At 31.6% G+C, this 144179-nt stretch overlaps 3 protein-coding genes across 33 annotated transcripts; 2 read left to right on the top strand and 1 right to left on the bottom strand.

Annotated features, from left to right (window-relative positions):
- The first annotated feature begins 4635 nt into the window (after positions 1 to 4635).
- LOC139523790 (uncharacterized) lies at positions 4636 to 18884 on the top strand. The gene is made up of 9 exons (XM_071318075.1): positions 4636 to 4855; positions 5602 to 5721; positions 6141 to 6260; positions 7163 to 7282; positions 12069 to 12188; positions 12772 to 12891; positions 13341 to 13460; positions 16544 to 16654; positions 17514 to 18884. The coding sequence occupies exons 1-9, from the start codon at positions 4738 to 4740 to the stop codon at positions 18725 to 18727; spliced, it is 2163 nt and encodes a 720-aa protein (XP_071174176.1). The 5' UTR covers positions 4636 to 4737; the 3' UTR covers positions 18728 to 18884.
- A 14409-nt stretch (positions 18885 to 33293) lies between these two features.
- LOC139523784 (uncharacterized) lies at positions 33294 to 43910 on the top strand. Of its 3 annotated transcripts, none has more exons than XM_071318041.1 (6): positions 33294 to 33328; positions 39971 to 40220; positions 40595 to 40675; positions 41187 to 41309; positions 41704 to 41825; positions 42671 to 43609. In XM_071318041.1, exons 2-6 carry the CDS (start codon positions 39984 to 39986, stop codon positions 43458 to 43460), a joined length of 1353 nt encoding a protein of 450 aa, XP_071174142.1. In that variant the 5' UTR covers positions 33294 to 33328; positions 39971 to 39983; the 3' UTR covers positions 43461 to 43609. The 3 variants fall into 3 exon arrangements, with proteins under 3 accessions (XP_071174142.1, XP_071174140.1, XP_071174141.1); XM_071318039.1 differs by having other exon boundaries at positions 33296 to 33456; XM_071318040.1 differs by lacking the exon at positions 33294 to 33328 and adding an exon at positions 37309 to 37395 and having other exon boundaries at positions 42671 to 43910.
- Positions 43911 to 49827: 5917 nt separating this feature from the next.
- On the bottom strand, positions 49828 to 90053 carry LOC139523785 (uncharacterized). Of its 29 annotated transcripts, none has more exons than XM_071318043.1 (25): positions 89757 to 89897; positions 84732 to 84784; positions 83834 to 83878; positions 79475 to 79516; positions 78107 to 78157; positions 76642 to 76692; positions 75918 to 75956; positions 75055 to 75087; positions 74211 to 74252; positions 72406 to 72444; positions 72117 to 72146; positions 71858 to 71887; positions 71518 to 71562; positions 70541 to 70567; positions 68521 to 68598; positions 66906 to 66944; positions 66075 to 66104; positions 65727 to 65759; positions 62290 to 62532; positions 58668 to 58724; positions 55600 to 55632; positions 54828 to 54962; positions 53190 to 53421; positions 51896 to 52132; positions 49894 to 51157 (listed from the first exon to the last, which is right to left on the bottom strand). In XM_071318043.1, the coding sequence occupies exons 2-25, from the start codon at positions 84741 to 84743 to the stop codon at positions 51066 to 51068; spliced, it is 1695 nt and encodes a 564-aa protein (XP_071174144.1). In that variant the 5' UTR covers positions 84744 to 84784; positions 89757 to 89897; the 3' UTR covers positions 49894 to 51065. The 29 variants fall into 29 exon arrangements, with proteins under 29 accessions (XP_071174171.1, XP_071174144.1, XP_071174155.1 ...); XM_071318054.1 differs by lacking the exon at positions 62290 to 62532 and adding an exon at positions 65086 to 65106; XM_071318042.1 differs by lacking the exon at positions 68521 to 68598 and adding an exon at positions 69747 to 69833.
- Positions 90054 to 144179: the final 54126 nt, after the last annotated feature.

Consider the following 144179-nt stretch of genomic DNA (forward strand, 5'->3'; position numbering starts at 1 on the left):
TCACATGTCTTGAGACATGGCGTATCTTAATTGAATTTGAGTCCACTTATCCTTTGTTACAAAAATGACAAGCGATCTTCACATTATGACCTTAACAAACACATCAAACATAAAATATAATTTTGTTACAGATAAGTTAAAAACGAATTGCGAAAAATACCAACGGTATTTTAAACCTATAACCTAATACGTCGAAGACATCCTGATAACGTCATGACAAATCACGAAAAACTAAAACGAAAAAGGCAAAACAAGTTTAACAAAGGCATGAAAGGAGGAACACATTTAGATTCACTAATCCTAATAAAATATATGACCACATGGAAATATTCTATAAAAGACAAGATATTCGTGTTTTCTGCTTTCTTGCCAAATAGTAATAATTTTCTGCTTTGTTTGGATTACTGTTTAATTTATTATGTATATGTTCTATCTTATGTCGGGTTTACAGTTTAAGGGAACAGTTGGAATACTCACAAATCCAGTAAAGAGGGCTGGGTTCCTCTATACTCCCTTTTTTTGTCATGTTTTCGTTTTTTCATATAATATGAAAAGAAAAGATATGGTATGATCGCCAATGAGACAGCTCTCCACAAGATACCATACGGCCTACAACAATTAGCATAGTTCATACCGCTCAGCAAGCTATAAAAGGCCCCGAAATGACAATGTAAAAAAATTCGAACGAGTAAACCAACAGCCAAATTTATGTATAAAAAAAGAACGACAAACAATATGTAACACATAAACAAACGACAACAACTGAATCACAGGCTCCTGACTTTGGAAAGGCACATACATAGAGAATGTGGCGGGGTTAAACATGTTAGCAGGATCCCAACCCTCCCCTAACCTGGGACAGTGGTATAACAGTACAACATAAGAACGAACTATAAAAATCAGTTGAAAAAGGCTTAACTCATCAGATAGATAAAAAAACAAGTGAACGTGGAAGGGTACTTGTACATCCCAACAACAAAAAGACACTAGGTACAGACCTGAGAGTACTCTCAGTTAATTTACAGCTTGTTCAAAGCCTTTAACAACTAATAAAAAAATCATGCATCTAAGACTTAATTATCAATCCGTACACATCCAACATCCAATGTATTTCCAATGTATTTCGTGTAAAGACGTTATAAACAGTCAGCGAAATGCATGACCTTGTGCAATGCCAAGATACAGGTATCGACAGATTGTAGATCCATGAATGTGTATATGTATGTAACATACAAGTAATATTTAGTTAGCTTTTAATTTACTGATAACAAAATCAATATTTATACCAAAAAAACAATATTCAATGATCTTATTACAGTTTGAATTGGTAACCTTTTAGAATAAGTTTATCTAAAGGATCGACAAGTTTACCAGGATCGTTTCTAAATTTTCGGGCACGGTGAACAACATTTCCGTAAAGATAAGGATCTTTATATCTAGGTTTTAAATAAATTTTGGTAACGAAATCCCTGGCTTAATAATTTACCAGTAATGCATAGATTACGTTCGTTAAAACAAAAAAACGTCACAACAGACACGAACATAGCGAACTAGCTGTGAAATATAAACATCGGAAGATCGTGCCAAAGGAACATCCCCATCTCAGAATGGAAAACTACCAATAGGGAACGAAAAATCGTCTGTTTTGTATCACTCATTGTTGTTTATATAATAAAATTATAAAATCAACAATTTTCTGTATAAAGACATGTCTGCACCAAGCCAACAATATGACAGTTGTTTTCCATTGGTTTGATGAATTTTTTTTTCGACATTCCAAATAAGGATTTCCGCTTTGAATTATCCTTGCAGGTCGTAGCTTATGTTATTTTACTTTTTTTTTAATAAACTTTAATGTTCCCGGTGGATTTTCAAGCCATTTTGAACCAACAAATATGCAAAGTAGTGCGCATATCAATACCAACTAACTGAAAAATAATTATACTATTTTATCCGTCAAAATGGATAATACCTCTCTTATTTTAACATAGAAAAATATGTATACACTGTATGTGACTGATCTCGGATTAAGATATACGACAAAAGACACGATTTCAACTAATTTTCTTTTTTTAATCGGCTATGTATTTTATGGCGTGTATATAACTTAACTTTTACGGTTTACTGAAATCTGTTTAAATGAAGCCTACTTCAAAGAACGTTACATTCCCAAAAAACTTATCTTCCTTTCATAGAGTTTTAGTAACAACATAATTTGTAGTGCCTTTAACATTATACAGTCAGTATATTATTATGTCATACCTAAAACTTTATAAAACATTTATATTTTGAAACACACGAAATGTCTTACTTATTTTAACATCATGGGCTACTGACACACAAGTCATGTACTAAACTCACTATAAAGTGATTTTATTTCGTTGTGGTATTTCAGTTTTAGATGCTTACTGTCCTTTCCCCAAAACTACCGATTTTATATACATTTCATGATGAGATTTTTTTTCAAATCTACAAGGCATGTTTATTTGAATTCTGACGTTTTCGTAAATTATACTATCCGATCTGAATCTTTAACTACCCCAGACACTACATGGTAACGTACACATTTTAACAGCGGCTTTCAAATAAACTGCCGTTTGTTTTTTTTGCCTTAAGGTGGCTCGAGACTATTTGAAGTTTTTGTCAGAAGTGCCGTATTTTTTGTTATTTTAATCTTCACAAAGAGTAAATCAAATTGGTCGAAAAAAGGGGGTCTCGGACCATTTAAGCTAAGAATATTACTTTTAAAAAAGTATTTAAAAGGGACCAATTTTCAATGAAACTAGAACACACCCGTGAATTCGCGGGTCCGTGACTGAATTAAAGTATATAACTATGCGCCAGCCTTATTTTAGTATTATTTTTTATCTGATAAAGTCATGGCGATTATAAGATAAACAGTTTTCTCTGCTTTCAAATCTTTCTGTTTGAACCCGTCGAACTGGAACTTATCAATTATTGGTAATATTAATTATATGGATAACAAAAGGTCCGGGAATGGAGTATTTTTTAATCAACAGCATTGTCCTATGTTAGTTATAAATAAAGTTGAATTCTTTGATTCACTGTTTTATGTCATGCCAGATTTTTAGTATTCGTATTGTTATCTTAGAAAGTCTTACTGATTTAAAAAAATGCTACAATAGGTAACAATTTGACAATGATTGAATTTAGTAGTGTCAACCCTGTGATTATGATCCGTGTATATAGCATAATCCTAAATACACCGTTTGGGGGTGCACCTGTTAGATGCGGAACCAACAGATAAGGTAATAGGTAACAGGTGAATATACTATTGGGATCGGTATCGGACTCGACCCGGAACTTCTTAATTATTGGCAATATTAATTTTACGTGGAAAACAAAAGGGCCTGGAGTGGTGTAATTTTTAATCTACACCTTTGTACTATATTAGTTATACTGTAAACCAACTTATTTTCGCAAGCGATTTATTATCGCGACTTTCGCGAGTAGAAAAATAACGCGAATATAAATCGTCGCGAATATGTCAACCTTGGATCTTTCCTTATTAAACTTCATCAAGTAAATCAGAAAATCGCGAAATTAGATAGCCGCGAAGTGGTCAAGAAAGGGTAAAGCGAAATAAAGTATCCGCGAAAATAAGTTGGTTTACAGTATATAACATGTATAAAGCTGAATTCTTTGATTCGTCGTTTTTACGTAATGACGGCTGACAAATTGGACCTCGTAATTTTAGTATTATAGATGATAGGGAAAATAGAGGCGGTGACATATTTTTATCGGAACATAAAAAAAACGTTCTGTGACACTTGACCCAAAACTGTAATATAAAGAGCTGAAATGTAGCTTCAAAAAATGAGCAAATAAAAAACATAGGTCACCGATAAATAAAAAACAATATTTTGCCTTAAACCTTAAATTTTTGGCGGGAAAATGGTGAAATTGGTTGAAATGTCATTTTGAGTCTTTCACAGATACATATAATAACGATAATAATTTGTTAGTGACATAAGTACAATAAGTTAACATTTTTATTCAATCAAAATATTAAAAAAATAAAAGTGAATTTACGACACGATTTTTCGTGTGCATTGTAATTCATGCGTGAAATTATGCGCAGACGAAAAGTCCCGATCCACCTTAACCTTACCACATATTGAACTTGTACCTATCAGACTATTTGGAGCATGTGTTAAGTTACTTGTTGGTGCTTGAATGATTATTGTAAAATTAAAATCGTGTACTTATTTGGCCTGATATTTCTTTAAATATTCATTATTCATAATTAATCTACTTTTAGGATAAGACTCGTCAGATTTTCAACACTTTATTTTTTTAGGTCAAATCAGACCCTCTACGCTCGGCCTTGTTCAGGTTTACTTTATTATATCAACTTTAATTTCTTAATCACTGGTACACTGGTACTTCCCGGTACGGTATATTCCGTAATAGGGTATTTACTCTTTAGTTTACTACTTGAGAGACAACAATGTATTTTTACATTTCGACTTTATATTCGTTGTAGGCATTCGCAATAAATGAAAAATCTTATTATAAAACATTTATTGTTTTCCAAAAAATCTTCTAAGTTTCGATATTTCAATTTGGATCCAAATAAGACCCTGTATGTGCCCCTCCTTAGAAAATGTCAACGTACTTCTTCCAAGTGTTGTTTTGACATCACAGGACTCTAGGTTCTTCCTGGTGCATCTTCTTCACTCATCAAGTAACATACAAAACCACTAGGTAGTCAAAATGTTACCGATGTGTAATAAGCTGCTATTTTTCATGCTCTGGATGACAACATATGGGAATACACTGACAATTAGTTCTACGGTAAATAGTACTGACTTAGATTCTGAAACATCTACAGGTGAGACGGACATAATGATTAACAATAATAATAAGTTTACTTCAAAATTGATAAATGCAAAACTTGAATTGTAAAAGTATAAAACAATTGAATATGCTTAGGTCGATTATGTTTTAACTATATAAGTATATATTAATCATATGCAATTAAGTTCATCGTTCATTTTTCAGCAATAATTATCAACTCATTTAAATCTGTAAAATTGATAAACAGTACGAAAAAAAAGACACACATGAATGAATAAAAGAAATATCCCTTCAAATATCGCTCGTACATTTTCTCTGAACTCTTATTAAAAGTGAATCATTGTTATGCCTCTGTTCTGATTGAAGCATTGATGCGCGACATAGCTACGTCTATGCCATTTGTCTAAGTACTTACATGTAGTCTGCCTATATAGAATAAAAACAGGTGTGTTTCCCTACACCGGCTGTCGTGTTTGAAGTAGTTTACATGCAAAACGAATCATGAACCGTGCATAGTAACCCATTTTTTATTCAGAGATAGTGTGAACTTATAATTTTTTTATACGATGATAGTTGAAAACTTAAAAATTATGTTCACAACTATTATTGAGCGTAGCGGTATACCTCCTTGAATGGATCAATACTACAAAATCCAGACGAAATGAGACGGAAATTGCCACGGGAAATAAAGTGCATACGTCCAAAATATTTGAATAATGACATCATGCAATACATTAAACGTTTACGTTAAATTTATTATTATTGTTTTTGTTTATAAAGGACTTGTTATCAATTCCACATGCAAGACTACACACCAATGTAGTGGAAAGTTGGTTTGTTTCAATGGACAATGCCAGTGTTGCGAAAACCACATCTGGAATGGCACCAACTGCATTTTGGGTAATAAGATATACGTTTATATAGAAGAATATCCTACATGTTTGTGTCTGTTTTGTTATGTTTTTAACTTAAATGCTAATTTCCTCATACAAACAAATTCAATGAATGATGATTTACACTTTTAATGTAAACGGTTGATTTCTTTGCTCAGCCCTAACTAATAACTAACATGAATAGCAAATAAGATCTTTAAAAATATTCAGAATACATTTTATTTCCACATAATTCTTTATCAACTACTTAATATTTGTTTCTGATATTTATAAAATGATAACCGTTTTAATAAATTTGACTTTTAGATTTAGCAAATTGAAAAAAAATAAAAACCTAAATAAAAAAATACATTTTGAGATTAAATCAGGTTGAACATTCTACTGTCATAGCTGAAATATATTTTAATACTTTTGTTATTTTACTAGAAAAAACTTTTAAATCTCTATGTGAGCATAATACAGAGTGTGAGACAACATTGTTTTGTATATATGGCACCTGTCAATGTGCACAGATGCACTACTGGAATGGAAATATATGTTTATCTAGTAAGTTTGTATTATGGTTACACACGCAATCATGATTCCCGGAATAACATATAACGAGAGCTGTATTCATTTTGTAATTAGTTTCTTACTGATATCTGCATTTTGGTATTGTGTGATGCTGTTACATAAAATATGCAAATATATGCATATGCACAACGACCATTGTGTATAAATATAGTCAATGGTATTACACTGTTGTTACAAAAGTTACATGCCAAACAAAGTCAGGAAAATTATATGTTTATCCAACAAAAGGTTTAAATGTTGTATTTTTCCACAGAAAGCAGAAGAAAAACATGTAAAATAACCCCATATCCTTTTCTTTATATCAATTGTTAAATGAATTGTTGCGTTCAAAGCTATTAACTGCTTTAACCTTTGATCAGGCACTTGTCAAAGCAAAAATTTAAAAAGCTTGAAATTTATGAATGATTGAACAACTATGGAGGTATATGACCATATCAAAAGGCCTTAACCAATAGAAAAATCCGTCACAAACGAAATGAGACAATATAGACTTACTTTTACTAGGTATACAAACGATCCGCCATTGTCTTATGGCGCTACAGGTTTTGTTTTTGTATTATTGTCTTTTATTTTTACTTCCTCACTTTGTCTATCAAGTATCTGTATAAGCCATTTTGTTTTCCCTAATCAAATGGCAAAATCAAATGCTCAAAACACATCAAACGATTATATAACCACTGTCATATTTCTGACTTGGTAAAGGCATTTTCTTATGTGTTTGATGTTTTGAATTTGCCATTTAATTAGGGATTTCTGTTTAGAATTCTTTTTATGGTACAACAGTGAAATCAAAATTGAGAATACATGGTTTGCATTATTTACAAAAAATAATTAACTGATATATGGTGCATATATCATGCATTTTAATGTTACAGAAAAGAAATCTAATGGAACGTGTACAAATTCAAAAGAATGTGGAGGCAAACTTGTGTGCGATGGTGGTGTATGTCAATGTCCTATTAATTTATTTTGGAATGGAAGCACATGTATTCTTAGTGAGTATTTATCATTATTGCCAGGCAACCTACCTATACAGATATTTTCTTCTGAATTACTCTTTTTAAAGACATGTATGTACAATCAACCAGTAAATGTAACTCATTTCGAATCACTGAAGCCAAATTCAAGATCTTTCAATATTGAATCAACTTTACAATATGCCGTAATACAATGGTATGTTTCACATACTGGTAGTAAAATAATATTAGTAACATGAAGTGTTAGTGACCTAATACGATATATATGGGGTCAGTAAATTCCATATGGGGTGAGAGCAAGGCCCGAATCCCCATATGAAATTTACTGACACCATATATATCGTATTAGGTCACTAGCACACCGTGTAACGAATTTATCTTACCGACTATCTTCCCATGTGGTATTTTGACTAGCGGCCTATCTAAGTGATTTAAAGTCTTGAACACTTAGTACTAAGATCCTACTTTTATGTGTCTATACAGAAAACAAATGCCCACAATAACCAATGTTTAGTTTTTTTGTTTAATAAATGCATTTCAATTGTTTATTACATGTTTCAATTTCTTCGTCTGTTGAAACCTTTCTTTTTTTATTTGAAAGGAAGGTAACTTCTTTATGCCAACAAGAACAACTTAGTTTAAACAATATTTATTCAAATAAATCAACATTAAACATATTATACAATGAAATAATATTAAGGATTCAGAAACAAGCAATTTGCTTTTACAAATCTGTCTCCCTTTACAGACATAATACATTTATTGAACAATACATAAATATAAATACTGGCATGCTCTGTAATAAATATATGAATATGAAAAAGGTGAAAAAGAAAGAAGAAAAAAAAATTCATGAGAAAAATAAAATAAAAATAATAATAAATAAACGTGAATAATTGTAATTTATACAGTGTGAAATGCTTGGGTTCCTATTGAGTGATGAGGCATTAACATCAAGGGTTAAAACGTTTACTTTTAATAATATATTTTTGCACCAAACTGAATAAAATACTATTTTGCTCATCTGAGAGTACCGTTGATCCAAAAAGCAAAGTTTTTGTGTTTACTTGGACAGGAAGAACTGAAATAGAATCTAATAGTTCATGTCTTAAATTAATGTATATAGGACAAGATAACAGAAAGTGAGTATTTGTTTCTACATCACCACAACGACAATTTGGAGAGTCTACTAAATTACGAACGAAAAGGTGAGAATTCAAAGAACTTGAATCCATTCTTAAGCGAGCATGAAGAATTTGACCGAAACGATGTCCTATATAATAATACGTTGGGACCTTACTATTTTGGGTACTAATTTGTTTTTTGAATAATGATAGAGATTCACATTTTCTTATGTTTAAGTTAAGAGTGTTCCATAGTTTTGTTGTTGCAGGGATGAAATATTCAGAATATAAACGGGTCCGTGTGTTGACTTGGGTAATATTATTTCTTTGTCTTGTATTATGATCATGCCTACTTCCTACTGAATTAGGCAATAAGTCTCTTAAGTACTCTGGAGTTTTATTATTCAAAATTTTGTGATAATGAATTAGTCTATGATTGCGTCGTCTTTCAGATAATTTTTCCCATCGAGTTTCAATATATAAATTGTTTATACTGGTAAGTTTAGTACCCCCCGTGACGATACGCGCTGCGTCAAGCTGAATATTTTCAAGTTTAGCAATCAAATTCTGATTTTGGGAGTCCCAAACGACATCGGCGTATTCGAGAATTGGGCGAACAAATGATATGTAAACTTTTTCAAGTGAAAATCTATCAAGAACATTTTTCATTTTTCTCATTATATTTATTCTTTTGTAAGATTTAGAAACTATATATTCAATATGGTCGTTCCAGGATCCGTTGTTAGAAAAAAAGACACCTAGATGTTTGTGTTTGCTAACTGTTTGTAGCTCTTGGGTATTCATATTTAATGGAGGATGAAAGGGTCTATTTACTTTTTTTGAAATTATCATACTTTTAGTTTTTTGGGCATTAAAATGCACAAGCCAATTTTTTGACCAATTATAAATCTTATCTAGATCGTCATTTAAAATTGTAGCTGTTTCTGTTGGATTGTCAACCATAATATATAATGAAGTGTCATCTGCGAATAGCTTAATTTGAGCTTGAATGTCTTCTACAATATCATTTATAAATATCAAAAAAAGGAGAGGGCCTAGAATGGACCCTTGTGGGACGCCTGCATTAACAGGTAACCATTCGGAACATGAACCGTTAATAACCACCCGCTGGACTCTGTTTGTAAGATAATTTTCAAACCACCTTAGTAAAGTACCTGATATACCCGCTTGTTGAAGTTTAAATAGCAGTCCCTTATGCCAGACTCGATCAAACGCTTTACTTATATCACAGAATACTACCCTTATTTCTTTACCGCTATCTAAAGCCTTCCCAAAATCATTTGAAATGTTAATTAATTGATTAACCGCTGAATCCCCCCGTGTAAAGCCTGATTGATTTTTCGTTAAAATATTATTACGCATAAGGTGATTGTAAACATGTTTATATACACATCGTTCCATACACTTTGAAATTACACTCAACAAGGAAATAGGTCTATAGTTTTTAACGTCATTCGGTTTACTATTTTTATAAACTGGGGTAACATTTGCTCTTTTCCATTGATCTGGAAAAGTAGACGTACTTAACGATAAGTTAAATAGCTTACATAGTGGATACTTCAAAACAAAAGATGCTTCTTTTAACAATTTGGGACTTATTAGGTCTGGGCCAGAAGCTTTTGTGGGATTAACAATTTTCAATATATCTTCAACTTCAGTAACAGTAAGTTCTATATAACCAATGTCATCACTAATAGTTTTAAATTCTTCAGGTAACATAGCACTTGAATCATCAATATTTGACTGGGAAGAAAAAAATCGATTAAATTCATTTGCCTTTTCGATTTCATCAAATATTAAGTTGTTATTAACCATTAATGGAGGTACACTTGCGTCGTTTGCTTTTAATCCAGATATTTGTTTAACCGTTTTCCACCAGTTAGTAGTGGACGGGCTACTGTTCATGATTTTTTTAATTAAATTGTTGTTATATTCTTCCTTTGATTTTCTTATTAAACTGGTAGCTTCATTTCGTATTTTCTTAAATTTTGACCAATCCGATGGGTTATTATATTTTTTAGCCTTTCTGTGGATTCTATTTTTTTTCCTTATCTTTTTTTTTAACATCATTTGTTAGCCATGGAGGTTCATTTTTACGAACAGTTATTATTTTATTTGGAATACATTTTTCAGCAGCTTCTATGATAGTTTTTGTTATTTCGGTGGTAAATTGTTCAACGTTATTTAAGTTAATTACGGAATCCCAATTTTTTTCAGATAAAATGTTACGATATCTGTCATAGTCTCCTCGATCATATAGCCAAATTTTCCGCTTAAAAGTTTTTTGACGACATTTTGGAAAGTTCAAAAGACTAATTATAGGGCAGTGAAAGCGTATTTGGTCTAATAAAGGTGGCCCGACTCCACAGTAAGTTATTATGTGAGCATCGTTTGTTATAAAAAGGTCTAACAATGATGACGACGATTCAGTAAAGTGAGTAGGTTCATCTATCAATTGAGTAAGACTAAATTGGCTTAACAAAGGTGTAATTTTTGAATTAACAGGGGCTAGTTGGTTATCGTTAAAATCGCCTGTGGCCATTATGTAATTAATAGTATTATCATTAGACGCCATATCAAGAGAATATTCAATTTTTTCCCAGATATCTGGTCCACTATTGGGAGGTATATAAAAGGTTCCGAGCAAAGCCTTTTTATCTTTAAATTTAATTTCTAACCATATTGCTTCCAAGCTTTCGCTTTCGAGGTCAATTCGACGTTGAGCATGTATATCATTTTTTACATACACAATTATCCCCCCTCCAACCTTGTGTGGACCTCTGTCGCGACGGAAGGGGTGCTGGTAATTTAGGATTTCAATTGATTCGTCTGTATGATTATTGTTTAACCAGGTTTCACTAAACGCTAAAATGTCGAAATCAGAATATTCAGCTTGAATCAGATCTATTTTCGGGGCTAGACTTTGTACGTTTAAGTGAAGAATTGAGACTGATTTTGAAAAAAGTTCACCGAAATCCGACATGTCAGTTGAGTTAATTGAACTTTGAGAAGAATCGATATCGTCACTGGGACCTGGATTTACCTCTATTCCTGCTAAGATTAGCAAAATTTGAATAACAAATAGTAAAAATAAAATAATAAATAGTCTAAGATTAACATTTACACTTGTTATTTTTTGTACATTTGAGTCTACATGTTTCATCTCTAAAGGTTTAAGGCACACGCCTAGTTGATGCGTCAACGTGAAGATTAAAATTGATAACACCAGTGCCTGCGAGACACTTTTACAAGCGAGAAATAAGTTGATACAGATAAAATCAATATAATTTAGTCTATGTTTGATGTTTTTGCCTGGTGAGTATTGGCCAACTCTCAACTATGTTAAGAACAACTTGCTCGCGTTAATGATGTTTTATGAATTTATTTCAACATTCCATCATTCATTTCTCCGTCTTTTGAATCCTTTCAAAATTTTCCTTAACACCATGTTGTTAAAAAAAAGGGTTGTGACATTTGTTTTTTTTAAACTAATCATATATCTTTTAGGACACCCTATATCAAATATACATAGTCACCAGAAATATCAGCCTTTCTGCATCAACTGCATTAAAATCCTATCATGTGATCAATACTGCTTTATTCATTTTAATATTTATTAATAATTAGTTTTCAACAACACAGGAAATTCTACATTGCAGAAAAGTTCGATGGAGACTTTTGTAGTTCCTCTATCGCATGCGCAGATAATATGGAATGTAGAGATTCGATATGTCAGTGTTCAGAATCGGAGTACTGGGACAACTCCCAATGTACCGGAAGTAAGATAGTCATAACTATTTGTTTGCTTTGCATTGTATACTTGACCTGAATTGTACATGCCAAGCCACAAAATAAATATCATCAAAAAATCATGACCAAATAAGTTCATTAAATTCCATAATTATAACAATAAAGTGTATTCTAAAATAACAAAACTATATAAAAAAAAATTGGAAACGATTTCAAATTATATTCATCGAAATTGTATCTAGTAATATTTGCATCGATGTTCGAACAGTATTTTTAGTTTTTGTGAATACTTAACCACATTTGAATCGTGTCTATGCTGATTATTTTACAATGAAAAATTAATAGTATTAAATATTTTGAGCATAACTTATCTTAGCCATTATTGCAACATTGTTTTTGAATTCTGGGGCCTCAATTTTGTACTAGTTTGACTTTATGATTATTTAAATCTGAGCGTCCATGATTAGTCTTATGTAGACGAAACTCGTGTCTGGCTTATTGTATATTCCTGGGCTTCCTAATATTACCTTATATTTTTTAATTCTCATGAACCTATATCAATGTATACATTTGTATACATTTGTATACTGTCTATGTTAAAAACTGTTTCAGAAAAATCTGTAAACGATGCCTGTGTGAAAGAAGGAGAATGTGGAACAACCTTATACTGTGCTAGGAGTGTATGTCAGTGTGCCTCATCCGATTACTGGGCAGGATCAACGTGTTCAATAAGTATGAATATTATGGATGACATTTTTTTTTCTCGCTTAATTGAAAATCTAACTTTGGAATTCTCAATTCAAAAAAGAAACAAGACTTAAATCACCTCCAGGCAATAACGCTATATTTGCTCTTGTCTGTTATAAATTAAGGGAAATACAAACGGAGATTACAGTGCGTCAACATAAAAATAAATCTTGATTGTGCAAAAACGAAAGTGATCAATGTCAATTAAAAAGTAAATAACGTCATTTAATTTGACGAATTCTAAATACAATGAACATACATGTACATGTATAATAATTTGAATCAATAAATACAAAAACGATATACAGTCAAATATAACTATATAGTAAAAAATACTTTTTGTTATAAAAACCATATTGATAATGTTGGCCACTTGTTTTTCCAAAAATTAAGCGTATGACAATATTTTACATTTAGATATTATGAACTTTCAGAAAAAGATGAGAATGCATTCTGCAATTCATCACTTGAATGTAAAGTAACACTGCAGTGCAAAAGAAATCGTTGTATTTGCTGTGAACAGGACTTCTGGAATGGACAGTTATGTGAGAAAAGTAAGATTAAAACTAGTTGGAAAAATTCTCGTAAATCTTTATCCGAGCCAACATATACTATTTCACGCCTGATAAATAACTAGCGAAATTCTAAAAATGATTAACTGCTTAGTAAAAAATCCATAGAAACGTTACTCGACAATTAACAGTAGAAAGAAGATATATTTTTCGTTAAACTGTTTAAGAAGTAACCTTTATCTTTATTGTCATATCTTGAAGAAGATAAAAAAAAAAAGTAACAATGTAACATGTGTAACTTGTAAATCGAATTATCAATCAGTGTACCAAGCAAACATTTAGTGATGATCAATCATTGTATATATATATCATCTGCATAACAATGGCTTAACAAATAATATCTTTTTTTCATGACATTATGTGGGAATTGTGTTAACAGTTCAGATGTATGTATATGTTACTGTTAATTTGTATAATCAGGGATTTCGTAGAATCACTGATTTTTTAGGGAATATGTAGAATCACTGATTTTTTAGGGAATATGTAGAATCACTGATTTTTTAGGGAATATGTAGAATCACTGAAATCATTAGTAGTTATATATAATCCCTGAAAATGACCAGTGATTTTACATAATCACTGTACATTTTAATAATTATTCTACAAATTCCCTAATATGATTTCAGGGATTATCAATAATTAACGGATCCTTTGTTTGTTAAAAAAAAACATAATAATATAGACAAATTTACATTTTTTCTTGCCAGATGAAATACTTTTGTCTTAAACATAAAGAATGATCTTAAAGATTTAAACACAGAGTTTCGAGATAAAGTTAAAGACTTTAAAATTAATAATATCGACAATCCCTTTATAACAATAACTTTACTTTTTTTTTTTATTAAAAGCCAGCGTCAAATGGATATTCATTTTCATGTTCTATTTGTAAATCCACAGAGCGTGTTATTTGTGGTACATGAAATACAAATAGTGAAGAAGATTATGGAACATCTGTTTTGTGGGTGGGTTTTTTTTCTTGTTTGTTTTTGTTCAAATGAACAAGAAATTCATACTGAGAGAACATACGCATCTTTAGACATGTATCTGAAGGAAAACAGGCGGAAATAATGATTGACAAATAGAATAAAATTTTAGAGGAAGCTAGCATTTGGTGTAACATTCTCATAGCAATTCCACAGGGTAAAAAAGGAAAGGGAAACCCAAAACCCACAATGGCAATTGTTCACAAAAAGTCAGAAAAGAATATTGCCTGGCCACAAAACAAAGTCTGTCGTAAAGTCTGATTCGTTATGTGAAGGAAAATGTATTTCAAAATGTGGATATTGTGATAAAAACAGCATTTCCTTTTACAATATTGTGTTTAAAAAAATTATACATTGTGATAAAAACAGCAAATCATTTTTATTTATTGTGCCTAACATTTGAAAAATTGAGGTTATCATTTTGATTTATTGTGCTAAAACATTTTACAAGTTATATTTATAATGATGTTTTAATATGATTTTATCGAATGAATTATTTGACTTTCATTCATTTTCATTATAAATACAACTATTTCTTCATTTCAGTTATTATGTATAATCACTAGAAAAATCATCAGGGATTATACATAATAACTGAAATGAAGAAATAGTTTTATTTATAATGAAAATGAATAAAAGTCAAATTTCAGCGATTATATTTAATCCCTAAACTAGCCAGTGATTTTACATAATTCCTGAAAATTTCAGGGATTCTACATAATCACTGATTATACAAAACTGTAACATATATACTATCAAAAAAGATAAAGGAAAACTTTCATCAAATAATGATTTGATTGATTGTAATTGAAAACCGCATCTCAATTTTATTTCAACATTTTCTTTACTCCACGACCGATACATAGAAGAATGCATATCACTTTCATACAATTTATTTCTTGGATTGCTAGTTTGACATATTCAATGTGTTCAAAAGGTTTTGTAACATTTCCTAATAATTTTAACTGGTTTTACAAAGATTTTGTAAACAATTAGATTTGAAACCAAATTTTTATCATTTATCTGAAAAATGTACGAAATAAAACATACCTAATTTAGATTTCTAAAGAAGGTTTACGTTATAAATAATGTTATGCCACTGTTGTTGAAAATTTTTTCATCGAGGGTATCACCCTCCCAGTAGTCAGCACTTCGGTGTTTTATACATGAATTTCGATTGTATGGTCAATTTCATAAATTTGGTGTTTGCAAATATTTGTATTATTCGACTAAGCATATTTTTTTTCACCCCAGACATAGATTACCTTAGTCGTGTTTTGCACAACTTTTTGGAATTTTGGGTCATCAATGCTCTTAAATTTTGTACTTATTTGGTTTTCTAACTTTTTTTAGCATCACTGAATAGTCTTAAGTAGACGAAAAACGCATCTGGCGTATCAAATTATAAGCCTGGTACCTTTGATAACTACTTATATGACCGGGTATTTAATGTCACCAACATTCTGTCTGATTTAAATGTGCGAATGGTATGGTGATCATGCATTCATTGCAATTTTGCAACGTAGTTTTCGTATGTCAAGTCATGCATTTAAGGATAATAACTTAAACTATTAATCTGACAGGTACGTTTTAAGAAAAGAATTTAAACATCAATAAAGCTTACAAAATTAAGAAATATTTAGTTTTTTCGGATGTTATGTACAGATACAGGAAAAATTCTAATAATGGAATTCAATGCAATACTATAGAATAATCAAAATTACATATCAAGTGCAAGGTATTTTATTAAGCAGGCATAAATCCTTCAAAATTCAAAACATTAATTAAACGAATAAAAATGACGGAACAAGCACAATTAAAGTAGCATTGCAAGAAAAGTTTAATAGGCACACATTTTGATATTTATTTTATGATACCTTATAAAAGCAGTTTGTGCCAAATATTAATCTTCGTGTCTTAAATAAAAAGTGTTGCTATGTTGTTATCGTTATTGTGTGACTGTTTTAAAGAAACTATTACTATATGGTATATGTGTTATAAAAAGTGTAAATGTGTACATTTGTGTATAACATTATTCTATATTTAATATTTCGATAAAACAAAATATATATTTAATCACAGAAGTTTGCGTCATTGAACAGTGTTTAAATGGAGGCAGATGTCAGATCTCTAATAAAAGAGACCAATGTGTATGTGCTGAAGGCTACCTTGGTGACAGATGTCAATATGCAGGTAACACCAATTACATATCGCTTATCCTTCAAAGTAAAACATTTGATAAAACTTGCACAAAACGTAACTCGACTATCTGCTAAAAAGAGATAATAATGATGAAAACAACAGAGCAATCACAGCACAGAACTTTAAATGGTCCCCGGTCAGAAAACCTTTATCTAATTTGTATAAATGATATTGAATAAAATCAAAGTTGCAGCTATTTCAATTAAATTCTATGCAAAGACTACTCGTTTTACCATTATTTGTGACTGCACTTGCATTTTAATATACGAACATATACGTTGTACTGATTTTCCATTTTCATTTTCTTAGTGACCTTTAAAATGCGAAGTATACCAGGAAAAGCATATACTTTGAATAATATTCAATATGTTAGGATTGATCAAGTTGGCAAATATTGACATTGTATTGAAATTTTGTGTTTTTTTTTGTTGAATATTTAATAAACATTGTATGCGTTCTTCAATTCATAGTTGTATTTTGATCGTAAATTTGCAAAGATTTCCTCACAAACCGATGATAGGGTGTCTTTAGCTTGCAGATACGTGATACTTTTGTTTTTGTATTGCTCCTTGTTGAAGGTATCTCATTAACTTTTAAATGAAGAACAGCAATAAAAGCGCACTTTCTTTGTTGTTGTGCACATATTGATATCTTGTAAAAGAGGGACGAAAGACACCAGAGGGACAGTCAAACTCATAAATCGAAAATAAACTGACAGATACCCAATATCCGTCTGTTTTCATTGATTAAAACGAGTTTCTGTGAATTATTTCGCAAAACTTAAGTTCAGCAATTATAATACTAGCTTATAATTAAAAAATCTGTCTTTTTTTCTTCAAACTGATTACAGATGGAAAAGAAAAGGACTTTGTTGTTGTATTTCACGAAGCATACGGAGGCCCATCACCAAGAATATTACCAACAGTTAACAGAAGGGGAAAAATATCCGTTTTCTACTTTGCTAATAATAAAAATGTTTCTGTACCTATACATTCAATAAATAATCATTATGTCCTTGATTCCAACATATTAATGACTAATGGTTTACACCAGACTGGAGCTGAAATACATTCCAATATCCCGATCACATTGTATGGATTCTTATTTGTGCGACATTTTTCCGAAGGATTCTTTGTTATTCCAACTCGATTTGCATCAACAAACTATGTCGTGCCCTCTTTCACTGTATCGACTGTAAGTAGCACATGTCAAAGTGTGTTTGCCTTATCTCCTGTCTTTTCAAATACAGTCATAAACATAAACTTTAAAATGAAAGATGGATCAGTTTCATACGACAATATACAATATTCTAACAATCAAACATTAACATTGGTACTGAATAAGTATACAACATTTCAAATTTGGCACACATCGGACTTAACTGGGACAATAATTATTGCATCTCAGCCAATTGTTGTCGTCAGTGGAAACAGATGCAACTATATCATTTTTAAAGAAAGCAGCTGTCAGCCGTTTATTGAAATGGTATCACCTACAAATCAACTAGATAATGTTTACGTTATTCCATATTTAAAGTACCGATTGGAAATTACAGTTCGCGTGCTTGCTGTAAATAATACAAGCGTAGATGTAAAAGCTGGTAACAACCGTTCTAGACAATCACTCAAATCTAGAGAATTTCTTGATTACTTGCATACCACTATTTCATATGTTTCATCTGAAAGCGATGTAATTGTACATATTTACCCGCACGAGTTATTAAAGAATCACGGAGACGCCTTTATGATGACAATTCCTGGTATTAACCAGTACCTGTTTGATTATGATTTCATGGTTCCAACAGATTTTGAAAGTTTCATCAGTATTACAGTGCCGACAGAGGCAGTCGATGGATTTGTTCTTGACGGTAATTTCGTTAATTTGAAAAATATTTTCAGTATTTCTGAAGAGGAGCATCGCTTTAGTAGTTTCAGCATTCCAATATCTAGTGGGCCACATCACATCACACACAGAGAAAAGACACGATTTGGATTGTGGATTTACGGAAATTGGACAGGCTACGATGCGTATGGATATTCAGCCGGAATGGCTTTTAAAACATAACAATAGCCGATATTTACTTAAATTTGGATTTCAGCATTTCGTTTTGCATTGATTTTAATCTACAGCAGTAGGAAGTTATAATGTCGTTATAGTTACAAAAAGACAATTCAATTAACAACTGTATTTGAGTTAGCTGTTATCCCGTGTTATATTCAAATAACTACTGTGTTCACAACAGTATATTATAATTATCCGTTTTTCTTTTGTTCTAAAGTGTGAATGCGTTAAAGCATATTCATTTTAATTTGATCTTTAGTACAATTTGGATGTTCTGAAAGGGGAATGATTGTGAGGGGTTGTATATATACGATTTTATACAGTTCCACTTGCGATGTATAAGTGTATAAAATAAACTACACAAGTCATGTAATAAAAAAATTAATTGTCATGTTGTGGCATCATTTATAAAATTTAAGCCTTTCAGAAATCAGTTATACATATAGGCATGATAGTTATAGCGTACTGCAGTCGAAATACTTTCCAGTCTAGTAGCAATAAACTGTATGATTCTATTTAAAAAATCCGATCGAATTTTACCTTTTAGACGAACTGAGTTAAATGATAATGTTGTGATTTTTAAGTTGAATTTTACCTCATTCCCTTAAGATAAATATTTGAATATAAATCTTAACATCCTCTATCAAACCCTTTGTATTTTGACATTTGAAATTTCTACATTTTAGCTTAAAAGCTTGACTTTCAATATCATGACATTTTATCTCGAAAAAACGATTTTAATTTGACTTCACCTTTAAGTTTTTAGGTTTACTAGAAGTAATTGTTGTCATTTGGAGACTGTCCTTGCTCACCATAATCATTACCTGAAAGAGAACAAATTTAAACAGTTTTTGGAACAAGTTTGCAATCTTGATATTAAGAATTATTTCTCACCCTTCAAAAAATGCAATAGTAGTACATCATTATTCGAAAGTCATACATCGATAGAGAGAAAACAAACCTAGATAACAAGCTAAAACTGAGGGAAACACATCAAGTATAGGAGTAAAATAACGAGACAACAGTAACACTACAGTGCAACAAAAGACCAACCAAAATTGCAACACACACAAAAACGAACTACACGATAACAACTGCCATTTTCCATACTTGGTACATGGCATTTTAAGAACACAATTGTAGGTTGAACCTGGTTGTGTGGCTAGCCAAACCTCGCACTTTAATGGTCATGTTAAATATAACATAAAAATGTCAATATTACATGACAGGGCAACAGTACAAATATATTCAAGAACAAAGAAATACACAAAAAAACAATAGAACATTTCGACATGCTTATAGTTATCAAAGGTACCAGCTTATAATTTAATACGTCAGACCGTTCTGACGCGTGTTTACATAAGACTAACCAGTGACGCTCAGGTCGTCATGTGATTATTGTTATTTACAAAAAAACTATTTGTATATTAAACAAGAAAAGAAGCACACTTATTCTTTAATTCCGTTGAAAAAACAAAAAAAAAACTTTTAACGAAATCAGATCGATACAAATCAGAATAAACGTATATCAATAAAGTAAAATAACAACAATAAACACAGACCGGACGTAGAAAGATATTTATTTATTCCTACCAAAAACAGAAAAGACACTCAATACTGAGAGTTATCGCAGTTACTGACAATTAGTTCCTTGCTAATACCAATTAATTAAAACATCATGCAGACTAACATTACAATCAGTGGACAACTAACATTCAATTGAATTAGCGTTATGACTTCATTAACATTAGCATATGATCTTGTGCAACTAAAAATATAATTATTTACTTATTGTAGCCTGATTTTTAAATGGTAAAAATAAATTGTATGGATTCATCGTACGTCATTTAATGACATTTTACCCTTCTCGTATTGCTGCACAAACAACATGAAAATGCAAAAGGGTTATGGTCCAAAAGAAATCGTTAAAACTTGAGAATAACTATATATACAACAATCAGATATATTAAAGTTATTCCTCAAGGCTCTTCAACTTTGTACATGTTTGGTTTTATAAATATTTTGATATAAGCGTCACTGATGAGTCTTATGTTGACGAAACGCGCGTCTGGCGTACTAAATCATAATCCTAGTACCTTTGATAACTATTTTTTCAAGTTTGTTTTTTACTTAAAAAGTTTGCAAATATTTCGAAGTTCCATACTGTAACTTAAGCAAAACACGTATACTAGATTCATCAATTCCAAAATTATGCTCTTAAAATAAACCCTTTCGGCCCATGGTAACCGATGTGAACAATCCACATATCACAATAAAGCAAACATTTACCTTTTCTAATAAATAGTTATAATTCTTTAGTTGAAATCAAACATGAATCTGCTTGTCAATACTCAACATCTTAGAATAATGCAAATCAAAGATACATGTCAAGGTTTAATTTTTATATCTGGCTAAATGTAAAACCATTAAAGGTCAAGGTGCGTTGCATTGGCTCACATTGGCTCACACTGAGAAACCAGCTATATAGCGTAAAACCATGTAAACGGGAAAACTAACGGTCTTATCTATATAATGTAGAAACGAGAAACGAGAAACACTTATGAACCACATCAACAAAAAATTGAAAACAACACGTTAAATAATTTCTTGCGTCCGAAGCGTTTTTCTGGATTTACCTTCAACAGGAACGCTTAAGGCCAAACATTTGAAATTCGAAGATGTATAAGTGCCGAAAGAGCTATATGTCAAAAATACCTAAAATAAACAGCCAAATTCATCTAAAGCCAACTTTAATTTGCCTGAGGGTGTTTCAAACTTAGTTTCTTAATAATTTATAAATTTATAAACGGACAATTTTCGTTGAGTTTGTTCAATCGTGTCAGTACCGAAATACTGACTACTGAGCTAATGACACCCTCGGGAACTGATAGTCCACCAGCAGCGGTATCGACCTAGTGATGTAAAAAATTGAAAACAACACGTTAAATAATTTCTTGCGTCCGAAGCGCTTTTTCTAGCAAACTTCATCTAAAGCAAACTTTGCCTGAGGGAGTTGCAACCTTTGCTTTTTAATACATTTCAACAAACGACAACTACTGAACTTCCATCATTACGCAAGAAATGAAAGATGACGCCTGGGGTAGTTAGTATTTTTGCTCTCATATTATTTGGTGTTTTTCAACGGTTAACACCAAGAGACATTATATTAAATCCAGACAGCTTTTACCAACATCATTTAAGCTGTGGAAATTATATATCAGAAGCTACAAAACAAACTAATTTAAATGATATTGCTTTATTCTCACTTCAACCCCGATGTGACAACAACAATAATGGCGGCCGAATAAAAAATTTCAGAGTTAACTATAAGATCAGCAACTCACAATCTTAATACACTGCTGTATTTTATTGCTTTTAAGTGGTGATGTTTCAATTAATCCAGGACCTACTAAATTCCCGTGTGGATCATGTGGCAAAGCTGTACATAAAAATCAAAAAGGCATCCTATGCGACGGCTGTACACAATGGTTTCATGTTAAATGTATAGAATTACCTCTTGATGAATATACAGAGCTCCCAAAATCAACAGATGACTGGTAGAACATGCACTCTACCAGAATTCACTAATTCATTTTTTGATATGTCAAAAGAGAAGGAATCAAACGCACCCTCGACAAAATATCTCCCCTCAATTTCCGATATAAACGTCAACACTGGAATAAGAACTGATGAAAGCGAGTATAACATCTTCAAAGATCTGGTAAAGTTGAGGAGAGATTCACCAACTAACATCATGTGTGCATATTTAAACATTAACATCTATAGATACAAATTTGATAGTATTAGTGACCTACTAAATAGAAACATTGTTGATATTCTATTTCTGTCGGAAACAAAACTCGACGACTCCTTTCCTGACGCAATGTTCACGGTTTACAACTTTTCGTTTTATAGATCAGACCGAAACAAATATGGGGGAGATGTCCTAGCCTACATGAGATCTGACCTAGCAGGAGATAGAAAAAAAACAAGCTGAATTTCAGGACATTGAATCCATTGCACTTGAGGTGACAACAGAAGACAATAAGTGGTTATTTATTGGTGCCTATAAACAACCTAGCATGCCAGACAGTAAATTTAGTACTGACTTTAACTGAACAACAGACAAAGCCATTAAAAAGTATGATAATGTTTTGATAATGGGTGATTTAAACTTCAATATGTTTGATGACAATAAAAGCTCAACTTTAAATGATTCTTGTGATATTTTCTGTACGAAGAACATTATTAATAAAGCAACATGTTATGATGGAAATTCGAAACCAACTCTTCTTGATGTAATTTTAACTAATCAAGAAAACAAATGTGGTAAAAGATGTAATTTTGGATGTGGCATAAGTGATGTTCACAACCTGATTGGGGTTCAAATAAAATGTGAACGACCTAATATGATACCAAAATACAGAAAATGTAGAAGTTTTTAAATTTTTAATGTAAATAATTTTTTATCTGATTTGAATGAGTTAAATTGGGATGTTGACCCACATAATAACATAAATACTCATATGATGAAATCAAAATTTCAGTCAGTTTAATTGAAGTCTGGAGCTGGCATGTCAGTTAACTGCTAGTAGTCTGTTGTTATTTATGTATTATTGTCATTTTCTTTATTTTCTTTGGTTACATCTTCTGACATCAGACTCGGACTTCTCTTGAACTGAATTTTAATGTGCTTATTGTTATGCGTTTACTTTTCTACATTGGTTAGAGGTATAGGGGGAGGGTTGATATCTCACAAACATGTTTAATTCCGCCGCATTTTTGCGCCTGTCCCAAGTCAGGAGCCTCTGGCCTTTGTTAGTCTTGTTTTATTTTAATTTTAGTTTCTTGTGTACAATTTGGAAATTAGTATGGCGTTCATTATCACTGGACTAGTATATATTTGTTTAGGGGCCAGCTGAAGGACGCCTCCGGGTGCGAAAATTTCTCGCTACATTGAAGACCTGTTGGTGACCCTCTGCTGTTGTTTTTTATTTGGTCGGGTTGTTGTCTCTTTGACACATTCCCCATTTCCATTCTCAATTTTATGAGTATGAAAACTTCAACAAGAATTTTATTGAACAGCAAATAAACATGCACCCTTTAAAGAAAGAACAATACTATCTAAACAGATAGTACCATACATGAACAAACAGTTAAAATCTGCAATTTATAAAAAGAAAATGCTGTACAACAAATTTCAAAAAATGAATAACAGCAAGACATGGGATGCATACACGACACAAAGAAATTTTGTCACTAAACTTAAAAAACAATCCATAAATAGATACTTCATAGAACGCTGCACAGGTGGTCCTAAGTCGAAAGATTTCTGGCCAACAGTAAAGCCGTTCCTTACAAACAAAGGATGCACCAGCCAAAAAGAAACCATACTGCAGGAAAACAACAAAATCATCACGAACCAACAAGAAATATCTGAAATTTTTAATGACTTTTTTGTAAATGTTGCAAAAAACATTGGTGACAACAACATACAGGTGAATGACAAACACCCAAGTATAGAAGCTATAAGTAATAAATACTCAAACGGGTCAACATCAAATAAACTGATTTTTCAGCCTATAAATGAGGAATTTGTTTCTAAAAGAATTGGTAAAATAAATGTTAAAAAGGCTACTGGTATAGATGGTATATCACCAAAAATTTTACACGCTGCTTAACCTGTAGTGATTAAACCTATCACACAGCTTGTATGAATGTGACCTACCGAATAAGACTATTTACCGGATTTGTAATCACATAAGCAACACGACGAGTGCCACATGTGGAGCAGGATCTGCTTACCCTTCCGGAGCACCTGAGATCACCCCTCGTTTTTGGTGGGGTTCGTGTTGTTTATTCTTTAGTTTTCTATGTTGTGTCATGTGTACTATTGTTTTTCTGTTTGTCTTTTTCATTTTTAGCCATGGCGTTGTCAGTTTGTTTTAGATTTATGAGTTTGACTGTCCCTTTGGTATCTTTCGTCCCTCTTTTTGTAAATTTATCATTATCCACTTCCATTTTCTAGACTCATTAAAAATTGCCCAAGTAAAACCTGTTCACAAAAAAAATAGTGTTCTTGAAAAGGGTAATTAAAGACCAGTTAGTGTTTTACCTGCTATATCTAAAAAAAATTGAAACAGCCATAGAAAATCAACATACTAATAATTTGATGATATTTTCGACCATTTTCTTGCGGCTTTTCGAGCCGGTTATGGCTGCCAGTCAACATTACTCAAAATATTGGAAGATTGGAAAAAGACACTGGATAACAATAAATATTTAGCGGCTATTAGCGGCTATATTTATGGACCTTAGTAAAGCCTTTGACTGTCTCCCACATGATTTACTTCTTTTGACATTGGAAAAATATGGCCTTAGTCATGCAAGAAAACAGTGTGTAAAAATAGGCCAGAGTATCAGTCAAATGCAAGATATATAAAGGTGTTCCTCAGGGATCAATACTAGGCCCTGTATTATTTAATGTTTTCATAAATGATATTTTTCTTTTTGTCAAACACTGTGATTTATGCAACTATGATGATGATAACACCCTCTCAAAAGCAGGTACTACTTTGGAATCAGTAATTTAACCCTTAGAGGAAGATAGTAATTCCCTAATCTCATGGTTCTCTTTCAACAAAATGCAGGCAAACCCCCAAAAAATCCAGGCAATTTCCATAGGTAAAAAAAACACACTCAAAATATTATTTTCAACCTAAATGGATTCAACATAAAATGTGACGACGAAGTGAAACTTCTTGGTGTAATAATAGACTTTAAACTGGATTTCAACACTCACATCTCAAATATTTGCAAAAAAGCTGCACGACAACTAAACGTTCTAAACAGAATTGGCGCTCATCTCACCAGACTTTCAAGACTTACAATATACCATTCATTTATCATGTCAAACCTCAGCTACTGTCCTCTTACATGGCACTTCTGCAGAGAACAAAACACAAAGAAAATAGAAAAAATACAAGAAAGAACACTCAGATTTATTTATGACGACTACACAAATTCTTACAATACACTTCGTGAACAGTCAAAGCTACCAGGAATAAAAATCAGAAGATTGAGAACCATGGCATTAAAGACATATAAAATAATTAATAAATCAAGTCCAGAATTCCTACATAATTTAGTAAATAGTAAAGACAATTCATATAACTTCAGGTACAACGGCATAGCAGATATACCACGGCCAAAAACAACAAGGTATGGTAAGAAAAGCTTTAGTTATGAGGCAGCAAAACTCTGGAACTCCTGCTTATCAACTTTTGGCCAGTTCAAAAACTTTATCTCCACCTGGTGTTTTTCAGAAAAATGTTCATGCAGTTCTTGTAAATAATGAACTTACTTGCTGCCCAATAACTTGATATTGAAGCCTGCTGTTTTTTATTTTTATGTTTTATCTTTTTGCAGTGATACTCTGATATAAATACTATGTGCTACTATATATGTGCTGATATTAGATATTTGTTTTAATATATCTTGCTTAGCTTTTATTCTGCATGTGCTATCTATGCATTTATATATGTGATGTCTGTATGTTTGTGTTGTATGTGTATCTGATGTTATTACATGTTTTGTTTATTAATATCAGTCAGTTGAAGAGCTCTGAAGAGCTCATGTTATTATGTATATATGCAACCCGACTTTAAATAAAGATTACTAAACTTTACTTTTCTTTACCGAAAAAATAACACGACGTGTGCCGTATACGGTGCAGGAAATGCTTACCCTTCCGAAGCACCTGATTTTAATCCCGGGTATTATTGGAGTTCGTGTTGTTTCTTAATTATTATTTATAACTGTTGATGTAAATGTCCTTTGGTTTTGTGAGTCTTTGTGTACTCCTTGGTTTTGATTGCTATTGTCTTAGGACAGGTGCAAACAATTGCAGCGGATTTAAACGATTTGATGATACCAAACTTTCACTCTTACCTGAAACAATAGTGTAACATCACAACATAGAAAGACACACTTTAAAATGTTAGTTGTAATGGCTTAACTCAATCAAACGATGTAGTAAAAGAAATGAACATAGACTACGTTCATATGTGTGTCCATTTTGTACATAAGGAAATGACTGCACTAAGTCAGGAATAGGACAGTTGCTTACCATTCGTTAGATGTGTTCCGGCTTTAGAGATAGCCTATTCGTGTAATAAGGGCAGTTATGCTTTAAATTTATTTCGAGTTGGTTTGTTATTTTACTTTTATTATTATACTCATGTTGTTATCATTTTCTCTTCGACTTAAAAAATACTGTTGTTCCTTGATATTTCACGATTTTTTTATCTTTATTTGTTACACATTAACGACTTCAACACAGAAAAAATAATCTCACCATAGATACCAGGTGTAACATTTTGTTAGCCAGACGGGCGTTTTGTCTACAAAAATTCTTCTAAAAACGCTCCAATCAAAACAATTAAAAGGGGCGAGTACAGTACAAGATGGTAATATAAAAATAGTTAACAGTGCATTAAACAGTCATTTGTCAAACCCAAGGTTTCTGTTGTGAATTTTGTTACTCTTTTTCCATGTTTAAGTTGGTGCGATGCAGTTTGTCGTTTACCTTGTTTTGTGTCTATTGCCAACATGTTGATAGTTGTCTTCGACTAATGCGTATGATTATCCCTTCAGGAGAACATGAGACAACCACCAGATTTTGGTGTGGCTCGTGTTGTTAAGTCTCAAGTTTCAAAAAAATGTTGGGTTTTGTAAACTTTTGTTGGCACAACGATTAAAATAACCAACATACCGTCTATGCTTTAACATTACCTGCCATCACAAATGTGAAACATTTCAAATGAGAAAAACTTACAGCCTGCTTTAAGAAAACAAAAATCTAAGATACGGAAAACATATATGACAGACAGCTTTCAACGATTACCGCTTATAAAGATTCGTCTGACCTGAGACAGGCACATTAGGCATGTTGCGGGGACACGATATGTTTGGCACTGAACTTACATTTTATCTTCTGGTAGAGGTTAATCTTTGTTGTGAATTATTTTGGCATTTGTATGTAAAATACATGTATCAAGCTTTGTTCAAATGATGTGGTGATTAAAGTTGCAATATAAGTAATAAGCATTACCTGCCACTTACATGTTATATTTTTGAACTTGTTCATGCTTGGCAAATGTTTAAATTACAGTATTCATGCTGATTATTTTGATTTTCCAACAGTCGAATAATCTAATTTTCACTTTTCATGGCCAATTATGATGATCAACATAATGTGTCCTTTCTTTTTTTAACCATTATGTATAAATGAAAGCAAAGGTCAAGTTATCCTAATCATTAGAATCATTAGAAAGTACTATCGTCATATACTGGTGTTTATGTGGTTTGTTTTTTAACAGAATGTAACAAGACACTGTCATAACCAAATGTTACTGAGTATTGTGAAAGGTTAGGCGGTTTACATATTTTTTTAGTTTCATAGAATATGATTTAGAAAAAATACATCGCCAGCTGATTAAAAAAGTATTTTAGAATGAAAAGTGGTTGTAAAAAATATTTTACGTTTATTCGAAAGGATTCACGCTGCCTCTTCCAACAGTTTAGATGCGACTCTTCCCGACCTAAAATTTAAATCAGCATAATTTGTCTTTTGCTTTTACTTTTATTTATGTATGAATGAAAGCATTCGTCGAAGTATTTCTTATTATGATTTGCATATTCGTTATAAACCATTGTATACTGATTTGTACTTTGTCGGGGTTTTATTTAACAGAATATTACAAGACACTGTCGAGTAGTTCTACGCTAAACAGTTCTAACCTGAGTACTGAGAAAGGTAAGGCGGTTTTCATTTTTCGATAGGATATAATTTAGAAACATATATCACGAAGCTTCTAGAGTTTTGTATTTGAGTTGAAATATATAATGTTGCCACCCAACCACAGTATTATAAATATGTAGGACTCGGAACCGCGATGGTGCTCCGAACCGCTATGGTCACGCTGAAGTGCAATAGTCCATGCTGAAGTGCGATGGTGACATTGTGACGCTAACTTATTGTTAGATACGCTGAAGTGTGTTTGTGTGTACGCTGAAGTGCGATGGTTTAACTGTAACGTCTATAGTACTAACTCACCAGGACACATATTATTTTGTCTAATATACTAGTAACTTGGTTTTGTCATGTCATATCGAAGAAATTGCTCACAACACTTATTTATCTCAGTAGTCTGCTGTTATTTATGTATTATTGACATCAGACTCGGACTTCTCTTGCACTGAATTTTAATGTGCGTTTTGTTATGCGTTTACTTGTCTACATTGGCTAGAGGTATAGTAGGAGGGTTGAGATCTCATAAACATGTTTAACCCCGCCGCATGTTTGCGTCTGTCCAAAGTCAGGAGCCTCTGGTCTTTGTTAGTCTTGTATTATTTTTAATTTTAGTTTAAGTGTACAATTTGGAGTTTAGTATGGCGTTTATTATCACTGAACTAGTATATATATTTGTTTAGTGGCCAGCTGAAGGACGCCTCCGAGTGCGGGAATTTCTCGCTGCATTGTAGACCTGTCAGACACTAACAGTGGTTTTCAATAAGTATACGGCATTTTAAATTTGGCACTCATCAGACATATCCAGGACAAGGGTTACAGCATCAAAGCCAGTTATTGTTGTCAGTGGAAATAAATGTGTCAATAAGGGTTCTCCTCCTTATCATAATCGAAATCGGCTATTCGTTGAAATGGCATTACCTACAAATCAGCCAGACAATGTATATTCGCGTAATTGCTGTTAGTGATACAAGTGTAGTTCTCAAAAAGGGTAGCAATCTTACAAGAACTGTACTGAAATCTAGAGAATTTATGGATTATGTTCATCCAACTATTTCGTATGTTTCCTCCAAAAACGATGTCATGGAACATATTAACCCTCGAAAGTTATCATATGGAATTATAGGTGCCTTAATGATGACAATTCCCGGATTATACTAATACCTGTATGATTATGACTTCATGGTTACATCTTCTGACATCAGACTCGGACTTCTCTTGAACTGAATTTTAATGTGCGTTTTTTTATGCGTTTACTTTTTTACATTGGCTAGAGGTATAGGGGGAGGGTTGAGATCTCATATACATGTTTAACCCCGCCGCATGTTTGCGCCTGTCCCAAGTCAGGAGCCTCTGGTCTTTGTTAGTCTTGTATTATTTTTAATTTTAGTTTAAGTGTACAATTTGGAGTTTAGTATGGCATTTATTATCACTGAACTAGTATATATATTTGTTTAGTGGCCAGCTGAAGGACGCCTCCGAGTGCGGGAATTTCTCGCTGCATTGAAGACCTGTTAGTGACCTTCTGCTGTTGTCTGTTCTATGGTCGGGTTGTTGTTTACACTCATTTGTTATCGTTTTGTCATAATAATAAATCTTTTAGTCACCCTTTCCCCATGGTTTGTTGGCTGACTTAGTTTCACATATTTTTATAACCCCCACCTCTAATTCTCGAAAGTGTTTGGGATTTAAATCGTTCGTTTCATTCTGTTTCCTTTACTGCATATGAAACCTTCATCTACAAAAATTTTATTTTCCTACCTACATGTATGTAGATATAAGATGTGGTATGAGTGCCACTGAGACAACTCTCCATCCAAATCACAATTTGTAAAAGTACATCATTATAGGTCAAAATACGGTATTCAACACGGAGACATTAAATTAAATAGCGTTGTATTTGAAAACGTCATACTGTTCAAACGTAATGCAAAACCATCGCACTTCAGTGAAAGGACCATCGCACTTCGCCGTAGACCATCGCACTTCAGCGTGACCATCGCACTTCAGCGTCCCCATCGCACCTCCGAGTCTTTCATATATAAGAGAGATTTCCTTGAATAGATGAAATAAGGGACATAATGCAAAAGACCCCATCCATCTCTGTTTGGAAAATAAAAATATTAAACACCCTAAGAAAAGTGTGGCAAAATATGATTTTCAGAATTATTTTATCGTTTTAGCTCAATAACCGTATGCACGGAAACGTGTACACACGGATCGATAGCGGTGTTCACATTTTGATATTTCTTCAAAAAATAACGTTTTCTGTAGAAAAAATAAAGAAGTACAAAACACTGCATTTTTACGTCACATCATAAATATTTTGTACTTTGTATGTTTTCAGAGAAGTGACGACTCTATGAAAGCAGTCTTTTGCTTTAGTAGTACATGTAGTATAGATATTTGATAGACTAATGTCTTATAAATGTCTGTCTAAGATATAGTATTTGCTAGATTAATAATATTTTTTATAAACGAATTAAAGGGGCGATGTGGACTTTTCATTCCTTGAAGTTTCCCTGTTTGTGAAAATAAAGTGCTCACAATTTGATAACTATGTTTGGAATCTATTTGTTGAAACGACAAGTTCTTATTGTAAATCATTTGTAGTTGGACGAGCGACATAATTCATCGTAATATGTCAAGAAGCATACGACAACCCATCATCCAAAACATTACCTACAGTTTACAGAAGACTACAAAGTTCTATTTATCATTTTGCAAACAATAACAATGTATCAGTTACTTTGAATTCTACTACTAATCATTGTATAATCGACTCTAATGTAATAATCACGAATGTTCTACAACAAGCAGTGTTCGAGATACATTCCAATTTACCTATTGTACTCTATTGACTCGGATTTCAGTATCGGTATTCCGACGGATTTCTTTTTTATCCCAACGCGGTTTTATCAACAAATTATATCATTCCTTCGTTTGTAACATCGATATCTATAATTTTAAATTTTATTTTCTTTGTCTCTTGTTTATTCAAATACAGTGATAGAAATAAACTTTTAAGATCAAAGATGGATCAGTTTCATACGATATTACAATTGTCAAAAAATCAGACACTAACAGTAGTTTTCAATAAGTATACGGCATTTCAAATTTGGCACTCATCAGACATATCTAGGACAAGGGTTACAGCATCAGGGCCAGTAATTGTTGTCAGTGGAAATAAATGTGTCAATAAGGATTCTTCTCATGTTTATCATAACCGAAATCGGTTGTTCGTTGAAATGGTATTACCTTCAAATCAGCTAGACAATGTATATATCATACCACATTTAAATGATCGATTGGAAAATGATGTTCGCGATATTGCTGTTCATGATACAAGTGTAGTGCTAAAAAAAAAGGTAGCAATCGTACAAGAACTGTACTGAAATCGAAAGCTATATTATGGAATTTTGGGTGCCTAAATGATGACAATTCCCTGAATACACCACTACAAAAAATGATTTTGACAGTTTCATTAGCATAACGGTACCAACAAATGCAGTAAGTGGCTTTATCTTAGACGGGATTTTCGTAAATTTGAAAAACTTTTACAGTATTTCTGATGGGGAACATGACTAAAGCAGCTTCAGTATACCAATATCTAGTGGGTCTTATTATATCACTCACAGACAGAAGGTTTCTTTTCGGATTGTGGATATACGGAAAAGGGTATTCCGGTGACGCGTATGGATATCCAGTCGGGATGGTTTTTAGAAACAAAAATATAAGGGTACAAACTGCCATTCTGACAAAATACTCACTTTTTGTATCAATTTGATTTCAAGCTGTCACAATAGGGATTTTCTATATTCAATTTAAAATTATACCTGCATCTAATCAGTTAGTAACACTAGTAATTTTTGGGCCCTTTATAGCTTGCTGTTCGGTGTGAGCCAAGGCTCCGTGTTGAAGGCCGTACATTGACCTATTATGGTTTACTTTTATAAATTGTTATTTGGATGGAGAGTTGTCTCATTGGCACACCACATCTTCCTATACCTAATTTTTGTTATTCAAAGATCATTTGATCAAATCCTTATCATGTAGAGAACTGAAACCCCTTTAATCACATAATCACTCTTATATACCCTTGTTGAATCACCGCGAACAAACAACAGAAGACAAGAAAAAACATTTAGATTGTCAAAATTATCTAGTTTCATTCAATCGAAAACATTTTGTTGTAATTCAACATGATTAAAAGAGGGGAGAAAGATACCAGAGGGCAATCAAACTTATAGATTGAAAATAAACTGACAAAGTCATGGTTAAAAATAAAATGACAAACAGACAAATAATAAACAGAAAACTAAGGACTCAGCAACAAGAACCCCACCAAAACGAACAGCTTGATACTTCATGATAAAGAACAAGGGTTTTATTTCAATATGTGAACGTTTAAACTAAACATAGTGAATAGTATGAACATAGAGTAGAACGTCGAAAAAGATCAAAATTTGTAGCTATTATTCTATTCTGTCACTGATGAAAATTTGTAGATGATACTAACGTCAGATGTATACAAAATAATAAGCCTGTTATTGTTTAAAACATTTGTTGACAAGGAAAGAAGTTTAAGTAAATGTACTTTTGTTTACTTCGTTTGCGATAAACTACCTCATCTCTTTCATTAAACTTTTGTCTAAAAATATATTTCACTAAAAATAAAGACAACGAAGAAAAAAATACATTATTGCATATATGTTATTTTAACTATAATGAATAAAATAGAGTAACAACTTCCTTGTGTTGGATTACCCGTTTTCTTTACGACAAGTAAAGAGGTATATATTAGCAAATGTATTAGGGAATATTAAAGCAAAATCGTTTTGATTTAGAAGAAAAAAAACTATTTGAAAGTTCGTCTGCTGCAAATGTATATTCATTACAGGAAATCGTTAGTACACAAACAGTGAGTCAAAAGTATATTTTTTTTAAAGAATCACAATAAAAAATACAAAATTTCTTGAAATATCGTGAAAGTTGTGTGTTTAGAAAAAAATAGGGTAACGGTTGATAAAGTTTCTTAACTATTTTTGTCTTATTAAAAATAATGCACGAAACAATAAGGAAATAAAATTTAAAAAAATATACCTGTATCAAATTACCAGATTTAACCAAGTAGTTAAAAAAAATGCATACGTACCGTAATATAACAAGACAAATTAGAATAAGAATAAAAATAATTTAAAGCGTCGTTTCGAGCATAAACATACATATACATATTTATAAAATAATTCATATAGTATGTTTAAAGATATATGAATACATTTCGTTGACAATGTACGTGTGTATTATGATATGCCACTGAATTTTATTATAACTGTTTTCTAAATATAGGGTACAAGTCAGATACTCACAAAGGACCTATTTAAGTAATTCAAAACAGTGAATATTTTAAATATCTAGGTCAACAAAAATCAAAATAAACAATACACTACTTCCTTTATGCAATTTTTGAAAATTGTGGTTAAAGTAGTCGTGTGACTGCATAAGTGACGACGTGTGATGAGATAAGCTTCCGTATTAGAAAGTATGTAAATTGGTTTAAACGTAGATTACGTATTATACACAATAGTTGATCACGTAGACAAATAAGAAACTTAATCACTAGACTATTTGTTTCATTAAATTTCTCAGCTGGTAGATTGGCAGTCCATACTGGTACAATCCTCTAGGTTTTTCCTTTTTTGTTTTAATCATTTATATCCTGCCATAATTGCAGATGTATCATTAAAATACAATTAAGGCTATAGATTAGTCAGACAAATTTGATTTTGATATTAGACGTTATTTTGTTAAAGACTTTTTAACTTTGGTAACTTTCAACGCAGAACATGTTTAGTTTTTTAAATAGGATTATCAAGGTTACCCGAAGAATTTTATTCAAGAAAAATAGATGTACGTCTTATATTATAACACAAAAAGGCAATTAAGTTTTTGACTGAATATCAAAACAGAAACTTGTCTGTACTTCGTGAACTTATTTCCATAGATGTTAAACGGTTCAGCTTAAATAAAAGCATATGAAATAAAGAGATGCTGCATATTTCAATCATCTCTTCGTAAATTTTATGGACGCCATAGCAAGTTGGTTGACCGTTATGGAATAACAGTTTCACAAATGATATCGGATATGTTCCTTACGTCGTAACTACAATCCCCTTCCCTTTCATAAATATGACCTACGGAATTAGACATATCGGATTTGTTATCTCATAAACAAAACGACGGGTGCCACATGTGGAGCAGGATCTGCTTAACCTTCTGGAGCACCTGAAATCACTCCTAGTTTTTGGTAGGGGTTGTATTGTTTATTCTTTAGTTTTCTATAGTGTATCATGTGTACTATTGTTTGTCTGTTTGTCTTTTTCATTTTTAGCCATGGCGTTGTCAGTTTGTTTTCGATTTATGAGTTTGACTGTCCCTATGGTATCTTTCGTCCCTCTCTTTTCAAATGAGACAACTATCCACCAGAGACAAAATGACGTAGATGTTACCAATTATATGTCACCGTACAGCTTTCAACTATCAGAAAATGGCATATATACCTATTGAAAAGACACTGACATGACAAACGGTTCAAACGAAAAACTCCAAACCTTGATTTCTGTACAATATAATAAACGAAAAACCGCAACAACCATCGACATCTGAATAACAGACTCGTGACTTTGGCTGGGTTAAACATGTTTGCGCGCGGCAGTCAGAGTCTGGTATCCGTCTCGTTAGTATTTAAACACATAGCATTAATATAAAGATATCAATATGAATCACGGCTTTATATCAGTGCTGTCCATTGTAAATTACTCATTTACTTGAGCTAAATGAATATCATTACATGAAATAACACTTATTATATTAGATACGCTTTAGACTCAGTAACACATCGTTATAAGGCAGATAGATACATTACCCCACTATATAAGACATGCCGTAAAATTTGGAGAAAAAAAGTTTTCCCATAATCTACAAAATGCACAGACACTCGTGTATATCTTATGTAGTGGTGGATAAAACAAAATTATTTCATTGATGTGTCACTTCATTTACTGTTTATTCAGAGGAATCCAAAGACACAGCAGATTATTTTCATTTGTGAGAACGATCGATTAAATTATACAAATTGTCCTTTAAATTCAAAAAGGAATAATTATATCACTTTATTTCATCAAATATCGGTAGGTAATGCCATAATACATTTTTCTATTAGAAATCGATATAAATTCAAGAGTTTAAAGAGCCCCTTTTCCAAATCTCAAAAATCCTATGTTTTTTATTCATAGTTATTGAAAGAAAAAATGTTCCACCGTTAAACATATGACAAATCTAGAAAGAATCCTTTCCCGACAATTTTCCATTGATTATAACCTAAAGACAAGGACATGGACAATTTGTGTCTGTGAAAAAAATCCTTATCGGTCAACCAACTTGTTATTGTGTCCGTAAAAAATTGGAACTTTTTTTTACCATCTTCCTTGTTGGCAGTCTCTCTTATAATGAAATCATGATAAAAAATGCAATAAAATCCATATGTAGGCGCTATATTTATTATTTTACAGCTATCCATGTCTAAGTGTAAATGGTGTAGTACTATTGTCGCCATGTAAATTGCCATAGTGTGCATTTTCATTATTTTCGAAGTTTATGTAGGCAGGACAAATTAACCTCGTTTCATAATTTGTGCCGTTCTTTGTAGACGAAACGCGCGTCTGTCGTAAATACTAAAGTTTAATCCTGGTATCTGTGATGAGTTTATTTACAACCACTGGGTCGATTTCACTGCTGGTGTGTTTTTTTTTTATTCCCCGAGGATATCACCAGCCCAGTAGTCAGCACTTATGTGTTGACATGAATTATTATTGATATGGTCATAACTATAAATTAACCGTTTACAAAATTTAGATTTTTTTAAATACTAAGGCTTTCTTCCTCAGGAATAGATTACCTTAGCTGCTTTTTGGCAAAGAAAATAGGAATTTTTGGTATTCAATGCTCTTCAACTTCGTAATTTTTTTTGACTTTTCAACCTATTTTTATTCGAACGTCACTTATGAGTCTTTTGTAGACGAAACGCGCGTCTGGCACAAATACTAAATTTATTAATCCTGGTATCTGTGATGAGTTTATTTATTTACTAGTAAGGGTCTAATTATCAAGTGATTGCCTTCTGTCAAAACTGTTTTTCGGTTACAAATACTAGCCTAATTCGGATTGTACACTTTCTCCCAGATTACCTCGACCCTGCAGGAAATGTCATAGCTAGTAATACGTTGAATTTTTTGTTACCACTGTCCTTTGGTTTGTTGTATACCTATTAGTTTACACAATGCGTATAATCTCCTTATTTCTATATTAATTCTCGTTTACGTTATATAAGACAATTCCTTACCGACCCATGTAGGTTAATATAACAACAATTACTGAAAAGGAAACACTATCTCATATCTTAGATCCTTTCATCAAAGATCAAAGGGGAATGGGAGTTGATAAACCGATATGTGAAACTTTGAGGGTTATCTGCTATCAGGTATCTTTAACCAATGAATGCAACGTCCTGAAAGAGTTTACTTAAAGAAAAGTCTTTCAAATCTATCATTTAGAAACTTCAAGCCTCAATATAACTTGGCAAGATCTATTTTTGATTTTCTACCGGGATCAACGTATGTCTTCGTTATAGTATTCCAAAAGTTTAATTTCAGGAAAAACTGATATAAAAATAGAAAAATAACATAGTTTTCTAAAAATACCATTCAGGAAATTTTTCATACGTATAGTATGTTCTCTCATATAAAATGTATCATAGTACTTATAATTTCAATTCACATTTGTACTCATATAAAGATAAAACGTAAGTAATAACATAGAGAATTTTTATAATCTATTAAACTAGTAACATTTTAAAAATGTATTTTTAGAATCATATCTTGGGTGTATTCTCTTTGTGTGTTTCATTGAATTGTAATTTGATCCATTTGATCATATTTCTTTAGAATAATAAAGTCATATTATAGAATGGATGAAGGTTTTCAAATTTATTTATCTAAATTTAATATAATTCGTATTTTCAATTTCAAATCTGTAAAAATCAGAATATACATAAGTATCATTATAAACTACATACATGGTATCACTCGGAAAGTAAATATCACTGATAGACAATAGTGATTAATTTCGGCAATCGTGAATATTTTAATGATAACGCAATCATAAGTGAAAAAGTGAGAGAAAACGGCATTAAAATCATAAGTATTAAGAGTTGATAAGGTAAAATTGTCTCTGAAAATAAAACCTTAAGATATTCCATTTTTTAATTGACTATAAACATGATAAACATACTGATTATTTACACTTTAAATATTTTTGTTACATAGGCAAAATGCATTACACATAACCACACTATATTTATTCAGGAGTGAACTTCCGCGTTTGTAATCAATATAAAAAATAAAAATATTTTAGTTTTCTGAAAATTATATTTGGATACTTGACAATTGTTAACTTTGTTGACAGCTGATAATAAAACCACACAATGCAGACTGATATGCTCTATAAAAAAACACGTCATGATACTATAAATATATCCTGTTGTATATACAGATATACTCAGTATTAACAAAGATACGCGATTTTATTTACCTATCTTCTCTTACTTTGCAATCGAATTCAATGTTGTAAAGCAAAAACAATATTGAGAAAAACAGTACAGCAGCTATTACCTTTCATGTTTGTTATTTTGTTTACAAATTGTCTTTAGTAATTATCATTTCTGTATAATGTCCTTTATTTCTGGTATGTATAAACAAAATATATATGTTAAAAGATCTTAGATATCAAATTATTTCAAAATGGAAGCTCTATTTATTGTTTTCTAGTTTTAACAATTATCTATTTTATTTTAACACATGTTTAAGTAGTCTTCGAGCTTCATTAGGATGCAAAATGTCACAAATTTTAAAATCTGTACAATTTGAAACAATAGTATAATGATCTTCAGCATCATCCCATATAGCAATAATAAACATTTTGATTTGAAGGAAATATGTTTATGTTTGAAATGAAGATAATTAACTTTTCAATATATTTTAACATGTTCAGACCGTTTACATGGAAACAGATACCGGGTAAAATTGGACTTACCTCCATTGTGTGTTATGACGTTACGATCGATTGACACAAGAGTGCAAATATTGTGCTTTCATTTTCAAAAACTTGTTAACTTATGATTTCTTTAATATTGTTTTATCAACTTTACGCATTCCTTAAAGTCATATGAAACGAGATTCAAATATCGAAATTACACCAATGTTGAATATGATTTTACTGAATATGTTAAATCCTGTTTGCATGTGTTTTACATTCATACAGAATCTAAAACGTATTACCGATCAATGATTTTTCCTTTAGCGATTGTTCATAGCAAGCCTATCAACTTAACAGGACCATGGCATTTATATACATTCAACAAAGGGCACGGACAGTACGTTAAAATAATTAAATTAATTAAGCCATCATGATGATGGTTTTTTTTATATTTCCATACGTTCCCATTTGTTAATTAAAATGTTCATAAACAGTTTTTAAATGGTTTGGTGTATTTAATTTATTTTTAAAAATCGGTTATAACTATTAAGTATACCTTCCAATGCACGTGTGTTTACATAATTTCATCACGGTTATCTCGCACTTGCGCTGTCACGGATTGTATCCTCTTTTTATGTATCGACGGATTTATAAAATTTGAACATCGGTAAACTATTGCTACCTTTAATTGTCTATATCTTGGTGTAGATGATTTTTATTCTCGAGTATTTACACCAAATATATGCAAAATATTAAAGTCATATGAAACCTCAAATTCAAAACAAAAGCATATGTTTTTTATAACAAAATAGATAGTTTTCATTATTAAATTTATGTACATATAATTTTTTTCTGAACAAAAATCTTTAATTTATCCACATTTAGAAGAAGTTTACTTTTTTAATTGCTTGCTTCCAGGATGCGATTCGACGACATATTTTCCGTATGCATAGTGACCTTTGCGTGAATCTTTTCGTAATAATCCGGTGATCGCAATAGGCATGAATCTGTCACTGAAATACACTATTATCTGATTGTACATGATAAACTCGAGCTCAATGTCCATGCTTTTTGTTGACTGTTAACTTTAAGGTGACAATCGCTAACCTTCGGAGTCAAAACACGGCATTTAATGAGCAGCCATATTTGTTAAGTCAAAACAGACAGAGAGAAAAAAAAACAATGACTATTATACGACATATTTGCGTAAAAAAATGATAAAATCGTTCACAGAAGACGAAGTTTATGATATATACAGGCATTGGTCCAAGAATTGGATAAACATTATTTTTCACCAGTAACTCGTTTCATATGACTTTAATACTAATATTATTTGTTATTAGGTGATAGTAAACCATGGTGGAAGTTGTTACTAATACAAGAAGATGCAGGGAAATTGTTCGTCAATTGGAACAATACAAAGTCATTTCTGTTGACGCTGAAGGTATCAATCTCGGGAAAGACGGACCATTGACCTTACTACAGATTGGGACCATCGATGGACATGTGTTTTTGTTTGATGTTTGGACCAACAAAAATCTATTTCAAAAAGGCAAACTGAAAGATATTTTAGAGTCCGAAGAAGTTATAAAGGTGAATAGACCATAAATTGAAATACTTTACAATCCTGAATTATAAACAGGAGCAAACAATGTAAGGGCAAATTTATTCAATCAATATGATTAAAAGATGATATGGAATATTGATAAATGCGACAATATATAACCGCAATTTGAAACTCAAAAGACTTATGTCGAGCTTTTATTTTTATATCTGCGAATCTGCAAAAGTTGCGAATATCTGGGATCACATCAGAGACGTTATTTTCCTAAATGCAATAAAACACATGATATGCTATACGATATCATTTAAATGCATACATATCTTCATCTTCATTTACGTATACTTATTGGATAATCGGGAGATGTAAGCGGTCATCCCTAATATGTAAATACTCACAATTACAGGTAATGCATTCATGTCGAGGTGATAGTGCTGCCCTCTACTTCCAGTTTGAAGTTTTGCTTGAAAATATTTTTGATACACAGGTAAGTAATGTGTATATGTTTTTTGTAATATAAATTTCAGGGTTTCCGTTAAAAGACAGCATAGAAACTGCACAAGACGACCACACTCTGGAGATCTTAACTGTCATAGAACAGTGGTTTTTTTAATCATCTATATTTTTTATATATCTTTTCGTAAAAAGCAATAACTTATTGGTTATTTTCAACAATAAAAAATCGTACTTTTGAGTTATCTGTCTACAGGTGTACAATGTCATAAATGAAGTTATATTTAAGTAAGATTCATGTAAAATGTAATATTTAAAATATGAAGCACATTTTTTTTATTTTTCTAATACACCTTTTAATAGGGTGCATTCATAGTACTTCTCTTTCTAGCTTTGCATTTCTGATGAACAAAAGCTGTATTGGCATTAGTGGGGACGGTGTCCTCTTTTTCTTGTCTATTTTTTTTTTTTTTTTTTGGTGTGTGCAATTAAGTTGTATCAAGGTAGTATTCGTTTGAATAAGTTGAAATCCTTCTTTCTTGCAGGTATCTCATTTGGTGATAGAAGAACATAAAGGTCGAAAGCTACCAAGGTGTATAAAATTAGCCGATGTCTGCAAACAGTATTCGGAAAATGCCGAAGTCTCGGAGGATAAAGATGAAATAAAGGTACTTGGTGTTTAAAGTATGAAGACGATTTTGAAAACAGATTTTTACTTTTCAGAAATGTGAAACATGTTCTTCATATCTATTAGGTTACAAGTTACTTAATATGGGAAACAAATACGAATTTGAGTTTGGTTTAGTTTTGTCAATAAACTACAAGTTAATAGACGTAACTATACATCTTTCAAATTTGTCTATTCAACAAGATTAGGTGACCACTTGATTAACTCCAAATACTATCTTTAGATATGGACATAGTAATAGGAAATAATTATTAAAGAATCTACATATCGGTCTCTTTTTTGGTATTTTTTATTTTGTTTCTAATTTTCCTATTTTCTTGCTATTGATCTAAAGATTAAACAAAACATTTTATATTGCTGCATGCTTTTTTTAGGAAGTGTTTGCAAAGGAAGACGGCTGCTTTTGGGCAAATAGACCGTTGACGCAAGAAATGATAGACTATGCATCTGGTGATGTCACTGCTTTGATTCCAGAAGTATATGAGACACAAAAAAAGTAAGGGTTAATACCGTATTATAATTATATTTAAGGGTTACCCGACTCAGGGGATCAAATACTATCAATCAATCAAGATCTGCAAAGATTGGAGGCTAGAGATTAATTTATACGAATTAAGGTGTTCTATGTATTCTTTTCGGTTGTCAACAAGCAAACGACGTGTATGACCGTGTACGCCAAAAAAACGTTTTAATAAATAATTTTTCCAGAAACAATTGAAATCATGCTAAAGTTGCATATTTTTGTGATATTTTACTTACTTTTCTAACCGTCAAAACAGACTTGAAATCAGTAAATGTTTAATCAGAGGTAAAAATAAAAAGAAAATCGAAAGATGTTACATTAAATATACATGTTACCCAAGACTCATCAGATATATAAATGATGGTGTGAATGGGGTGTACAGAATAGAGAATGATGGGCAAAAATATATCATCAAATGGACCAACAAAAATAAAAGATAGAGAAAAATGAGAAGCTAAAATATAAAGAATAAAGAATATTATTATACTTCATGTTAAAATGCAATATTTTGATTGGCTAATACGAGGGTGTTTATTTACTCTATCACATAGCTTCGCCGCGGTTGACAATGTTTTCTCGGGGTAACAATCTGCTCTATCAACTTCTCAGCTATGTGTTATTTATATTATGGCCTCTTGCTAGACCCAAACAAATGACGGATGACCATTAATGAATAAAAAAAAACAGCCACAAACATGTCACAGTTTAAAAAAAGTGTTATTGTAGTCACAAGAACATAACACATTTTATTGTCCTATTTTTAATGACACTCTTATACCAGATTCTCAATAATAGCTCGTCTTTTCTACATTCTATAGGTATTTGGAAGAAAATGATCTAATTGATACATTTCAAGACAGAGTTTACGAAGAAATCACCTGTGCGCATGACAAAAAACAATCGACGAAACGATACAAACGACAACACAAAGTTGTTAAAGGTATCATGAAAGAAATTCCAAATAAGTACCCATCGGATGTAAAATTTGAAGACATAACAGACGAAGATGATATAACAGCCATCCGAAAAACTAAATTCAACACCAAGAATCTTCATCCTATGCTCAAAAGACTGAATACGGAGGCCATTAAAAATCAGCTACAACACCTTGACTTACAGTTAGCAGACGAAGAAAATTCATTTACCCCAAAATCCAGATCGTATGCCTTTTTACGTACATATCAAAATCATACCGATGAAGACATACAGACAGAGGCAAAGCGAATTTTAGATGAGATAAACGAAAACATTTTGGACATAATGCTTCAAAAATATGATTCGAAAACAAGTCCGGATATGCTTGCATTGAACGAAAAGGAGGCTCTCAATACACTGAGACCAAGAGGGGTTCGGGACGAAAAAATACACTCCCTCTTGTTGAAATTTTATTGGCAAATGAAAGAAGAAAATCTTGATTCAACAATTCATGTTTTTCGCGAAAAGGAGTCGGATTACACTATTCCAGAAAGCTTTTATAAATGGTTAAAATTTTGCTGCTCAGGAAATGTGCCAGGAGAAATGAAATCAAAAGCGAGACGACTTATGAGAAATTTGGACAGAACTTTCGGAAAAGGCGTTGTCCCCGGTCGCCAGTGCACTTCGGATTAAGTAGTCTACATTGTTTACCTGAAGCAAACTAATAGAACTGAGCTGTCGTCGAACAATTGTATAAATCCCATAAACTTTATACATGTAGATGATTAATTTTTTTAGGAAAGACCAGTCAAGGGTTTACCACCTTTGTTATAAACATGTTTTTTTTATATGAAATGATATTTTTAGTATAAAGGTAAAGAATTTTTCTATTACTGATTTCTAAAATCATTAATAGTATTGTTATTATTATCAAGATCATCATTTTTATTTATTATTTTTCATTTGTACTGTATTATTATTATAATTATAATTGTTGTTATTATTATTAATATTATAATTAATGTTATTATTATTATAGATATAATTATCGTTATTATCATTCATTCATTATTGTATATTGTATAAGTATGCCATCAAACCCTCAGGTTACAAAAGTGAATTTGAAATAAAGTTTTGAAAATAATAGACTAGTGTGGTTTTTTTTTCATTATAAATTAAAGCATCAAATTTTTTATTTTGATTGAACATCTGACATAACATTGTAGTTCATACTTGAGTACTTTATTTGGCCTTTTTAGCCTTTTTGAATTCGGGCGTCACTAATAAGTCTTTTGTAGACGAAATGCGCGTCTGGCGTAAATACAAAATTTAATCCTGGTGTCTATAATGAGTTAATTTACCATTTTTTAGGAACTTTCCGTTTTGAATTGTCCTTGTCAGTGGCGTAGCTAGGTCTTTTTTACGTGTACGCCCGACCCTTAGCAAGGGGTCCGAGGATCCTAAACGGGTCCACGTCAAAAATTTGGTAGTATTGGGTTAGAGCTAGGGACATCAGTAGCAACATACCTTATAATCTAAATGGTTTATTTGTTACGTTAAATTATGCATTCTGTTATTTCAAATATAATGGTCATCGATTGAATTTAGAGAAAGTATCAAAACCAGTTACTTTAGAATATGTTTAAAAAGAGCCGTGGGATAAAGCACTCAACCAACAAAAGCACCTGTTGCCATATTTATGAGGCCAAAGCGAGACATATATATAGCGATCCTAAATTTCGTAGACTGCGTCAATATTTAGGTTCAGAATGTTGTTTAACCTTTTTTATTGACGCATTCTACGAAATTTAGGATCGCTATATATATGTATGTCTCGCTTTGGCGTCATAAATATGGCAAAGGTTTGATAAAACTGCCAACCACCAAACGAATCTCAGCAGATTGCTCTAAACAAAAGGTAAATGAGTAAATTTCGTCAATTTGATCCACAATTACAAGCCAATGAAGAAAGAATTTTAAAGCTGATGTGCTTCTAACACGCTCTTGTTATTTTCTTTAGTTTTAAATATTTTTTTTATCAAAATTCAAGTGTACGCCCGGGCGTTTTGACGTAAACGTAACTACGCGCCTGCTTGTAGTCCGGTATATTTATGTTATATAACTTTTACTTTTTACGTTATTGGTTGAGAGATGGGAGAAACTTTAATGAGAGACGGTAAACTAATTTCAAAAATAAAATGTTAATTTTAGGAGAAAAAAATATTTTGATAGCGTCAAAATTTCACGCTTTGCTCGAGAAAAAAAATCTAGACTCAGAAACAAGAGCACAAGCCCAAACCCAAATCAAACTATTGCTCCCTTACTATTCAATAATAAATAATAAAAATATGTCATTGATTATCATAGAAAATATTTCTTTTAACGTCACTTTTACAGGCATATTAATATCAATTAATAACTTAACAATTTAAAATCTCAGTCTGAAAAAAGAAGATTTATTACACAAGATTCACGATTTGCCAAATAAAAGGGATAATATTATCACTTTCATTATCTAGAGATAGTTTCAATTTCGATTATTTGAAAACCAAGCTACGTGAGAAATTAAGGGATTCCCAACGTAATTTAATAGAAGTGTCAGTTATATTTACTGAATGTCAATTGCAAATATTGTAGATCGTAAAACAAATTCGGAAATTTATAATCTATTTATAGCCATAATTCAGCACTGATAAGCTGATATGAGGTACACAATAACCAGTATGATTATTTTTTTAATTTTTAGTATGTAATATCATTTGTCTATTTAAAAGTATAGGTTTGACCTAAAAAATCGCCCATTCAAGCAAATTTTGGGTTTCTTTTTAAATCCCATTTTTGTTATAGGTTTTCAAAAAACATATATAATTATTATCAGGGGGTCAGTAGTGAACCGTATAACGAATTTATCGCACGCAGGACTTTTCCTTCTGCGTTTTGTAGGAAAATAAACAATAAATTCAACATCAATAGACGACGTCACCATTAACAGTAGGACGTGACGTCATGAACCCCCTATGAAATTTACTAACCCCCTACGGTCTCATAGAGTGTCACCACGTGACGGCGCTAAACCAATCACAACGTGATATTTTACCCGCGGTGCGATAAAATATAACACCGGTTAATTTGAATTTTGTTTATCATCCAGTGGCAAATGTTTCATTCAGGTTCAAGACGATAGTCAACCAACAATAAATCTTATATATCATAGGTTCGACGGGTAAGGGTTAATTGGCCTGCAGTCTGTCGTCGACCGAACGAGACGATGGTCGGACAATATCTTCATCGCTTCTTCATTTGACTTTTCACCAGGCTCCCAATATTTTCTTGAAGTTTGCTTTTTCGATACTGTTGATATTATTTGTCCCAAAAGTAGTAGACTACACTGTTGATTGTCCGGCGTGATTTATTTTTTTTTGAATTTATTGTCTAAATGAAATGCACTACGACAGAACTGTGTGCTCGTGCCAGTTTAAAATAATCACGAAACGTACTTTTAAAATCGAGTTGTCTTCCTTTATTCAGAAAGCTCACGTACAGAACCTTGGTGTGTGTATTACTTTTTCTTGTCATCTCGCAAGAGTAAGTTTGATAATTAGCCTTATAAATATCTGGACAAAGAGTCAAAGCCATATAAATGTATCCTTTTCGATACTGTTTTGATGCTAAGGTATTCAAGTTATTCGGAAACACAACAGGCTTATCAAATCAGAGGATTAAGTACATTTAGCTTGATTCACATGAACCATATATAAAGGGGAGGGTTGATACACATGTATCTCATAAAACGTGTTGAACTCCTTCACATGTTTGAGCCTGTCCTAAGTCACGAACCTCTGAATACCTGAATATCTTGGCATTGCACAATGTCGCGTTTGTCTCTGACTGTTTGTGACGTCTTACACTAAATCCTTTGGATGTTGGATGTTTTATTTGTATCCATCTGATGACTTAAACCTTTTTCGGCTGGTTTTTATAATTCATTTTTATAATGTACTGTTACACCCCTGTCCCAGGTTAGGGAAGGGTTTGGATCTCGCTAACATGTTTAATCCCGCAAAATGTTTACGCATGTATGTGTCCCATGTCAGAAGCCAGTAATTTAGTGGTTGCCGTTTGTGCAATTGATGTGTTACATATTTGTTTTTCGTTCATTTTTAAACATAGATTAGGCCGTTAGTTTTATCGTTTGAATTGTTTTACATTTGTCAGTACGGGCCCTTCAATAGTTGACCATGCGTTATGCAGTGGCGGATCCAGCCATTTTAAAAAGGGGGGGTTCCCAACCCAGAGTAAAGGGGGGGGGGGGTTTCCAACTATATGCTCCCATTCAAATGCATTGATTGGCCAACAAAAAAGGGGGGTTCCAACCCCCGGAACCCCCCCCCCCCTTGGATCTGCCACTGCTATGGGCTTTGCTAATTATTGAAGGCCGTACGGTGACCTCTAGTTGTTAATTGCTGTGTCATTTTGGTCTCTTGTGGAGAGTCGTCTCATTGGCAATCACACCACATATTCTTTTTTATAAATTATTTAGGTTTGTGTGGGTTCATTTACATGCTTCGGATTTTACAGTGAGCGTTCATTTCTCTGAACTATATGTAGTTCTAAATTATTTATTAAGGGACAGCTGAAGTCCGCCTCCGGGTGCTCGATTTTCTCGCTACGTTGAATACTAATTGGTGACCTTGGTCACTTTTCTGCTCGTTGGTCGGGTTGTTGTCTCTTTGTCACATTCCCCGTTTTCATTCTCAATTCCATTAATTATTCAATTCTTATTTTGCAATTCTTATTTATTTTTATTTTTGTCATCTTTTTTACAGTTTAGCACTTTAATGTTTTTTTGGGTTTTTTTTGTTGGTTTTTTTTGCATACCACACTTTTAAATACAGTGACTGTGTTAGTCTAGTAATTATTTAAACATTAGTGCGTCTGATCCAGTTTTATTTGATTTTTGTATGAAAAATTACAACTCTTTTATTTGTAGGTGTAAGTTGTACGCGTCTAGTTGATATTTTACATGTACATGTATATCATATCTATATTGTTTACTTCGGAATATCTATTTATAGAATATTATGTTTAGACTATTTCATTGGATACAAAATGGATCGGAATTTTCAAATCTATTTAAAGCAATGAATCTACTGAGATAAAAATTTGTCCAACAAATAATTCAATTTTCATTGGCGGCAATATGGCCTTTTATGTTCGGTGTTTTATTTTTTTGTGTTGATGTTATCTTTAAATATTTCTTTATTCTCTTAATATTCTTCAGTCGAAATATCCATATTTAAGCTTTCTAGAAGATAACATTCCACGAATTGATTGAAGATTATCATAATTGCTGTAAACCGTGATTGTTTAAAGTACTACGATTTGGAAAACAATCGGATGGATTGATTAATATATGTTTGTCAGTGGCAAATAGTTCAGACATAAAAATTACAACTAATATTAATCCATGATAGGCTCGCTGTAGGGTGAGAACTTTGGACTTCTGTAAAATAAGTACACGTTAAATAAATGTAAATATTTTACCTTGCAGCAGGTCACATACGACATTTTGATTTTGTTTAGTATAGTAGTCTAGATCCCTACTAACGGCATCGGTTTAAACACCTTAAACCAGAATAGGGCTGCGGAATATGTTCACCATTGTTTTCTGTTTCATTATTTATGATAGTTTTGTCACTAATAACATTTAGTTTAAAATGAACATTGCATATTTGTTTGTATAATAGTTTTTTAAGAAGACGTATCAAGAGCTACCTGGCCGCGAAGGCTTATTATGTATATCTTGATGAAGGTCAGTAATGTATTTTAGAATTCTATTCTCATCGACCTTGTATTTATTTTTTATTGTCAATTTTGTATCGTCTACTGTCTTTTTTATTAAACGCGTTGAATATAAAGCAAAAGCCAGGGCTTGAAGTCATAAAATTTTGCTCAGTGTTTGGAGCACAAAAATCATGATCGACACATGAAATCCTACATTTGATTGGTTGATTTTGGAGTACAAGTACAAAAAAACTTACTCAAAAGTTTTATGACCGCAAGGCCTGGCATGACTACCGATGAGACAACTATGCATACGAGACGAGAGAACGCGGGGATGTGACTATACCATAAGGGCGCTGTACTGTCTCCAAAAATGTACAAAATGTGCATCGAATAATTAGATATGAAAGCTCCTGGTTCTATGACAAATGAACAATAATTCTTATGTGAAAACCAACTTTATGATTTACAATAATTGATTAATAATTGAACCAACCACCCGGGTTTTTTTTTTACTGTATAACATTCAGTGTTAAATTGGTATACTCATTATTACTTTCATGTTTTATATACGTCTATAACTATCATCATGATCAAGTGATAATATAACCCTTAAGTGATTTTCTATTGTACACTCTTTTGTGTACCTTTTGTTAAATTACTGATAGGGATTGAAACTAGGAAACGGGTTTGATCTGATCACACTAGTTTAATCAAGCCACAGTCTTCTTATATATATATGCTTGTTCCAGGTCAAGAACATCGTCAGTTATCACATTTTATTGTGTTTGTGTTTGATTATTTAACTGAAGTGTTCGGAGAATGTTGTGTTTATGACAGGTCTTTAACAGTCTGTCAAATATTCAAAGGAGCTTGATATAGCGTATTGACACAATCATGTACATTGTAGAAAAATGTACGATGATATTTAAATGTAAAACATTGAGTTGTTGTCTCTTTTGTGTATATTGCAGTTCTCTTCAATCGATATATATATTAGAAAAAATGCTTTACTTTGTATTAAAATGCCTTTTATTGTTGGTTAAGACGAGTGTCACCTTCTACTCTAACACCTGGCTCTGATAACTCTTTTAAATATAGAGTTGAAATCAAATTATCGTCTGCTTCATTTATAAATTGTTGATAGCATGCACGAGAGGGTAACGTTACAATTTTTTTTAACCTGAAAGAGGTAACTGCCGTTTAAACCAAAACATTGTTATCTCGGCTTCGTCTCGGTTGATAATATTTTTAGGTAAAAGAAATCTAAAGCAAATTATTTCAGGTGTGTTTTATTTGTATAATTATCGTCTATATCTATGTTTTCTCTATTCAAAGACTCTTTTTTGTTTAGATGATTTATTTATAAAACACAATTCCATGCCTAAATACAAAGTTTTCTTTTGAATATATTACATATAAAACAGTATACATAGATTTCTTTAAAAGAAGAGATCTCTTATATTATTATAATTGCAGATAATTAAACAACATTCAAAATATTATATACATTATCACATAGTCAAACAGAAACCCTCATCCATAACACATATCTATCACAACAATATTTGGAATAAAAGATTAAAAAATACAACTATGAATATGGTTACATGATGCTCAAAACATGTACCACACACACATATTATACTTTATGTATATCTTGTACAGTACGCATTTGATGTCTAACAACTATTGGATATATGACTGTTTAACAAAGTTTTGCAAATACTTCCCTTTGTTGCGTAAACATAGAGAAAATTGTCCCAAGGAAGTATTTATGCTTTATTTTTCTTTTATGGATTTCACTACCACAGAAAATTATAATTAATTGGTATTAAAGCTGACATGGGTAATGCTTAGACAAGAGGCAATACTCGTAACTGTTAAATGTTTAAAGAATGACAAAATCAAATAATGCACACAAAAATATTGCATTGAGTTACGGGACAAATGTATTCTCTGTTAAATTTAGAATCCATTCAGCGATATAATTAAAGTTTTAGGAACAACAATATATTACAACCGATATATCGAAAAACTTTGAAATGTAATTTGAGAAACTGTATTTTAACATAGTCTTTTGACGGTTTAATATTTTTTTATTCAAAACGTGTATATCGTATCCTGGTTTTGATGAAAAAACTGTTTTATTTTTTTTTATTTTTCTGCAAGCGTGAGTTATCACCCATGTATGTAAGGGTTTTTGTTTTTCTTCTTATTGTATGTTAATTGTTTATTTGTTGTGCGTTAGATCCACAGGAATTCCCAAATATAATTCTAAAAAATCTGAATTTTGAGTATTTCGAATTTATGGAAAGGAAATGACCCTTATAAGAATTACTAAATATGGACAATAATTTGTTTTAACACCATGCTTTATAGAGAAAAATGTAACATTTCTTCTGTGAATAAAAATACATGTATTGATATCATACATACATACATGTCAATGTATTATCTACATACATTGTATGGCAGAAATTGGAAGTGTTTATGATATTGACATTTCTATATTTATACCAAATCTGTTATAGTAAACTTGACAGTAGTATGTCGGCCTCCTTTTGTGACACCATTCAATTTTCCTCTTAGATTTCTTGCACGTGCTGCAAAATAATATAAATAAGATTAATTGAAAGAAAAAGAATTAACATTATAAACGCAATACTTACAATATATGGTGAACTATTTATCACGCAAATATTCATTGATAAGGAAAGACACTAAAATGCCACATATTCAGAACAAATCACATGTGGAGCAGGATCTGTTTACCCTCCCGGAACACTGAAGATCATCTCCAGTTTTTGGTTTGATCCATGATGCTAAGTCTTTAGTGTTCTATGCTGTGTTTCGTACCGTTGATATGTCTTTTTATGTCGTTTTTCATATGATGCCAAAGCATGGTCTTTTTCGTTTGTCGCCAAGGCATTGTCGTATTATTTTTGACCTATAAATATCTGTTACGCCTCTGTTTTGTGAATATCGTATGATTTCTTAGCGTTTAAGAGTACTGATATAGAAAACAGTTATGTTGGAATAGTTTTACGCATATTAATGCTAGCGATTCAATAAAAGAAGAAATGAAATTTAACAAGTGTCTAATAAAAACAAACATAAAATTATGCCACTAAGAAACAACATTACGGTACACAGGCACTCGTATATAGGGGGGGGGGGATCTGAGACGAGTGCCTGTGTTACAATACCTCTAGTACATGAACTACTGAAATTGAAAATATTGGTTAAAACAAAACCAATGGTAATTTTTAGTTCAATCCACAGACTTCTTTTTCTACCCCCATTTTAAGGTACAAAAAAAACATAAATTTGATTTTACTTACGATCTGTAAGAAATCTTTGAGCCTCTGTGTCGCTAGGGAAACGATGTACAGCTAGGGTACTTCCGGTTCCAATCCAGCTGCTACGATCAACACTAGCGTTGTTGGTACGTACAACAAAGGGTTCACAATTATAATCACGTAGAATGTCTCTCATTGGTTCAATTATGTCTGTTCGGAAGTAATCTGGATGTTTAACTGCTGGATATTCAGTAAGTAAAAATGTTCTACATGATCCGTCTAAAATTATAAAGATTTAAATGCTTCTTTACTTTTATTTGGTGTAGATATAAAAAATAAGAAGAAGAAATGGTAAGATTGCAAATGAGACGACTAATAACTAGAGACCCATTGACATGGATGCAAGCAACGCAGTTTTTATAGATTACATACATGTATATGTCAGCTTACGAATATTTATGAAGTTGTTCTTCAACTCTTATTGTTTGAATCAAATTATTGATTTCTGAAAAATATATCACAAGATCACCACAGATGGAGTTGAATTATATTCGATAGACAATATACATGTAGTGGAATAGCAAATCCTTTACAATTTAACAAAGCAAACCACCAGAAAATACAGATCCCATTTCCTCCAATTAATAAATGAATACTTCCAATTTGCAAATCACGTCCGTTTTCTTTGGATGTATAAGTACGCAACCACGTTCAATCGAATTGGGAATTTAACATCTGTTGTCTATTATAGTGTAGGGAAGATGCTATGCATTCTGTACGATAAAACACGTCTGTTAAAACTGTATGGTGGGCCCGTTACTAGACTGCTGAAAGACTAAACTTCTGCCATAACCAAAATACAATTTTCCGATGGGCAAATTCAATTTCTAATCTTAATTCTTGTTGCCCTTAATCTTAAAATTTACTTAAAATAAAGCGATGCGGTACATGCATGTATGAAAACCAATTATACTCAACTATTTAATTACCTAAGGACGAATATGTTAACAAGTAAAGGACAATGTACCGACCCTCAACAATGCGAAACACCTTATCGTAAAGCTATAAAAAGGTTCGTTCATAACAAATTGAGAATAAATTAAAAGAAGAAGCCCAACGTTCTGATTTATGAAGATTTCTTGCAAGAAATAATTAACAAAGAAAAAGTAACAGACAGCACTCCATGACAACCACTTGATTTCCGCGGGATCTTGATTTTGGAAGAGAAAATGAAAACAAAATACTCAACCCGAGTTTAATAAAAGGTATGCAACTACAAAATGTATGCTGAAAAAAATATTAAATTTACTCAAAGTGATTGACATGTTAGACCTACCTTCTGGTGGGATGTAATTGATTGGCACAATAACCATGTCACGCCCATATGGAGCTGGGAATGACGCCCCCTTGAAGTCTTTATCGTAGTCAATCCAATATTTAGCTGCCTTTGCATTTGGAAACCACAGAACTATAACAATATAATCGGTGTCATACTCAGTAACTCCGTGGTCTTCAAAAGCAGGTCCTCGTTTCAGTTGCCAATTGCTGTAGTCACCAGTAATTCTTACCTAGACAATATTTATCATTAAAATGGATTCTATTATTTTAAGGTAGCACAATACAAAGATTTTTCATCCCCAATCAGACATCTTTAAACTGATGTAATTCCACTCATCCTTCTTTAAATTTTATAAATGAGGTACCAAAAGAAAGAAGAATGATTAATCTTCCAAATTGTGATAACTTCATAATGACATAATTAGTACATAATTAATTGTTATGTAATTAGTTGCTATATTGTGATGCCCATACTTGAATGAATTTAGCTGCTTTGTTATTTATAGCATCCCAAAATATTTTATAGATTCTTGCACAACACACTTTACCTCCAAAACCGTGTCTAAGATTTTTCCTATTGTATAATAAAATTCATTCTCTCATAAATCTTCAATGAAGTTTGCAACATCAATTCATACTAGATCACTAAATTCAATTGGGTATAAAATTTGTTCTTTTAACGTTTTTGGAAATCTGAGACATGGTTTTGGAGGTCAAGCTGTATTGTACAAGAATCTATAAAACTATTTTGGGATGCTATGAATGACAAAGACGCTAAATTCATTCAAGTGTGGCATCACAATATAGCAACTAATTACATAACAATTGATTATGTAATAATTATGTCATAATGCAACTATCGCAATTTCAAAGATTAATCTTTCTTCTTTCTTTCGGTACCTCATTTATAAAATATAAAGAAGGATGAAATGAATTACATCAGTTTAAAGTTGTCTGATTGGGAGTGAAAAAATCTTTGTATTGTGCTACCTTAAGTCAGGTTTTACAAATTTAAAACTTCTAAACGAAATAGATGATCTTTCGTTGTTATTGGTTAATTGATTGATGCAATTTTCTGCACTATTGTCCTCTTTTGTAGTGGTAATTTTTTATTGTTGTAGAAGCATGAGTGCCCGGAGAGAAATACCGACCTTTTGGTATTAAAACCGTCCTAGTCAATTGAGAATGGAGTCGAGCGTACCTGATACCCGAGGGATTCGCCTCACAACCTGAGTTTCGACTTGCAAATGATGCATTACTAAAAACTATTGAGACCACTCGGCCACCAACGTTGTTATAAAATTAACTTCAAATTTCTATTAAACGTATAGTTTTACATAGTATCTAATTAACTGAAGTGTGTGCGAAATTAATTTGTGTTATTGTGCTGGTTGAATGCACGAAACATTGTGAGACCTTGGTTTTGTTTATAAATCAAGCAGGAATAAAGAGACGTGTTATAAAGCTTTTTTTTTAAACTAGAATATTTCTATGCAATCCCTTCATCCTCCGATACCCGCCCCTTCTTCCACTTTCCTCCCCTGGCTCCTGTTTCCTGCTACTTTAATTCATTTCAATTTTCCCTTACTCCTGTCCACCTTCTCATGGTTCTAAATTAAACAAACATAGTGCGTACCCTTGTTGATATTCCAGTCAACATCCCACTCTGGTTCAACATTGTTTTGTGTTTCTGAAAGCTTGTCTTTATATCTGATAGAGCATCCTTGTGAGTTCTGATGAAAAGGTAAACTCCACTCTCCGGTCTAGAAACCTAATTGTGTAGGAAAAATGTGGTTAAATATCATATATGTCCCATATTACAATAAAGAATAAACGTAGAATAAAGAAAATCATGTAAACATGCCTTTGGTGAAATCTGTTGTGGTTATGCATTCATACTTTTTTTTATACTGTATCTCTGATAGACATTTAACATATATGATAAAAAAAAAATTAAAAATATTTTAATTTGTTTGCAGATTTTGTATTAAGCACGAACATAAGATAAAAATGGGAGCAGAAATACGAAAATTAGTCGATTCCTTTGGCAATAAAATTATTCTTTGAAATTAGTAAAATTGGAGGCTCTGTTAACTATTATCATTTTGCACCATAATTCTTCGCATCTTCATTCAAACATTGTTTTTGTGTGTTATTTTTGTTTTTATTTTTCCTTCTTTAACCAATCTACTGAACAAGGTAAAGAAAATTAAACCATGCTAACAAAATGAGTTATTTAGTGTGGTCGCTTTCATTATGTCCGCTGTTTCCTCTTGACCAATGCGTAGTCACTATTATAAGCCACATTTTGTTTTGTATTTTCTTCTTTTATTGGTTTCAAAGATGCACGTTATTTTATCACATGTTAACAACTGCTTTATGTTTATAAAAACAAAACTTTTACTTACTGGTTCAATGTTTCCTGTCGACTTGTAATCAATCTACAAATAACCAAGTTTAACGTAAATCAATGAATAATCTTGATGACAAAAGGATCGTTTAACTTACATTAAATGTACATACCTGAGAGAGCAGATACATAGATTTTAAAAAATCCAATACAAAAATAAAACACAATGTTGAAAACAACAAAAAGACAAACAACAATGATAAGGGAGCTACCATTTGATTTTTATGGGGGGGGGGGGGGGGGGGACAATTTAGGTAAAAAAAAGTCAGGATAAACTAAAAAAAAAAAAGCAGGACCAAACAGAGTGAAAAATAAAAAGGCAGGACAGAGAATACAGCTAAAAAAAATGCAGGACAAAATTTTTCATCCTAGCCCCACCCCCCTAAAAATCAAATGGTAGCTCCCTAACATAACAATACGAAGGAAACCTAAGGTTTAGCAACACTAACCAATCAAAAACTAAAGGTAAAAATAGAATACAGGCAGCAGTTTCTTCTCCAATGTTGACACCCGTCCTATAACTTTTATTTAAATACACTGATTAGTAATAAAAAGTAATGAGGATTTAGACAAAAGTGGATTAATGTCTCTTGGTTGTCTAACACTAAGAAGTCACCTAATATATGTAAGAATAAAACTCAAAATACTTCGACGAATTTTAAGGTTTTAAATGCATCCAGGTCATACACAGATTAGAAACAACCCAAACATTGCTAAATAAAACAGAAAAACATACTGCAAACTACAGTCAATTTCACAAGAACCTCGAAGTATTATTATTTCGATAACCAATAATTAAAAATGAGCGTTCAAACCCAAGTATGGTTTCAGGGATTCACTGCATCCAACAAAACTGTCAGATTGCATTGTTTGGTAATCGTCATTTCACCAAAAAAAAGGCCATTCTACCTACTTTTCAAGTTAGTAACTGTTACAATTGTTTGCCCTTTCAATGGCATTTAAAACAATGGTCTGAAACAATACAAATGGCAAAAAGGCGGACCTAATAAAAATAAACACTTGACACTTAAACTGCTAAAAGAAGTTCTGCAAAATGGTCTCTCTAGCCTGATATTGTTAGATTCTCTAGCTTCTACTGACGCAAGCAACATATTTTATACTTTATTAGTACAGTACCCTAACTTTAAACAATCTTTGTAAAAAAGCCGTAACGTTATAAATTTACCGTACATGTAAAAGATAAAGTTACTTTTGATCGCGGTATTGAATCAGCAATATGCTCAACAATAATATAATTTTGCTTTTATCATTACCATGGTTAAAGAAGTACTTTGGAAATTCAAGTAGAAAATGTCAATTAGTTCCAAGTAATTGCATTCACTCTAACGTTTTAATGGAGGGGACGCTTTATTATTCATAAAAAAATGCTGTTGTTGAGAAATTGTCTTCATTATTTTTTTCCCACTAAATGCAAGATTGAAAAGACGTGATTTCTACATCAGTAGGTTACGTATTTTGAGCTTGGTGTATACGTAAGTAGACAAGAACGTTCTAGTATTATAGTATATGAATAACACATAGTCAATAGGGTGTTAAAGCAGATTTTTACCTTGAGAAAACATTGTCAACAGAGGCGCAGCAATATATAAAAAAATTTCGTAAGGGTTCCACGGAACCCAGTGTCTCGCCTACTTTTGCTGTTAATCGCAGTTCAACAAAAATGAGGAAAAACATCAATAAAAATTTCCCTCTCGATACTGTCTTTTGATTGAAAGAAGCTTCCAAGTTTGGTAAAAAATCCAGGATAGTTTATGAATCTAATAAATGTTTTATAAACTTTAACTGCAGACTGTATGTAATGTTACCTGGAAGAAAAACTAAGTCCATTTATAAGTAAAATACGGAAAAAGTGATTTTTTTTTTACAAAATTTACTTCTGAATAATATCTTATGATCAGAAACAAGCTTTTGTCTAAGTTTGGTAGAAATCCAGGATAGTTTAAGAACATTATAAAAATTTTAAAAACTTAAACCGCAGAGTGAATGTTTTGTTTCTGGCAAAAAAAAGTAAGTCCATTTATAAGTAAAATACGGAAAAGTGGAAATTTATTTTTACAAAATTTTCTTCTTGATACTATCATATGATCATAAACAAGCCTCTGTCCAAGTTTGGTACAAATCAAGGATAGTTTATGAAAGTTATTAAAATTTTAAAAACTTTAACCACAGAGTTAAAGTAAAATAAATGTTTCCTCGCAGAAAAACTAAGTCCATTTATAAGTAAAATACGGAAAAGTGGAAATTTATTTTTACAAAATTTTCTTCTTGATACTATCTTATGATCATAAACAAGCTTCTGTCCAAGTTTGGTACAAATCAAGGATAGTTTATGAAATTTATTAAAATTTTAAAAACTTTAACCACAGAGTGAATGTAATGTTTCCTCGCAGAAAAACTAAGTCCATTTATAAGTAAAATACGGAAAAAATGGAATTTTATTTTGACAAAATTTACTTCTGGATTCTTCCTTATGATCATAAAGAAGCTTCTGTCCAAGTTTGGTAGAAATTCAGTATAGTTTAAAAAAGTTATTAAAATTTCAAAAACTTTAACCACAGAGTGAATATTTGTGGACGCCGCCGACGACGACGCCGCCGCCGACGACGACGACGGAATGTAGGATCGCTTAGTCTCGCTTTTTTGACTAAAGTCGAAGGCTCGACAAAAATAGACGATATGTTCCTCAAGATAATTATCTTTTCAAATTGTTCAATAATTTGGGTTTGTTATCCTATTGAAATGTAATGTTCTTATTTTTAAACAGACCCAGCATATCTATTTCCCAAATCATGGAACCTTCGATAAAATCTAATGGTCGCTCCTTACCGAAAAAAAAATTTCAAAACATTTTGTTTTCTGTGGACGAGATTCGGACAGAAAAACGGACATTTGACGAGACTGGACGACGAATATTGAGTTATTGTCCCTTCATTCCATTTTAAAATGAAACACAGTCTAGCAACATCAATTGTTTATTATTATAAATGTAGTTTGATTACTAAATTAGGTCCATTATTCACATGGTGATAACTGGTGATAACTTACATGAGGAGGTGGTACTGCATGAGTCGAGATCTCATGTGACAGATTTTGTTCTCTAACCTACAAAAGTTTATGCTTAATAAGAATACCTTGTGATTATCTCCCTTACTTATTTTTTTTTAAATAACATTAATATAGTTTAACATTTTCTTTATTCAAACTAAATTTACATTTAAAAGGCAAACTTTCTATAACTTAAAGTTGTTAAATTTTTATCTCAAATGAAAATATAATATCCCTTTTGAAAGATTCTAAATAACTGACAAAAAGCGTAAAATCTCTCATTTAAAGCATATTTAAATTCATATTGAAATTAAAGCCTATAAGAATTGAAAATATTCATATCAAAAGTACAAAACCCCACCACCATTTCACAATATATCCCCGTCACCATAATAAAATAATAACAAAATAAATATTCCTATTCCGTAAACCACTTGAACCTTATAAGGATAATTCCTTTCTGGAATAAAAGATATAAGTATATGCAAATACATTTCAATTTCTTCTTATAGACACATCGTACAGAATAGACATACTTTGGTATTTCATTTAAAATTGTTCACCTATCGTTTATTTGTATATGGTATATTTTATAGGTAATCTCAAAACATATTAGGTTTACATAGAAGCATTTTATTTGAATAGTATGACATTTGTACGACTAAAGTAAACATAATTTATATTCTTGTGAGTTTTAACGTTTCAGTCACACGTAAAGGGCACTCAATATCTAATGTTATGATTTTTGGTTATATATTTGTACGTTAATTTCCAAGGTCAATAAATATAAAGTTGAACATCGAAAATCATGTATTTGACAAACGAATTAAGTCATTCGAATGAAATATTTCCTGAAGTCTTAATATTAAAAGAATTTACATTAAATTATAAAATTGAGAATGAAAATGGGCAACATGTCAAAGAGACAAAAGCCCGACCAAAGAGCAGACAACAGCCGAAGCTCTCCTATGGGTCTTCGACGCAGCGAAAAAAAATCCCGCACCCGGAAGTGGTCCTCAGCTTGCACCTTAAAAAAAAATGTGTACTATTTCAGTGAAAATAGACTTCACACTAAACTCCAAAGAATATTTAATGGAACTAAAATGAAAAAAAACAAAAAAAAACAAGCTTAACAAAGGCCAGAGACTCCCGACTTGGTACAGGCGCAAAAAAGCGGGAGAGATAAACATGTTTGTGAGGTCTCAACCCTCCCCTATACCCCTGGCCAATGTATTATAAAGAAACACATAGCAGTATACGCAAAAACGCAGTTTTAAAGAAGTGCAAGTTTGATTTCTGTTTACAAAAGAACATAAGACAAATAACAATAATAAATAAATGAACAATAGACTACTAGCAGTGACATGCCAGTTCCAGACCTCAATGACTCTGATTGAAAGATTATATTTCATCATTGACAATCAAGTACGATCCATCCCGTTAGCGGTTTAATATATAAATATATATGATTCAAAACGTTGTGATTGCACTCTTTCCCTTAAAAAAGGAAAAAGAAATCTTTAAAAAAAAATCAATTTTAAAGTGATCAAATAATGAAATGATCAGATGTACGCAACTATACTAGGAAAAAGCCCTTATCGTATAGCACATTATAAAGGGCTCCGACATGACAAGATGTGAAATAATTGAAACGAGAAAACCACCGGCATAACTAATATAGAAAACAAAATCCGAAAACAAACATGATGATGAGACCAAAAACAAGAACTGAATAATTATCAAATAATATTCTATACTAACATTTATTGCTACACGTGTTTTTCTTCGCATTACTGATGATTGTTACTTGTTTAATTTCCAGTGGCAAATATTTGACATATGTTTATTTAACCAATTAAATGGGATGTGTTGTTGGTTGGCAAATGTGGACTTTATTCTGCAAAGAAAATATGTTTGGTAGGAAGAATTCGTAACAAGCTAAATGTTCATGAAAAAGGACGTGGCTACGTACTTAATCATCCATCACATCCTTTCAGAATGGCTATATATCTGCTTAACGTCCGCAGCACCACTTGATGTCTATATATCGTATATTTTAGACATAAATGCAAAAATAGTCTAGTTTAATATAATAGTTCTATAATCATATATATCTATTAAAGTTTGCCTTTAAATATGAATTAATATTCTCACTTCAATATAATATTACTTTCTATGATGATGATTAACTTGGGTGATGGGAACTATGGCTATATTAAAGAAAGTATAATTAAGTATAATCTGCTAGATGACGTCTATGAAAAAAATGAACATTGTCAAAGCTATTAAATATTTGTATATAATATAAGAAATGTTTTGTTAAGAAAATGTATAGAATGAAGTAAGGTTTTATTATAGAAATAACTTATATCATGTTACTGGGTTTGATTTCTTCATAGTTTGTGATTATCAATTCACCGCCATCAACATTATCCTTTGAATTACAACTTATCTTTAAAAATCGTATTTCATACAAAGTGATTTACATTCAGATAAGTTTTTCTTTTAAATAGCATTCATGTGTTTGAATGACATTTCTTTCACTTCCATTAACGTTCCGACCTTGATGTACAATTTTTATAAGACGATATTGGTAAAGTGGTATGCCCAATTGTTTGTTAATTGATTCACTCAGCGGGTCAAAATATAAAAAAAGTTAATGAACCTTTTAAGTTAGTGCAAATTCATTATATAAGAGTTAAAATTGTACACTTTAAGGAGTTTTTAATAACTTTACACATTTCAAATAAAAATTTGTCTGTTTTTTCCCCTGCTATTAATTGCAGTTGAAGATGATTTCATACATTATTTGAAATGTTACACGATTTGTATTATGTTGTATTGAGGGATACCCATGACTTATACGAATTACATATAGTTTGAAATTCAAACGTAATTCACTCCCTTACTTCTTCAAACTGTATGAATAATGATTATGGTAAAGAATGTTCTATTATCAAAGTTCTGATTTAATTCTAAATATACGTTAACATCAGTTTAATTCCAGTTGTGCCGAATGAGCGCAGCGAACGAATTTATAAAAGGCTTCACATTCTGACTAAGACAATAAAAACCTCATGTAGATATGTTGTTACAAGATACTTTATATGTCTGTCGCATCAAAAATCAATTGTCACTAGCAACTCCTTAGCCAACCACATCTAAATCGCACGATGTCAATCGTTATCGAAAATGTATTCTTACATTTTATTCCATAGCAACAATTAAAATAATGCCTACCATTATTTATCGACATACACAGGGAATATTATTTACTGCCGATAATTTTGGTTGGTATTTCAGTTAACTATTGTACATTTGTATATCAAAGCAGCAACATAATGCAGTTAGACAATTAAGTTCAATGCCATATTAGCGCTTCCTTTCCAAAGAACACCATACCCTGGTTTCTAAATGCTAAGTATTGATATAAGATCTAGCCTTTTAAAAGTTTGCATATTAAAACTTTTTTAACTAAAAAAACTACTTTCATTTAAAAACTACTTTATGTTATTATTAATAAGATTATAATTTTCAAAAAGATATTGCTAGCAACTACAATAAAATTGAGAATGGTACATTTACACTAGCACTTTAGCGCGTTAACCAGAAACCTGCTTACCGGATTCCGTGTGTTTAGCTTGTCTTGGTAGTAATTGGAAGCGTAAGGCTTAAAATTGCCTTCATGCATTTCAATTCGGTCTAAATCTCTCCTCTTTTGTGGTTCTCCTCGTCGGTCATGGTCTTCTTGTCGGTATTCAGGCCGACCCCTCTCATCATGATATCTGTCCGTATGTTGACCAGATCTGTATGAATCGGGTGGCTGCTGATTCAACCTTTGATCCACATTTTTCTGCCCCGGATTCTCATGTGAACGTAAGGAAACAACTTCATTATAAAGTCTTGAATTATCCAATTTTAAATCTTCTAATTGTGTTTCTAGCGTTCTTAACTTAGCTGAATGAGTTTCATTACGGTGATCAAATTTATTAAAACGGGAATCATGGTCCGCTAAATTCCTTTCCAAATGCTGCATACGAGAATGATAAGTTTTCCATTGTGGATCCATTTTGTTTAGTCCGAAAAGATTTAAAAATGAGAGTCACAAATGCCACAAGGTGTAATTAATACCAACTTATATCCTTGTCGTCAAGGTAAACGGAAGACACTTTAACTTTTTCGTTATCACCAAAGGTGTTCCGCAAACCAGATTTATTCGAGAGTTAATAGATCAGTATTGTATACCTCGCTTTTCTTGTTTACCCTAATGGGGTTATTTGGAAAATATAATATAGGACATTTTTGTATTAGAGAAGTCTTTCATCAATATTGATTCAAGTATTAAATTGATATTAAAATAAAATCTTCCCGCTATGAAAGGTGAATAGAATATTTACATCTCGTAGATTGTACACTGCACAAAGTACATTGAAATCGATTTTGTCGTTAATGAAACGGTATAAAAAGAATATCTACTATTGATCTAGTCCTTTCTGCTTGATAATTAAGTATGCATAACTTGGTTTTTAGTCAGATTACACACTAAAAGATGTTATTCAAACTCATGGAATATCGAATCGCCTAACCATTTAAAAGTATTACTTTAATTTTCTGTAATTCGAGGTTATATCAACTGTTTAAATATTGTAACAATACTTTTATATTTCGATCAGTGTCACAAGGTAATTGTATGTACCAATTTGTATAGTACAAAATTATATACAAACAACATGATTTTAATACAAAGTATGCAAATAAAGGTATGTTCCTGTCTGTCTTTTTTTAAGGACTGCTTGTTTCTGCATCTTTACATGTACATAGTGTCAGTTGGCACGCATTTAATTGCAACATTATTCTAATCATTTTCGATTTATTACAAAAATATACTATTTTATGTATCATGGTTAAATACTCAATCGTGCTATGCTACTATATATTTCAAGTTCAAAAGAGATTAAACTTTTTCAAAGCGGATGCAATTTTTGAAATACTACTTGACAAAAGTCATACGTAAATAGAACAGATTAAGAAGTAAACTTATTGTATAAGATAAATAATTCGTTAATCGTGTGTTCGAACGAAGCTTTTACTTCATTTACCCTCATCAACAACACCTTAAACCTATGCTATTGAGGATTATTTTTCAAACATTACTTATAACATACAAGTTTACGTTTAGCTGCTAATTACATTACGCAAAACAATGCAGTTTCTTTAAAAAACAAACGTTAAAGATTGTTCATGGGAATCAGATATTTTGTTTGTCCCTTAGACATCCCAACCGGAATTTGAATGCTTATTAATTATCTATGTGTCAATTAAAGTATATGTCTTCCGGAATATATGACATCATTATGATGTTACATAAAATTAGGGATAATTTCACTGTTTTGAAACTTATTTCTGCATATAGTATTTAAGCTGAGTAATACAAAAGAGAAGTTACAAAACGACATGTCAGCGTAGTATAATTTTATTAACTGTCAACTTTATCCAAAAGTCTGTTCACCAACTGCTTCTTTTCGATTGGCTACAAAACCATGCCTACAAATGTTGTCTAAAGGTATTAAAGCTAATTCACTTCTTTCTTCTGAAACTGCAATTATTAGAATCTTCATAAGACTTCGGTTTCCTATTTTGTTTTCTCAATTCAAAATATACGTTATCCAGTAAATGATTTATAAAAGGTTTGGCCCTTACACATAAACTGCTCTTACAGAGTAATGGTCGAGAACGATTATTATTATTACTAAAGTTAAAGTTCCCGGAATTCGTGAGTCAAATAGACCGTTCTTTAACCTGCTCCTTAAAGTATACTAATTATTACGACTAACCTATATTTCAATAATATTGAATAAACATGTTATCTCGTAAATTTTAAATTCATCAATTGTCAACTTCTCAAAACTTATTTAGGATTTATCAGCTTAACAACTTACATTTTCTCTTGCTCAACAATGCTACACACATCAGAAACCTTACAAAAATCCTACATCTACTCATGTTTTTTTCCATAAATAATATGTTACTTTTTTTTTTTAAACATATGTATTCGTATGAACCGGCCTCCCTTCATTGTGTTGCACCCATGATTACTATAAACCAACTTATTTTCAAAAGCAAATTATTTTCACGAGTAAGAATAACACGAAAACTTTATATATGGATATCTCCTTATCTGCCTGCATGAAGTGAATTTGAAAAATCGCGAAATTAAATCGCCGCGAAATGGAATAGAAAGAGCTAATCGCGAAATGAAGTATCAGAGAAAACATGTTGGTTTACAGTTTGTTCGCGTCTCCCTTCATAATGATTGCACACTTGATTATGTGGCCGTCACCATTAATAGTGTTTGCATCCTATAGTATGCATCAAAACTGTGTTTTAATTAGACCAAATAACGAGTATATCAGGTTACCCTGTTTTGGAATGCGTCAACCTGTATTGGTTTATTAATACGAAATGAAAATACCTTTGGAAGTACTAATTATATAAGTTATAACATCAATACAAATTACAAATATTATTTCAATTCAATTATCAATAAATGTTGAATGCTATACTAGTATACGAAAAAATACACACGATGATAATTTAAACTATTCTACGTGGTGGGTTACAGCTAATCTTTGTATTAATGGTTTTGTAGTATGAATACCCTAAACAGTTAACCAAAGAGAAACTTGACATAATTTAGTCTTATTTTTCAAAATATTCAAGACTGTATGTATTCTTTTCGTAAGGTGGTGGACAGATTATCTCTCTATTATTGGCATTTTTTGTTAAAAAAAGGATTTATAAAAATTAATACTAAAATTAGACTACACCAAAAAACGTCAAAACAAAAGGTTGAACACCGTATGTACAATTTCCTGTAAATTATGATATTCCCTATAGACATCTTTTAAAAAAAAGTGAACGTTCTCAAATGAATAGATCATTTCATTCTGATTGCTCATAATTATGATATTGAAGAGGTTTTGATATATTGGTCAATTTTCGAACAAACACAATGTGTTGTGTCAAAATTGATAAAAGCAAGATTGTAAACAAACTCACCTGTCGATCAAACTGTCCTCTGTAAGGTTTCGGCTGAAAACACAAAAGAAATTAATTAATAAAAATCAAAATAGAAAAAAATATTGTATTTTTGTATCTTTCAAAATACTTCAATATTTATTGAATTGATTTGATACGATTCTCCTCTGAAAAGAACGGTAACTCAATATTGTATATCGGTACATTTTGCGTCTATCTATATAAACAATTATAGACTTATTGAAATGGGGAATAATTCTATGACCTCGACAATTGATTAATTTTTAAAATATCTTTTTACACGTATTTTAGCATTTTAACAGCTATAACTTGTGCAACGTATAACGAGAGAATTAAAATATAACTCACCATGTTATCTAGTTTAGGAGTAGTTTCAAACTGAAATGAGACAAAACTTAACAAATGAATGCCGATGAAACAATCTAAATAATTATAATTCGGAGACAAATTTTCTATTGAAAAATGCACTTCATATTAAGGGGACACATCAATGTGAAGGAAGATACTTATTTATATCAAAATACTTAATGACTAAAAGAATCTGTGCAATAATGCATGAAAGCGTTCTATTTACATCTTTAAATTTCTACACTAAGAAGATTTTTTTTATTAACAACATGCCGAATTGGCAGTAGATATCCAGTTTTTGCGTAATATTGTACTTTTGGTCATACAATAAAGAAATAATATTTTAGCCTTAAACATTGTTAAATACTCATTATGATATTAACACCATTTGAGTGTCTTGAAAATTAGTTATTCAGTTATGTTCTGTCTTTCATTCAATGTTAAGACCTCAGTTTAGTAGCTTTTCGGATCATTCAGTTTGATGTTGTGTACAAGTAAATTACATATATATATATACTGAAAAGTCTGAATATAGACTAAAATTGACCGCAAGTAAACAGTATTAACAGTACTAAATTTATCACAGTTACTAAATTTTTAAATGTTAAAACGATTTTTTGTTCAGTCATTTAGGACCGTTTCAGATCCTCATTTGTTTACTTGTAAATGTATGTACTAGTCGTCTTCTTGATTCAAAGACAATGCATTTGTGAGTATAAAAATGTATAAAATGAATTGCTTATACTAATCCGTCTAGATAAGTTAATACACATGTAAACATACAACTTCTCTCTACAATAAATCAGACAAAACATGCAAAACCAGACTTACATCTCCGTAATCTTTCTGCGTAGGTCTGTATCGGTCATACTATGTAAGAAAATGAAAAAAAAAAATTATTTCATTTCTGAGTAGTCTGGTTATATAGTAATTTAAACTGGAAATTATCCCCTTAATACAGTTTTTCTTATAAAAAAATCATAAAATGTTAATGAACTGACTAAAAAATTACTAACGTTTTACATATTTGTTATAATAAATAAAAAGTATGAACTTAAGTTTCGTATTACGCTATATTTTACTTTATAGTTACATGTAGTTACATGACAAAAGACAACTCATCATATTATACAACATGTTGATCCTCTGGGTTTTTTACTAGTCTAAAACTTTGTCATCATCGTTTCTGTTAGTTCGATAAAAATTGAAATATAACAAAAGTATGAGTTAGCTAACTATTCTACTTTTAAGACTAATATTGATTTCCGTTTGATAGCAATAAAAAACCAATCTCAGCGTAGCCCTAATTGATATAAACATAATTCAGAAATATAACATTCAAATTTTTATCATATCAAAACAGTAGCTAGATCATTGTGGTTTGTGGACAAGCACTACTTCCTTGTCGATAGAGATTTTCCAATTGTCTGTATTGTACATAAATTCCCAGTTTTGCATGTGATTTAAAGTCGTTCTATAATTATTGTGACAAGTCTTGCTAGTAGTCGTATAGATCTGAACTCGAAAAATGTTATCGTCATGATTTCAAATACAAGATAATCAGTAAAACGACCATGCACTGAAATATGTTGGTCGATAGCTATCTGCCATCATGTATTGGTAGTGGTACTCTTGAATGTCAATTGGTATGGTTGTAATGACATACGTTGATATGTCATTGATGTTAATTCGGTTATAGCATGTTAATAATACTATTATTTGTTAAAATTATGCATTCCAGGAAAGTTAGATATGTATTGTACACAGCAAACATTGTTTATAGAATCTAGGCATTTCGATTAAGTTTTCAAATTAAAAAGTGGGAGAAGCAAAAATCGGTTCAATAAATAGCAGCATAAAATTTCAAATCATAGACATAGAATAAACAACCAATCAGAAAGACAGATTCATATGAAATGCAACGTTTGACATTTGATTACCGACATAAATGCTGTTTTAGAAATTTTACACCAAACTTAAGCAAGTGACCATCACATGTTGCCCTACCCTTGTTACTAAGCTTCACACAAGCAGTTAAAAAAATTACATTCACGATTTTTAAAAAGCAAAGTTGTTTGCACAAAGTAAACTTACAATGCTAAAGTGTAGGGTTGCTTCTTTGGTAAGGGAAGTTCAAAATTCTATGATCTTGAAATGCTTTTAAATGACGTAGGTTAGTTTCGTACAAAATTAAACCATGTAACGGAAACAAAAAATGTGTCTTTTGTTGAATTTAAGAGCAGCATTTTTATGAATTGAATACCTATAATTAATATTAAAATGTTAATATAAATACGGAGACGGTTCATTATTAAACTTGTTAGTTATTTTCCTGGTATCAAACCAACAGGCTAATAAAGGTAAACTTGTGTCCAATACAAGCTGAGTATAACGTGAATGTGTTAATGTATTATATAATAGAATAGATTTTAGAAAGAACGATAACCTCTTCATCAACTATCACATGATCTGCCATGGCACGATTGTTGACATAATCTTTGGATTTATACATATCATTTCTTTTCTGGAATGCAAATAAATCATGTGTTTATTTTAACTGATCAATTTGTAGGGTTTAATAATGAATCATATCAAATTTTGTTAATACTATATTTACGTTGGAACTTTTCAGTGGATTATGTATGACATAATCGTTGGTTATCAGTGCAGTTTCGTGTTGCTAGCATTTTTTATTACTTGTCTCTTTTATTTCAATCTTGCAGATATGGGATTTAAAGCAACGACTGTTTATGAATGGTCAAGGTCCAACTATGAAAAAACTCCTTAATTGCCTGTACATTTACAGGTCACACATTTCCCTCAAAATACATGAAAGGTAAGAAAGTGTCACCAGTAAAAATTTAACATTTTTGTTCAGTCCTCACAGATTTAATTTTATATAAAGATAAATTCATTTCTTTTGCTGGTTCAATATGTTCACTGACATCATGACGTTCTATATAAAATTGAAATTTTGATTTTAATTTGATTATGATCCAAATTTGCACTGTTTGAGTTTGATACATATTTCAATATAAAGAAGTTCTTTTGCAAACGATTAAACAAATCAGGATTAGAACAACATAAGACATCAAAGAAAATTACATCGTCACCTATAAATAATGATAATATTATAAAAGTTGTAATTAACATTGGCTGCTTATTTCTGACATTAAAAAAATATCAAACAAAAACCCAATTTTCCACTTTGAAAAGGAATGGAAAAGGTATGAACACAATAAATAATTCTAGTATTTCTAAACAATATAATATATGGCACTATGCTGAAAAACATCAGTAAACGAGGAGAGTATTTTGCTGATGAATCCTTTTTTTGTAAATTTCGTCTGTTAAAGATAGAAAAAGATGGTAATCTTACAACCTTTAACTATAAATTATCCCATACGTTAATTAGTAACCATAAATCGTCTAGTCAAATTACCAATCACTCAAAATATTAAAACGTAGCTACTAACAATAATTAAACTAGACTTGCTGGTAAACATTACTAAATCATTTTGTAAAATAATACAGGCAGAAATCATGATAAAATTTAACTGTTCTGTATTTGTCGCCCAGTTTTTACTGTAGTTGTTACCTCAATTCATACTAGCAATTGTTATGACATTATAAGAATGCATTATCCTAGCCATAACGACAAATAAGTAATACCCGACTTATGAAGGGTCCACCGATTAAGTTAAAGCCATATTTTCCATCCTGTATATGTGGTAATTTGAATACAATCTTCTTTTCTGACTGTTAAATGATCACATAAGATACTTTACTTTTTGTATACATTATTTACAAACATACTAATTCTTGTATCCTATCTTTCAATTAGGTCTATTCAACTTTTATACGAAATGAAAACCAGAATCCTAAGTCTTTGAAAAATACACTTGTTTATATATGAATATGGCATACATGAAGTACTGTAATTGTCTGCTTGATGCCTTTCAAGTTTTTTTTATATTTGCATCCTTATGTTTCGGAGATAGCAGTGGTTAATATTTTTTTCATTCGATACATTCATTTGTAAGCAAATTGACTTGATTTAATTCCCGAAACAAATATTCTAACACCGTACGTATACGAAAAATAGTTTGTAACGGATTGATGTTTGGGATTTTTTGCGCCAGTTTCAGCACTTGTTTTTGTAAAATATTAGCCAGTTTTAAAATTACTGTTAATAGAACCATAGTCGAACACACCTTGCCTCGCACAACCTCACTGTTTACAGGCTAACTACTTCGACTACCCAATCACCGAATCCCCAGGACACTTTAAATTATCATATCAATCCTATGATAACATATGATAATGTGCATACTTTGAACTACAATAGTGCCACCTACAACAGTTCCATTTTTTGAAAGAAAAAAATCAGTCATGTGTTACTTGAGACTTTGGTCCTGACAGTACGATATAAACATTTGTTTTACTAAAGATCTACGTGTCCTTACCTTCGGATCATCTCTTCTGTCATGTCTCTGCAACGTAAATAATGTTTTTTATGACTTGTACACAAATTGTCATTTAAAGAAAACAATTAATCTAATTGAAAAGTATCTAACTACTGCACATTATTAAAACTTAACACTAAATTTTCAGTTATAAAGGCAATATATTTTTTAGCTGTACATACATATGGTGTTATAAGTGGCATTCAATCTTTTATAAAATACTTTACTAAAGCAATAAAAAATAGTAAATTTTATAAAAAAAAATATCGAAATATTACAAAAAAATCAAAGTTAAAAAAAACATCAGTTTGGAGTATTTGCTTTATGTAATTAAGTTTTGTATTTGTTATTTATAATTTCATTATGACTATGATGATAAGTAAACTATTTATTTTTAAATATATTAAGTTGGTGCAATTTATAAAAGCCAGAATACATGTAAAATGAGAAGAATACACAATATTGTTTAACAAAATGAAATATCTCTGAAACAAAGTTATTGATTATTATGAGATATTATCTGCATATATGAAATTATACTTATATGTATAGCGTCTACACTGTTACTGTTATACTGTTACACATTTACAAATCTAGATTCGGCTAAAATCTAATTTTCCACTTTACAAAACATATCGACTATATAAAGGTCATAACCTAGAGATATATCTTTCTAGAAGAAAAATGTCATTTTGCGGTAACATGTCTATGTAAGCATATGCAAAAAATTTAAAATGTACGAATTTATATTCGTTTTTTTTTATTGGTTTGTTATAGTAATAGTCAAAAACAAAATAGATATCAACTGTCATTCTGTCATATGTAAGCATGATAGTAGACTTAAAATGAAACAGAAAGATTTTTTAATGAGTATACAAATAAGCAGATGTGGTATGATTGTCAATGAGACAACTCTCTACCATAGCCAAAATGATATAGAAGAGTTTTAGGATGATGATATATGTGTAGTATCATACCCGATATGTAAGGTTACCGTGGTCTAAATAGCTGCGATTATAACCCTGTAATACACAAGTTATTATTGGTTTTAAGTTTTATTATTTATTTTTTTCGTTTTCGTGTTGACTATATGATAACAGAACATTTTAATAAGTTTCTTTTTTCAGACCCTTTGTTTGTCTTCAATTTCAATTATGACTATTGTCATATACCCTACTATTTTAACAAATATAAAATTTCCATTACACGTCTTTTATTCTAATATAAAATGCACATTTTGTTTGTTATATGTTTTCTCAAATACCTTTTTGTTTTTTCATAGACTTTGTTTTTATAAATTACAAAGCGACTACTTACTCTGTCTGTTTGAGATCCATCCTCATAACCCTATGGATTCAAAAAATACAATTTTTATTTTATTAAAAATAGAAGAATGTGTTTTTGACGACTAATATTTCTTCAGATATATTGATATTGAACACTCGTATCCATAGTTTTCAACAGTATTTAGAAGTTAAATGACGATATCTTTTATTTTTCATCTATTTTTTTCGTCAGATTTTGTTTAAGACAAAACAATGAATTAATGTGTGTAAATATAAGTAAATATTCTTACCCTTCCTCTATCCATATCACCATATCCTCTCTGAAATAAATTATGGTTAAAAGTCAGTATTCAGTTTATGAACAAAAATATTAAGAAGAATAAAACACACCATGAAACATGAAAAAAATTAGAACTTATCATATGGCTTCATTCCTGGCTTTGTTCTCATGCAAATAATACAAGAATTCTATAAAAGTAGATTTTTTTTTTTTGCCGATCTTAAAAATTACTTGTTTAAAAAGCATCCTGGACTGCTTTTGTATATCACAATCATTACTTTTTTGTATGTGTAACTTACCCTGTCTGTCATTGGTCCATCCTGGTATGCGTCATGTTGCTAAAACAAATACAAAACAAGTCATTAAATTATTTCTGCATACAATAAACCTGATTTGTATTTCTTACAGAATAGAACAATATGCGGTACTTTCTGAAAATACGGTGCAAGTTTATTTGTTTGTGTTTTACGTCACTGTTATTGTCCTTGGTTGTATCATGGTCCAACGGTTTATTTCATGGGGAAAACTGGAGTACCCAGTTCATTTGCTAAGCTGTATTTTGAAAAACCAAAACTTCTAATTGCTCCTGAACATTTCTAATAATTTCGAGCTTTAATTATGAGTCTATTGTAGACGAAAAAAGTAAAATAACAAAAATACTCAGAGGAAAAGTCCCTAATCAAATGACAAATTCAAATGCTAAAACACATCGAACGAATGGATAACAACTTTCATATTCCTGACTTGGTTAAGGCATTCCTTATGAAGAAAAAGGCGGATTAAACCTAGTTTTTAGCAGACTTGACACGTTAGGAATCACATTATAATAACAACTTAGACTAGAATTCTGCAAGAAAGTTGAAATAAAGTTGACGATAAGTGTTGGTTTGGGAGTAACCTCGCTTGTTTCGAATGTAATAAATACAATTTTTAATATCTAGATAACATCAATGCGACATCATCAACTTATATGTGTTATATGCAATTGTATTTCCGTCTGATTCGTGCAAGTAGTCACATTGAATTATGTGGATGTTGGCAGAACATAATTCAATTTTTATATTTGTTTTGATAAATTGCGTACTAAATAATAATCCTGGTATCTTTGATAACTAAATACGACACTGGGTCGATGCCACTGCTGGTAGACGTTTCGTCCCCGAGGGCATCACCAGTCCAGTAGTCAGCACTTCGGTTTTGACACGAATATCAATTATATGGTCCTTTTTATACATTTCCTGTTTACAAAACTTTTAAGTTTTCGAAAAACTGAGGCTTTTCATGTCCCAGCAATATACATGTACCTTAGCCGTATTTGGCACAACGTTTTGAAATTTTGGATCCTCAATGCTCTTCAACTTTTTACTTGTATGGCTTGATAACTATTTTGATATGAGCGTCACTTATGAGTCTTATGTAGACGAAACGGGCATCTAGCGTACTAAATTATAATCATGGTACCTTGGATAACTAATTAATATTCAAAATTCCAAAATGGTCTCAGAAATCATGATCTTTATTTTGTGATATATATACTAGTTAATTTATTATGAGGGTCGAAAGATACCCGACGGACCGTCAAACTCAAAGATCGAAGATAAACTGACAACGCCATGGTTAAAAACGAAAAAGACAAACACAAGACACAACTTAGAAAACTAAAGACTAAGCAGGACGAACACCAACAAAACCTGGTGTGATCTCATGTGCTGCGGAAAGGTTAGTAGATCCTGCTCCACATGGGGCACCCGTCGTATTGATCATTGTATCACAAACCCGATAAATTGTCTTATTCGGTAGGTCACATTCTTTTTTAAACATAAACTGTATGGCATTTTGTGTTAAAACGATCTTAATCAATCAACCATAATTTTGCAAGTAAAACAAACATGTTAAAGATTCTTGGTTTAGTAGGCATCGTTTTGTTTATTTTTTATCCTTTTGATGACACAAAGATATCAAATTTCTGTGAATAAATAGCTTGATCATATTGCAATACTAAAACGCTTTATTTGACAGTTTTCTTTTTGAAAAGATCAAAGTTTTGTAACAGGAAAACTTACTTTCAGAATTACCTCCCTTAACTACACTAGAATATACTTACTGGTCGCCTTTCTCTACCGTACTCATGCATTTCGTGTGCTTTCTACAATTACAAATCAAGGAAAGGTTAAATATACGATTGGATTTTTATAATGTTTATTTTTGTTTGTAGTTACAGTTAATGGAATACTTGAATATTTACATGTGTCGCCTGTAGGAAGATGATTTTATTTACGTTTTTAAGTGAGAGTTACAGAAGAAATTAGTTGACGTCATTGATGAGTGGTCGTGTCACAGATGTAAGTATGGGTACATGAGAGCGATTTAGTAAATTTTCGTATCGTTTCATTGGTAATTTTTTTTTAGTATGAGTGCATGGGTCATTTTATCAGCATTTCTTTCATCGAAAAATCACCACTATCAATGCATGTAAGTATACGCGTCTATCTTTCTGTAAAAAAATATTAGTATAGCATTTCATTTGCATAACTTAATGAGTAAATACAAACACGAATAATACAACAGACTTATATAAAATTATGTTAAAAAAATGTAAGAACTTATGCAACGAGCATATTTATTTATTTGAGTGTAACCATTCAGTATGTATGAAATTCTTTATAACACTAATACTTCGTTGCCAATATTGATTGGCTTGGTTTTTTTTCGTTTTTTTTATATCAAGGTGTAGAAAACATAAGATCTTTCACTTTTTCCCATCTTTACTAATTTTATCGACTACATAAAATAAACATTTTTCGATAGTAAAATTCTGACCATTTGTAGCTATAAATTTTAATGAAAGTTTTTAACGTTTACTGCTTTAAATATTACAATTTTCTTGCTTTCCTTTTTTTTTTGGCCTCTCAATATCATGCCAAAACAAACATATTCAACAGACTTACCCTTGCTTCATATGTAGGATAGTAGTCAGGTGCCTAAAAGGATGAATAAAAATGTAAACATTGCCTCTTGTTATGAATTTCTATAGTATGTCGACATATATACATAACAGAGGGACAGTCAAACTCATACATGCAGATCGAAAATAAACTGACAACGCCATAGCTAAAAATAATAAGACAAACAGATAAATTATAGTACACAAGACACAACATAGAACACTAAACACTAAGCAACACGAACCCCACCATAAACTGGGGGTCTCAGTGTTGAAATGCGCACCTGACGCAGTGCAAAATTTATTTGTTTTTAAATACCGAACTCCAAGACAAATAAGAAAAGGGAGCAGGCTATACAAACTGACAAAATTAGATACCACCAATCAACGGGAAAAGTGAAACACAACTGCCATATTCCTGATTCAAATGGTACTCTATTCTTTTATTTAATTAATGAAACAGGGGATTTAGCTTGATGTATTAGTTCATTTGTTGTAGAAGCTGCCCCAACCCTTTTTATAGCTTATTAACATATTTAAAGTTGCTGTTAACATAATGTTTGTCTGTCAAGATTTTTTTGTTTGTTAAACAAGATTGTTAAAGCATATTTTCTTTTGAATAGTAATCGTTTTAATCGACGTTGCATTATAATCATAATTTGTGTTTGCCACTTTCAGTTTAAATCAATTTTATTGCACTTTGAAGTATATATTCTCCAAACAAACGAATATTTTAGCATTCATCACAAATTTCCATGGATATATTGGGAACATATTTGCAAACCCATTTCCAATAGCGTTTAAATTTTGTTAAGTTTGCAAACACCCTAATTAGTTATTTGTAAGTTATTTGTATTAGTTACTCACCTGATGTTTGGACATTTCTCTGAGTCGATCTTCATATTGCTGAAATCATTTTCAAAATATAATACCAAAGTGTATCATTTTATTAAAATAAACAATTAGCTTTTGACTTTTTTATGACATAATGCTTATTTCCATTTACCTAAAACTTTCCAGCACTATAAAGAATCTATATCCTGAGTATTCTGTGTAGTGGTTGTTGCGTGGTTTTTAGATAGGAGAGTAATCTAACATTTTCGGTTGTGTCCTAATCCCAATTTTGGAAATTTGACTAAATGAGGATTAACATTGGGAAATGTGTACATGTATGTATAGCAGGAGATGCTAACGCGGTGAACATCAACTACTGATGGCTCTTATTTTCGTTTTGACTTTGAGGTGGGAAAGGGCATTTTTTTTCTGTCGTTCTTTTACTGGTGATTTATAATGCACCCAAGTAACATGTGTTACAAAGAGTTTACAAACATTTGAACTCCATAAAATGTTTTTGATAACCTTTTTCGTGCTCATATATGAATTGTAATAACACATTTAAAAAAATTTCCGATAGTTTTTATTTATTAACATATATACATGTATACAGTTTTGTAAGAGTTTTTGTTGTTGTTGTTGTTGTCGTTATTTTTTATGTTCACGTTTTTTATGTTTGTTTTTGTTTTTTGATTTTTTTGCGTCTTTGCTGCAAAAGTAAGGCTGGGGTTACAGTTTTTCTCAATTCTACACATACCTCAGACGATTCATTTCTACCTCTCTGCCACATCGGATCATCAAATTTTGCCTGAAATATAACGAAATAAGTTTTATTAGTTAATACGAAGTGAATACTTCAATTACATGTGTAAGTCGTGTATTATCGCCTTGCGATGGAGTCTGTTAATTCAGTTTGCTTAATTTGCATTTATTATACAATGCAAGAATGAAAAATGTATACGATATTTAGTTTTGTTTGTAGACAAACATTAAATCGCACCATTCTACTTATCTTTATTGTAAACCCAATTGATACGGTGCTTTTTATCCGAAATTTGCTTTTTTGTCCGGATTTGCTTTTTTTCGATAATTTTCTCTTTGTCCGTTGCTTTCGGTCCGTTCTTCTTTTTGTCCACTAATTTTACTTTCGGTCAGTTTTACCTTTTTGCTTATACTTGATATACCTTTATAATTGCAATTGAGATAAATGAAATGCAATTTTTCACACGCTATTCTGATTTCTAAAAAAGATACAAAAGACCGATACCAGAGGGATATTATAACTCACAATTCGAAGACGAACTAGCGATGCCATTGCAAAAACACGAAAAAACTACCAAATTCAAACAATAGTCCACAAACACACCATAGAAAATTAAATATTTAGCAACACGAACCAAACAAAAACAAGGGTTGGTTTTAAATGTTCTTGGAGGGAAAGCAGATCCTGCTTGATCTGTGGCACCCGTCAAGTTGCTCACCACTTGGTCGATACTCCTGCTGGTGGACGTTTCGTCACCGAGTGTTTCACCAGTCCAGTAGTCAGCACTTCGGTGTTGACATGAATATCAATTGTATGGTGATTTTTAAAAATTTCCTGTTAACAAAACTTTGAATTTTTCGAGAAAAATATAAGGACTTTTTTTATCCCAGGAACAGATTACCTTAGCCGTATTTGGCACAACTTTTTGGAATTGTGAGTCCTCAATGCTTTTCAACTTTGTACTTGTTCTGCTTTATAGTTAACTATGTTTATCTGAGCGTCACTGATGAGTCTTAAGTTGACGAAACGCGCATCTGGCGTACTAAATTATAATTCTGGTACATTTGATGACTATCATGGAGACACATACTCAGTCATATGTCTTATTCGAAGTTTTCAAATAAATAAAAAGTAGACGGAATTGCGATTAAACATAGCCGTCGTAATATGTGAAATAGATAACTTATAACAAGCGACAAACTCGTGATGGCGTCCATATAATTTTCAGAGTTGTTTTTGTAGTTGTCTGTAAACGATTTTCCCTATTTTGTTTATAATATTTTATTAATGTTTTTATTTATTTTGCGAAAATGCGGATGCTGTACATGCTTGGCAGTTAAATAACTGGCTATGAAGGTTCCGGGTGATGATTAAATCAGAAAATCGGTTCGGACGAATAAATATGAAGTTTTCGGTTTTTTTTTTATTCTACAGACGTGTCCTTCTTCGCGTGGCTTACCTTGTTGTAGTCCATATTTCTTATCATACCATGTCGGTCATATTCTGGTGCCTAAAAGAAGGATATTCATTTTCTCAAACATATAATCAACACAGAAATTAACTAAATGACACATGTTTCTGCAATTTATACAGGATTTACAAAAACCATAGAAGTCCTTTATTGAACATAATACTTCCACGGATAAACCATTATTATTTGAGATGTATAATTGCTACTTTTTGTTTCAATTACATGTCAACTTTCTAATTGAATATTTTAATTAATACAAAAACACAAAGTTGTTGTTTTACTTTTTAGGATGATTATAGTATGTATGTGTTGTTGAAAATATTTATATAAATATAGATGTATAAAGAAATGTTTGTTGTATATATTAACCTGAGGCCCTATTGTTTTATTTAAGAGTCTAAATTAATGCAGATTGTATCATCTTATCTCCAATTAGCTTGAAACCATAATTTACATTGAATATCAAACCTTTTCAATTAGTTGTTAAAGTATTAGAATGCTAACATAAATATATCGAAAAAATATATTAGTAGAATACCATTAAAATGTTATTTACCACAAAACCAGAAAGCAACACGCAGGTGATAATTATAAAAAAAAGTAATACGTTCATATATATATGTATATCAACGACCTACTATATCACAATTTTCAGCTATAGAAATATAATTATTTTATTTTATTGTTTCAATTATGCTTTGTGTACAAAAATTACATCATTTGAATACTGCTTTGATTTTCACAGTTCGTTTAGGATGTTTCACTCAACTTTTTGGTAATGTGGATTTCTATATAAAAAGGGGGAGGCAACAATTGGAGAGGAGAATAAGAATCAAGGTTAAAGGTCAAATTATGATAAATTGCAGCGAATCTTGTTTGTCGTCCTAATGTGTACGAATATTGTACAAAACAGACAAAACATATAAAAAAGGAGTAGAAAATTTGAGTGGCAGAATCACTCAGGATAAAATGGTTGAGGCGAAGTGGTTACAGAGATTTACTCTAGATGGAAGACTTTTTAAACGAATATTATTGAGTTTGATTCTGGATTGTTGGTGAGGTTTCTAGTAACAACCCATATTTACTACCACATTGGTTTGCCACTGAAGCAAATGCAGACGGTGGGTATACATAGGCGAAACGATTGGAAACGTTAGTACAAACAGGTAACTCTACTTTCTAGAATATCTAAACATTGAAGTAAGATTCCCAAGAGGTAGAAACACTCAAAGACACTGCACAGAACTAACCTTTCCTTTGTTGTAATCATGTCTATATGTTGATTCTTTTCTGTACTGTTAAAATAAAAGTATGTATTACTATTCGGAACCGACACCATATATATTCGAAACTTACCCTCTTGTTGAAATCTTTTTGGTATGTTGACTTTCTCATATACTGCGCAAAAAACAAAATGTATGTATTAAAGGATAACTATGAAAGACTTTTGTCAAATGTGATATATTTAACGGTATCTTATACAAAATGTAATTTTGAAATTTATAAATGGAACAATTTTAGAAAGGTGGTTATAAATCATGTACCAATGAACCAATATCCTATGAATTTATTTTTTCCTAAAATATCTTCCGATGGAATTTTGTACTCATTCATTATACAAATGATGAAAACGATGAATCATGAATTAGAAAATGTTTCTCATGGTGAAAAGAAAAATTAAAAAAAATACTGAATTCCGAGGCAAATTCAAAACGGAAAGTCCCTAATCATGCTAATCAAATTATAAAACACATCAAACGAATGGACGTCAAATGTCATATTCCTGACTTGGTACAGGCATTTTTAAAAGTAGAAACTGGTGGATTGAACCTGGTTGTATAGCGATAAACCTCTCTTTTGTATGACAGTCGCATGAGTAGCTTTGTAAAAAATGGATTTGCGTAAAATTGTAAAAACTATAAGATAAGTCTACAAATATAACTACATGTTGTTATTCTAACTAACACTAGCCAATATAAAAGCAAGCATGTTTAAGATCTAGAACGAACTTTATCAAATTATTTACTTTAAGTTGGTACCATGGTATCATTTAATAGCAATAATGACATACAAAGTTGTTTTGAACATGTGAAAATAAACAGCAGCGTCAATTAAAATGGCATGGTATATTGAACAAATATATCATGTTAAGGAGGGGTATTTGCGAAAAATACCAGGCGAGAGAATGTTAAATTTCGCGAGCCGTAAGGCAAAGGAAATTCATTCTCAAGACTGGTATTTTTTGAAGATACCCCTCAAGAACATGCCATATCTGTTTAATTACACCGAATGTTAACTTTCAAATCGCATTGATGACCGTGAAGTTACAAGCGTCCAGCCGGATAGAGTATTTTTTGGCAAAATTCGGCAGAGAGGGTAAAAAGGGCATATCTTTTTTATACGCTCGTAAAAATTTTGACGGACGTATTATGGTATACAAATGTCCGGCGTCCGTCCATCCGTCAGTCTGTCCCTCAGTGCGGTGTCTGTCCGGCGTAAACATGTCGCACTGTAACTTGAGAACGGCTTATCCAAATTTCATGAAACTTAATATTGTTGTTTCTTATGATGGTCAAAATGATCTGTATACTTTTTGGTAAAAATAGATTTAAACTTTTTGAGTTACGGGTATGTAACTAAAACAGGGGTGTGTTTTCCCCCATGTCGCGCCGTATCTCAAAAACGATTTATGATAATTGATTAAAACTTTACACACTTCTCAGTTATATTAATCTAAAGATCTATATACTTTTTGGTGATGATTCAAAATTTGATATTTGAGTTATTGAGTATTTTTTTTTTCAAAAAAAAGGGGGGGAGGTTTTTTTACATGTCGCGCGTATCTCAAAAACCATCTATGATTATTACTTAAGGTGGTATGGGAGTCTAAAATAAAAATGATAGAATTTGTTCATACTTTGCGAAAACGTAGTATCTATTGATATATGTTCAAAAATATAATAAAAATGATAGGTCACCGCGCATTTTCTCAAGCTACAGGTTGTGACAAAATGACACATTTTGTATGGATTATGCAGGAAAAAAACACCATTTGGTGATACATGTAAGACACAAAACAAAATGATAGAATTGTAAAATAAATAGGGAAAAAATTGCTTTCAGACAATGCTTTGGGTTTATCAAAAGAAAAGATAGGGTCACCTTACTTTTTTTCCGGCTAAAATACAAAATAGGAAAATTCCATGTAGAATCCTTCAGAAAATGCACTGTTTTAGAGTTACCTCCACATAAAATGACAATTCAAAAACATTTGTAAACAACCAAAAATAATCAACACTTGTAAAAATATTAATACTTATAAGTTATTTTCTTATAAATTGGTTCTTTTAAATGAAAATGCACATTAAATATCTGCATTCCTGTATCAAATGTTGCTAACTTGATAGATAGAAAATATGGACCTTAGGTTCTCTGTTTTTTAAAATCCAAAATGGTGGAAGACACCCATACCATCATACCACCTTAAAACTTTACACACTTCTTTTTTATATTAACCTCAAGATCTGTTTACTTTTTGGTGATGATTTAAAATTTTATTTAGCATGCAGTAATTGAGTTTTTTGTTAAAAAAAGGTGTGTTTTCACATGTCACACTGTATCCCAAAAACAATTTATGATTATTGCTTAAAACGTTACACACTTCTTAGTTATATTAATCTTAAGATCTGTATACGTTTTTGTGATGATTCAAAATTTCATTTTAGAGTTATTGAGTTTTTTGTTAAAAAAAAAAAAAGGGTGTTTTCACATGTTGCGCTGTATCTCAGAAACTATTTATGATTATTGCATAAAACGACTGGCGTATCATGCTCTCATAGCGCAGCTTTTTATTGTATATACCCCGGCGGCATTAAAAAATGAACGATATTCATTTGATAACAGTAAATTGTGAAAAATACACTGGCTATCAACCAATCAAAACCCATGATTCTTACATAAGGTGTAATTATGAAAAATAGTCACTTAATTGAATGTCTGTACAATCAATAAAACACGTATTTGCCAATTTTTAAACTACCGCAGTATATATCATATATCCTACATTTCCTCATTTCTTATTGAACGATCTTTTATAATCAGATCACAAATGCACAGACCAGTTGTTTTTCCTAGGCCCAGTCGCCGCGATATAGCCTTTTTGTGCTAATGCGACGTAAAGCAACCAACAATCAATCAATCCTAGGCCCAGATAAATCCCTTATACATAAACTAATCTGATTTTAGCATTAATACACATCCGTTGGCATGATAGAATTTTGGTAACAAATTTAATACTCCTTTTCTTATAGTTTTACTTTGTCTTTGCGACATTGAATTTCCATGATTAACTTTTTGTACGTCTTCGGATACTTAGTCTAGACTGGATAATAAAACAAAAATAGCATGTTGTTTTGAAACTGAATTGTTTCACTTGAGTTAAACAAGAAATAAAAGTGGGATGTTCAAATAGAAGATAATTAAAGTAGAAGATAATATTTGAAACTCAAAGGTTGTAAATAATACCCATATTGGAAAGCTAAAAGGAAACGTAACTAGTCCAATATCTTCATTTTACTAAGTAAATTGATATCTATGTACATTTGAAGTAGCTCTGTATGCCATAAAATAAGACTTTGAAAACTGTTATTTGTAAATCAAAACAACTACTTTTAGAATTTAATTAGTTTATATTGTTCCTCTTTACTATCTATATATTCAAGTTTCGTAAATAAAAAAAGGGGGGGCATTATATTTTATTTAGAATGGGTTGAAGGAATACTAGCGGCTTCAGAATATAAAGTGATTAAAAAATATCAGCATGACTTCTCATTGAACAATGGCACAAGAAAACAGCAGGTTTCCCAAAAGATAAAAAGTTTTGATCGGATCAAAATAGCACAAAAACGAGACATGTGTAGCAGACAACTTCCAGGACTTTTGTTCATAGAAACGTCTTAGATGCTTGAAGCAAACTGTATCTTATATGGTTTTAATGTTTGCCATTGTTTAAAATTCAATCCATGTCTTGTTTTTATGTTACCGTATATAAGATAAGTTTATATTTTTATTTATTTTTTCGGATGTTTGACAACCATAACTGATATATAACAGATTGTAGCCCACCTATCATATTTCCCATTTCTATTGCTAGAGTTATGCTATATACTTAACTTTGTTCATACTTAAAGTAAATATATACCAAATGAAATAAAAGTAAAGTTGTTTTCAAAAGAATCAAACAAAAGACTTAATCAAATAGAAAAAAAACAATCAAAAATCCTTTAGTAAAGTGACACCTTTTAGACATCGTATCTAGATTTATGTATGAAAGTTTTTGTTTCTACCTATAAAAAGTCCAATTATTTCAATGTTGAAAATGTTGTTACCTTCCGCCTCAAAAAGCTACTAAACCAGTTGAAATTACATGCAACGTTTGTATTCGAAATAAAAATAGATTTTCAAACTTCTATTTAAAAAGAAAAGATATTATCTTAAAAAGTACGTAAATCATGTTCTTATATTACAAATAGTACGTGTAAAGATTACAAACGACATTTTATCTAAAGTTACTATATATTCATAAAAAGCAGATATACCATTCTTGCATGTAAAGATCTAACTTTTAAAAGGAAAAAAGAGCTACAAAGTAGGACATCTAGCAGAAACCCAGTACATGTATATAATTGATATAGGAGTATATATGTACACATATACCATCGTTTTCCATGACGGTTTAATTGGCCAATCATCTCCTAGTATCTGAAACATTACGATGAATGTTCATGGGTTTGTTATATTTATTTGTGTTCAGTGGAAAATAATTCATGCATATTCAGATCAATTTGACAAGTAATCCAATTGGTAGGTTTAGTGAGTGGTCAACAGGGAAGAATGGCAATTTGAGGTACGTTGGGTACGATACAACAGATTCTACGGGTTCTGATCAAAGTATGCAAACTTGTCACTCTTCTCATATTGGTAATTGAATTTAATGTTCCCATTCAGATTGGGTGTGGCTACGTACTTATACATCCTACACAGCCAAATACACTTAGCTGTTAATAATAGGTTCTACTTTCGGGTGGGAGAAATAGAAACATAAAAAAGAATCGTTGGCCATCGCGTTTATTCAAATAAGTTTAAGAATATAACAACAAAAACATGAGAGACGCAAACAATATCAAAGCCAAAATTTAAAAAAAAATAAGACTTACAAAAATAAATAGTATCCCATAAAATACTAACACACGCAGCAAAAGATTGAAATGCCCCCTTGTCTGAACTTGGTTGTTTTGGGGGAGTAATCGGTCATTTCTTTCCCCTTTTCACCGGTTGTAATGCTCATTAAAATAATAAAACATATGTAAGATATGTAAATTTGAAACTAAAGAAACCATCACAATGTCCAAATTGAAATCAAATCTTCATTCTGAATGACATGAAAACAAGTCAGTGCATACCTTCCTACATTATATATACAGAAAGACATGGTTCAAAGATTGGTCGTGATGCTCGTTTAAAATATGTAAATCAATAGAAATCCTTTACAATGTCTTAATTTAAATCAAATCTGATTTTTGTATGAAATGAGAACTAGCCAGTTAATACTTACGTAGGAAGACATGGTTTAGAGATTGTTCTTCGCTTTTTGTAATGCCAGTAAATCTGAAACATGAAAGTTGCAATTTAAATAAAATTAAGAAAGTAAATTGGAAATGTGTCAAAGCGACAACAACCCGACTATAGAGCAGACAACAGTTGTAACAGTTGTTTAAAAAAAAAAACTCCTTTCAATTTCAAGGATTTCAATTGGATCGGAATTGCAAACACAAAAACAAATATGTTCAGACCCAACTCTTCAATTTTTAAATTTCTTTATTAGAGACCGAAAAAATACACTGTGTCCTTAGTTTTTCTATACAAAAATGATAATTACAAAAGAAAAGGAAAAATTAATCATTATCATACAGGTTGTCCACAGCTACAAGTTCTTGATTTTATTGTAATTGATTCAAGGACTTGCAAGCCAAAGTCGAGAATAGGATTGAATGTTAGATTTTAATGACAATATACATGTACATTGTAGTTTGATTTAAGTAATAAAATACAAATTCAATATGACAAACTTAGTTCAGAAATAAAATGCATGTAAATTACAATCTGATATTTGATTCTAAAATATTGAGTTAAATTTCAAACAGGTTGAAATGGTACCTGTTACTCTGACGTGATGTATATTTGATTGTATTATTTAGCTTTTTGAGTGGCCCTTATAAGAAGGCCAACCCTGTAGTTTGAAACGTTACCGTATACAAATCTGATATCAAAGCCAGAGAAAGATATTCATACAATGCTTTGACATTGACACTGTAATTTTCACACTGCATGGGTCACGAATTATACGTTTTTAACAAATTAAATCATACTTGTTAACAATCATAGAGTGTCAGTCGTCAAGACCGTTTGACATAAAAGCAAATTATTACTTATTAATTGTAACAAAGTTAAAATTTAAAATATAAATAAATGTACGTACTTGTAATTTTTTTTAAATATTGATGATTTTGAAAGATTTAATAGAGATAAGTCAGACAAAAATTTAAGTACACTAAAATTATTTCAAAATGTCAAATAAAAGGTTAATACATAGACATCAATTGTTCACAAGTGACAAGGTTGTTATGTGTAAAGATTGTAACACCACAAGATATGATATATCAACTATGATTAATTCAAAATTATAATATTTCTCAAAATTTGAAATTTGTTTCTTCCGAAGCTTGCCGAGTGTATTAAAATATAATTATCGTAAAATAAGATCTGACATTATCTGATACTTCCTTATTCCTATTGAGCATCCATGTAAACTGTACATCTGTTAATTAAAGCTTCGAAATGTTTTGAAACTATACTCCATGCACACGTTTAGACATGTATTGCAAACGTATATTGGAAGACCTGTATATTTCTTCGTAAATTTAATATATTAATTAATTCTATCAATAGATGTATCATCAGTAATGTCATAAGCAAACAGCTATCTATGAACGAGATGGTTTAACCATGTAATCATTTGTAGTATGGTACATTGTACATTATCGCTATTTGTACATTTTTCTTTTGATCTTTTTTTGTGATAATTTTCATATCATGCTTCTCGCTTGAGATGGAAAATTATCGCTAGAAACTAAGGAGACCACGTGGCGTTGCTAACGAAATTGACATGAAATTGACAACTTCGTCATAGGTAAAATAGCGATAAACAGATTATCATTGGTCATCTCAACTCGATTGCTTTTCTCACTTTCGCTGTACCAGCTCAAGCGAGAAAATCAATCTCGTTGAGATGATCAACGATAATCTATAATTATAGGTAGCAATACTGTCGATATACTGCAGAGTCCTTTTGGTTTCACACAGATATAGACTTGTTTCACACAGATATAGACTTGTGGTGTTTAAAGAGCTGGAGAAGTATTATGAATATAAAGTGCTAGAGATTTAAAGTCAACAGTTGGAGATATATATATCAAAATGCACTGATTAAAAAAAAAACGAAACTCTTCAATTGTAAATTACCGGCAGGGCTCCGTAGTATACTGATATCCACCAATTTACATATATATAAGCATAGAAAGATTTACCTCCGAATAGTACTCATGTTTCTTGTATTCCCTTTTAAACACACAACAGTTAAGGGATGTTAAGGGATAGATTGAAAAACGAGCCAAAGGGTTTGATTCTGTGTTGATTTGATTTCAACCAGGTATCTTGGTTTGTATTAAGCAACCGTCATGATCATAGATCATTGCGTATGATCTTGAAAAGATTCAATCTATAGGTCATAATTACAATGTATCATGAGGCTAACAAAATGTATATTAGTAACAGAAAACGAAGGCTTTCGCTATCAGTAACTGTGGGTACTCTCAGATCTGTACTCGGTACTTTAATTGTATATAGGTATGAGGGATGGATAAATACCCTATCACGTCCAGTCTGTGATTTTTCTGCTTTGTATCGATCTGATGAGATAAGACTTTGTCAACTGATTTGTGTAGTTCGTTCTTATTTTGTGCAGTTAGACCACTGTCCATTGTCAGAGGAAGGTTTGTACAGTGGTTGTTGTTGGTTCAAGTCTGTCATATCTGTTGTCAGTAAATTATTTGTTATAATTTAGGCCGTTAGTTTTCTTAAGGTTCATCATAAGGAATTGAAAAATATGGCCGTGTTTACACCTCCAAAATTACTATGAGTACAGAAAAACTGGTACATCCAGGAAAGTTTTAAGGCATGGCAGGAACTAGATATATAAAAGTTATATGAAGTCTACGTTTCAGAAAATTAAAAACTTACCTGGATTTTGATGTTCATTTTTTTCCAGTCTGCAGAAGATAGCAAAATAAACAAACACCGAGTTTCATTTGATACGGTCCACTCAGTTACACTGTTTAAACCTGCTAAATCACCTATTGTTTACAGGTGTCTATTGTCCATCTATTGTCCATTTAAATCAATACTACTCACAACATTGATTATATGAGGGGAGCTTCTCAATCGTTTTTACTACTTAGTTAATTTTTGCACCTTCTGCAGGAACGAAAAAAAATGGATAGCAAAATCTAGAAAAGTTTATAATTTTCTGAAACATAAAATGCATTTAAAATTTATATATCTAGTTCCTGCCATACCTTAAAACTGTTGCAGGTGTATAGGTTAGTCTGTACTCAGAGTAAAATTTGGGGTGTAAATACGGCCATTTTAGCCAAAAGGTTATGATGAACCTTAATTGAACGGTATGTCGGGGGTTGTATAGCGGACTATACGGTATGAGCTTTACTCATTGATTGCCTACTATTGTTAACATCCATTTCATTTGAACTTTGGTGGATAGTTGTCTCCCTACCTTTATATTATTTACTATTTATTATTACTTCATTGAGCAGTACAATGTAACCCAAAGACACAAAAAAGTAAAAGATTCCCATGGGTCAAATTTGTAGAGAATTTTAACCACGGTTTTTGTTCCATTTATTTCAAATTAGAATTTTTTTTTTTTATCATTTCATTTTAACAAAGTTAAAGTTGTTTCTGAACCATTAGGTTATTTTTCGTGCATCCGTCTCCAACAATCGTATTACATGTGTACACGCTATTATATATAATGCCTCTTTTAACACTATAATACTTTAAAATGTAATATAGTTTCAAATTGAAGTATCCGTAGTAAAGCTTCAAACCCTCATAATTACACTTGAAAACGTAAACTATGGTATCTGTATAGTCAAATCTCATTTTTGACTGTGTCTCAATGAACTTATGTTTCCAAATTGTTTATTAAGCTAAAATATATAATAAATAATATATACTTGTTTTTCTGGTAGGGAGATAGATCGAATAATTTTATTAAACTAAACAACTTTTAAATTAAAAAAAATAAATGTTCCGGACATTTTCAAAAAAGTGCTAAGAATAAAATGGCTGCATTTGAAAGGCGCTCCATGGATTCAGGTGCTCGTAGGCTGTGTTGGGGTAGGCATGCACATTACGGGAAAGTAAGGTAGCACAAAGTAAATACCATTTGTTTCTCTTAACTCGTGTATGAAAATTTCTTTTAGAAAGTTTAAATTGTAATACATAGTATATATGTCAATGTATATTTATGTATATTTAACTGAATTCCACATGGATTATAGGTTACTTATAAATAGGTTTAATTAACCGCATATTTCTTGATTTAAATTTTGACTTTGAGCTCTAGATAATCAGTAATTTGATACAACGCAGTCTTCGATTTAATTTAAACACGGATGACTTCTGTTTTTAAAAATTAAATCGAAAAATGTTTGTTGATATTTTGATAGGTTTTCAATAGAAAAATTGACCACATGAAACACGTGTATTGTTATTATGCGAAGTTGACCCATATATATCTTTTTAAAGCAAACTGAGTTTGGTTCTATGGATGTAGACAATGTCGGTTTTGTTTCGTTGCTTTACGTGCAGTGGCAAATATTTCATACATATTAATGACTAGAAGTTATTAACAATCCCACATTTGAGCAGAAAATGATGTTAGCCCAACCAGACAAAATTCCATATTTATCTTATTAAACTCCTAGTTTTATTATTATGGCCTGATTGTACTCTATTATAGATGCACTATAATTTTTTTGGATTTTGATATTAGCATTTTATTTCTGTTTTGGTTTTCGCCATAGACACAATCTGTCTTTTTGTTTATATTGAACATTAATTGTTTAATGCCTTTCAAGTTAACAGAATAGAAATCTAGGTAGCATTTAAAGATATACCATATTTCTTATTTTGAAATAAACGACATATTTGTAAAAGAATTCCGAACCATTCGACCTTACATTCAATTTGGAGTATTAAATGTTTTTCTTATTTATTTTCTATACCTTAAGATATGCGTTAAATATCTCAGTTGCTAACTACGTGACACAGTTCATTCAAATTCATTCGTGTATTCAATAACTTTCTTTTAAATCTATTGTTAAAACAATGGAACGTCTTATGGTTGCAATACACAAAACAAACATTGTAAATAATAAAAAATATCTTTTTTTCTTTTTTTTAAATTTATAATAAGGACATTGTCCAATGTTCAGCTTACCTTTTTCTATTTTATTTCAGATTACGATAAATGATATCTCTATGATTAGAAAACTAATCCTTTCCTGCAATAATTGTAAAGACCAGTTATGCTATCATCACCAAAATTGGTACGTCTTTACTATGTTTGTCACAATGTCACACAATAAAACAATATGTCATTATCACATTGGCTTCAGAATCAAATCAGATGTCTTCCGATACCCCTTTCACTTGTTTCCAATTAATTACTTACTGCCTAAATAATGAAAACAAAAGTACCCCTTTACGCTATGCGCTTAGTGAACCGGAAAATGTCAACTCGAGACAGTTGTTTTGTTTTTAAAACGCAGGGGAGTTAATGATAACAGTTGAAAATCTTTATTTCAGTTGAAAAGAAAATTTATCGGTTTTAAGATAAACCTTTTATTTACTTATTTAAATACTGTACATAATCCCGATTTAATCAAACATAACCAATTCAATGCAACTAGCAGTTTATATGACATGGAACATTTAAAATGAAATACTTAAAAGTTTGTTAAATCTATACACTTTAACAAACTAATTGAGCGAAGCGCTTGTTTGTTATTGATAAGTTACAATGGTAAGTATGCATATTAAAAAATAATAAATTTATAGGAATACACAGTTCATGTGACATGAAATATTAACGATATAAAACTAGCCCAAATCCGAAACATATCCCGCCCCCTCCCCCTCTCCTTTCCACACTTCATACTTCAGGTAAAGAGTACATGTTATTTCATTCAATGATATGCGGTTGATTAAATTACAGTGACAAATATTTCACGCACATACAGGACACTCAATACACTTTGTACATGTACGTTGACCGAGTTGATACAATTTAAGTGGATAAATAAGATACCACTCTAGAAAAAAAGTTTAAAATATTAATATAGGAAAAGAATTGTTTACTTTGCTACAAACCACATATAATCCTTAAAACAGTTGTTCTTTGGCATGGGGTTTCTGAAGATTGGTAAAATTACATATGAACTAAATATATTATGTTTTATTCCATTTTAATACATGATACTTTTATCGTAAGTAAGTAAGTATGAATAAGTTAAAAAAAAAAAAAAAAAAAAAAAAAAAAAAGAGCCTCTCTTTACAATTGAATTTTTGAAAAAAAGCACAAGCGTCATAATTTGTACTTATATGAACTTAAGTTTCTATCGTATCTAGCGTACATAATTTCATCCTGCAATAATATCCTGCAATTTTATCCTACAATCGACCTTTCTAATACACACATACGGATGGCAAATACCATTAACAGATTATCATTTACATGTACCTTGCAGTTGTAACGTTTATTTGACGAGCTTTATAAACAGAGAGAACAGCGAGGCTTCTCGTATGAACTAAATATATTATGTTTTATTCCATTTTGATACAGGATACTTGTATCGTTAGTAAAGTATAAATAAGTTTAAAAAAAACTATCTAGGATTCCAAATTGAACTATTACTTAAACAGAAAGTGTTTAGTTTTAAACATATTTATTTTATAGTGGATTGGGAAACAAGTTCAGCAACTTATATTAATCCCTTTCCACTTTGCAGGTGTGAGTGCTGCCTTGTAGCGGCATTAGCCTGCTCTTTTTCGATATCTACAAGGGTGTCTTTAACGTGCAAGAGATATTGCTCTCTCTTAACACGGGTCAGCCATTTATCGTACCCTTCCGACGGACTACCATCGTTTCCTCAAGACCATACTCGCAAAAAGGTGTCAAGGGAGAGCCGAAAAACCACTACAACACGGCTCTCTTAGAAACTGTTTGATCGCACCAGGAGACTATAAATTGTTTACACTTTACGGATACTGTATATCATGTAATGACCGGTTTTGTTAATTTGATATTTGTTTTGGTAAACGGGAGATAATCCTATTAGTATTATGTTCCATCGAACATTACATCTGAACATCTGACATGCTTTATAAGTTAAGAAGTTGTGTTGGTTTTTTTTCTTTACTGAGGAATAATTCATATATATACCGAAACCGTATTCAATTAATGAATGGCGTCGACAGGGACAGATAGTTCAGGAGTACATGAAGAAATACATTCAATTCCCAGGTAACATTTCTCATTTCTAGCCTAACAAATCTGACATTCAAGGTTACGTTTCTCAGACCCAACTTGATATTACTCAGACCCAACTCTGATTCCTTTCACGAATTTGACTATATTTTTTGGACCTTTTGGATTATACATGTAGCTCTTCATCTTTTATATAAGCTTTGGATTTCAAATATTTCGGCCACGAGCATCACTGAAGAGACATGTTTTGTCGAAATGCGCATCTGGTGCAACAAAATTAGTACCGTTGATTTTATTACTACCACTGGGTCGATGCCTCTCCTGGTGGACTATAAGTCCCCGAGGGTATCACCAGCCCAGTAGCCAGTACTTCGGTACTGGCATGAAAATACGGATTTTTTTGTGTTATTAAAATTTGCTGTTACAAAATATTATAAATTATAAATTAAGGAATGTATCTCCCTCATGCAAAGCTCTGATTCCTTTCACGAATTTGACTATATTTTTTGGACCTTTTGGATTATAGCTCTTCATCTTTTATATAAGCTTTGGATTTCAAATATTTCGGCCACGAGCATCACTGAAGAGACATGTTTTGTATAAATGCGCATCTGGTGCAACAAAATTAGTACCGTTGATTTTATTGATATTACTCAGTTCCTCAAAGTTTACTTCTCTCATTCCAGGTTAGATATTAGATCTATTAGAGAAATGTCAAATTGCAATCGGGAAAATTTAAGAAGGGGAAAAATCAAATAGGAAATAAGAAGTGTCAGGGTTAAATTAAAAATATTTTACAACAGCATGTCCATTCTGGTCTTTTAAGCGTATAATTTATTGTTTTTAAATTAACAGGTAAAGTATTCTGAGCGTGCTGTCACTACAAGCATTATTTTATAATTTTAGTTTCCTTTGTATAATTTGGAGTTTAGTATGACGTCCATTATCACTGAACTATATATATATATATATATATAACTCGTCTAAACATCAACCCAACAATGTTAGATCTGTAAATTTGCTTTCGCAAATTTTTGGTTCTTCCCTCGCCGGGATTCGAACCCATGCTACTGTGATATCGTTACACCAAATCGCCTGCACTGCAGCCGTCCCGCTAGACCACACGACCACCTGGGCTCTTAAAAAAGAGCTTTCGCTGGCCGTGTGTTACCTTTCCACGTCAGTTTTAATCTAGCGGCGTACTGCAGTACATGATATATAAGGCATGAATATGTTATTGTTACAGATCAGCTAAATTATCTATAGTAATTAAAGGATCCTACAAATTAATGTAAGATACAGTCACAGAAAATAATTATATTTATAAGTACGTCTGAGTGAGTGACAACCCTACAACAGATGTATCCATCGGATCGCCATCAATGATGGTGATACATGGCTGTGTACATAATGTATATACAACTCGTCTAAACATCAACCCAACAATGTTAGATCTGTAAATTTGCTTTCGCAAATTTTTGGTTCTTCCCTCGCCGGGATTCGAACCCATGCTACTGGGATATCGTGACACCAAATCGCCTGCACTGCAGCCGTCCCGCTAGACCACACGACCACCTGGGCTCTTAAAAAAGAGCTTTCGCTGGCCGTGTGTTACCTTTCCACGTCAGTTTTAATCTAGCGGCGTACTGCAGTACATGCTATATAAGGCATGAAGATGTTATTGTTACAGATCAGCTAAATTATCTATAGTAATTATATATATACTAGTAAAAAAGTGATGCATTGAAACCGTTTTTATCTTTTAATAATTTTCTTATATATATATATATATATATATCTTTTAATAATTTTCTTATATATATATATATATATATATATCTTTTAATAATTTTCTTATATATATATATATATATATCTTTTAATAATTTTCTTATATATATATATATATATATATATATATATCTTTTAATAATTTTCTTATATATATATATATATATATATATATATATATATATATATATATATATAAGAAAATTATTAAAAGATAAAAACGGTTTCAATGCACCACTTTTTTACTAGTACTTTCACTGCTTCCGCAGATCTTCAGGTAATGTGACTTGTATATAAATAAAACAATTGATTGACGTTAACAATAGTATGACGTTAACAAATACAAGGGAGACTACTAATGTCATTTTAAGACTTTAAAATGTTACGTTAAAATTAGAATATCATTTAGGTAGCAAAACACAGTTAGGAGTTTAGTTTCGCATTTTGGCCCCGGTGGATTTTTCAAATAGGAAAGTTATTGTGTAATAAAATTCATTTTTAGACAGATGAGTGCTAATTTAGCCTTCAAAGATGGTTTATAATTGCATCAAGATTATTTTTTACATGTTTTATGGGCTGTTTTCTGTTTGACAATCCGTATTTTCATAGCTAGACCGGCCATCGGTCCAGAAATTAATGTACTGTTTACAAACACTCTTTTTCTACACGAAGTTTTTGACGCAATTTTACAAAAAAATGAGACGAAAGACATATGATTTTCATTGGATTTGCTGAATGATATATGTACACAGTTTCAGAAAAGGTATTACTTCAAGCGATTGAAATTCTACTTTTAGCCAAATTTTTGGGAAATATGTGACATCTTTCCCCCCCCTTTTTGCAATATTTTATAACAAATAAATGCTGATTGTTGCCATGGATACACCAAAAAGAAATTATATTTTACCATTTTATATACTGGATATAAAATCTATGGAAGATTCTGATTACATACATATGCCCATATATGACACAAACAGTAAGCTTGATATTGCAAGAAAGCAATGAAAAGGGGATGGTAAAATTCATAAGGGCAAACTTAAGTATTTTTTCCTAACTGTTTATTGCTACCTTATCATTTAATCCCGGGTTGAGAATGTTTATGAATAATTCTTCCTTCTTCCTCCGGAGAAAATCATTTTGACGATTGACCATATACAATGGAAATATTTTAAATCGTCCATTAGAACAACGATGGAAATGGTCGTTTGCCCTGATGAGTGTTAAATCTTCATGGTTGGTTTGCTGTCTATGTAAAGTCATTCTAGTCCGCAGTTCATTTTTTGTCTCTCCAACATAGAATTCCTCACAATTTGAACATATGAGAGAATAGATGACGTTTGAACTTTTACAAGACATATTTTGCCTCACAGTAAAATGCTTTCCATTTTTGAAATAAATTGAACTTTCTTCTATTAAATTTGGACAAGTCATACATCGTTTATCGGTACATTTTTTTACAATTGGCACAGTATCATTAAAGTCAAATTTTGAAGATGTTAAATATCGTTTCAGACTTTTCGACTGTCTTTTGCTGTTGATAATCTTCTTTTTCTGTAAGACCTTGTCCATTCTTTCACTTTTGTGTAAATTTGTTTCAATTTGTCGCATGAAACTAAAAATGTCATAATCTCGCGGATTATAAGTTGTGACAAACGGAATAATTTTGTTTAAATTGTTCGATGATTCCTCGGTAGTTTCGGATCGCCGTGATTCTGTAACAATTGGTCCTTTTGTCAGTGCCTTTTGAATTCCGTAATTTATTACTTGTTCCGGGTAGTGTTGCTTCTTTAAATACGCTTTTAATTCTTCCAGTCTTATATTGCGTAATATGTCTGTACTTGTAATAGTGATTATTCTTGACGCTAGATTAAAAGGTATATTTAAGGAGGTAGACCTAGGTTAAGGGAAATAACTCTTAAAATCATTAGAACGTTTGTGTCAACCATTTTCAAAAATATATTCTAAGCTTCTAGGTTACATAGATTATTTTCAATCTGTTTCAGGTGAATGCTTAAAATACATTGATGAACTTGACTTTTACAAACGCTTAACTAATTTAAAGGGTTATTTCCCTGAACCAAGGTCTACCCCCTTAATTTAACATGTTTTGGATGGTTTGAGTAAAAATTTAAATACATATGTGTATCAGTGTCTTTTGAGAAGATATCTGTGACAATTTCATTGTCTTCCGTTATAATAACCAAAATATCCAAAAACGGCATTTCCCTGATATTTCTGTTAATAGTGAAATGAATATATGGATTTAAAGAATTTAAATCAGAATGAAAATCTGAGACAGATATATCCGAATTCCAAATTATAAAACAGTTGATTGACACATTAAATTCATCCATTGACTGGGACAATTTACATGAACGTTTGTCTGTAACGACCACTGTTCACAACGTACCTATATATATATATATATATATACAAGTCTAAATTGAAAACTACGTTCAATATATATATAATGTCTAAAAATAGCAACAATCAACATTCAATCTATTTAAGCGTGGATCAGTTTGTGAAAATAAACTGATACAGTTACTGAATTAAAATTATATAAATGTCTAAGAATTTTAACTTAAACACACTAATTAATACATTAAAAATTTCTATTAGATGTTAAATAAAAATACGCAATATTTCGCTAAACAAATAAGCTTCATCAGGCGTGTGCATCTCTCAAGGTGAAATCGGATGCATGACAAAAAAATATTTTTGTAGCTTAATCTATACAAGAGTTGAGGAAAAGTGTAACATATTGATTGATGTTGCATGATATATGTTTGTAGCTACAACTACATGAAGTTGGAATAAAAGTTTAACACATTTATAGATGTTCGATTAATTGTATGAATTTCTATAAATTAATTTGTATGATTTCAAGATAATTATGGTTTTGATTTGTTTTTAAATCTTTTTTCGTCTCTCTCATTGAGTCCATCAGGTTCAAGAGTTCGTAACTGGTGCATCCAAAATCTCTCTCTTTTTTGTCTTCCTTGTGTATCCCAATTTTGATTTTTCTCAATGATTTGAAATGTGACGTTTTCAAAATCATGTCCTGCTCTTAAAAGGTGTCTTGTAATTGGGCAGTTCCTTTCTTTTGTATAAAATGACCGATGGTTATTTAGTCGGATGTTAAATGGTGTTTCTGTTTCACCAACATATTATATTTTGCAAGTTCCACACGTTAGAACATAAATGCAATTTTGCGTTTTGCAATTTGATGTTATGAATATGTTGTATTTTTTCTTTGTGACTGTGCTGACGAATTGGGTATATATATATATATATTTGTTTAGGGCCAGCTGAAGGACGCCTCGGGGTGCGGGAGTTTCTCGCTGCATTGAAGACCTATTGGTGACCTTCTGCTGTTGTCTGTTCTATGGTCGGTTTGTTGTCTCTTTGACACTTCCCCATTTTCATTCTCAATTTTATTACTTTATAAGGTTTTGTTTATTTTAACATTTTGCTTCCAATTAGAATGAAATTCAAAACAGGGTGGCTGTGGCCATTGATTGACACATTAAATTCATCCATTGACTGGGACAATTTACATGAACGTTTGTCTGTAACGACCACTGTTCACAACGTACCTACGATAGACATTTAAACTGTTGGGTCACCAAAGGTTTCTTAACGCCTTTAATTATAAAATAATTCAAGAAATTAATCAGGAATAACCGTTATGTTTTGATTTATATAATTGATATAAATCAAAACATCGTGTTATTTCTGATTAGTTTTTCGAATTACTTATTAAGGTGTTGAGAACCTTTGGTGACCCCATAGTTTAAGTGTCTTTAAAAAGTACATAGTGAGCTGAGGTCGTTACATACAAAGGTTCACCTAAATTGTCCCAGTCAATGGATGAATTTAATGTGTCAATCAATGGCCACAGCCACACTGTTTTGAATTTCATTCTATATTTTTATTACCTGCTGTACGAGTATCATAATAATGAAGTGTTTTCTCTAGACTGCTTTATAGAAGCGCTTAAATGTACATTTGTTATCCAACTGGTCTAGAGTTCTTGTCATATATTCATGTTACTGTCATTTTACTGTTGTACAGGATAAGATCGAAGGTCTAGAACGGGGAAAGGGTCATTTCTGTATTCTTTAAATTTTTAGGCCATTTTGTTCATTATACTTATTTTTTTTATATTTCTGTGCCCATTATCTTATTTAAAGAAAAGGTTGACTTATTTTTCTCTCTTTTGCTTATATATGATCTTGGCCTTTTTTACACCATGTTTCAATTATTCTATATATTCTGTATACCCCACCTAGAACCTCAGCTATGTGTTATCGATGGCATTTCTTTAATTATCTTTGTTAAAGTAATGCACACTTTTCAATGACTCAAGGCGAAATAAACCTTGACCAATTGACCGATAGATATCCTACCACCCCAACCAGTATGATTTGATCCAGTTATTCGGGTTTTCGTCTCACCAAAGTATATCGACCAACTCCTTTTATCAATATACATGTTCCGGACCACTAGAGTATTTGGACCATTTATATGCGTACATACGCATTAGGTGCGGGTTATTGTATAATATGAACGTTAAACAGGTATTGCGTAGTCTTAATGCACGACCCTCAAAGGTGTCATAAATTAAGAGTTTCTAAAACATGTCTATGCCTTTACCAACTGTGCTTCATGTACGATCGAAACTATTGATAAGATAAAGTGCTTAAAATTTACTCTAGATAGCGCAATCAAACCAACAAATATACCAAGATTAATACAATTTGTAACACAATTTAAGGATTACAGTTAACAAATCGTACCGACTTCGTTTCAGAGAACGAGCTGTGTGTGTTATTGAAGTCTGAATTTATTTGAAAAATGCCTAAATTTTAATATTGTCCGGTTTATTTTTAACCTAACGAGTATAATATATACTATTCTACTACCATTTATTTTTGGCATTGCATAAGTCATGTCTTCTCTGACTGTTCATGACGTTAAAAGACTAAATCTCTGGGATGTGTTTTAGTTGATTTTAGTCTCTGTTGCATGATTTTTTATTATTAATTGTTTTTGGCTTTCAACTAGCTGTCAGTAACTGCGAGTACTCTCAAATCGTATTTTCTTGTTAATTCGACCTGGTGATTATATTGCTTTTTTGTTTTTTTATATTAATATGGATCTTGTCTATATACCAGCTTTGATTATTTGGAATATCTGCTAATTTTCACTTCTTCGTAAAGTAAATCTTCACAATTTTAGCATTTTAGTTAAATTTTAGACGGTTTCCGTTTAAATGAAAGTGGCCGCCTTCGTGTTCATCCTCAACCTTTATATATGTTATGTATTATCATCAAATACAACTTATATTTCAATATTATGAATGAACACGAATGCGGCCACATTTAAGACGGAAACCGTCTAAAATTTAACTAAAATGCTAAAATTGTGAAGATTTCAGTAATTTAGCATGGTTTGTTTATGCTAGTACCCGATATATGTGCATTGTATTGTAAAAAACAGCCCATATTTTATGTAGTAGAAGCATTCTACTTTCCAGTTAATAGCTAACAGATCACATTTTCACGATTTTGTAAAACTGCTATATTTTGGGGCCAAAAAGGGGTCTTACTGAACCTATTTCTTGACGTACCTTTAAAACTGGGAGGATTCTGATGATACATAGGTACATTATTATTAATCATTTAATTTATATTCGTTTTTTGTCTGAAATGATTGAGATTATTTAAATCATCTTAATTCAGTAATCTTAAATGTATGCTCATTTGTATTCTTGTTAATATTATTACGTTATCTCGTAAATGACCTTCATGTGTCAAATAAAGTTGTTGTTGTTATTGTAATTTTCTGATTGGTCGATGTCAAGGTCATTTCCAGATCGTTTCGCTTTGGTGTTACAAACTGCTACACGTGCTTTGATTTACCTCAAATTGCTACAATAAAAATTGAGATTAAAACTTTAACAACTGTTTTCTATAGGACGGCATTATTTAACTTCCAAAGTCGCATATTTTTGTAAAATATTAAGACTGAACCTGTGACGTATATTACACCGTAATTGTTTTTGATTCACAATGACTTTTCGATTTCCGGTACAGAAAAAAATACAACTTTTTTCGATGTTTCTATTTATGGTTTTTCACATTTAAACACTCGTAAAGTGTTCTTGAATCATTTCTATGCTGATCCTTCAGCAACTTGATGTTGGTAAACGATTTTCCCATGAAAATGATGTGAACAGAAATCGCATGATACGATAAAAAGGTAACGACAAACGAGACTCGAGAAACGTTTACGTTTTCAACAAGTTGAAGTTACAAACAAGTTTTTCTATTCCTACTATTACAGTTAATCAAAGTTTAAATAAAAGTTTTTTTTATTATGATATTAGTAATGGAAGACAGTTGAACCGTAATCAAGATATTTTAAATTAATTCAGTTATAATTTGATACGTTAATAAAATTGAGAATGAAAATGGGGAATGTGTCAAATAGACAATAACCTAATCTAAGAGCAGAATGTTACCAATGGATCTTCAATGCAGGGAGAAACTCCCACACCCAAAGGTTTGCTTTCACTGGCCATGGCCCCTTAACATAGTAACAAAATTGTATACTATTTCAGTTATAATGGACATCATACTAAAATCAGAAGTATACACAAGAAATTAAAATTTTAAAAAAATGTACAAAACAATTATGAAAAATAAATATGATATACAGCAACAATCACCGCATTAGTGGGTCCTCACTATAAAATAAAATTGAGAATGGAAATGGGGAATGTGTCAAAGAGACAACAGCCCGACCAAATAAAAAACAACAGCAGAGGGTCACCAACAGGTCTTCAATGTAGCGAGAAATTCCCGCACCCGGAGGCGTCCTTCAGCTGGCCCCTAAACAAATATATACTAGTCCAGTGAACGCCATACTAATTTCCAAATTGTACACAAGAAACTAAAATTAAAATAATACAAGACTAACAAAGGCCAGAGGCTCCTGACTTGGGACAGGCGCAAAAATGCGGCGGGGTTATGTACAGTTACATACAGAATGTGGCGGCTTAAACATCTTAACTGGCACAAAACTCTCCTCTAACATGTGCATAATCTCAGACATTAAATCTTTATATATAAATTGAAAATAAATTTTGAAAGTGGTAGGATTGCATAGTGTTAACATTCCTGTACAATCATTATTTGATACTTTAGAAATAGCTGAGAACAATGCCTGAGATAAATATTTTCACTAATTCTTTACACTATTCATCTGAACTTGGCCAATTTTGCCTTTGGGTTTTTGATTAACTGCCTATAGCACCCTTGGTTCTTTGATTTGATTGAGTTAAGCCTTCCAATTGATATTTTATCGTGTGTTTATATTCTATGTTGTGATGATATGCTATTGTTTCAGAAAAAGGGAGAAGGTTTGGTACCATTAAGACGTTTAATCCCGCTGCAAATGTTTGCACCTGTCCTAAGTCAGGAATCGGATGTACAGTAGTTGTCGTTTGTTTATGTAATCGTTTTTCTATATAGATTACACCGTTGGTTTTCCCGTTTGAATGGTTTTACACTTGTTATTTGGATGGAGAGTTGTCTTATTGGCACTCACACCACATCTTCTTATATATATGACAATATACGTCCGATATTCCCGTGCTTGTATTTCCTATCATGATTTTCTTGATAGAGGGTTGCTGCTCACAAGGAAGCTATTAAACCAAGATTTCGAAATGTTGAAGTTGATTTGATTTAATTTTTTTTTCTAATTCAGCAATGGTTTGAGATTTTGGTAGCAATTGTTGTCACATTTGTCAAGTTAAGTACTAATTCATTAAGTATAGACACTTGTTGATCGTATATCAACATAAGACGTAGACAAATATTAAATAAAGGCAACAGGAGTATACTGCTGTTCAAAACTCATAAATTGACTTGACAAAAACAGTCACTTCCATACACGTATACTCCTTTGAGTATAACGTCCGATAACGGGGGGGGGGGGGGGGGGGTCTCAAAACATCTTTAAACTATTATACATAAAAGTGCATTACAATAAAAGACATTTGTTTCTGTATAAAGTAACAAAATTCAGACACAGTAAAAAGCACCCGAATATTAAAGTTGAAATCCGCCCTTCGTAAATGTTACGAACGCCATCACATGTTGGTTGACCGTTATGCAATAACCGTTTCACAAATGATATCGGATATGTTCCTTACGTCGTAACTACAATCCCATTCCCTTTCATGAATGTGACCTACCGAATTAGACTATTTACTGGATTTGTTATAACATAAGCAATACGACGGGTGCCACATGTGAAGCAGAATATGCTTACTCTTCCGACGAACCTGAGATTACCCCTAGTTTTTGGTGGGGTTCGTGTTGCTTATTCTTTAGTTTTCCTTGTTGTGTCATGTGTTCTATTGTTTGTCTGTTTGTGTTCTTTCATTTTAAGCCAGGCGTTGTCAGTTTATTTTCGATTTATGAGTTTGACTGTCCCTCTGGTATCTTTCGTCCCTCTTTTCTACTAAGACCTGATTTTGCCACGACCGCACAACGATTGTTTTGAACTTGTTCAAAGTTGGCCACGCTCATCACAATCATGAAGACTTTACCACGACCGTACTACGACCTTACTGCGATCTGCACGATCGCACTACGATCGTCAAAATTTTCATTTTTTTACAGATCGTAGTGCGATCGTGGCATAGTGGGACTGCGGTATTATTGAGTTTTCTATATAAATTGTTATTTCCATGAATCAGAACAATTACAAAATCTGATGAATATACACAACATCAACATGTTGCTTGAAAAAAACACCACATGACCAAGACACACCTCATTCTAAGGTCAGATAGCCACTATGAAATAATTTACCGCATGTTTGATTTCGTTCGTGTTTTCAATGAAACTAAAAAATTACAAATTCTAAGAAAAACGATTATTTGATTTCAACATATACCTCGAACGCAGTCACATTTAAATAATAAAGCTTGTTATTTACCTTTTATAAATAGAAGTGTATAACAAGTAAATAAAATGTTGACAAAATCCATATTTCCTGTAAATGGGATGTAAATAAGAAAAGATTCGTATACTTGGAGCATATTGTTTATTAAAAACAAGTCTTCTCCTGATCTTAAATCATGCAAAAGTAGAAATTTTCGTGATTCTTAAGTAAATTTCCAATTGTGAACTTTCCATTCCTAAGTAGCAACATTCCAGCAGCACCTGCATACGGGGTATATAACTCCCAATTGATACGATATTCCCGTGCTTACATTTCCTATCATGATTTTCTTGATAGAGGGTTGCTGCTCACAAGGAAGCTATTAAAACAAGAGTTCCAAATGGTGAAGTTGAAATCATCCCTTCGTAAATTTTACGGACGCCATCACAAGTTGGTTGACCGTTATGGAATAACCGATTCACAAATGATATCGGATATGTTACTTACGTCGTAACTACAATCCCTTTCCTTTTCATGAATGTGAGCTACCGAATTAGACTATTTACCGGATTTGATATGTGGAGCAGGATCTGCTTACCCATCCGGAGCACCTGAGATCACCCCTAGTTTTTAGTGGGGTTCGTGTTGTTTATTCTTTAGTTTTCTATGTTGTGTCATGTGTACTATTGTTTGTCTTTTTCATTTTTAGCCATAGCGTTGTCAGTTAATTTTAGATTTCTGAGTTTGACTGTCCCTTTGGTATCTTTCGTCTCTCTTTTTTAACAAGGATCTATATTATCAGAATTTAAATCAATACCAAATAATACAAATATGCCAAGAAACAATCAAAATGATTGCAAGCTCATATTTTATATAATTGATTAATATATATACAATTTCTTTGTTAATTCCAGCAAATTCAGCCGTTCGAACATAATGAAATTAAGTGTTAGAATGTACTGTTTTCGTGGGCGGAATCAATTTGCGACAATTACAGTTTTGAAAAGGTTTCAGTTCCGACACTCTTTGTTTTTCTGATTAATTGCGCTAATAAATGGAAACAATTAATCCACATTTACCTGTAGATCTTTGACCTATATCATACATAATGATTAATATATCAACTTTGTATTAAACTGAACATGTACACTTAAAAATAAAAATAAAAAAATGAATTGTTCAGCAATAGAATAGTTTTGTGCCAAGCTTTTTACCGATGTATCTTGAACAGTTATTTTGAGTGGGGAATAGGACCATATTCACGAACCTTATACTCAAAAACTAGAAAGACATATTTTGATAACAGCATACAAACAAAAAGCAACCGATGTGTTACCAGAGCGCCCTTCTCAAATAATTATTTCAGATCTCTTCAAAATTTAACAAGAACATAAGAAATGAAATATATATGTTATATAAGGAAGGAAACTGCATCAATCTCAACCAAAAATTCACGCCGAATTTCACAGAATTCTTAATGATGATGGTGTTGTAACACACAGAGCAGAGATGAAGACTGGATTTTGTGTAGTGATTAACATGTTACAAGAGACCAATTACCGTAGATATAAGCAGTTATAGGTCACCTTAAGGCCTTTAACACTGAACGAAACCTCATATCGTATAGTAAGCTATAAAAGGCCTCGATGGCATGATGTGTATACTTTGTACACATTGTCACCCTAAAAAAATATTGCATCGCGATACATTTAGTCACAGGATTCCTCTGTCTTCATTTTTGAAAAATGGTTTTAGGATAAATCCTAACTATTCTTCTGCCTGTCAATACTTTCATTTTGGCATTGCACAAGTCATGTCTTCCTTGAATGTCCATGGCGTTAAAACACTAAATCAAAATGCATCTGTTCCCAGTTTTTTAGAGTTTGACGTCGCGCAAAAAAAACATTTTAACTTAGCAACGTAATTTCTTACCCTGTAATTCTTGCCCTTAATCAACAAAATTATCTATGGGCGCTTAAGTCTAAACGTCGTGCAAGAAACATGTATTGTACAGAATAATTTGCAGTGCAAAACAAGCAGATTGAATATTTTTGATATTATTACTCCATGATTTTGACACTGTAGAGACTAATACTTAAACCAGTTTGGCAAAAAATATCATCAATACATGTATATACCTCCTCATTTATTTTATTGTATTTAATCTGAACTAAGTTAAACTATTTTGAAGGAATTTTACTTTTAATTCATGGATTTTGGCTTGTTCTTTTTTCATTTTGTATTCTTGACGAATGAAACTATTTCCCATACATCAAAGCATTACACCAGAGAGTAACTTTTTTATACATAAATGTTGAATGCACCATATTGCGAACACGAAAGCTATAAGTCTCATTTTGTGTGATGTCACAATCGTGAAACAAAGGTTTGTGTATACGTCAATTAGGCTCAGAAACCAATGTATATCGTAAGTTTTACATAAGATTTGAAACGATAGACCGGTGCATAAATAGTTAGTCGAGCTCGCGTTGAGTGAGAAAATGTTCTGAATTAATTCAACAGCGACCAGCATATACCTGCCATCAACACAAATTATAAAAATGACCAAAAATTTAAATAGACCAGAAGACAACACCAAAATGATAAAGGAGACTCCTAACTGAGCACAGGCCAATTTACATGTTGCGTACCGAAACAAGTTATATCAAATCTTTATTTTCTAAAAAAAAAAAACGTGTAATAAAAAGGCAACCAAAGGAATGAGAAATAATAAAAAAATAATTGAAATGGACTTGTAGTGATAGTAAGACTATAATAGATGAAAAAATTCGAACAAAATCAAGCAGCAAATAACAACAAAATTAATCATCCCTCAATGACACAACAACTCCATACTTATTATTTTATACAGGTATTTATATGAAGTGTTATTGTGTTATTTTTAATTCTGTTTTTTCACACACACACACACGCGTACACATCATTAAGTAAATATCTGAATTGACTTACATTATATCCAGTCAATACATTTTTGATTTGAATATACATCGAATATGAATATGGTCAATGCATTGCCAGACAAATTTATATAAAATATAAAATAACACTAGTTGACATCGTTAAGTAATTGCATGCCAATTTAAATACATTTTTTAGTTTTAGTAAAAATTACAAATTGAATTATGATTTACGAAAAAGGTTTTCTACTTTGTGCCATTTGAAAGTTGATCATCGTGTATTACTATTAAGGTAACATATTGGATGTCGAGTCAATGATGATAACAACACTTCTTGTAAAGAAATGTGTGAACCATCCTAGTGTTTGTTATTTTGTATATGTGTAAGGAAAATGTTAGGACACTATGGAAATGTTCGAAACATCACACTGTTTGCTTTTTCTACCTGATTTCCGAGTTCAAAGTTTAATTCAAAAAGGGTACTAAACAAAGATGCCGGTCTTAAAATTTTTTACACCTAGCACGTTTTCGTCTACCTCAGAATCATAGGTGGTGTTCGTTTCAAATAGTTGGAAGTCCAAATCAATAAGATGTTAAAGAGCTCTTAAAAGCGAAAATTCCGAACAGTTTTGCTGAATACGGCTGAAATAAACAATGGCGTTGAGTAAACAAACATCTTATTATTTTGAACAGTATTTAATAAACAGTTAACTTACATAAAAGAAAAAAAAACAATGCTATTTCATGTCGTCACAAAGTGCTAACATAAATTAAACACTGGTAATCATAAGACAATGACCTTGCTTTTATCCATATCACATGTATCAGGCAATAAAATAAATCATATTTTTCAGTTTTATTATAAATTACAAATGGATTTTGATTTAAGATAAGGGTATTCGTCTGTGTGCCATTTGAAAGTTGATCATCGTATATTACTATTAAGAGTCAATGATGATAACAACACTTCTTGTTAAGAAATGTTTGAAACATCCTAGTGTTAGTTATTTTGTATATGTGTAAGGAACATGTTTTGACACTGCAGACATGTTTGAAACATCACACTGTTTGCTATTTCTATCTCAGTAAGGAACAAGATTTAAAAACTGTGGAAATTGTCCGCGCTAACTAGAAATCATTACCTTAATTAATCAATTTAGCCTACGTATATCTCCTGATATTGTAACACAAAGCAAGTATATCGACAGCTTACAAGTACGTAAAGCTCGTAAACTCAGGTAGTCATCGCCAGACTGAGAAGTTAATATAGAATAGAAATATGCGTTTTATTATTTTGTTACCTTGTTATTTTCTAGCAATTGTATCACGTAGATATTCACATTTTCATTTTGTTCGTTGCACATGTTTTACATGACGATCAGTTAATATGGATAGTTATCAAAGCTACCAGGATTATAATTTAGTACGCCAGACGCGCGTTTCGTCTACATAAGACTCATCAGTGACGCTCATATCAAAATATTTATAAAGCCAAACAAGTTCAAAGTTGAAGAGCATTGAGGATCCAAAATTCCAAAAAGTTGTGCCAAATACGAAATTACACAATTCATTGTAGATGAATATTTTGGAATTGATTAATCGTTATAAGGATACGTACAGACATCTCTCAACAAACTCTGAAATAATCACATTTAAGGTAAATGGTTATTGATTAGATATTTGCTATTGATTATTATAATATTCCAATTAAGCAGGTCTCAAATAGATATTTTACCTGCTTTAAGATATTTAAACTAATTGAAAATCATTTTTAAATAGGACCCTTTGTGAGATGATTATTCCAATATTTAGTTATATACCTCCCTCATATGGTTTTTGACTATTGAAGACATTGCATTGGGTCAACAGCTTTTTAAGTATTCATAAACTATTTGCTTGAAAATAAATAAAAACAGGGCTTCGGACGTAATATTTTGTTTTAATTAAATATGCTTAAGTTTAAGTAAACGGAATATTTCATTCATATGTAACATATTAAAAAGTTTGAACGAATATCGCCAAAGCAAACTGTTATTGGTTTTGCTTAAAGAACTTATCGTCTTTACATCTGCAAATACTGACTACATTAATTGATTTAACTAAGTAAGTAGTTTATTGTCAATAAAAGAGAGGCAAAAGGTACCTTAGGGACATTCAAACTCATAAGTAGAGAATAAAATGACAATGCCATGGCTTAAAAAGAAAAACAGACAAACAACAGTACACAAAACACAACATACAAAACTAAAGAATGAGCAACACGAACCCCACCAAAACAGGTGGTGCTCTCAGGTGCTCTGGAAGGGTAAGCAGATCATGCTCCTCATGTGGCATCCGTCGTGTTATACAAACCCGGTAATAAGTCTGTTTCGGTAGGTCATATTCGGGTAAAAGGGGACGGGATTGTAGTTTGGAACATATCCGCTATCATCTGTGATGGCGTCCGTAAAATTTACAAAAGTGTGATAAACTATAAATCCAAAAATAATATGGCAAAGTTTATAAATTATTTGATGATAAATATGATGCACAAGTCTGTCTTTTTTGTCAGCTATAAAACATTAAATTTATTACATTCGTTTTTAAATAACATTCGTCTTAAAGTTTAAACGGAAAATTTGGAAGCCAAAGATTTATAAGAACTTTAATACACGAGAACCTATGTGACAGAAGAGAGGTCTTTAAACTCGTAAGTCAATTAAAAATGACAACGCCATTGCAAAAAGAAAGAAACTTTGAAATCCTTTGTAAATGGTTTTTGTTCACATAAATCAGGGTTAATGTAGTTAAAAGATGTCCCAATCTAGTAAACCGGTTAAGAAAAGACCAACCAATTAAACAAGCACTTAAATATCTCGAAAATTTTAAAAGACCGAAACTTGATTCCTCAACAGGGTAAGCATGAATCACATGACACACGATTCAACACTCTGTCAAAATGACATAATCGGGAAAATGACACTGCATAACAGCCTCCTGACTTGGGTTAGGCACATCCAGATTGTTACTGGTTTAAACAGTTTTGCTGCGCTCAAACCATCCCCTAACCTGGGGAAGTGGTGTAACAGTACATGATAACAACAAACTATAACAAGAAGTAATTGAATCAGGATGCTGTTACGAAGTCTCCCAAACAAAGCTCCCATAACTCGTCATTCGTATGGTCCCATATTCATTTCATTTGAAAAAAAGGGCTATTCGACTCTTAGCTGATGAAAATGGAAAGTGCTCTCGCTTGCTTTGTAGATTAATTCATTTACTAGAATAGCCTCGTGCATCAATGAACAAATTTTACCACACACGTGAGGTCACAAGTTATGAAGTAGTATATATCGTTTAACGTTGTTGTTTACGAAACTCCAGAAGATTCGACTATTTATAGATAAAAGTTACCTGTGAACCAATATCATGAATATGCATGATTTATGACCAGGCAAAATCTAACTGCTAAAATAGAGAGGACAAATCTGATACTCTACGGGATTAAAGGACATTTACTAGGTTTGGATTGTCATAACCAATTAATAAACTTTGATTATTCACGTCTCGTAATATCTTCCAATCAGGTAGCAAGAAAAATTCACGCACTGACTGTCCATCGTGCAATTCCTAATATCGACTCCTAGGAGTCGATAACAAGAATATATATGGCTTAGGGGTGGGGATCTCCACCATTTACGAGTATTCAAAAAGGAGGGGGTGGTGGTGACCCCCAGGTACTTTACCTGCATTTCATTTGATTTGTTTTATTGTCCCATACAAGAATATATCTGGTTTAGGGGTGGTGATGTTGACCGTTTACAAGTTTTCAAACAAAAGGGGATGGGGTGACCCCCTAGGGACTTCCCATGTATTACATTTCATTTGTTTTATTGTCACCTACAAGAATATATATTGTTTAGGGATGGGGATCTGGACCGTTTACAAGATAATAGCACATTCTCAGATTGAACGGGGTGGGTGTGACCCCCAGGAACTTCCCTTTAATTTTATTTGATTAGTTTTATTGTCCCATACAAGAATATATATGGTTTAGGGTGGGGATGTTGACCGTTTAAATGTTTTCCAACAAGAGGGGGTAGGGTGACCCAATAGGGACTTCCCTTTTATTTCATTTCAATTCTTTTATTGTCCCCTACAAGAATATATATGGTTTAGGGTGGGGATGTTGACCGCTTACAAGTTTTCAAGCAAGAGGGGGTGGGGAGACCCCCTCGGGACTTTCCTTTTATTTCATTTCATTTGTTTTATTGTCCCCTACAAGAATAAATATGGTTTAGGGGCGGGGATCTGGACCGTTTACAAGATAATAGCACATTCTCAAATTGAACGGGGTGGGGTGACCCCCAGGAACTTCCCTTTAATTTCATTTGATTAGTTTTATTGTCCCATACAAGAATATATATGGTTTAGGGGTGGGGATCTGGACTGTTTACAAGTTTTCAAACCAGAGGGGTGGGTGACCCCCTCGGGACTTCCCTTTTATTTCATTTTATTTGTTCTATTGTCCCCATCAAGAATATATATGGTTTAGGGGTGGGGATCTGGACCGTTTACAAGATAATAGCACATTCTCAAATTGAACGGGGTGGGGATGACCCCCGGGGACTTCCCTTTAATTTAATTTAATTTGTTTTATCGTCCCTTTCAGAATATATATGGCTTAGGGGTGGGGATCTCCACCATTTACATTGTACGAGTATTCAAAAAGGAGGGGGTGGTGGTGACCCCCAGGTACGTTACCTGCATTTCATTTGATTTGTTTAATTGTCCAATACAAGAATATATCTGGATTAGGGGTGGTGATGTTGACCGTTTACAAGTTTTCAAACAAAAGGGGATGGGGTGACCCCCTAGGGACTTCCCATGTATTACATTTCATTTGTTTTATTGTCCCCTACAAGAATATATATTGTTTAGGGATGGGGATCTGAACCGTTTACAAGATAATAGCATATTCTCAAACTGAAGGGGGTCGGGATGACCCCCCAGGGATTCCCCCTATATTTCATGTGATTTGTTTTATTGTCCTATAATTATTTCTGAAGACTGCATGTATCTATCACTTACAGTTTTCAAGTTATATTCATTTGAAAATTTTAGAAAATAAAATCCCATAGGGTTCTATAGTAAACCCCTCCCTTCTTGCTACCCCCAAAATACCCCTTAATAGATCATTGGTGGCTCACTTAGACATATTAGTCTACCATTCTATGAAACCCTAAGTAAAAGAAGAAAAAATATTAATAAGAACTGAGCAAAAACAATAAGTCTCCAAACTTTTTTATTTTAACGAACACTCTACATATACTCCCGTGCAATGCCAGAAAATGACTAACCTGATCTAGATTATATTCTGATAATACTGTTAGGTCAACAGTGAACAGGAGATCTTTTTCGCTTTCCTTTTCATGTGACATTACAAAGCAAAGCCTCATTTATCTGTTTACTTGAACGAAGCCAAAGCAAATATGTAGGACAGTCAAAACGGGATGTTTTTTAAACGAACACAGAAACATATATACCGTTTCCGAAAACCTAAGAAATTCAAGGGTTTAAGGTAAACACAGCCACAATATTAAATTTATAAGATTTCAACCGCTCGAAACGAATCAGAAACAACAAGGGCAATCGCATAAACAATTTGAAGATTCCCGTAAAAGTATCGAACTGTCTTGGATTAAACGACTTTAGACAGCTTATCTCCTGGATCTAAATGACAGTATACTTGGACAAGGGAAAATATCTACTACGTATTCTATTGATATCATGAATATTGTTGATAAAAGAAAATGTAATACCAGGTCTCATGGCAAACGTATCAATCGAAATCAACGAATTAAACATCGTATAAATTATAAACTTAATAATCTACTATTTATATTTAAAAAACAATGGTTGTCATTAATAATTATGTAAACTGGGTCAAATATCAATTAGTAAATTACATGACATTTTCAAGGAGTGTGACACAATAACTTTCTTTTCTTCAGCCAGCTTTATGAATATTCGTGTATAATTACAGCTTTTTGCCACCATACTCTCTTCACGCGTATCGATAAACCTGAAGATCATAAACGGCACTTTCTGAAAATTAAATATATTAACCGAGGTATTGATTTTATCAACTTATCGAGTATATAAAATGACTTTACCTTTCAAAACTTTATATCTCCCTATGTTAATAACACAGAACCCTCAATTATTTCGTATACATACAACAAAACCCAGCAAAAGTTAATTTGTAATTATGCGTAAGTAACATCAGGCTTCATTGTAGAAAATAATACTCCTCTAACTTGAAATTGTGAATCGTCAAAATTATGAACCATATGGCCATGCTACTACGGGGTATCTCAATATCGTCCAATACACAGAGGTTAAAAACTTTTTGAAAGAAAGGACCCAAATATCGTCCTCCGTCTGAAATAAATTGAAAACAGTTTTGTTAGTTCACACAAGTCGCTCTTTTCTCGTATTGTAAACATTGGTGTAAACGAGAAAAATCTGATAAAAAATATCTTGATTCTTATTTAAATAAATGTATGAATGTTGTGGATATTCAAATATCACATTTTGAAAATAATTCAAAAATAAATAAAAGAGTACATAATACTGCTATTTCTAGAATAAGAAACATATCATAATCACATCACAGCTTAAGGTCTCTTCTGAACATTTAAAGGTCCCTTATATGTATTGATTACCTAAACTACACAAAAAGACAGGAACATATCGTTTATCTCGGCCTCTAGTAAGTGTGTTTTTAACTAGTTCCTTAACTTCTATCAATTTGAAAAAAAACTTATCATTAACTTTTGTAATAAAATATGTCAAAATTGTGGAATTAACTTTTTGGAGTGTAAAAGTTCTTTGGGTGTTTTAGATAATTTACGTGCTTTTGGTGGTCCTTATGATTCTGTTGACAGTTTTTCTACTCGATACACTACACATCAACAAAATCTTATCAAGCATGAGTTTTCCTATTAATTAAATGGTCGTTTGGTAAATTTGAATGCAAATGTAGTTGCTGCTACTTATTTAAAACCTTCTTCTCTAATGAGAAAGGTAAATATGCTAGATATACTTACTGGAGGTGTGATGAGATGATTGAAGCTGTTAATTTTCTCCTTGATAATATCTATGTAAGTTTCAGAAACAAAGTTTGTCGAAAGGTTGTAGGTATTCCTATGTGCATTTAATCGCCTCTTTAATAGCAGACTTATTTTTGTACTGTTATGAATCACAGTTTATGACGAAAATCAGTAAATACTCGTCTAAATTGCATTTAACTGATAAATTCAATAACACTTACCGTTATATTGCTGATATTTTTTCGTTAAAGAATCATGAATTTTCTTAATGTACTGCCGACATTTTCTCTAAAGGAACTTACTTTAAATAAATCAAATGTAACGGTAATAACTGTTCTTTATTAGATTTAGATGTTTCAGTTTTGCACGGGAAACTCTACACTAAATGTTACGACAAAAGGGCCGATTTTTCGTTCCCTGTTGTTAATGTTCCTTCTTTGGATGGTAATGTCTTTTTGGCAACATCTTACGGTGTTGATATATCATAACTTGTTCGCTTTGCCCGTGTCTGTTGTGACGATTTGGATTTTAATGTACGTATTCTATGTATTACAGGTAAACTATTCAGTCAGGAATTTCATTACCAGAAATTACTTAAAACTGACTAAATTCTTCCATAAATATAATGATTTGGTTTTGAAGTTTGGTTGTACCTGTAAAAACTTATTTTATACGGGATAGCACGTCCTCATTTTTACGGAGATGTTGTTTACCGTGCCCGTAAATTTAAAAACGGTCCTGGTAAACTTATCGATCCTTTTTAATAAACTTATTCTAAACAGTTATCAATTCAACACAGTAATTAGATCTGTGAATATTGTTTTTATTGGTATTAATATTGATTTTGTTATTAGTAAATTAAAAGAAGCAAACTAAATAGTATTGTTATATACATATGCACATTCATGACTCTGTATCTGACCATTGTACAAGGTCATGTTTTTCTCTGACTGTTTATGACGTTTTTACACTAAATCCATTGGATGTTGGATATGTAATGATTGATAATTGAGTCTTAGATGCAGGCTTTTTTATTATTAGTTGTTATTGGCTTTGAACTGGCTGTCAGTAACTGTGAGTACTCTCAGATCTGTACTTAGTGTCTTTTGTGTTTGGGATGTACAAGTACCCGGCCACGTCCACTCTGTGTTTTGGTTAAGATGTATTTCTATTTGTATCCATCTGATGAGTTACATGTAAGCCTTTTTTAATTGGTTTTATAGTTCGTTCTTATGTTGTACCGTTACACCACTGTCCCAGTTTAGGGGAGGGTTATGATCCCGCTAACATGTTTAGCCCCGCCACATTCTGTTTGTATGTGCCTGTCCCAAGTCAGGTAATTCAGTGGTTGTCGTTTGTTGCTGTGTTACATATTTGTTTTTCGTTTATTTTTTGTACATTAATTAGGCGGTTAGTTTTCTCGTTTGATTCGTTTTACATTTGTCATTTCGTTTTTTTTTTATAGCTGACTATGCGGAATGGGCTTTGCTCATTGTTAATGGTCGTACGGTGACCTATAATTGTTAATTTCTGTGTCATTTGGTCTCTTGTGTCTCATTTGCAATCATACCACATCTTCTTTTTTATTTTAACACATTTATTGCCAATCTGTCTCATGACTTGCAGATTTAAGCAAAGATGTAGAACGATTGTGAATGCTATTTTACAATTAAAGGATGGCGGTATACAGTAATTCTACCTTAAGCATCTAGCGTTCCAAATTTTAAGCCAATCTTTTATGAGTACAAAATGTAGTTATTTATAGTGTGTGCTGCATAGAACTCATGTCATAAAATGTGATTGATAGTATATGCTGCCGTATAGAACACTTTCGGTACATTGAAGAAGGAGATACAAATGTCTTGGCTGATCGTTTGTAAATTTCAATTTATTTTTATTCATACGGTTTTACAACAGACATGTATCCGAAGATTACAATCATATATAACTGTTTGACATAATTATAATTGGTCACAGTCTAAACATTTTTAGTGTACATAAAGATACTACTATAATTTTTTTTTTTCGTGCGTCGTTAATTTCAAAACATTAATTTCTTATTCTATACATCCTCCCGATAATGATAATGACCTCCGACCATTTCTGAGGCATGCTATATGAAATCCTTTTATCATCATATTAACTAAAATGCTCTACATGCTCTAATTGTTCGTTAATTCAACAAAAGACTAACAATAATAATAGCACTACACAGAAAAATGATGACAAAAGTTAACAAGTACTCTTGAAAGATAAGATGTTTGAGACACCATAGTTTTACTTTTTCAGTGAAGTCGGTTGATATCATGGTTTGGATAATATATTGTATATGTTATCATTATCAACATTTAAGACTCTTGGAGATTTAAACTTGAACACTCCTTTCACGCATAAATATAAAAAAATAATCTGGTAAAATATCAAAAGATGAACTTTTCTATCCAATTAGAGAAAAAGGTGTTTAGTGTCTAGGACTATCGGTAACTATAACTATTTAGCTTAATTATCTTTTTAATGTGCGACAACGCCAAATATTACAATATAATTTTCGATGCATAGAGAATTAATACCCATTCTCTGTAACCACTTAAACTTTTTTGGCACGCATAGTCACCGATCTTCCTGAAAATTGGCCGAAATGTAGGCCCTAATAGTCTAGTCAGAAAAATGTTACCAACCGATATAAATATAGGTTGGTTACCATGGAAACAGGGGAGAAAGTTGTTATTTTTGAAAAAAAAATTCAATATTTGATGTTGTTTTGTGAATTTATGCGGCCACATCTATTAAAAAGAAACACTAAAACAATTAATTTCAGTCTTGTTTTTACTAATGATCAAAAAAAGTTATGGGTATTCTATCTATAAATGTGTGAAATTAATTTCTAAAAATTATGCCTGTACATTATTTTTTACCTAAATGAGTTATCTCCTTTGACCATATTTAGAACTCTTCAGAACAGAGGTAAAAAAGTTTTTAGTAAAATATGGCAGAAAGCTGTCTGCTGCCAAAATACTTTTCTGAATTTCATTTAAGGTGGTATGGGTGTCTTCTTCCATCTTGGATTGTAAAAAACAGAGAATCAAAGGTCCAGATTTTCCATCAAGTTAGCAAAATTTGATGCAGGAATGCAGATGTTTAATGTACATTTTCATTTAAAAATGGCATTTTAAGGGGAGGTAACTCTAAAAAGTGCATTTTCTGGAGGATTCTGTATGGAATTTTCCTATTTTGTATTTTAGCCGAAACGTACGGTGACCCTATCTTTTCTTTTGATATTCTCAAAGCAGTGTCTGAAAGCAATCTTTTCCTGAATTATTTAACAATTCTATCATTTTGTTTAGTTTCTAATCACAAAATGGTGTTTTTTCTTGTATAATCCATACAAAATGTGTCATTTTGTCCCGTCCTGTAGCTTGAGAAAATGCACGGTGACCTATCATTTTTATTATATTTTTCAACATGTATCAATAGATACAACGTTTTGGCAAAGTATGAACAAATTTTATCATTTTTGTTTTAGACTCCCATACCATCTTAAAATCTCCTTGCAGCTTTAAATTTGTAAGTCTTAAAGACATTCCTCGAATTAAATTGACACTGCTATTCTCAGATTTGGGTTGTTTGCTGAGCGAATTTGAATCCACTCATTGTATTACTATTAATAACATTGTAATTTGTGAAAACCATTTTGAAATTCTTGAACTTAAAAGTCGTGATTATAATAGACAGCGGTCAGTAAAGTGTATGCCTCCGTCCTGCTTAGCAGTGCACAGAGATTTAAGGAAACAAGAACGCCGTTTGACCGAGCAAAACGTCCAACGGATTTTTCTAACTACAGGCATTGTACTTCCTATTGGCACAGGTTAATATAGACTATAGCAATTATAGCTTACAAGTTGCATTCATCATTTGTACATCTTTTCTTTTTACCCTTCAAAAATAAGGATAATATCAAAAGTTAATTTGTATTCAGTGGCGGATCCAGAACTTTTCATAAAGGGGGGGGGGCGGCGCTGACTGACCTACGGGGGGCTTCGCTCCAGTCATGCTTCAATGATTCCCTATATAATCAATTTTTCCCACGAAAAGGGGGGGGGTCCTTCTGGATCCCCCTATGGTATTTCTTGTGGAAAGGAGAATGTGCCAAAGAGACAACAATCCATACAAAGAGCAGAATACGGCATCATAGATCAACACAGACAGAAAATCCGACACCAGGCTTATTAAAATATTATGTATACTTGTTGAATGTTCAGCAAAATTGGACGTCACACTGAACTCGGAAACATATAAATGAACCAATTTCTTTTTTTAGATTACAATTTGTTTCATAGTAAAATATAGTTTGCAATATCATTATTAGAGATGAAACATTTATATAATATATTAAATACAGAGTGTAAAGAAAATATTTACTGTAGTTAATATTTTTCCTTATCATTTAATTCAGAACATTGAATTGTATTCCTATATTCCACTTAGTTTAAAGTAGCAAAGTGCTGTCTTAAAACTGTGTTTATTTTCAACATCCAGTAAATTACATTATCATCTTTGGAAACATACGATTTACAGATATTCTATCGCAAACTCGAGGTACCAAAATTGAAAACACCAAACATTACGTGCGTCTGCATATTGTTTAAATATTTTACAATATAAGCATGATATGAACCTAAATGGAATAGCTAGTGTCCAGAGAAGGACAAAATCCCTAAATTAAAGACAACTGACAATTTCTCGGCGAAAATAACACCACTGAATACCACTCTTATAATTGTAAACTGAAACATAACATTGAAAAAAAAACACACTTCTTCAAGTAGTTATGGACATGACGAATTCAAGTGTTCTACCTGTTACACTGTGACTCCCGTCGTGTAACTTGTTTTAAAATCAATTGGTAAAGAATATCCTATATCTTTCATCCAACCATAGGAAAAAACCTACAAACATATCAAATGAAAGCACTCGTTATCTATTTAAAGTACTTGACAAACAAGAGTGTAACCGGTAGACACAAACACGCAATTAAAAAAGGCTAAGTTCTCAAAACTAAATATCTCCAACACTAACCCTCGTTAATCGATTGCCTCTTAAAAAAATGACATTATTAATGTACTTTTATGTTATAAAGTTAATCTGCTGGTCTGAGATCAAAATAAGCAATGGAACTGACTTCAAATAATTCAAATATAAACAGCAATGAGTATCCTTTCTAGAATTATCTGAATTGCGTGACTTTAAATTTGTATGCAAAGTATAAAACTCTATGTATATCTGGTAAATAAAGCCGGGGATTTCGTAGCAAAGTATTCAAAATCATGTACTTCATTTTTCCATATATACAAAGATTTGGTTATGAACATAAAAAACCTTATCACAACAGCATACTACATCCTAGTTTTAAAATTCAAATATTAATTATGATAACATTAATAAAAATTTACATATTCTTTAAATAAAACTATTCTGAAAGTAATATCGTCTTTCTCGCTACTATTTTTTTCATCCCCCATAAGTGTTTCAAAATGTTTTTGAATCTGTTTTTGCATTGATTTGATTTAATAAAATAAATTCTAGTATGACGTTTTCCTTGCTTTAGAAACAAAGCCATGTTTTAATTCTAATAAAACATGGGCTGCATCTGATTGACGTCACAATTAAAATTGCAATGTCAACTGTGTTTTAACAACGCTGGAAATCAAAATGGACAATTGTTTTGGTTTTCTTGCTAGGAAATTAAGTAAGTTTGCATGTATCAGTTCAGTTGTTTATCGTGCAACGGTTGACTTACTATAACATTTTGGTTTATCAATGCGTATTATAGGTCCGCTGCGAAGAACAAAAGTTCGAAATATTTCTATTAGAATCGAAAGAATGTGATCATGCCATGCTCTATGCAAATTTTAACATGGTTAGGCATTATATTTGTCAACATTTTACACCTCGTTTACACTCGGTATTAGGATATTGACAAATATAATGCATATCCATATTATAAAGAGCATAGACCATGGTATGGAACGCCAACACTGTCTTGTTATGACCATTTTCATTATATGATGTGCATTTACCTTTATATGATGTGCATTAACCTTTATATGCTGTGCTTTTACCTTTATATGATGTGCACTTGTCATTATATGATGTGCACTTGTCATTATATGATGTGCAAACACCTTTATATGATGTGCAAATATCTTTATATGATGTGCAAATGTCTTTATATGTTGTGCAAATATCCTTATATGATGTGCAAACATCATTATATTATGTGCAAACATACTTATATGATGTGCATATATACTTATATAATGTGCAAGTGTACTTATATGATGTGCAAATATACTTATATGATGTGCAAACATTCTTATATGATGTGCAAACATTATTATATGATGTGCAAACATTATTATATGATGTGCAAATGTACTTATATTATGTGCAAAGATCCTTATATGATGTGCAAAGATCCTTATATGGTGTGTACATATCCTTATATGATGTGCAGTTTTCTTTATATTACGTGCAAACATCTTTATATGATGTGGTTGTGTCATTATATTATGTGCTTGTAATCTTATATTATGTGGTTAGTTTTACTACATTATATGATGTCGAAACGTCATTATATGATGTGCTTTCATCGTTGTTATGGTCAATGAACATGTTTACGATTAGAATGATTACTGTCTACGTCATAACTGATTCCGATCTGCTTCTGTAAACTATTAACCCGGCTCAAATATGTATCTATCGCTAGCGAAAGTGCAATTTATAGGGGAAATGAGACAAAGCAATTTAACAAAATCAACGTTTCAAACATTTCGGTTGAAGATTAAGATCAGTTACTACGGGAGCTAGTTGAAGACATTCCCGGCTGTGGAGAAAATGATAACAAATGTAAAAGCCTTTTATAGCTTGCTATTCGTTTTAAGCATAGGCTCCGTGTTGAAGGTCGTACTATGACCTATAAAAAGTAAAAACACAAAAATACTGAACTCCAAGGAAAATTCAAAAAGGGAAGTCCAAAATCAAAAGGCAAAATCAAAAGTCAAAACACATCAAACGAATGGATAACAACTGCCATATTCCTGACCTGGTATAAGTATATAATTGTTTCCTCTTACAAATTATGACTTGGATGGAGAGTTGTCTTAGTGGTTCTCATACCACATCTTCTTATTTCTATTCATTGCAAAAGACACCATTGAAATCACAGTCTGTTTCAAAAATATTTCATAACAATAGCTATAAAATTATCTACTGATGCATAATATGGCGAGATGGTTTGATTTATAAAATGTTATTGAATAATATTAATCTGTAAATGGTAAGATGTATAATGTAGTATTTGATATGTACAATGATATTAATCTAGTATATCATATAATCTATGCCACTAAAGGAAGAGACCGATTTCATTGAGCCGCAACTCCTCTCAAACCATACCAAGTCGAAAATATTTGTGATATGACGTTTACATGTAGTGTTTTTTACTTTTAACTTGTCTTTGAACCAATCTTTTTTCCACAGAAAACGCCAGTTATGTTAGAAAATACCCAATTTCGAAGATTGCAAGCTTAGCCGACGTAGTGCCCGCGAAATGCGAAATGGCTATGTGGGTAATTATAAAAAAAGAAAAATGGGTATCTTTGCTAATGAGACAACTCTCCACAACAGACCAAATGACACAAATTAATAACTATAGGTCACCATACGGTCTTCAACAATGAGCACATATTTGCATATACAGATTGTTTATTTTCAACTTATTTTAATGGAGATTTTTTTAATTGCTAATAAAATTCTGAAACATGAGTACTAGTATGTCAACAGATTTGGAGTAGCATCAACGATTTCTGAGATACAAGGGATTGATTCCTGATGAAGTGTTTTCGATTTAATTTTTCGTCCGATTACATCGGATTTTCCCCATTGTGATACTTATTTTTATCCTTTTCGGTAATGGCAACGGATTTTACGTAGACGATACAGTTATTGAGTTAAAAGGGAAAAAAACCCACTGAAAATCACACTTTGCCACACTTTTTCCAATTTAGGGTATTTAATATTTTTATTTTCCAACCGAGATGAATGGGGTGACGCCCGTCTTTTGCATTTTGTTCCTCTTTTTCGTCTCCTTAAAAAAAAGAATAAAAAGGATTAACTTTGTCATTATTGTGTCCACCTTATTACTGTGTCATCACTCTTTGTTTCAACACTTGCCCACTCGCTTGCATCTTCGTGTATCATCGGTACAGCAGATATTGCTACTAACCAAGCAGTCGTGATCGATTTTTCGTCTGACACGGTACGAAAATCTTTGTTTTGTTTACATTATATCAATGTGTACTTCAATCTAAACATATTTGTTGTTTAAAGAAATGATTTGGTCGTAAGTTGTTGATTAGAGAAGTCTCACTATTTGCCCAAAACAAGAACCCTTACTAAAAACATGTGCAGATACTTGTCAAAGAAGTTGGCGCTCGTCTCATCCGATATGATTTGATATTCATTGCAACTCTTTTTCTGATAGAAGGCTACTGTTTGTGCGTAATAGGTATAGCTGTTTCAATAATTGGCATTGAAATATTTTGTCCATAAGTTATTTTTCGATATTTTATTCCGACAAAAAGCGTTGTGTATAGCTGACCAAATGAATCCTTCTGTACGGTGCATAGTTAAATGAATGTACGGTATATAGTTTTTCACGCTTCGAAGTACCTATAAAGCTATATCCGCTGTACCGATGATACACGGTAGTACTTATAATTCGGAATACTTTGCTTGCTTGTGACAATGGTGTTCGACAAGGAGAAAACTTATCACCTTTCCTATTTTATTTACTTTTGATTGACTAAATTAATTTCTTAGTGACTAAAAATATCATGACAAAAAACATTTATCCGATAAGGCTTTAAGCCATGTACGAAAACTTGAAAACAGGAAGGATGTATAAGATTTCTGTAGAATGTCAACTTCAGCTTGTTCGTTTAAAAAAAAATATATAAACACGTGCGTTTGTCCTCCAGCTGGCTTGGTAATTTTGAAACCTCTCTCTCTTGTATATACTGTAAATAGTTATTATTTGCAAGAACCCCCTGAGGGGTTCATGCTTATATATTGGCGAGTTTTGGATGTGTCTATGGGCCACTCGATATCTCTCGGCCGGAAGTCAGAATAAATTTCTCGGAACGTCTTGAAAGTTTTCGGTTATTTATACAGGTCTAAACAGGTCGTTATCAAGTCTTTGATGTGGTCCCTTGATGACCCTTGACGATGCAATTATATATTTTAAAATGACCACTGTACAGTGTGTGTATCTAGGTCAATTATAATGTGGTAGTGGCTGTTGTCTCGATAACATTTAAACTAATTATGTTTGAAGATTGAACCACGAGATACTGTGTATTTCATCATAGACTAGTCACTTACGAGAGAGAACATTCTGGTTAAAATATTAAAATTAGATCGGAAAACAGAAAGATTATATTCTTATCAGCTTTATTTTATTCAATCCGAATCAAAGAGATATATATAAAATATATACTGTATTTATGTTTCTGAAGAAACTAACAATAATTGAAATCAGAATATTTTCAGAGTTGCAATTAAGAAATAAGCATTTTGTATGACAAGATACTCTGCTTAGATATTTTTAAATATTCATTTGTACAGGAAACATAAAAATTAAATCTTAATAAATTCTTGCATCATACAAAAAAATGTTAATAAACAATAATCCTTATATTTCTACGTTATTTATTTCATATCATTTTGTTATTTCGGTTTTATGAGTAATTATTATTTTTTTGCCTTTGTTTTATTATATATCCATAAAACGGAAAGTAAGATAAATTTATTAAATATCCAATTTTTAAACTGTCGTGAATAAACTGAATACTTGTGTGTTTTCAATTCGTAAAGCATGACTTTAAATCCTTACAGCTTACATCAACCGTAAAAATAATTTACTATTATCACAACAAAATTGAATTACGACCATAATGAAAAAAATAATAATAATTTATTTTATTAAAGTGTCACATACTTGTCTACAGATTGTTTACAGTTTATATAATATACATTGCACAATAATAAAATAAGACAAATACCCAGCCTAGAAAGGCTTATGAGACACTATATATACAAATATATATCTATTTAACAAATACAAAATAAAAACATAATAAAATGTTAAAAATGTTTAAAATTATTCGGATATTACACATCATAAAAAATAAATATTAACATAAGTAGATAAAAAAAAAACACAAAAAAACATATCTTTTAAAAATAGATATGACAAAATTAAGTATGACGTAAAAAAAATAAATGATATGTGATAAAAAGAACATATTTTAAAGAGGTTATACAAACAGATTGCGAAGAATAAAACGAAGTAATCTTGTTTTATTAAAACCCTCTCAGTAAAATAGTCAATAAAAAGAATATGATTGAAATGAATTAAAAAAAAAATTAAAAATTAAAAAAAAATAACTGTAACTTTGACTTTTACAGAAATATACAATCATGATTTAAAAAATAAATAAAATTAAATATAACTTTGACTTTTACGAAAATATACAATTAAGACTGTAGATTACTTTTCAGAGCGCGACGTCTTCTTATCATATTATGCACCAAGATAGATAACTCGTATTGTAATTCAGCATTTTGAATTAAAAATACAAATTGATTAAAATCTGACTTTATACAAAAAGAATTATCCATGACCATTGCTCTGTGAAACAAATTAAACAAATTAAACCTTAAGTCACTGTTAATGTCACAATTAATCAAAAAGTGTATTTCATCTTCTACAGCATTATTACAAAATGGACAAATTCTTTCTTCTAACGGTATTAGTGGTTTCGTATAACGACCCGTCTCGACAGACAGAGGTAAAGTTCCACATCTAAGTTTACATAATGTTAATTATTTTATACTGTTTTAGTATGGATTTAGAAGTCTTTGCTTATATTTTGCATAGTAATATATTCACATAGTAAAATGTTTGAATTTGAAAATAGATTCATTCGATAAATAAAATGTCCATCCGTAATACTTGACGTTCGTGTTTATTGATATTATATATATTCGAAGGATTTGAAAAAAAATACTAACATGAACGTTAGTTTATTATGAAATTTCAATTCAAATTTTGTTTGTTTGTTTTAATAGTTTAACCTTATAGCATCTACATACTTGTACTATGGTACGGGTTGGAAATTGTATTAATTGTGTTGACCAACTATCCTACACGTCTTGATTCATTCACATTATAAATCACATTTCAAAAGCACACTATCGGTTTGCGTTCTCAAAAATTCTGGATAAAATATCAATGAATCCGGAGTCAAAACATTTAATGTAGACCCGGTATGACATTCGAATTCAACTATTAGATTTTCCTGAGTATCAGCGAGATGCTTTCTATTTACTATTTCGTGTGCTAAAATACTACTTGCATGCAATACTATTAAATTCACACGTGAAAGGTTATGTTCGTTTTTGTCCTCTAAATACAGGACACGGCAGAAAGAGCTTTTCATGTGACTTTCAAGCACGGTCATCATTACTAACGGTATTCTAACCTCGAGTTGTTTCTATTTTATTTCTTTTTTGAGTCACTGTTCTATTATAAACTTTGACCTGTTTGAAAAGCTAAGGATTGCCTACCCAAAGAATAGATTCCTTAAATTTGTAATGTACATGCATTTAGCCTTTTAACTTTTTTCATTCGAGCGTCACTGATGCTTTTCTTGTAGACATAACTCGTGTCTAGCGAACATCATTTTAATTCTGGTATCTTTTTTTTAAGTAAAATCAGGAAATCCTTAAAATTTGAGATGTTTTATGAGACCAAAATAAGTCTCTTCATAAGAGGTACCAATCAATTGCATGCCACAGGTTTCACCGCATACAACATCTACCATGAGAACAAAATATAAGATATATGATAGATAAAATAAATGCATCCAGAATTCTAGATTATAAAGCAAACTGAGTGCATAAATTTATATTGCGATAGGTTTGAGCAATTTGCATAAATCATCCGGTTAGTAGAAATTAGGATTTGCCAAAAAGTTATAATCGGAAACATTATGTACATTCCCAAGTAATAAATAAAATAGTCGAGCTTTAAAATAACTATTCAAATAGAAGCTGTAAATATATACTTTGTCTTTCAACTGGCTTCTTCTATTCACAGTCAATTATTTCAATTCAAAAGCAAACACAAATTCAGCAACAATCTTTTGGTGACTCGGCAGTCAGCGGTCTTAGGTTCATGTATTGCTTTTCTTTTTTTAAAGAACGCAACTTGTTTTTATCTCTGTATACTGATGTCATACATTGACTTTGTGAGACCAAATATAAAGATTTAGAGGCCATAAATATACCGGTATGGATTATTGATTGACTGTTTATTTAGCGCCACTTTCAACACTTTCATGCTATTTCGTGGCGGTGAGTTTATATTGGTGGAGAAAGCCGAAGTGCCCGAAGAGAGCCCCTGACCTTCGTTTGGAAAACAGACAATTCTGGTCAATTAAGATTGGAATCGAGCTTACCTGCCACGTGAGGAATTTGAAATCGCACACCTAAGTGTTGACATGCTAGTGATACAGCAGTTCGACTACTTATAAAAAAGAAGATGTGGTATGACTGCTAAAGAGACAACTCTCCACAAGAGGTCAAAATGACACAAAAATTAACAATTATAGGTCACCGTACGGCCTTCAACAATGATCAAAGCCCATACCGCATATTCAGCTATAAAAGGCCCCGAAATGTCAATGTAACCACTCGACCACCGAGCGCCCATCACTTTCACCCGAAATGGATTAAAGGAGATATGGAATGAAGCTGAACTCGGTGCATTACATTTACGTGCAGCTTTTTATCATGTTTATGTGCATATATTTCACAGTTTCAACGATAGATGATTATGGGTGGTTTCCTGAGGTCCAGCGGCAAATTGATATATGCATATTCGTACAAGAACATGTTAATGTGATATGAATATTAACCCTGTTTTGTACTAGACCGACACCCTGAGCCGGATTTTTTTAACATGCTAGTTCAAAAGGTAGCATTCCGAAGGAAGACATTATATCACCTTACCCGGACACATTTTTCTGATTCCGAGCCGACCAGCTTTTGCCCTTAATCCTTAATCCCGCGTGCTTATATAATTAGCTGGGAAGCAGCATGTACAGATGAATTTTAAAGTCTTTGGTTTTGACCCGGACGGGGTTCGAACCCACGACCTCTCTCACTCAAGGTGAACATGCTACGACGAAAGGGGGGGGGGGCAAGTTGTTTTGTAAATGTTTGATTCTAAATTTCTTGAAAGAGATTTTATCTATTTCAGAAGGGAAGCGAAATAGTTTGTTCCCATTTAAAATGAGGAAAAAATAAAACAATGATGAAACTTAAAAAAAACAAAAAAAAACATGTTTTTTGTGGGTTTTTTAAAAATTAATTTCGAACAAGGACACGTGCTCCTTCCCTCAAACTAGAGTCGGTGTCTACCACATTTATTTATTAATATATAATGTACAGATCATCTGTTTAAGCCTTGGATACAGAGATCTGACAACACGTCATTTCATTTTCTGTCCTTGTATATATTACATCAGCCAATGAAATTTCAGCCTTCAAATTTTTGAAGGTGTGTATCAATCCAACAAAACCGGAGAATTGAGCGTTTTTAATCTGGTGTCTAAATGAACTTAAAACACTGCATTTATTTATTTTTTACTTAGACCTGTTGTTCTCTTTCATATAGAGAGTGGTGTTTTGAATTTTTCAAAGTGAAGATTTACGGCAGCGGCTTTTAATATTTGACGTTTATCCTGGAAACATAATAGATTAAAAAAATAATAGTGCAATGTGTCTGAATTATACTCTATAGTAAAGGTTCTTTTTGGGCAATTTTGGCTTTTCAGAGTTTTGTTGCCTTATTGGCTATTATCTTGATAACTAATAATAGAGAAACCTTTTCTTGCAAGGTATAGACAAGAACATATATAATCAAAGTACTGAAGTATGAAAGTTGTGAACTTAGTTTGGATTTGCCGTTGGTGGTTTCATTATTTTTTACCACACCTTCATTCAATTATAGCTACAGATGAAAAATTCTCTGCTAGAAGAAATTGTTGAAACTAAATTTTCAGGTTTAATTTTAACAATTCAGGTGAGCGAAACGAGGCGTAAAGATTGATGCCTACGGTTGACGAAGAATTCGCCATAACATTATACCGCGGCAAATTTATAACTATATAAAATTGAATGTCACTTTTCCATTCCAAAAATGATAAAATGAAAGGCCCCCTTTATTTTTTCCTATCCCCTCTTTTTTTTTGGTTTCAAATGACCGGATCCTTATATTGACCATTACTTTACCAGAGTCCGGTTTTTCCCCAATTGTTTGTGTCTATCTTGAGAATATACAAAGAGAAACTCCAACAGCTAAAATGATCAGAAAGACAATATTTACATAAATGACAAATCAATACTAAACTTCATGTATTATCTTCTAAAAATATAGAAAAACTGCTAACGTTAGGTATACTGAAATTGACAAATATAATGCCTTCCCTCGTTAAAACGTTCTATAGAGCATGACATAAAAGAATTATTTATTAAATTTAATAACCTTAACCGTATTGTAGACTTCGTACGAATATTTTTATTATTAAAGACCCGTCGATTTAAACAAAACTTTGCAATTCATATATATTTTTACAATTTTCCAACAATATCAGATGTGATTTTTTGCATCTTAAAAAGAGGTACTAACATGGCAAGGTTTATCTCGAGTCTCAACCATTTTCTAAACGGTAGCTACAGATTTGATCCTAATTAGTAGTAACGGTATCTCCGCAGAAGCGGATCGGAATCAGTTATGACGTAGACAGTAATCATTCTAATCGTAATCATGTTCATTGACCATAACGACGATGAAAGCACATCATATAATGACGTTTCGACATCATATAATGAAGTAAATAAAACCACATAACATAAGATTACAAGCACATAATATAATGACACAAGCACATCATATAAAGATGTTTGCACAGAATATAAGGGAAACTGCACATCATATAATGATATGTACATATCATATAAGTATATTTGCACAGCATATAAGTATATTTGCACAGCATATAAGTATATTTGCACAGCATATAAGTATATTTGCACAGCATATAAGTATATTTGCACATCATATAAGGATCTTTCAATACAATATAAGTATATTTTCACATCATATAAGAATGTTTGCACATCATATAAGTACATTTGCACATCATATAAGTATATTTGCACATCATATAAGTATATATGCGCATCATATAAGTATGTTTTCACATCATATAAGGATGTTTGCACATCATATAATGATGTTTGCACATCATATAAGTATGTTTGCACATCATATAAGGATGTTTGCACATCATATAAGGATATTTGCACATCATATAAAGGTGTTTGCACATCATATGATGACAAGTGCACATCATATAAAGGTAAATGCACATCATATAAAGGTAAGTACACAACATATAATGAAAAATGGGCATAATAAGACAGTGTTGGCGTTCCATACCATGGCATGAAAGAATTATTTATTATGTAAGTCGACAGAAATCTACCAATGTACAAATATCACGAATCTATTTATACGACATTACAATTACACACAGAAACTAAGAGACTTGCGGGGACTAACAAATTAGCACAACCAGATGCTTCAACATGAGTTAAACATAACAAAATGCGTATTGTTATACCACAATGAATAATAACGGTCCTACATCCTACATCGATACTTATATTTTGACATTGCAAAAGGTCATGTTGTTTTCTCACTGTCTATGCCATCTCCATTCATGTTTAAATAATCCATTGGATGTATATGATCCAGGAAAACACGATTTACTCATTAGTTTTGATTGGATTGTGCGTAATCTAAGACCTATACGTTGTCTTTTGTTAGTTGTTTGTTAGTGCTAATTTGACATCTGATGTTTCAATATAAGATTTGGTACAATGTGGATTGATTGCAAATGATAAAGTTATCTACAAAAAACTAAAAGAGAACTAAAGTCGAAATGTTTCAGTTTTTACTAATGGTCAAAAAAAGTAAAAAAAAAAATACCGAACTCCAAAGAAAATTCAAATAGGAAAGTCCGTAAACAAATGGCAAAATCAAAAGCTCAAACACATCAAACGAATGGATAACAACTGTCATATTCCTTACTTGGTATAGGCATTTTTTTTATGAAGAAAATGGTGTATTAAACCTGGTTTTATAGCTAGCTACTTTTTGGACTTGTATGACAGTCGCATAAAATTCCATTATATTGACAACGTTGTGTAAACAAACCAAACAGATCAGAAACGTATAAACCAGATTTGAAGCCAGATGGAATGCGTACTATGCTGCAACGTTATAATGTAACAGATTTAGGTATATTATGTTACGGTGTAGATTCGTGTATCGTTTTGTTTGGGGTTATTAGAGTCCTGCAAGGTTGTTTCTTGCTTGCATGTATTTATTTCAATTAGGATTGACGTTTTAGGCGTTATTAAACTAAACTATGCTGTCTAGTATTGATAATAAGGATTACTATTAATATACCACTACCTCTTCCTAGATTTAAAGGTATATATTCTAGGTATAGACTGTGTTTATCATCTTATTTTCATGTTATAGTGTTCTTGTTTTTGACTTCGTAAGTTATTAACCTTTACTGTTTATTCCATGTTTTGGTAATTTTTGTTTTGCCCGGCTCGGTACTTATTTATTTATGCATCCTGCCAAAGTGTTTTGTGCTGTGGTCATTTTTCGAATTCTTGTCTTTCATGTTTGCTTATATGATTTGTCAATATGGCATTTTGTTTTTCTTTATTGACATATTTGTTTGTTTTTATAGTGATTGTGATTATAATACAATGTTGACTGCTGTACCCCTATTTTTGACATTGTTACCTATTATGTCGGTTTGTTTTGTTCATTCATTGTTGTCAATATAATGGAATTTTATGAGACTGTCATACAAGTAAGATGTTTAACTAGCTATAAAACCAGGTGTTATCCACCATTTGTTACAAGAAAAAATACCTGGCGCAAGTCAGGAATATGACAATTGTTTTCCATTCGTTTGATGTGTCTGAGCTTTTTTGCCATTTGATAAGGGACTTTCCTATTTGAATTTTCCTAGGAGTTCGGTAGTTTTGTTATAATTTTACTCTTTTTTTAAGATGTTTACACACTTAAGTCAATTACATATTTCCCTTATTTGAAAATTGGAAGTAAACAAGCGGTGTAAATGTATGTTGAATTCTTTGACAAAAGCAATGTATTTTTGGATCTCATTAAACATATTTTCCCTATTGATTAATCTTAACAGAAACATACGTTTTTATATTATCTAATATAAAATTATATTGTACCCTATCTGCAAAGATAAACAAATGAAAACAAAATAATCGATTTTATGCCAAACACATCAATAATTTATGGTGCATTTTGCTTTCAGCTATAATTATAACTCTACATTTAATTTCCCCCAGTGTTTTATTGTCTTATTTTTGCACATACTTATGTTTTTAAAAGTAAATTGTTTTGATTTTTTTGGTTTTTAATTCTTTTTAACGTTGTAAATGCTTTTTTTGTAAAAAAAAATTGTTTTGTATTTGTTTCGTTTTTCTTTTTTCTTTACGCATGTTTGCAATAAGCAGATTTTGTTGTGAGACAGACTAGTTATTTTTTTAGGACTGCAAACTCAATCCCTAAATAAATAGTTAAAATATTGTTTTCATGGGACTGTCATACAAGTAAGATGTTTAACTAGCTATAAAACTAGGTGTTATCCACCATTTGTTACAAGAAAAAATACCTGGAGCAAGTCAGGAATATGACAATTGTTTTCCATTCGTTTGATGTGTCTGAGCTTTTGATTTTGCCATTTGATAAGGGACTTTCCTATTTGAATTTTCCTAGGAGTTCGGTAGTTTTGTTATAATTTTACTCTTTTTTTTTAAGATGTTTACACACTTCAGTCAATAACATATTTCCCTTATTTGAAAATTGGAAGTATACAAGCGGTGTAAATGTATGTTGAATTCTTTGACAAAAGCAATATATTTTTGGATTTCATTAAACATATTTTCCCTATTGATTAATCTTTACAGAAACATACGTTTTTATATTATCTAATATAAAATTATATTGTACCCTATCTGCAAAGATAAACAAATGAAAACAAAATAATCGATTTTATGCCAAACGCATCAATAATTTATGGTGTATTTTGCTTTCAGCTATAATTATAACTCTACATTTAATTTTCACAAGTGTTTTATTGTCTTATTGTTGCACATACTTATGTTTTTAAAAGTAGATTGTTTTGATTTTTTTTGGTTTTTAATTCTTTTTAACGTTGTAAATGCTTTTTTTGTAAAAAAAATTGTTTTGAATTTGTTTCGTTTTTCTTTTTTCTTTACGCAGGTTTGCAATAAGCATATATTGTTGTGAGACAGACTAGTTATTTTTTTAGGACTGCAAACTAAATCCCTAAATAAATAGTTAAAATATTGTTTTCATGGAACATATGAAGGAACACATCGCAGTTAATCAGTATTAATTAAAAATGCGAGAGTAAACCTTTGATATGTAAACGCCAAACAAAAATAAATAATTACATTAGATGTATGTTTCATAATAATACGTTATTTTAATTGGCTAATAACAATCTCTTGTCATTCCTAAACTAAATCTCATTTCAATATGAATTGTAACATTCATGATGACACACGTTTTTCCAGAATAAAGTGCACAGGTAAATAAAAGAAAACTTGATAGTAATAGTGGTTTCATGATCATAGCGAAAAAATGTAATTACATGTATGAGTATTGAATGCATCTTTTAGTATTTTCATAGGGTTGTAAAAGCGTTGAACGTCTGCACATTTTTATAATGAAGTGCTGCCACGCTTCATACAAAATATACTTCGGTCAACGCTTGTATACCCCAATGAAGTTACAAAAAGAGTTATTCAATTATAAAATAAAATTTAAAAAAACGTAGTATAAATGATCAAAGTCTTGAAGAGTCCCCCTGTTGTTTCTTTTTGAATGTTCTTGCGTAAGCATTTTTCATACTTTCCATTGAATGCAGTACAAAAGCTGTAACAAGTCAGAATCATGACAGTTGTTATCCATTCTTTTCATGTGTTGGAGCTTTTGATTTTGCCATTTGATTAGTGACTTTCCGTTTTGAATTTTCCTCGAAGCTCGGTATTTTTGTTATTTTACATTTTGCTGATGATATTCCAATCACCTACCTTAAACAAAAGAGTCATACTAATTATAAAAAGATTAAAGCGATTCCATAAAAACCCACAAGCGTCATCATTCTTTGTGATATTAATTCTCTAGGAAAGAAGAATGGTTTTTGTTTTTTTAATCTTTTTCGTCGTTAATAATGAAGATATAAATGACAGATTCTTTGTGTTGCTGTTAATTCTAATTTCTTAAGTACGTTATTTCAAATGATTATCATTTGCATTTAAATTAAATTTTGACTTAACATTTGTCTAAAGTTCTTATTGCCATTCTAATTGCCTTAGAAAATATTGTGATGGCTGTCACTTAGATGTGGATTCAGAAAATATGTAATGATATTGTAAAAGTCTTCAATCACAATCTTAAAACTTTTGCCATGATATTAAAACCTTCTATACTGCACTCGTTCTATTTGAGCAGTCAAAATGCGTTGACTCTATATTTCTATGCCATATACAGTCACTGACCTGATATCACTTTTCCTCATGAATATTTAAATAGAAATTGTCGAAATTATATTTAATTATTCATACGACCTTTTCAACCTGTTCTTGTTTCCAATGTAATCAACGATGCGTTTAACGACTCAAACTTGGGTTTTTTTTGCAATTTTTGGGAAAACATATTTCACTTATTAATATTTTTCTGTTTGCAACCTATAAATCATTATGTTTTATGTTTATTGTTGATATTTTAGTCTGCAACGAATTCGTTCACCATTGATTGCGGTAATGATGTCGTTTCATCGTGTTTTATATTTCTCCGTCTGTGTGATATGAGGCCTTTTTAAAGGGGGATTTTTCCCAATATTTAAATCAAATAAATAACATTAACACAATAAACAACAATTGAAAATGTTTTTTTTAAGATTGCAGTATAAAGACAATAATAGTGCATTGACTGGACATATCAACGTTATATAAGGATTCGGCCCGAAACGGGAAAAATACTCGGAACAGCCTCGCATTTCCCCGTTTCTAAGCCTCATCCTTATATCGTTCATATGTCAAGTCAATGCACTATTATTGTCTATGAATGTTTCTATGCTTTACACTACTATTGCAAATGTTCCTGTAGAAAGGTTTTCATATCTAATTAAATTGTCTTTTGAATAATCTCATTGCATATTCATTTGCTGTAACTAGTTTAAAACCTTTTTCTGTAACGAAAAAGGAAAGTAGGCTAGATACGATTACTGGAAATGTGAAGATATGATTAAAGCTTTGAATTTTCTCCTGGACAACACATATGTACGTTTCAGCGATAAAGTGTTTCGACATGTAGTAGGTATTCCTATGTGCAATAATTGCGACTCTTTAATAACATACTCGTTCCTGTATTGCTATGAATCTCGGTTTATGACCAAACTCAGTAAAGACACGTCATTGTTACATTTGGTTGATACATTCAACAATACCCATCGTTATCTTGATGATATGTTTTCGTTAAATAATCCAGAGTTCTTTGAATATACTACCGAAATTTACCTAAAGGATTTAACATAGACAGCAGCTGTTGTCCATTTTTAGATTTAAACATTTCAATTTCTGATGAGAAACTCCATACTAAAATTTCCGACAAAAGAAATGATGTTTCCTTCCCTATTGTTAGTATTTAGACGGCGATGTTCCTTTGGCTCCATCATACGGTGTTTATATATCCAAACTCGTTCGTTATGCCCGTGTGAGTAGTGATGTCATAGATTTTAACGAACGTAATCAATGCATAACTGGTAAATTATGAAGTCATTACCATAAATTGCTTATAACTTTTACTAAATTCTTTCATAGATACAAAGATTTGATTAGTAAATTTGCCTATATCTGTAGAACACTTATTGAAAACGGTATTTCACATCATAAATTTTACGGTAATATTGTACTTTAAGCGTGGAAATCACTATGTGATCCGAGTAAACTCGTCGAACCTTTACAGTCATTCTATAGTTAGTGTGACAAGTCTTCCTAGTAGTCGTATAGAAAGACTACAAACATAACGTAAATTGTTAGACAATATCGAACTTAAGAAAACTCTTCATACATGTTTTCTAATCCATAATAAATTGTTAAGCATGAGTTAACATAAACAAAACATACAAGGTCTTACGTGTCATCTTTTTAAATTCCAATTCCAGTTACAACTTTCAGTCGATCAGCTCGGTCCACCTATTTTGCAGAATCTACATATTACATAGATGTTTTATTTGGTCACGTCTTAAATATGCAGGAAATATGCCACTGGTCAATAGGCAAGCAACAACAAATCAATCACAGTAATGAAAAGGTACTATCTCCCATCACCAAAATATAAGTAAACATATGCAGGTGATAGCATAACGAAAACAATTCAAACGAAACAGTGTGTGTTCCTTCGGATAGTATACATTAGACAAATTTCATGTATTGATTTTTTAAAGCCTGATTTACCAATGAAAACCAGTTTGGTTTTCAAACTGACACTTGTTCGATCTGCGTATATTTAAATGCAAATCACCATAGTATTTTTCATTTATTTTGATCTGTGAAGATGATGGAATGTATAATACATAAATTAATTCTACTTTTGGTCTTCTTGGTTTAGTTAATCTTGATACATGGTGAGTTCTTTGTACTAAAAAGAAAAAAAAGAAAAAAAACAAACAAACAACATATACAACTAATCGCAAAAAATATTTTGTTTTAATTGTTCAGTTTTAAAGTTTTTCGCTATTTTTAATGATTGTTTTAACCTTGGGGGTTGTTTAAGTTTTAGCTTATAATTACAGAAAATTAGTACACAAATACGCTACAGTAGTTTATATCTATACTTCTTGACAGTTGTGTGATTTTTAGGAAAAGTACAGATATATGCAATTTGTGTTTATAGTTCAAACATTAAAAAGAAACTTGTAATATTATGAAAACTTGAGGTATGGAGTTTGCACTTCGTAAATACAGATGTTTCACAGACAACGCTTCTTTTCGGCAGACATTTAAAATTCATAGATATTTTGTTTTGTTCAAGATATGAGCTGTCTGCTATATCTGTTAGAGACACAATGTAACCAGTATAAATACTCATGGATAGCGGCAAATTTTAATTCTGATTAAGACCCACAGTGAGATGAGGGGTAGTGAAAATTTTAGTATAAGTTTGAACTCCTAGTAGTTCGATGCATATAAATGTTGAAAATATGCCATACAGCTAATATTTTGACCTATGAAAACAATTTTAGTGCATAAAAACTTATTATTCTAGGATATAAATTTTGACGAAACTCCATCGGAAATGTGGTACAATTTTAGCCGGAATAGGAGTTACTATGGGAAATTGCATTGTCTATATTTTCAGAAGTGCAACCTAGAGATATAATTTTAAGCAATTGCTTTATAATGAATAAAATTGAGAAAGGAAATGGGGAATGTGTCAAAGCGACAACAATCCGACCATAGAGCAGACAACAGCCGAAGGCCACCAATGGGTCTTCAATATAGCGAATATTTCCGCACCCGTAGGTGTCCTTCAGCTGGCCCCTAAAAATATGTATACTAGTACAGTGATAATGGACGTCATACAAACTCCGAATTATACACAAGAAACTAAAATTAAAAATCATACAAGACTAACAAAGGCCAGAGGCTCCTGACTTGGGACAGGCTCAAAATTGCGGCGGGGTTAAACATGTTTATGAGATCTCAACCCTCCGCTATACCTCTAGCCAATGTAGAAAAGTAAATGCATAACAATACGCACATTAAAATTCAGTTCAAGAGAAGTCCGAGTCCGATGTCAAAAGATGTAACAAAAGAAAATAAATAAAATGACAATAATACATAAATAACAACAGACTACTAGCAGTTAACTGACATGCCAGCTCCAAACAAATGTTTATTCAAGATTATTTATCATCACAATACTGTATTATACTGATATTGACACCATACGGTTTAAAAGTCATTAAAATTGTGTTCAATAGATGTTGATGAAAAAGATTGCATAGGGTATTGTGCCTTTACATTTCATAAATTAGTTTTTGTTCATTTAAGAACGTCTTTTGAAAATCCGTAAGTCTTATAATGTGGCCAACCTCATGGCGCCGATGAAGATTCAAATTCTATATTACATTGTATGTGCTAGAAACTTCCTCCAGAAAACCTCTTCAAACTGCATTTGCTCGCGTCATAACTGTCATTGTAACGTTTTATCGTTATTTGGTTGAGTATTAAGGATCCTAGAATATATCATATAATAAGACTTCAAGTAGTTACAGTTTGTACCTATTTTTGGTTACGAGACATGCAAATACAAAATGCAAAATAACTATAGTGTTCTCTTTCCAGTACAATTGATTAATGAATCACTTTTTTTTATAACAGAAAATTAAAACTTTAATGAATAAAAAAGTATTCCAACAGCCTAATTGCAACATTTTCAGGATCAAATAATGTTGGTTTGAGTGTCTCACTCAAAACGTGTATGGAAGAGGTTTTCTGGAATAAATGATCATTCATGAATACAATAAACTACATGTACATGCAAACAAATACAATTATTTCTATAATCTGTCGTTCATTTACCACGTCTTAATTTAGTGATCACCCTTAAAACTTAATACAGGCATCTGTTTATTATAAACGATTGTATGGTAACTCTAGATGTCTTGATTATTTTGTATTGTTGGTATTTTGTCTCATCAAAGTTTAACTTACATCATCTTTTTCAAACCCCAAGAGTTTTGACTTCTCCCAAACAAAAGAAAATCCCTGCAAAGTAGAGCATCCGTTAAGATGTGCGGGATGTACAAATACGCAGTCGAAATGGGGACGCTAGATCTGATGTCTCGAGTAACAAGAGTGTCACATTCTCGTCTCTTAAAAGAGCCCTTTGAGCAACTCTTTTGGGGAGATTCGTACGTGACCCGTTCAAGGTCTAACATTTCGATTTTTCCAATTGGCAGACAAATAAATTAACCGACCTTCAAATTCATACGTGTCATCCCATTTCTAGAACTACCTAGTATATTTAGTTGTAAATTGTTTCTGGCCCTGAATATGTTTGAACTAGGAGACCTATCAATTTTATTAATTGTTTATTTGCGTTGGTCCTTAATATACATGTAAAATGTGTCACTGGACGTCAATCTATCAACTAATCCATGTAGTTATATATCCGATTGTGCTTTACACACCAAGTACTACAACATAGATGCCAAAGTAAGTAATGTTTGCCTCATGTGAATGAGGATATTTTCATCTACGTTTCAGTGATCTCTTTGCTATTTCGTATATATAAAAAAGGAAGAGCTCGCTTAAGAAAAAAATAATACAATGGAGGAGCTTTTTTTAGAAGGGTTTGTTTCAATCGGAAAGGGTAGTCGACTCCTTTTAGTAGTTATTGTTATTCAGTTTAAAACTGTGAACTGCAACAGATAAAGAAACCATTTAAAAATCAAATAAAGGTCACATGGCTGTAACTGTCAGTCTTTAATGACGATTTTTACCCATTTCTTGTAGTTTCGGCTTAAATGATTTCAGAGCAAAACAGTCTGAAACAGCAAGATATCATCTACTAATATGTAAACGGCCGAAATCGTAAGTTGATTCCTTATAGAAATTATTATCCTTAAAGGACATTTTATTCGTGTTTGGCAAAGGCAAAGAGAATCTTGAAACATCAAATATCGGTATAATACAGGAAACAAGATCTGTAAATATTCAACATGACTGCAATCGTAATTCGTTTCGATTAAGTCGTTGCCTTTCATTGCCGATTTTCCCCCAGTTCTACTCCCCTTCCCCTAGTTTGGAAACAATGTATATTCTCACATTACTGTTTAAATGCTGATGCAAAATTTTGGAAATTATTTTAAATTAAGGAATATATCTCCCTCATAGAAAGCTCTGATCCCTTGCCCGGCTTTGGCTACTAGTATACATTTTTGTCCTTTTTGGTTTGTAACTATTCATCTTTTTAGTAAACTTTCGATTTTCAAATGTTTTGGCCTCGAGCATCACTGAAGAAACATTGGTTGTCGAAATGCGCATCTGGTGCATCAAAATTAGTACCGTTTATGTTATTACACCACTGTCCCAGGTTAGTAAAGGGTTTGGCGCCCGCTAACATGTTTAACCCCGCCACATTTTGTATGTGTCTGTCCCAAGTCATGAGCATGTAATTCAGTGGGTGTCGTTTGTTGCTGTGTTACATATATATGTGTTTTTCGTTCATTATGTTTTACATAAATTAGGCCGTTAGTTTTCTCGTTTGAATTGTTTTTCATCTGTCATTTCGAGCCCTTTTATAGCTGACTATGCGGTATGGGACACAAAAGACAACATGGACAACAAAAGACTGAGCAACACGAACCCACCAACACTAGGTTGATCTCAGATGCTCAGGAAGGGATAAGCAGATCCTGCTTCACGTGTGGCAGCTGTCGTGTTTTTCTAAATATCTGTCATTGAATTCATCCAACGAAGAAGTATAGGATATTGAAATGCCTTCTTAACAACCCCACTTTTGTTCACAGTTATATCCATTCACATATATGTTGTTGTTTTTTTCAATCTAATTAAAATTAAATCCTTTAATTGCTCCTGTTCTGATATGTCGCGCATCAAATCAAATCATGTTCCTTGACAATTAACCAGAAGATATAAATCTGTTGTGTGGATCTCTTTGATTGGAATGTTGAATTGTAACTATTTTCGAAATATTGAGTGCTTTTTAGTTTTAATGAATTTCATGAATGATCTTATGCAAAATATGCCTTCATGACAGTAGGATGCAGGTAAAAATAATATTTATCATTTATTGATGAGGTTGAATGTCAGCCGGCAAGGTAACTACTGTAATTTTTCCAGAATATGTGTTGATCATGTAATAGAACAAATATTTGAAAAACTCCAATTTCCAGAATAAATCGATTTCTTATTCATTTTTTTTTTAACATTTTCCAGATAATTCTTGGATAATTGATATAAGAAAATGTTTGTATTTAGAAATTAACCTAAATTGTTGTATATTTCTTCAAATTTTGAAAGTATGGAAGAAAAAAATAAAAACAGAATTTGATCTTTGGCCTCATTTTTTGCAAAACTGTTACCACATTTCTTTTTGACGACATCGATATTTCAATAATACATATTTTTCCGAATCCAATGATATATTATATAGCCATATAGTATGTTTGACGATTAAATCTATTAAATATTGGATCTGGTCACCGTACTAATAGGTGAAATAGATAGAGATGATATTTCTAATACTGATAATAGTTATATTATAACTTATATAATTTTTTCCCTTTTTTAAAGCAACAACATTGTACAAAATAAATTGCAGGTTAAATGCAACAAGAGTATATAGTATACAGCAAATCAAACCAAATGTTGGTCAATAAACATAATTATGTAACCACATGATATGTGAGTTAAATAGATTATTTGGACACCAACATGTGAATATGTCGCTCCATGAGGAGCATTTTGTAACAGCAACATTTGTGTTTCTTTTTGTATGTTTATAAGCTTTACATTTTTAAGATGAGTGAATTTCAAATATTTTAGCCTCGAACATCTCTATAAAGACATTTAGTGAAATAAGCATCTGGTGCAGTAAAAGTTGTAACGTTAATGTTGTTTAGAAGGAAAGGAACATAAATATTTGTTAACACCAGAATAACTTGTGTTTCTACAGACAGACTCAATGTTTAAAAAAAGGCGTGTTTTATTGATTTCTGAAGAGAGAAAAACTACCAATGATAGCAGAGACAACAATTTGAATTGATTGAATTTTACCTATGTTTGTATATAACTGCAAATCTTCAAAAAACCTGATAATTAATTGCTTGAATGATGGAAGCTGTTGTACATACCATACTTTTACTATTCACCCTGCTTCTTCAATTGATCATTTCATATGGTGAGTAGTTTTGTATATACATATATAAAACAATCGAAGATTAATTTAAATAAAAATAAATAGGATTTTTTTATTTTGTTTTACATACATGTTTAAAAGACAATTTTGAAGATTGATAAAGGAGTAGGTCCGGTAAGGGCCAAATTTTGCCTTAACTTCAGGTTCATCTAATGAAAGATTTTGGACACTTTTTAAACACTTGAGTGTCTATATTAGTAGATGCAATTGGTTAATGTGAAAGATTTGGGCTGATTCAGTCATTAAAGACGCTCAAATTCAAGCTTAAATATTAAAAATCTATCAAATATGCTATAGAACTTCACTTTTCAGATGGTTTTTGTCAAAAATGAAAGTGACCGCATCCGTGTTCATCCTCAAGCTTGATATATGTTATGTATTATCATCAAATACAACTTACATTTAAATATTAAGAAAGAATACAAATGCGGCCACTTTCATTTAAGACGGAAACCGTCTAAAAATTAACTCAAATGCTACAATTGTTAAGATTTCAGTAATTTAGCATGACTTAATGATGCTAGTACCCGATATATGTGCATTGTATTGTCAAAAACACCCCATATTTAGCTAACAAAAGTATTCTACTTTCCAATAAATAGCTTAAAGTGTACATATTAACAATTTTGTAAAACTGCTATATTTTGGGGCCAAAAAGGGGTCTTACTGGACCTACTCCTTTGATATTTTTTGTTGAAGGTAAAGTGGCAAATGCATATTCAGAACCAAATTTAAAGAACTTAAAGACAGTTCCAGCGGAATTTTGGGAGCCTTTTTTCGAATTTTGAATTTGACATAGATTGTTATTGGTTTTTCGTGTGTGTTTGTTTTGTTCTGCTTTCGCCTTTCTCGACTGGATATTTATTATGCGTATTGGAATTCAAACTTTGTTATTTGAAATCAATTTAAAGAAAGATGTTCTTCGACATGTTCGAATGTAGCAGTAACAATGCACATTTTGGAGCTCATGTATCATTCACTGCCAGGATTAGTTTCCATTGTGCCACATAACGACATTTCTCAGCAAACTCCTTTACATTTACTTCAAATTATTTATTGACCATTAATGTAATATAAAAGTATGTATTGACTGATTACGCATTAATGGTAAAACAAAATCGTCAAAATTAAATTAAAATATATGGAATCAAATTGTTAATTCAACAATATCTAAAGAACACAATGCCAGATAGTCCGTGCAAAAGACCGACAACTTGTAATATGTTATATAACCATCAGCAAAGTAGAAGCATACTAACTGAAAAGGCGAGGTCAAATTTGACGGTGAATACAATTGCGCTAATGTGTTTGTTCTAAGTACATGTATATCGTATTGTATTTTGTCTTTAAACTTACATAATTCATTTATAACGTGATGTCGATATCTTACGATATATTTCCCTTCAAAATTGAGAGAATCACTAGGTCAACATTTGACTTGTTCTCCGATCAAAATTGTTATTACTTAAATTCACTGTATGAAAGGAAGAATCTGGCAAAAATATAAAACGACATTTGTGAAAAAGCTTTTGTCCTACAATCATAACGACATTTGAATTAATAGCATTTGTTATCTGTTATTTGATAGCCATGACGTTGTCAGCTTTGTCTTCGACTTATAAGTTGAAATATTCCTTTTGATACTTTTAAGTTCTATTTTGTTTTTCAAATTATAAAATATCATTGGAAAATTTTAACAAATTATTTTACAGATTCGATTTTAAATCGAACAATTGTTATCAAATTTGTGTTACAGACGCATCAAACATTGTCAAAGTTATCAAGCATTAATTTCATACAGACTAACAAGTTCTAATTGAAGTTGAATAATATATATATTTTAAAAAAAAAAAACAATCGTTTTCAGTTCATACTTATTTGTGTCGATCCGACTACGTATTTTCATTAGTATTTTTGATAAAGGAAAACGACAAGTGATCAGTCTGATCTAATAAGAAAGTTGGTCTATTTTAAATAATTCGGCTGATTTCTAAACAAACTAAATTTGCAAACGATAAATTGTATTTCGATATATTATTTATTTTTTTATAATATACTTAAATAAATGAGCATTTCACTATCATTGTAGGCGCAGAAATATATATTAATACTCCAGATACAAGAGATTACACTATTTTGTCTAATCATGGTATAAGAGCTACTGATAGACTCTTAATATTTGAACTGAAAGCTTGTAAAAATGGATATGTTGGATTAATGTCTGGAAACACCGAAAATAAACCATTATACGAGATTGATTTTGGAGGTCATAAAAATACAGTTTCATTTATTCGTGACGGAAAGTCAAATACACTACCACGTCTTGTTGAAATTGCTGGTCCAGTTCTACACTGTTCTGAATATAAAGAGTTCATGATCACATGGGATTCTAATACTATCAATGTTAGTCATGGACTAGATGATTCGGGGTCTACTTTTCTAACATGGACTAGTCCGACAACTTTGAGGCGGATAATAAATATTGGAATTTCAACAGCCTATAATGCAAATGGGAATTGGATATTTCATACTCAAGGTAAGAATATCACACCAGATGACATTTCAAATATAACATCTTGGTGCATGTAAATTGTATGTTATTTCTATGGCCAATACCAGATTTTTTTTAAATCAAAATCAAACTTTGTTTTGTACAACAACTTTGACTATCTTTTTGGTATCTTCCGCCTCTTTCATATAATAGATACAAGTTTCTTTTAACGAATTTACTTGTCTTTTCCTAGGAACATAAAGACAACATATTATTAGAGAAAAAAAATTACATACAGTATTAATACATAATTCTAAATGAAATGGCTTTCATGTGTTTTATTTCATTACTTTGGTACTGGCATGAAATACGGATATTTGAATAAAAATTTGATGTAAACTAAATTCGATAACTTTTGAATTAAAAAACAGAGGCTCTGTATATTCGAACTGTTTTTGGAACTTTTGGTCCTCAATGCTCTTCAATTTTGTACTTGTTTTAGCTTTCGAACTTTTTTAATCTGAGCGTCACTGGTTAGTCTTGTGTAGAAGAAACGCGCGTCTGGCGTATTAAATTATAAACCTGGTACCTTTTGATAGCAATTATTCGTGTGTTTCTATGTCCTATATGTTCTCCCATTTATTTGTATTGTAGTCCTGTCATGTAATGTTGTCATTTTAATATTATATTTAATATTGCCATAAAAGCGGGAGGTTTGGCTAGCCACAAAACCAGGTTCACAATTTTGTCTTAAAATGTCCTGTACCAAGTCAGGAAAATGGCCATTGTTATGTTATAGTTCGTTTCTGTGTGTGTTACATTTTAGTGTTGTGTTTCTGTTGAGTCGTAGTTCTCCTCTTATATTTGATGTGTTTCCCTCAGTTTTAGTTTGTAACCCGGATTTGTTGTTTTCTCAGTCGATTTATTAGTTTCGAACAGCGGTATACTACTGCTGCCTTTATTTACATTTATCGGTGCAGGCAAACAAAAAGACAGAAAAAAAAGACAAAACAAGTACTTAAACCATGTGTAAATTCAGGGGGTGCGGAATGTGCCGAGTAGCTAAAACCCTGGAACCAAGAAAAACGAGTATTTTGTCATGTGACATGTTTAACGGTTACAATCGTTCTGATCTAATATATGATACAAGGTAGTTGATTTTAGTCTCTGATGCATGATTTGTTATTATTAATTGTTTTGGCTTTTAACTAGCTGTCACTAACTGCGAGTACTCTCAAATCGTACTTCCTTGTTAATTTGATCTGTTTTTTAAATTAGTTGATACTATTTGTAATGCTTTTTGTTATTTGTGTTAATATGGATCTTGTCTATATACCAGCTTTGATTATTTGGGATTACTACCAATTTTCACTTCTTCGTACTATGAACATCAAAATTATTTCATTTCTCCTTAAATACTGTTCTTGCACCTGTACAGGAAGTTTTATCTAGCACTAATTGTATAGTTTTATTGTTGTTATTCACCCCATATGTACCAAGTGTTAGATAAGTTTTATTGATATTAAAGAAATGTCTTTGTATTCCTAAACGAAAGATTTTATACACACAGACGATCAAATATACGTAATGACAAAATTATTTTAATTGTCCTGTGTAGGATATCACGCAGCTTTTTTCAAAAGTGATGATTTCTATAAATTGTTTTAATATTTCACAGTGGTATCTTACTTTAACTTTGTTTAAACCTATTTATTTACTTTTGACCTTGATCATTTATCCCTTATAAATATTATTAACTTTGAATTTGCATTCAGGTATCGAAGATCAAATGTATTCGTTTATTGTTTGTTAATTTGCGTT

The sequence above is a fragment of the Mytilus edulis genome, chromosome 5, assembly GCF_963676685.1.
Source record: "Mytilus edulis chromosome 5, xbMytEdul2.2, whole genome shotgun sequence".
Taxonomy (NCBI): Eukaryota; Metazoa; Mollusca; class Bivalvia; order Mytilida; family Mytilidae; genus Mytilus; species Mytilus edulis.

What these genes read in the sequence shown, in the direction of transcription:
- LOC139523784 (XM_071318041.1), top strand. Translation starts at nt 39,984, where the DNA reads ATGGTGGAAGTTGTTACTAATACAAGAAGATGCAGGGAAATTGTTCGT. An exon ending in AGTCCGAAGAAGTTATAAAG is followed by an intron (nt 40,221 to 40,594) that starts GTGAATAGACCA and finishes TCACAATTACAG; the next exon opens with GTAATGCATTCATGTCGAGG. An exon ending in AAAATATTTTTGATACACAG is followed by an intron (nt 40,676 to 41,186) that starts GTAAGTAATGTG and finishes TCTTTCTTGCAG; the next exon opens with GTATCTCATTTGGTGATAGA.
- LOC139523785 (XM_071318042.1), bottom strand. An exon ending in GTGGACCCTTCATAAGTCGG is followed by an intron (nt 66,945 to 69,746) that starts GTATTACTTATT and finishes TTTCTTACATAG; the next exon opens with TATGACCGATACAGACCTAC. An exon ending in GAGGACAGTTTGATCGACAG is followed by an intron (nt 62,533 to 65,726) that starts GTGAGTTTGTTT and finishes CGTTCACATGAG; the next exon opens with AATCCGGGGCAGAAAAATGT.
- LOC139523790 (XM_071318075.1), top strand. Translation starts at nt 4,738, where the DNA reads ATGTTACCGATGTGTAATAAGCTGCTATTTTTCATGCTCTGGATGACA. An exon ending in TGGCACCAACTGCATTTTGG is followed by an intron (nt 5,722 to 6,140) that starts GTAATAAGATAT and finishes TTATTTTACTAG; the next exon opens with AAAAAACTTTTAAATCTCTA. An exon ending in AGGATCAACGTGTTCAATAA is followed by an intron (nt 12,892 to 13,340) that starts GTATGAATATTA and finishes ATGAACTTTCAG; the next exon opens with AAAAAGATGAGAATGCATTC.